We start from the raw sequence: 123,325 nt of genomic DNA, 5'->3' as shown, positions 1-123,325 counted from the left end.
ATTTTCAAAAAGACAAGCATGCATGTGGCCAAGGCATAGAGGATGAATTTTGGAGGCACAAAACCATATTTCAAATGGGATACCTGTCTCTACCTTGCAACTTGCAGCCTTCTCCTCTTAACTGAGTAGCTGGGAGTTTTCATCTGACTCGACCCCACTGTGGACTCTGCTCACAGTTCCTCACCCTGAAAAAGAGCATCTGCTGGAACATCAGCACCAAGAAACAAGATCCACCAGCCAGTGTAACCCAATGAACGGGGTCAGAATTGAACCGAGCTGTGACAGCCATCAGCAGCTTGACTGAATCTTTGTCATTGGGGAAAAAAAAAAATAAGAGGGTAACAAGCAATAGTACTGGAAGTTAGCTGTGGCATTTAGATCACTGTAAGAGACATATTCTTTAAATAAGCGAAGGCACCAGATAAAGCTAGCTGAACCTCCCAAGAATCAGATTTTAAGCGAAATTTTGCACCCAATATTGCAGCTGTATACATGCCTTCCACCAATTTATCACTTTCAACTCCTCAGCTCTAGAACTACATGGTATTTCTTCTCTCCAGAAGATTGTATGCAGTCTTAAAAAATGAAACAACAACAAAAGCAACCCACACACCACAACAAACCAAAACAAAAAAACACCAAACAAAACACACAAAAAACCCAATACTTGCTTTGAGTTAAGAAGTAGGGAAGCAGTCAAGAGTCCAGTGTAGGTTACCTACATAACATGTACAATCAGAAACAACAGTCCTCAGATTCTCCAAGATTAGGCTGGCTGTGAGTAAAATCCATCAGAATAGTACAATCACAGACCAGACTTGTGTTAGGGGCAAAGGAATAAAAAGAAAAAACAACAACAACCACAAACAACCAAGCAAGAAACAAACAAAACCAAACTAATCAAACAAAAAAAAAAACCCCCAAAAAACCCACCCAAATCAACCAGCTCTATAACTAGAGCCCACAAGGTGGTGTGTGTATGTGAGAGGGACTGACATGGTTGCCCACAGGGACAGAACACCAAGCTCCTTGAACCTGAAGGGATTTCCCCTGCATAGTATAAATACCAACTTGCCCTCAGAAGGATGTAGACTTCACTGAACTGTGTCTTTTTCCTCAAGCCATGCATCAAGAAACAAAATGAAGCAACCTTCCCCTCCCCAAGAAGTTAGCTCCCAGCTTTTCTTTTAGGAAATAAAGACCAGTTCTTTCCTCAAAAACAACAACTTGCCTCACTAGCATTTAACACAAGAGTTGCCACCTGTATAATCTTGTAAAGCATTATTAATCTAGATTGCATCAGTCATAAATAATCAACATTTTACTTAAACTGGTTTGTTACAAACTTCCTGCATGCCAGCAGCTTGGCTTTATATATGCATAGTCAAGATCTCCATGTTCATTTTTCTACCATTGTCTCTGTAAGTAGTAACATTTACCTTAATGAACATGTCCTTAGCCACAAGAGTACTTAAACAGCAACAGCAAGAATCTCAGAATCATTTTAGAGAAGATACTGCTTCTTACTACCATAGTCGATTTAAAAGATTTACTCCTCAAAACTATATGCTAGGAAGTTGAAACAGTCTTCTATATTAGAGATACAGGATGTCTTTTAAAAGAAAAACTTAAAAACATTGCAGTTAGATTTAAGTATGTTCTCTGAGCACACAAGAGCAACAACAAAAAACAACCAAAATCCACAAACAAACAAAACCAAAAAACAACAGCCCAAGACCTTATACATACAAGAGCATGTAGAAAAATAACTTCTATTCCTCTCCAGTAGGGATGGCACAAGGTGACCAAAGCTGTTTTAGCTATTCCTCTAAGGAGGACTGTTTGACTGAACTTTAACACTCAAACTAGCAGAGGACTCATTTGCTGGAAAATCACTTCTACAAGGCGCACCTGTTTCTGCCCATCACTCCAGGGGCAACGAGCTGCAATGAGGGGCAAATCAGCCATCAGTCTCCAGCTTTCTAGCCCTTCTATTAGTTTTTCCCATGTCGCTCCTGCAGCTGTCGAATGAATTGCCTGGAATTTCAAGGCATCCTGAAGTCTCCCTGTTATCCTACCCTTATTTTTAAAACAGTGAGGAAAATAGTGGTATAGCTCACTACTGTGCTTGAACTCAGGTGCCTGGGATGTTTCTTGCTTCCAGTAGCAGAAGAACTGTCATTTTTCCCACCTACTGCAAACTTTCAGGCAGGAGCAGATCTCCCCTAGCTTCTGCTGTGACAGTTTGAGCAGAGAATCCAGAAACTGTATAAATTTCATAGCTGTTCCCACTTTTTAAAGGAAAGCAAAAGGTGAAATGTCTTGGTCTGATGGTATACTAAAGAGTGCCCATGTTACTCTCTGCTCTGCACTTGGTTCTGTGAGCCAAAAAAAAAAGAGTTTTGCCTTTGGGACTGTTAACAAAATCCTATTTTTATTGTTAAATTCTTAAACAAGATTTGCATTTTAACATTGCTGATCTTTAGGTATATGCTGCACAAATAACTGAAAATAGAATAATGTTGTTGAGGGGATACTAGTGCCTGCCCTGTGCCTACTAGCTGCACAGCCCATCAGATTTCTCCAAACACTTGGAGAAATGGCACCTCCTAATCTACCACAGGCTATTTCAGCACTCATAGAGGGGGGCGAACAAACAACAAAAAAACCCAAACACACAAAACAGAAGTGCTCTCACAGGTACTTTGTGATTAAAACCCAAAATGTGGAAGTGAGCTGACATAATTGTTCCCTGTTTTGTTGGAAAACTGTTAAATAAAAGTGAAAACTTGGCACTGTCATCCAGCAGTATTACGAAAAACCATGGAGTTGATGCAATCAGACCATCTAGTCCAATCCCCATGCTGGAGCAGGAACACCTAGATGAGGTTACACAGGAATGTGTCCAGGCGGGTCTGAATGTCTCCAGAGAAGGAGATTCCACACCCCCCCTGGGCAGCCTGTTCCAGTGCTCTGTTACTCTCACTGAGAAGAAGTTTCTTCTCAAATTTAAGTGGAACCTCTTGTGTTCCAGTTCGAACCCATTACCCCTTGTCCTGCTGTTGGTTGTCACGGAGAAGACCCTGGATTCCTGTTCTCTGTGTGGTGGGATTAAAATACATGTTATTCATGGGTAACGTGTACCTCATATGTACCTCATATGCAAGGGCAAATATTGAGGACAAATGTTTTCAAAGTTTAACAAACATTAACACAGCAGAGTTGCTAAGTTACTTGGTTTGTCTTGAGAATACTGCCTGGGGTTTCCTGTTTAGCATTTAACGACATTTTTCTTTACTTAATTTATGTATTTTGCATATAAATATGTGTAGTTCTAGATAAATGTATCAACCTCTCCCATCATCTACGGTATGCATGAGTAAGGAAAACCAACCCAAAGGCCACACATTTTATGGACCGTGCTTGCGGAAGTTGGGTGCTTTGTCAGGAACATGGAGCAGGCTGTTCCAGTCTCTGACACCTGACTGTCTGGTTATCATGCAGTCTCTCAGTGTAACATGCCTTTTTTCCTCTCTCTGTCCCCTGTTTCCTCCATTCTGTCCATTGTTGACAACAAAATATTGGCTCAGGAGAAGCAGCACGTATTTCTTGCCCAGCTCCGCGGGTAAGACTCTGTGACAAATATACCACTCAGCCAAGAGGAGAGGACTGCATGCATAAGACTGAGCATAGTTTGTATCTTACTAGGTAGCTTCTTGACAAAGACAAAAATCCTCTTTGCCATGTTCATGGGGGTGGAAGAAAAGGTCAGATGACTCCTTGGCCTTTGGTACTCCTGTCATTACAGAAAGGTATGTTCTGCAAGATACCTTTAGTAGTATCTGCCTGTCTGAAGAGCTGTACAGGTTCTGCTAATGTACTTTGTAAATGCCTATGCTTAAATGGTCAGGTCTCTTTTCCAGTTTGCAAACTGGAGAAAACTGCTTTTCTGTTTTTTGTTTGTTTGGGTTTTTTTTTTGGTTGGTTGGTTGTGCATTTTGTTGTTGGTTTGGTTGGGGTTTTTTGTTGCTTTTTGGTGGGTTTGTTGTTGTTGTTGTTGTTGTTTTTTCCCTGGTGTTTGCCACAGACTTGTCCATTACTGAAAAACATGTTGTGCCATCCTACGGCTCACTGAACTTCAAAAGTAATACCTCTTTCTGTGATGTTTACACCTTTCAAATATTTATGGATGTCTACTCTTTCCTGATACTATTAAACATGCCTTGATCCACGTAACATATTTAACTTTTCCTTTTACTCATAATTATCCCTTGAAGTTTCTTCTCTTTCACCAATACACTTCTGAGAACAGTAGTGCCTGAACCTGGATGCAGTATTGATCACACTTTGCTCAACAAAGGCTCTGTTACCTCTGTTGTATGAGGCATTTACATGATTTTCTACAGCTTGTTCTGTACCTCCAGTAGTTTTTAGTACAGTTCTTCTCATACAGTCTAGAGAAAAGAAGAAAAGCAACTCTAGGAACTATGCAGTTACCACTGGAATCAGGTCACCAGACATGATGGTGCTGAATGTGCAACAGTTAGACAAATTTGGGGCCAGCAACTAATGGACTCTGTAATCATGCACCTGGTTTATGTCAGACAATATCTCTTCCGTTCAGAGCTGCACCATGAAAACACAGCTTCCCAGAGAAGCTGGAGATGTCCCTGCTCATTGCAGATTGAGTTGGACTAGATGACTTTTAACTAGATGACTTTATAACCCAAACTATTCTATGATTCTGTAAATTAAGGCATATTCTGAAAAAATAATACTGAAAGACATGTTTGTGTGACATAAAATGTATTGACGGATTGCAGATAAGGTTTGCCCAGGCAGTAGGTTTTACAAGGTGAATATGGAACTTGAACACATAGTTCCCCCTAGTTCAAGTGGCATGTACGGGGTTAAAGTCCAGAGTCATGTTTGAAAAATCACAGAAACACAAAAAACAGGCCCAAAAGGAGGTGTTAAGAGGTCACACAGCTCATCACTATGTTTCTGGGCAGGATCAGTTTACCAATGAGTTCTAAGAAGGTGCTGGCTAATCTATTATCTTCTGAGTGATAATATATCCACAGCCTCCCAAGCAATCTATTTGTATTTTACTGTGCTACTGTTAAAAAGCTTACCTAATTATCTAACTCAAATCCCCTTACTGCAAACTAAACACAAAATTCTTTGTTTGAAATTTCCTACTTTGGAGAGTCTGCCATGACAGTTCACAGCCTTTTAAGATGCTGTGGTTAGCATGTATGAGTCAGAACTAGACTGTGCTAGGGGCTGTTCAGATGCCAGACAGAAGTGAGATGTATTTCTCAAATAGTTAACAAACAAGCAGGGCAGCAAAAAGGAAATAAGAATAAGCACAGGAGACAAAGGTCATACATCTTGGGAGGTTTATAACCTGACACTATCAGAATACCATATTTGCTGATGTACCTACTGGCCACCTACACACAACAGCTACACCTTTCTCTCCGGAGCAAGGAATGGGCCACTGGTGTCCTTACCATAACTTTAAAAATAGACAGGCACAATACCATAGCCTACATTTTTAGGGCAATATTTGGGAAAGTACATGGTTGTGACGCAAGTCGGTGATGTATGTTTATCCCTACTAGTTATTAATAAAACTCTACCACACAAGAAACTTTTTCAACCCACCTCAGCACTGAACTTCAAGCCCAGGAATTGGCTTGTTATCATTTACAGTGTCAGGATAAGCAGCCTCTGCCCTTTAGATCATCGTTAAGGATAAGAATAGGTTATGTTCTTTCTAATAAGGGGTCCTGCTGCTACAGCAGGCTTCACTTTACTTCCCTCACTCGGGGTATTGATTAGATGCCAAAGCCACTTCCTCATTTATGTGAATCAGCTGAGAAATGGCAGGATTGACAATGAGTGTTTCACGTACAACTCATCATCCTGAAGTGCTGTAGTTTTTTAGTGTGTTATGATCCATAACCCAATTATAGGCTACTTCATTTTTCAAGAGTACCAGCTTACATGTGGCCATGTACATTTACATGGGGGGGCAGGTTGTGAATGCAAACACTTTCAGTACATGCATTCCCTTCCCAAAGTATTGCCTCCTGTTGCTGTTTGCAAATAAATCATGTCCCATATGCCATCTTGGAAGTGATTAGATTTCTGGGAAGAGTGAGATGACCACCTTCTCATAGGATCATTACAAAAAAGACCTATGAGGGGAGAAGAAAATACTTTAAATTTAAATTAGTAAAGTGGAATTGACAAACCTGGAGTTCTTTGTTCCGAGTACAGACTTCTTACAGGTTTCCAGGGAGGTGTTTTTGAAATATATATTTTTGAAACACCAAAGCAACTCAGGCTTACTGGTAGTGGTAAAAATAAGTGGATTTAAGGCTCTAAGTCTGAAAGGCACAGAGAATTTAAGGGGGAAAAAAAATGGGAAAAGAAAAAAAATATGGAAATTCAATTTGGGACTGGGTTCATTCCACCTGATGTAGCCTGTGTAAAATGCTGTCTGAAGCCAATGAAGAGACACGGGTATCTCCAGAGGGGAATACAGTCCTTATGTCTTAATGCTCTACACTGTGTGACCAGAGAGTTCTCTTTGAAGTCCTATTTCCCCCTACTCTGTAAGCGTTCCTAGTCAAAAGCAAATAGTGACATTTTAGGTGCCCTAGGGATTATATGCTTTTCCACAAGTTTTGGGTCTGTTGCATGCCCTGTGCCACAGACTAAAGTTACATGTGTATGTCTCAGGTGCCCTGGATGGTCTTTGGGCAGCATAGCCTGTCTCTTTCTACAGGTTGAAACTAAACACTTCACTCTTAGACACCTTAATGCCATTGAGACTTCTGATGTTACAACATGAAACCCATCTAATTTAAGAGGATGCTGTCAAGGTCCTTCATTTGCTGTTGAGCTGATGGTGGCCCAACGCTGTGATAATCAAGTTTAGGTTTTGACATGTCTGACTCAGCTCCCTGCTGCCCTCCAGGCAGCCTCAAACAAGCCCCGGTCTCTACAAGGAGGTGACTGGAACTCTGGCAATACAGCCAGGTTTGGAAGAGGGAGCGAGACTCCAGCGACACCAACTCAAATCAGCTTTGCAAAGTGGTCAAAAGACAAGAAAAGCTGAAGTTGTCTTTCTGCGGTGTGGTAACAGCATAAATCTTTCTTCATGCTTCCCATTCCCTTCCCCTTCTCCCCAGCTCCAATGGAAGGTGCTGAGCTGGTTTTCTTCACGGTTTATTTTGTGTTAACTTGTCTCATTCCAGTGTCAGGAGAACCGGGGATAATTTCAGAGCCAAACACATTCTGTTTTTTCAACCACAAGGACAAGCCTTGTGAAATTATAGCAAAAGTAGGGGGTTAATTTTCACAGGCTCAGTTGCATGTTTTGATTCTGGCCTGTGATCTGTGCATAAAGAGAGGCTCTAAAGTAACTCCAGGAAAGAACAGGTGAGTAGTTTTATCTTTTCCAAGCCTCTGCTTGCTAAATGTCTCCTGGATGCAATGCAGAGCCCCCTTCTAAGGCTAAGGGTTAAACGTCATCAAGAAATGTCTCTGATCTGTCAGAGCAAGAAGAAAAGAGCAGAGAAAATGTAAACTTCACATTGAAGTAGATGCAAGTAGAATCCCTTCTGCTGGCTAGGGTGCACCGTGGCATGGCCTTTTTAAAAGGATAGAAGTATGATAGCAGCTCACAGACATAACAAGAGCTGCATGAGGCCAAAATCTGAACTTCGCTCTCATTTCTTGCATCTTTATCAGAGTGAGCTGCAGCTAATGCCAGTCCTGTATGTTCAATGAATTATTCTGTCTGGCATGAGCAGAAAACAGAGCAATATCCTGGCAGAAACAGGAGAGCAATTGCACTTTCATTAACAATGTGCTTCAGAGTAGTCTCCACAGGCACATTATGTCAGGGAAAAGCTCATGATAAGCCTTACCAGTGACTATCTGCACAATCCTCACTCAGACGCCACATACAGGAGCATGTATTTGTCACACATACCTGTATTTTTGTCACACCACAGGCTGGTCGTGTTAGTGAGGCTGCTGCAGTAAACTTTCTGTTGGCCAGCCTTGTAATCAGAGAATTTCTAGCTCCCTGTTTTCTTTGCTTCCCTCTCTACTTCCCTCTCCCATCTCACAAAGGAAAAAAATGAAGGAGAGGGAAGTTCTGTACCCTTACTACAGAACCAGCAAGCCTAGACATCAAGGATGGTTAGCGCTTTGCCTGAGGACCAAACTCACTATCCATGACTGCGATGAGTCCAACAATCACTTAGAAGTAGGTTATGGAAATGGCTTCTCTGATTCCCGCTTTCTGCCTTTCTTCTGTTTACTGCTCCACTGTTTGACCTATTCAAGCCCATGATCTGAGCTTTTACTCCAACCAATCCATGAGACAGAAAAGTGTTTCTGACTATGAGGGGTTGGGGATTTTTTTAGTGGTTTGTTACTCAGCTTTGTAATTTTACTTTTGCATAAGAAAATTAGATAAAAGAGATTGTTAGAGAATCAAACAAGAAGCTGCATCTTCTAAAGGTATGCTAGGAATAACCTCAAGCTACCAACACTGGATAAGTCACCTTTTTCTTGATGGTGGCATATTATGACTGGAGAGTAGTTTGCTAACTTTTCCAGCTCCCACAATGGATAGCAATCTGATATACGTTAGATTATTCTAGGTAAACACTCATCATCCATATTAATACCTGCTTCTGGCTGTGGTTATCGATCATCTAGCAAGACGGATGACGTACTGCAAATGCACAGGGCTGATGCTCATGCATTCAGAAGATATTCACCTGGCTAATGGGGTGCATCTCCAAGTGTATCCATCTTTCAATCATTTCTCTGACTTCCTGCAAGTCCACAGGTTTCCCTCAGGAGTCATCAGACCTTCTGCTTCTCCATCTACACGGTTGACAAGAGATCCCTTTAGACTCCTCCATCCTACCACAGAAGGGGAGGGTATCTTCACTCTGAAGATTTAAAAAGGGAACCCCAAACCTGTGGGAGACATTATCCCAAGAAAAGAAGACTGAAGATTTGCCACTGAACTAAATATGAAGGTGAGTGACATTCTTCTGGTATGTGAGAAACATTTAGCTTGCAATTTATACTTTTTAATGTGAGTACAATATTCAGGAACTGGAGGGGGGATTAATAATTCTAATTTTAAAATAATCTGAGAGGAATATATACATAGTTCTATTCAGTGGGCTTGAAACAACTGCATTTAAAAAAAATTATAGCACAATGTGCTCTCAAAAAGAGGATGAAACAGACCACTGCAAATCATAACATTAAATGCTGTCTGTTGCCCATCACTGTTATCAGTGCATGAATAACAACTTGGTCTGTGTGAATAAAGAGATACAACTTGTTCACAGAGGATTCATGCTCAATGCTTTCATTTGCATGTGCTACATCAGCGAACAAACTCCAAGAATCAAACCCCTCTCGTGACATGTGTGTGATCACAGTTGATGCAAATAGGATGTTAAGTTTAAAAACTTTTTTTTCCTGAGGAAGTAGTGATCTGTTCCTTTGGCTGGTTTGTTGGTTACTTTGGGATGGCAAGTCCACTACATTTGTGTGTTGGCCGAACTCTAGCATTCAAGGTTTGGTTAAATCGAGATATACTTTATAATGTCTTTCCTCCTCAGTTTGTAAATTACTCTCATTTCTGGAGGATCTAATGCCCTTGTAAATAGAAGCACAAAAGGTGCTTGCCTCAATGGCAGTTCTCACCAGTATGGAACCTTATAATGAATACGAGCAAAGAGAATGAAGTATGTTTGATTTGACACTCATCCTCCCGTCAGATGACTGTGTATCGAAGCTGAAATATCCACTGAGCAAGAGAAGGTTTGGCAGCAAAACAGGGAAAAAGGAGGGACTGGAAGTACCCTCACATTTAGATTTTAAGTTGAGAGGATCTACAGATCTGGAAGGCTTTTCCTGCACGTCACGGTTCTTTGTTGTGCACAGGCACTGCGCAAACTGACAGCCCCCGCAATGGCACTGTTCTTGGCAGCGTCCTTCCTGTCCTTCTCCTGGAGCACACCTCAGGTAAACAGCTCGCTCAGGCTGAATGTGCAGCACCCATGAGCCTCACAGGTTGGTGCTGCTTAAGTATTTGTACCAGTTAGTAATGGCATGCAACACTGATGTATGTCTTTTCTCCTTTTTTTTTTTGGCAAAAAGGCTCATTTCCAAAGGAGAAACTGGACTCCTCAGGCTATGCTCTATTTGAAGGGTGCACGTAAGTCATAAATTCTTTCCGTTTTGGGGAGATAACTTTCTCTGCCACTGTATTATTCCTAACCTGCTGGGCTCCACACCCATGGAGGCAGAAATTCTGAGGCCTACAGGGATGTGCTAATTGTTATTTCTTGTCTCTGAAACAGTGGCATTGCCAGTATTATTATTATTTTTTTAAGGAAATCAAAATGAAGAAAGCAAGTGTTGGAAGAAGAAAAGGAAAACAAAGTACTGAAAATGTATAGAGTTTGAAGCTTGATTGTAGACCCTATAGGGAAAGGAGTATCCTTATCTGAAATAACCTTGAAGGGAGTTGAAGACACACGTGGTATAGTTATCATTCCTTTTTCTCACTCAGACTTTATTAAAACATCTCCTCAAGCCATAGGAGAACACACATTCCTATTACAACATCTTGCGTTAGAATTGGTATTAAGACCACAAGCAACATCTTCTGAAGAGAACTTGGATGCCAGTGTTATCAATATTGTGGTGTTAAGGTTCTGCAAATGACCTTTTGAGTTTCTATTGTTAGACTAGAGTTAAAGCAGCATTAAATATAAAGACAAAATTTGGAGCCAAAGAGAGATTTTGTCCTTTGATGCAAACACACAAAATTTAACAGAATAATTAATTAAAAAAAATGCATAGGGAGTAATGAGATTTTATTATTCAAGGTTTTCTTCACAGAAATATCCCTTTAAAAGGCAATAGTTCATAGTCCAGCAAAGAGACAGAAGGCTCTTGACTGCACAACAGTTGAGGGAATTGTGAGGAAAAGACAGTAAATTCCTTCCTACATACAGTTACTACAGCAGGTTAATACAAGAATGAGAAGTGCTGCAACACCAGTTCTATCGATTGAAGTATGTCTTGAGTGTTACTGTTCAGGATGGGCTATCGCTGGTTTGGAAAGACCCCAGGATGGACTTATGCCTCCCATTTTACACTTGTGGAAGCATCGCTGTAATTTCGTATTTTGAAAAGACTGCTTTAGGGATTGCAAAATCGGAATTACAACAGATACAGGAGGTTGTTTTCACCTTTTTCCCATGGCTTTTGTAGAGGGACGTCGATTCGTCTCAGATGAGAGCCAGCGAAAGGATCTGTATGACAGAATGCAGCTTGGTAAGTACATGTGCGCAGGTGTGTGTATCAGTCTTTATGGGAGAAATATGTGGAAACTGGAGGGTGTTCTCCTGGTATTACATTGACTGTAGCAATTGAACTCCCTTTTGTTGGTTCCTTCATTCTGAGAAGAACATAATAGACACTGTCTGACTTTCTTGTGCACCTGTGTGACTTCATTTACATGAGTGGTGTTCCAGGCTGACCTGGCTGTTAAGTGAGATTATTATCAGTGCCTTTAACGTTCTTTTCCTCTGGAAATATTCAAATCAATTTATCAATTGTGCTGAACTGACAAATGACAAAAGTAGACAATATTAATCCATGCTAGACAATGTTTCTGGAGGAAACAGGATGTTGTAGCAAAGTGAGGAACATACGAAAAAAATAAAATGTTCTTTTTCCTTTCAAAGACACTTTAAAACAGCCTCCTTTTAAAAAAGATTGTTAGACTCTTCTGTGTTAGATATTTATCAGGCTGAATTTGAGCAGAGAATATTATATAGAGAAAGAGACAACTATTTTTTTTCCCTTCGTGTCTCTAGTAATAGAGATAAAAAGCAAAGAACAAAATAAATAGATGATAGTGAACACTAACAAACCATGCTTCTCTGATTTTATTATTCTAGAAACACGCAGCCAAAACACAAATCCTTTATCTCTTTCTGAATCTGCAGCACTGTTCCTTAGTTCCTTACGGAAATCACGAGAAGAAGGTAAATGCATGTTTTGTCTTACCCTGACTTTTTTAAACAAGGTTTCTCCGTATTTAATTTACTAACAATTTAGTAAATCGATCTAAAAATCCTGGTTTGAAATGAGGTGTGATTCCACAGAGTGCACTGTGTTGGAGTGTACATTTAGACAGTGCACATTGTATTAGGATGTGCATTTACACAGATTAGAAAATGAATCAGACAAATGATAGTAGGTAAACTATTGTATATTCAGCTTCTAATTTGCTTTTCAGATTTTTATTAGTTTAGATTCAAGTGAATAATTATTTTGAATTGAATTTACCAAAACAAAACTCTATTGGGCCTCCTTTTTCTGCAGAATATTGTTTGCTTATGAAATGCTCATTCCTCCACTGGCTCTTACATCCTGAAAAGCCCCAGCAGGAGAGCTGTGAGATTGACATCGGGCTCCTGAGAGCTCTGTTGCTGGCACAGCTGACAAGGGGTCCCAATGCCATTTAGAGCCAGATCCCTGAAATATCCTGAAAAATCCCAAAATTCATTCATGTGTTCCCAGCCTCCCAGAGATACTGTCTAACCCTCCTGTCTCTGTCCCCTCACCACCTGCTACGTGCTTCCGTTTCTCACTTCAGAACCTCAGAACCCACATCTCTCTTTCACAACACCCCACAGCAAAATCCAGCTTAATAACTCGTGTTTCCTCATCTCCATCATGCATATTGCACCCCCTTATGTAAAGGATCCCTGCCCTGTGCTCCCCAACTCCCTCACCCTGGTATAGTTCACCCTTCCTCCCCAGACCAGCTCTTCTGCAAAGCCATTACCCTGCAGCCCCCGTCATCTGACAAAAACATACAGCTCACCAGGCTGAGACCCTCATCGATGCTGTCCATGTCCTCTGTCTTTCTGCCTTTCTCCTCTTCAGGTACATAGAATACTTTTTGGAAATGGAGCTGGGGACAGGGAGCTTGTAAAAGGAGGATACACCCTGCAGTGCTGTGGAGAGTCTGCGCTGTGCTCAGGACCCTGGGTACCAGGGAAGCTGTTGTAGCACATAAGAGCCCAGGAATTTGTCTAAGTTATGCTCTTGCCCCTTTGGTTCAGGGCAGGGAGGAACAGAAGGTGGCCAGAAGCTACCTTTGTCTCTTCTTGTCCTGGTTGTGAGTTCCTCATTCAGACTCTTAATTTCTGCCATAATGGCAGGAAGACAAAGTGCTTTACTCGAGTTAGGAAATGTGAAGTAAAACCCTAGTAAAATACAAGGTAGTTTTGTACCTTTGACATGGTTGACTGCTAAGACAGCTCTATTACTGCCTAATCCCTTCTGATGTCATCAACAGTGTGTAGTAAATAACTGCCTTGCCATTGCTGTGTTATCACCTTTCCTTAGCTATCTAAAGTTTGCAGCTTTCCTGAAATGAAAAGAGGGTGTGAGAAACACCTTATAGAACTTACGTGGTGTATGTATAGATATACTGGAATCACAGGAGTCTTCTTCACTTCCTAAAATCTCCCACTGTATGTCATGTAGCGTGCTCAGGTTTCTCTTCCCTGCCCTGGCAGAACTCCGCTAATCCCAAAAATTCAATGGCATTTTCAGGGAGAAATGAAGAATTAAAAATAAACATAGTGCTTTGGACAAAATCTATGCAAAGTTCTGAAGATAAAACAGTGAAACTGTCATTTGTGTGCTAACAATAAGAGAAAATCCTCTGAAGTTCACCATTCATGAATTTTAGTGGCATTTTCCTGCCTGCTGTTGCTATTGCATAGGAGACTGTGGACAGTAACAGTCCTCTAAGCAAACAGGTGACATATCTGAGAGAGCTAAGCAGAAATGGCAGCTTATTTGAAAAATAATCTATGTAAAAACATTGCCAGTAGTGAAGAACAACACAGTCAAACCTGGGTAAGCCCTGCACTTTCAGAAGATCACTTTTATGTGATTTTAGAATCCACTTGACTGAGAGAAATGCGCAAATAAAGAACAAATACATTATTTTCTTCTGCATGAAAAAATTGTGCCTTGTACTAAGATATTTCTTTGGATGTGGTTTTGTCTTTGTTCCTCAGCAAAGAGAAAAATTTTTACATTTAAAATGAAAGAAGGTATGATTATTTCTACAGATGCACGCATGTCTTAGCTAAGCAGTCACATCACACTAGGCCTGTACGTGAGAAACACCTATCTTGTGAAAACTTTGGCTGACTGAACTTTCCTTTATATACAGCTTATTTTTCCCCATTGTGCCTTGTCTTACAGCTGAAGAAGAAAACAGAGATCACCCTGTCCGCTTGACTCTATCAAATTGGTGAAATATTTCAGATTTCTTTAGCATTTGTATTGCTTATACCCTGAAATCATGATTTGTCTAAAAAAGAGTATTTCATCCATCCTCACTTAAGTTCCCAAAGGGTGACATATATACTCATTGTGACATTTTGAATGCAAACTGAATAAACGTTACTAGTTCAAATAAGGAAATTATTTGTAAATTTTCTGCCTTGTTTAGACCACTTTGTGTGTGCCACAAAAAATTTAAAATGCACTGTACCATCTTACCTGAAAAGATGAATAAAACTGTCTTTCTGGACAACTACTTCATTAAAAACAATTTTTCAGTAGTCTTTGGGAAACCTTTTACCACCTTCCATCCAGCTGTATATGGAAGCCTTTTCATCTCTAATAAAAGTAGATTCCTTCACCACTTCACTGCTGGTCCTGCAAGTTACTGATGATCAATAAAGTCAGTGAGATATTAAAACAATCCGGATCTCTCTGACTGCAAAGCAGATGACTTTTGTGTGTGTGTGCAGGTATCTGTGACCACAGAGAATAGGCAACAGCACTTACCTAGACCTCTGTGCTGCCCCAGTTACACACATGCAGAAATATATACTCAGAACAATCCCAGTGAGCCAGTCCCACCACATAAATACAGTATGGGGACAGGTCTTACAGGGTGAGGCCCTCACTAATGACAGTGGCACACAGACCCTGCTGCTGCCAGGAGCTGGTGGTGGTGTTCTAGGTACAAATCTGGTGTCACGCATGACTGCAGGCACACAGAATATTAATTTCATCGCTATTGTACTTTTTTGTCGGCCTGGTTTTTGAGTTGCAAAACTGGAATGAACCATAAATTGGTTAATTATCATTCCATGATGATAAGGATATATTTAACATTATTGATGTAGTTTTGTGGTCTTTCTTACTGGAAAGCCCTCTGTAGTTCTCATGTAATTAAAAAGTAGCCACGTGATTCTTGCGTGCAAGCAACTATGTTGTTTTTTTTTAACCCTTAACCCTAGTCGTGCTCTTCATCTTTTAATGCTGCTTTCCTCTGATCTTTCTCATGACATTGCTGATTAATTTTGTTAACTCGCACTAACTATGATGTTGCTTCTCCTCGACACAAACAAACACAGCTCAAGGAACAGAAGAATTAATTTCTGTCGTGGGACTACAGGTACTCCCAGTAACTGTTTATAATTTGTATCATTTCATGGAGGAATATAACTGCAGAAATCAAAATTGCCCTTGTTTGTTCATTTTTAAGCGCTGATATATCTTTCAATAGCAGTATATGTTGCATGACAGAGTGCATTCATTATGAACTTCATCTAAAAACAATGGTATCCACCAGAATATTTTCATTAATTTAATTGTTCTTTGTTTCAAGCATACTCTGAAAAGCTCAGGTGCACCTACGTTGTTTTTCAGCATATTTTATAGTAAGATCAGTCGGTGCTCAGACAAAAAGTAGAAGGTGTACACATCCTTTGGTTTACTAGTTTCAAGAAATTCATAATACTCTAAATGTCCCAGAGATACAAAAAGGGTACTAATCACATGCTCAGTCAACTGATTTTTGAATGTATTCCTAATCTGAGATCACTATCTTAAACAATTCTTTACAAATATCACAAAATAGAATAAACGTTCTGCCTTGTTGATGAGCTGTTTGTGAAACCGTAATGTTTTCAATCTGGCGGATAATTGCTTGTGTAGCGGATAGCTGCTACTGAGCTTGTCAGATGTCAGTCGCTGACAGAAATGTGTGGCATTTGAGTCAGGCAATCTGTCGCCTTGACTGATGAAAAGCCAGTCCCTCTCACTCCAAATTCAACAGGCAGAAGTGTTTTGCTGTGGTTAAATCACCCTGCTACTGATGGCTGATCCTGGCATTCAAGACAGAGCTAAAATAAGCCCAGAGGCATGAGGGAGAGGTCACTGGTCACTGCAGGGCCATTCCTGAGAAGAATGGGCACAGTATTCATGTTAGTCAGATCTCAGAAGTTTGTCACTTTCTGTCACCAGGCAGGTGCTCAAAGCATGTGACCGTGCTGAAACAAACACAGCTGGGTTTGTGCCAGATATCACACTAGCTCTCTGCTCTTCCCAGGGAACTTGAACCATAAGCCCATCTAAGAGAACCAGCAACCTGGATCATACATGTTGCTTATTTTTGCCCTCTGGGACTTGTCCAGAAAGAACTAGCGTAGCTGTCTTAATGCAGCCCTAGAAAAACCTTTCCACTTTACATATTGTCTGTGTCATGCCTCCACCATTTAGCAATATTTACAAAATGGGTGTAGTGATCACATTTTTGAGCGCTGCAATGAAGCTGGGTCTGGAATGATGATCACAGTATCACAGTATGTTTGGGATTGGAAGGGACCTCAAAAGATCATCTAGTCCAATCCCCCTGCTGGAGCAGGAACGCCTAAGTGAGGTCGCACAGGAACATGTCCAGGCTGGTTTTGAATGATAAACAGATGTTCACCAGTCTGTGGCCCCTAGGACATTTTTAGGCAAAGGAAGGAAGTGCTGGAATTTGGGGTGAAATGCTTTTCTTCAGTACAACAGTGCATTAAAATACAAGCAATAACTTTCAATCAATATGCCCTTTAAATGTTATTTTCTTGGGACTCTCAGCCATTACATTATTTGACTCCTCAAGGGAACTTTAAAAGCACTTTGGGGAAGAATACACATTTCTAAACTCACAAAATGCAGTTGTTCTCTACTTAGTAAACTGTACGAAGGAAAACTATTTGCACTACCTTTGCTTTCACTACTTTCATATGAAAAATAACTACTCATTGTTTTAATACTTTTAAAATGGCTAAAAAATACTGACTGCTTTTAAATCCAATTCCTTTTTCGCCACAAAAACCTGAACTTGTTTTCTGAGAGTAGTTATTCTTTCAGGTATACAAATCAGCTTAAGAATGAAAGCCCAGTTTTAAAACTAATTTTAGGTAGCTGAAAATACAGGCACCTAATCACTTTTATTCTATATGGCCTATAGTAAGAACCATGTCATCAAATGTTGGTTAAGTGTTTGAAAGGTAAATGTCTAATCAAAGCTGGACATCAAGGCTCCCTGGGGGGTTGACAGTGAAGATAAATACCTCCAAAGGCTGTATCGTCCTACTTGCTGAAGAACAGGCTGAATCAATTCCCGGAAATGTCTTTTCTTGAGCAGCATGAGAAATTCTTGATGCACAAATTTCTAAAATAAAAGATGAATCTCCTTCTTCATGTCACAATCTACTTCTGAAGAGCATGTTCAGACCCTCTCTGCACCTCTAGGAACTGAAATACTTTTGAAAGCTTTCTGTAAGGCAAATGTCTAGTTCTCATTGTGAGGTTCAATTATTCCGCGAGCACTTCAAATTTCCAGGTGCTTTTTGAAATTATGTCTGTGGAGCAGATGTGTTCTTGGAATTCTTTTAGCATCATTTGTTACAATTAGGTCTCTTCCAGAAGAAGTGGAATAGACGATGGGCCAATGGGAAGAACTAGATTTACTCATCTTTTAATATTGTCACATTGCTCTACGGTACGTAGGTTTGTCTGCAGGGGAAGGTGTTACGTAAGGAAATTTTTTCATTATCTGTAACCAAATCACATTTATTTCCTCCCAAACTAGTTTATTAACAAACATAGAATCAGAGAAAATATGAAAATAACAAAAGAGGCATACCAGAGGAATCAGAAAATAAACTGTCTGCTGTTTATTGTGGGGTCTAAACGACTTCAGAAAGATGTCTTCATTTGCCTCTAAAATTCCAATACCCACTGCATAAGACTTCATATTATTCCACAGGAAGTATGTTTTACCACTGGATCAAGACACTTGTGTGCTGTAAAAAAAATATTTTAAATGATGTACACTTACAATAAACAGCATAAGGAAAAAGAAAGACCATTTTCTTTTCAGTGTTTCTTTTTTTAACCCTGCCAAGGCTGCCCCAGTGTAACACTTTTTTCTCTAAGTTTTTTGAGCTCTGTCTTAAAATTCCTGTTAGTTTAGGAGGGGAAAAGGGGCAACATAAATGAAGTGGGAATACATTTGGGACACCCATATTGAAGCTACTGGCATAGACTATGATTAATATAGATGATTATGTAGACAAAGGTATGATCTGCAGTTTGTATAAGCTTCTGACGGCATTGTCACATTGTCTAGGTTTAAGCTTGAGAAATCCCTTCTACCTCAAAGGGGCACAGAAGAATTGTCATTTAAACTACTTTCAAGGTGAAATATTAGGCTCTCCACAGTGTGGCTCAAGTAACACTTAAGATTCCCCTAATTATATCACCCTGTCCTCGATACAAAGCTTGCCAAGCCTACAGGAGAAACTGTCGAACGGATGGAGAGGCCCTGCCAGGGTGAGGGCTACAAATTCAGTTCCTGTATTCTCCATGCTGCTTCTTTTTTCCTTGCGGCAATACTCCAAGGGAAAAGGGAGACTTGATGTTTTGCCTGTCCCTTTCAGCTTCCTCATCCTCATCATATCTTTCTTCCTCATCTTCATCTTCACTATGGTGAGGGCTGGAATGCTGAGAGACAGAAGGTGATGGTGGCACTGATGAAGGCCTGGGGTACCTGAAACCTTCCGTCTGATAGAGAGAGAAGCAAGGTGTGTATATTATTGCAGTGTTCCTCAACCAGTTGTATACAACAATTTAAGGCTATCAACTCTTCAAAGGAAACCCATTGTGGGATGTAAGCTAGACCTGCTCTGCATTCCAAAATTCAACTCCCTTGAACCCAGAACCCCTCAGTCCTTTTCTACCACTAAGTACATGCTCGTATGACAGTGATCTTTAGCCTGTGCCATAAAAAAATATGCTGCCCTTCCAGCACTGCTTTTTGCAACATATGGCTATCTTTATTGAGCCTTAAGACCATCAACAAAACATGAAATCCTTCTGTACTCTGTAGTGAGAATCTGCTTATTGAAATTCAGAATTCAGTCCGAAGTTTTAAAACACTTTTCTAGTTATAATGCCAATATCTGCAAAAGCAGAACCAAGCAAGGGGTTTTGGTCTGAGCCTTCTTTCTCCTCCTTATTTAAAAAAAAAAAAAAAAAAGAGCTGGTGTCTGGAGGTTTGGTTTTAAATAACGTGGTTCTTATATTGGATCTGAACAGCTTCCCTTCTTTAATTAGCACTAATATGCACTATGAAAGAAGTGTTTGAAGATGTGCCTTTAAACTGATCCTTTGCAGCTCCAGCCACAGACTCCTCCTCACATACCATGCTTAGATGAAAGCAATGTTTTGCCTCGTTTTCCCTAGAACAACCTTTCACAGCTCCCTTTCTATTTGGTTTGTGCAGAACCACAGCATTTATCAGAAGCAAAATTAGTAGCTGCCACTCTTCTAATAGAGATTTCAAGGGCCAGTTCCTTAGCTGGTCTAAAGTGGCAAAATCCCATCCAGTTCTCTCTATTAATAAATCACCTGAAGAACTAACTGTTCCTGTATCGTACCTGGTACCCCCAGTGTTTGCACAACTCCTCACTGGAGCCTGGGTCTATAACTTGTTGAGCTTTTAACTATGAATTCCGACTTACCTTCAGTTAAAACTTGCTAACTCTCTTTTCTCTCTTTCTTTCACACACACATGCACACACACTGACATACACTTTCTCCCTCTCTTTGTAAAGTAGCTAAAATGCAGATGAACTCCTCTCCAAAAGCAGACTTTACCTTTGGTGGAGCACTTGGTTCCATCTCAAATTTATCTGGAAATGTTCTGCTGAGGGCTAAGTGCCTGGCATGCATGTAATACTGCAACATAAAAGAGAAAAAGCCTTTACAAGTCAAGGAAGTCTTGTGTAGATTTAAGCTGGAAGAAAAAGGAACATAAAATGAGCATCTTCTAAAAGATGGTGATGAACAAAGGCTAAACATGCTTTCAGCTAAGGAGAATCCAACTAATATCGCTGCTTGTAATGAACACATTGCTGTGAAATAGTGAGCCACCCATGTTAGACTCACACTGGAGTAGAGTCTGAAACAGAAGCTGAATAAGGTTTCTGTAAGAGTAAGATTTATCAAGATGGAAATCAGCACTTGTTTCAGTCAGTGTAGTTCTTATTGAGTGATAGGTGTTATTTAAACATCAAGATAGAACTGGCTCTTTTTTAATCAGGCAAATTCACATCTTTAAGTATGCATGTGTACGCACACAAACTTTGGACTCATCCTTGCACAGGAAGCACGTGTAACAGTTGCAGAGAAATAACATTAATGAGTTTACTGAGGCCTGGTATTTAAAAATTCGGAAAAAATATGTATGTATTCACTATATTCATGATTCTCCATCACATGCACAGAAAAAACTAGGTTGTTGTGTCAGGGTCTTATGCTGTGTTGGGAACCATACAAACAGAAAGGTTCTCACACAGATATCAGAGCAGGACAATGTCCAAAATAGATACAAAACTAATACTGGCACATCAACTTCTTTGCTTCTGTGGACTTGAGAATACTGCTTTGCTACTTGTCTTCTTAGAAGGTGGCACTGCAGTGTTTTCTATGTCAAATTAAAACCACTATTTTGCCTTTAAAGATGTAGATTGGGAGTGTTGAGGAGACACAAGGCCCAGAAGCATTTTAGGTAGAACAGGTAGGATTGTTGAAAGAGTCCAGATTACTTTGGAGCATAAATCCTACTTAGTGTAGGGTTGCCAATGTTGTCAGTGGCACAAGATTTTTACATTGTCTTTAGTGCAAGGAGTACAGAGACCTCAGTGTGACTGGCTTCTGCTCCAGTCTATTCAGTTAAGTCATGTTTCTTCTTGCCACTGGAGAATGGAAGCATTATACTGAAGTGTAAAGGCAGGCTTTGCCTTTTGTGCCTTTGAGTGGTGCTTTTCAGAACAGACATGTCTCCCCGTGTTGTAGGATGATGCTGAAGACTGTTAGTTAGACCTATGTGTTTGGAATTTTTAATACCTCTATTACATATTTTCACACACCCTGCCTAGGTATCTCCAGTCCAACAGATCTGAGAGCCTCTCCGTTCGGTTTCTTTGGATGATCCTCTGGCGACGGGACTGCTGACAAAATCCATACAGGAACTGAGTCAGCTGGTTGCATGATTCATCAGGTGAGCGGAACCTCCTATCAACTATGTAGATGCCTGAAGGACACAAAAAAGGTGAAGATGAGTAGAACTGAAAATGGGATATGACCTCCCATATTTCCATTCTATTTTCTGTCACACAGTCTTACAAACATTACATGTATTTTATGTTCTTTTTAATATTAGAAGGCAGCTATAACTGAAACAGTTGCTACTATTCTGATGGAATGGAGGGCTGCAGAGAAATAAGTGGGTTTTTTGTTCAGTTTCTTTTTTCGATTTTCTTTACCTTTCAGGGTGAAATTCAGCAAGTTATTCAAAACTCAAAGGCTTTGTTGTTGTTGTGTAAGTGTGTCCAAAAGGATTCAGGAGTTCGTTTTTACCTCCCATAATTTAAACAATACTCACTGCTTAAAAAAATAATGCAATGCATTCCTAGCTTGCAGTAGAATTTACAAGTGTGGCTGGTCAGGATCAGCTTGGAGGAGAGAGGCTATGTTTTCTGTAGAATCACAAGTGTTTCCATAGAGATAGCTAACTCGCTTACATTAGTCGATACACAATTCTGGCAGAGAGAGGGCCAAGGTAAATTTTGCACCTACGTAGTTTGTTGAGATCAATACTTTATTCTTGCCACCTTCGTTACACTGGGGTTTGGGGAAGAAGAGAGTACCAGACTTCGGCTCTCTTGATGGACAAGGCAGACACACAACTACCTTAACTGAAGTGCTCGGTGGCCCCTTGGAATGTACACTAAGTTATGTCAATGCTCACATCTCTGTTTTGGCAGAGAAGAGCAAGTGACCTGTGCTTTCGGTCTGTGACCTTTCTGAAGACTCTCACAGACATGCATACCCAGGGAGGCGTAGCTGTATTTTGCAACTGGCTCTGCCCTGGCCCCTAGGTCAGGGCACAGTTGGTACTAGTGTGGAGCTGTCATTACCTGGTTGTACAGACAAGCCAAGGTACTTAGAAAGAGGCCTTAGTTTGGGCACATTTTCAATATTGTCTTGGCTGCCCTCCTCCTTCCTACACTGCAATCATGAACCATTTCTAAGCCTTTAAGAGCAGATTCTTATTTGTAAGTAGGTTCCTTTTATTTTCACAGGTTTATTTTATTACTGTATACATGATAATTTACTCTTTGTTTAGTGGGGCAAGTTTCACTGGCCTTGAAGTCTCAGGACATCCTTCTTGGACCATTCAAAGATAAGTAGATTTTGACTGCTTCTTTTGGAGGGCTTAAAGGGTTACACTGTAACCAGAGGCATTAAAGAGAAATGCTGGGAGACCCCAGGGTAGGTAGGAGAAGTGATGAGTTTGGAAGCATAAAGCAGACAAAAAGTTAAAGGAAGACAAAAGAGAGAGAACCTGGAAAAGGTTTGGATAAATATGAAAGCTTAAATAGCCTATTCAACAGAACAAGATTTATAGAGCTCCAAATATATTCCCTCAATGAACTCCATTGCACTAGTGAAAGCATGAAATTGAGGGGTAACAGCATCATTGCTGTGCTTTTTGCTTTCCGAACTCAGAGGTGGTATTTTGATACGGTGTTAAAAACTTTACCATAAGCCGCTGGGTCAGCAACATGTTCCCGCATGAAACAGCCAAATCCAGAAAGGTTTGTGGTTACGCTGGGAATGCCCATCACGGTACATTCAGCTGCCAAAAGAAATGGGCAAAAAACATTTCAGGGCAACATGCTTTGAATGGTTTCATCTTGAGAGAACATAACACTAGAGCTGCTCTGAAAATGTCAAGTGAAAACTATTATGCTTTGTTGTGGATTTGGAGAAAAAGAAAGAAAGAAAACGAAATTTTAAAGAGAAAATTTCACACTGTTCTTGCAAACGTCTCTTTGTGTTTCTCAACAGCTAAACTGAAAAATGTCTGGGAAACCAGAGTTGAAACAGAGAACCTAAATATCTGGTCTGGACTGTTTGTTTGGATTTTAAATTGAAATCTGTTGTACACATATATTCATTAGTTCACAGCTATCTACAAAACTGAATCTCCTGCGTGGAAGAGTCTGTTAAAGTTTGTATTTTGAAATTCATTGTTTGTAAACTGGTCTGTATAGCAAGAAAAACAAAACAAAACAAGACAAACCCCATCATTAACTTAGGACAAAGTAGATGTGGAACTAGTTTTATAAAATTAGAAAATGTATGCATCTTTTGTAGTTATTTCTGTCATAGCTGTGAGTAAGGATAACTGTTTGCTCAGGCTTAAAGTGTCTTTGCCTATTAACTTAAGCCTAACCTAAGATAGCATGCAGGTAAAATAATACTCCAGTCTTTAAAATGCTGAAAGTCACCTACATAGCCTTCATTATTATGAGAATAAAACTAGTGTCTATAAAATAGAGCTATAAATCTACCTTAAAAAAGTCACCTTTTGTTTCTGGGAGAATAAACAGGTATTAACAAAGAGAATCACTTTTGCATTAGTAATGGAGAAAGAAACTACAGTTCTAACTAGTGTAAATCACAGATTTCCTTGAAACTGCTACGTGCATGTCTAATTTTTCTGTCCTGGTTTACTTTAATGTTCACTTCAAAATCATCCCTGGCTGTCACACTTTCTTTATATCTTAGCTGAGATTAGAACAGGAAGAGAAACTGCTGGAATGCAAGACAGTTGTCTTACATGGAATTGAATAGCTTTCTTACTTGGAGAGAAATATCTCTGGAGAACAACTAAATCAGCAAAATTTCTATTCTGATTCATTGGTGTACAACAAATGGCCTTCAGAGAGGCACTCCACCTTTCAGATGTGTATCAAGACTACAGAAAGTATTTTGGGGACATAAAAAACCCAGGCACCTAGGCTATGATCTTCATATGTATTCAAGTTCATAGTTTGTACAGATTTCATCAGGTGTTAAGTGGCTTTTGTAAATCGGGGCTTTCTATATCTTCAGGAATTTCCATTTAATTCTGTGAGATTCTTTACCATTGCATGTATTTGTGGCAAATATTTTAGATATGGTGCTACATAATTCTATCAAACATAATTGTTATCTTGAATTAAATCCACTGAAGTTACATTGACCAGTAGTATCAGATTTCTTGCCCACTTTTTCAATATGTACATTTCTCTAAATCTTTTAAAATCCTTGAATCAAGTTAAGAATTAAGTATAAAAATGTTTTTATTCTAAAGCCACAGAAAATCAAAAGATTCCATGTTAGTATGAGAAAGGGCCCAGCGCAGGGACAAATGTGAGTAATTGTCAGTTGGTAGATGTCATTTTATACCACCTTGGCCCCAGATTTTGCCAGCATTAGAGACCTTTGCACTGTAGGGGAAACAGCCAAAAGAGATTTTTCAGCATTCCAGAAGAAACTGGCTGCAAAGCTATTCTGCATCAACAGAATGGATATTCATTTTTCAATATTAGTTAAGTGTACAGATTGCTTACCTGGAGTGTAACCCCAGGGTTCATAGTATGATGGAAATACACCAAGGTGGCAGCCTCTGACAAACTCCTCATAGTCCAAGGGCAACAACGGGCTTGTCGAAGAAAGAAACTCTGGATGCAGGATCACCTGGATATTCAAAACTTACATTAGAGGTGAAAGAAAACTATCATCAATACATTTTAATTATCAATAGGCTTAAGCAATTTTTTTCACTCTGGTATATTCCTAAGTATATGGACACGTCCTTTGCCCACCTGCTATCTAAGTCAATTCCTACACTAAAATGTATCCTGTCTGTGTGCAATCTTGTATCTTGCCTGTGTGCAATCTTGTCCCAGAAACAGTACTGATAATGAACCCTTTTTCTGGACCGATCTTCAGCTTCATCAAGGAAGACCATGCACATTTAGAATTATGCTGATGGCTGTGGCATTTAGCAATACTCAATTGGTTCTCTTGGCCTGTTGTACCAATATAGAGCATTGGGATATCTTGTTGCAGAGGAGGCCTCAGGAGAATACAGCACTTCTGAGATTCACAGCACCCAACTGAAATATAGGAATGCTTATGGTCCTCAATGGATCTCTCAAGAACTGAGAAGATTTTGAAACCAGACATATTACAGCCTCATTATCACAATCCTGTGCCTAGGGTAACTAATCTTTCTGAAAGACAAAGCTTATTAACTTAGGCTAATGTGCTGCTTTCAGGACCTGAGCTATTAATAATTTATCTGCATGACTCTGCAGGGCTTGGGGTCACTGCTCCCTATTCCATTGCTATGTCGAGAAGTGCCTCGTGTGTGTTGTCCAGTCTGCTTTGGGAGGAAGAAGTGTGAGGGAAGGGTTTAATGTTCTCTAGGCTTTTTCCCCCACAGAAATATACTGCAGCCATTATTCCATGTCAATAACATGCTTTTATCCTTTCTTAATAATAGAGTCATGACACTCATTTGAGTAAATCAGCACATGAATGCATTCAACCAGTAAATGGGCTGTAAACTCATTACACAAGGTCATTTGACCCCGGTGAATCAAATAAGATTTTCCACTGACATTGCTGAGGTTATTTTTCACATCCAACTCTATGTGTGGATATATCATACATATCAAAATTAATTTCTATTTGAAATTTACAGAATTTTTGTTCATGACATTCAGCTCATGAAATATTAAGCCTGTTCATGAAGTAGGTAATTTTCCAGTGGTAATGAGAGCTTTATACAAACTTGACATATATTAAACCTAGCCAAACAAGTCTCCTGAGAAGCAGGAAGAGGTGTCCGCAGTGTTATACGCCATCCTGCTTTCTAATGACTTCAAGCAGTTAGTTCTGAGGATTTTTTAATTACATTTATATACAGTGCATCCTTCCACCCTACTTTTGTTACATCTTCTATATTATTACCATATTGTGTTCTGTGTAGACACAGGCTCAGCAGAAAATATGTGAAGCCAGGAAGAAGCAAATAATAAGTTGAGGAAAATGTTTACTTGGTTATTGTCATGGCATTTAAAGCCGAAACACTGAGAATAAGCGATATGTCCTTGTCAGAAATACTATGGACCTGTCTTTATAAAGAAGCTTTGGAAGACAAAGAATTTGCAGTTTTAGGTTTTACTTTGAATAGGTAGTCATAGTTAACAGAGAGAATGATAGAGATTGGTAGATTTAAGAAAAGCTTTGGCAAACTTGTGATGAGAGCTGATCATTTCTGCGATCTGGCAAGACAGACCTGTAATCATAGAATGTCCTGAGTTGGAAGGGACCCACAAGGATCATCGAGTCCAGCTCCTGTCCCTGCACAGGACAACCCCACAGTTCACACCATGTGTCTGAGGGCCTTGTCCAGTCTCTTCTTGAACACTGTCAGGCTTGGGGCCGTGACACCTCCCTGGGGAGTCTGTTCCAGTGCTCCACCACCCTCTGGGGGAAGAATCTTTTCCCAATGTCCAACCTAAACCTCCCCTGGCACATCTTCCTGCCATTCCCTCCATTCTGTCTCTGGTCACCAGAGAGAAGAGATCAGTGCCTGCCCCTCCTCCTCCCCTTGTGAGGAAGCTGTAGCTGCCATGAGGTCTCCCCTCAGACTCCTCCAGGCTGAACAAACCAAGCGACTTTAGCTGCTCCTCATACAGCTTCCCTTCCAAACCCTTCACCAAATTTGTAGCCCTCCTGTGGACAGTCTCCAGTAGCTTTATATCCTTTTTATCCTATGTTGCCCAGACCTGCACACAGTGCTCCAGGTGAGGCCGCACCAGTGCAGAGCAGAGCGGGACAATCACCTCCCTGCCCAGCTGGCAATGCTGTGCTGGATGCACCCAGGACACAGGTGGCCCTCTTGGCTGCCAGGGACACCGTTGGCTCATGTTCAACTTGCCATCAGCCAGAATCCCCAGATCCCTCTCCACAGAGTTGCTTTCCAGCCTCTCGTCCCCCAGTCTGTATGTACAGCCAGGGTTGCCATGTCTCAGTAAGTAAGGAAAGGATTTATTTACATACACTGAGCTTCAACAGTTGATGTAAACATGAGCACAGCACAAACAGGAAGCATTTCAGCTCAGGATCAAAGCCCTGGTTACTTTCTACATTCAAATGCTGAGTGTCAGGGTGCTGCTCTTAAGAGGTGAACCAATACTGCAGAAAGGGCTGTGCTCAAGCTCTTGGTCTCCAATTTTAACTACACAAATCTATTACAGAGTTTTACATCTGGGTGCAAATGACCTGTGGCACTTTGTGGATTTCAGGAGTAGTAGCTCCTCATTCAGTACAAGAGGCAGCAATGAAAACCGCTCCCTAACATCAGGTTTCTAACTTGAAATTAACTTGGTTAAGCAGTAACTGAGGATATCTGTGAAGTGACCAGTTGTTGTTCCTGGAAAGGGAGGAAGAGGGAAGAAGTGCTTACTCTAATACTATAATATTGCCTATCAATAATTTGACTGCACTCCCCATACTAATGATCCAGACTGAGACTGTTACAAGAAATTCTATTCTATATCTAAAATGAAAATGAGAGAATGTACCTTTACTCTGTCTGTCCGGTTGTTGAAAAGGCCAATGCGTCGGATAGTATTGAGGATTGGATCATTGCTATCATCAATCATGTTGTGGGTGGTCACTGGAGGCAGACAGTGTCGCTAAAGAGAGAAAAGGCAATCCGTAAGCCAGACAAAAGTGTTGGCATAGTCCTGTTACCATTTTCTAAGGGTAGCGGGTCTCTTAGTGAGAGGTTTTGTTATCGGTATGGATGGGTTTTTACCCTTTCATTTCAAGGGAAGAAGGGAAAGTTATGATCATATAATATTGTCTTCTATATAACTAAGGCCACAAAAGAGACCATAAAATCTCTCATAGCACTTGTTTCATTTACCTCAAAATACATGTACTTGTACTAACTTTTAGAAAGGCCTACTATTTAAAGGTTCTTAGTCAGTACAATATATCTCCTTAAAATATTGATTTTACATATTTAACAAAAATGGATTAATCCAGGCTTCATGAACAACGTAAATCTCACACTTGGTGCAGATGAAAAGAGTTAGGAGTTTTTGTGTCCTGCATGTGACTGGGGGAATATCCACAAATTTCTCAAAAGAATTAGTTTGGGTAATCCTCTCATTTGTCAGGAATGGGGGTTGAGTACTTCCGTCACGTCATTAAAAACAATCACAACTGATCTTTAAATGTTACCAATGAGAAGTATATTTGATTAAAACTTCTATTTCAATGCATACATATCACTACATGTCATCCACAATCCTTGTGCATAGCAATATTTATCACTTATACAACATGTTTGTGTAAATGACAAGTTTTCTGACCTGAGTTGAAAAGATGGCTCTTTTCATAATGGTTATATCATCTCGGTCAAGAATCTTGTTCAAGTCTGGAATTTCTCCTCTGCAGAGAAAACACAGAGCCTATTTTACCAAATGACTTATTATCAGTTGTATAAAGAAGATGAAGAAACAGCAAACAAGGTCTGAAGTCTGTTGATGTCAACGTGAATCTCTCCTTTGTTCTCATGGTCCTTCTATATTACCCACATTTTTTTTCCCATACACCTACCGACCTTTCCATTAGTTTCCAAAGAAGCTTAAGAATTCTTTTTTTCTGTTTTTCAGACAGACCTTGTTTTTGCTGAAGTTCCAGTCATCTCATCTGTACTTTGGGTCATTCACTTCCAATTGTCATTTGAAAGGGTCTGAGTAAGCCACTAATACATATCACTTTGTCTCTGGAGCTCTTTTAAGCTGATATAGCTCATTCTTGATAGCGAGTAAGCACTTGTGTTACTTAGACATCCCCCATGTCACTTAAGACTCTTTACACAATGTGGTGCTAATACTTTCAATTTTTTTCTCTGTGATTCCGCCTACTGAACAAGTAACCTGTATACGGAACAGAGGGTCCTCTGTTCTTCCCCTCTGCCCTTCCTATGGATGTCAAAATTTCTTACACAAAGAGCAGAAGCACAGAAACACCACAGGTAAACCAGATGAATATGTGGCTCTGCAAGGCAGAGCGAAGTAACCGATACACTCACTTTAGCAGGGCATTGTAGAGTTTCTTTCCAAACTTTTCTTTCACAGATTGTGCAGTGTCCCTAGGAAAATAAAAAAATATATGTATAAAACAGCAGAATCCAGGACACAGACAGAATGAAAGACATTCCTGCTGCTGGAAATTAAACTGTGTCTTCATGTATACTGATGGAATCAAGAATGCAGCAGCAGACAGAAATCTGGTTCTCAAAGCTCTTTTATCCAGCCAGCAGCCATACGGATGGATTTCGACACAGCTGAGGATTTGACCTGTGTCCAAAGATGAATGCACTGTGAAAGCCAAAAGCAGACCTCACTAGTGACTACTTGCAATACTTTGCTCTGAGCAGTAACCACACCTTCATCTCAGCTATGAAAAAGAAAGTATATATATGACTTTATGTAGAGAAACATGATAGTTGGACACTAATCAAGACTGAGAGGTCTCCAATTTAACTTGACCTAGTGAAAAGCTGTAAGATAAAAGATTTAAACAAACAGGGATTTTAAAGCTACCTTCTCCTTTCACTTTCCTCTCTATTTCCTAACTCAAAAACTTTTGAAAGCAACTGTTAGAATAAAAAATAATTTGTCAGAAATTAGTTCGCAAACCAAAAAACATTCTGAAAAGCTCAGGCCATTTTTTAAGCTAATAATAAAGCCTGTGCAAGACAAATATGTTATTTTAGCTAAGATAGAACTCCAGTGAACAATTCTTCTAAATGAAAAGAGCCATGATATTATCCTGCCCCTAGCTGAAATAATTTGAAAGTATAGCCGGAAGTACTGTTGTCAAAATAGCAAACTCATTCTCAAATTGAGTAAAACACCCACTTTGTAAAACTCTTCCTGCCTTTCTGATTTCTAAAAATTATATTTTGGGCAGAGACAAAACTTGTTAAGTGAAATCCTAAACTTTACCAAGCTGAGAATCCACAAAATTGTTAGTTGCTATCTCCCAACTCACACGACACAATAGCATAACAGCTAATTTTGGGAAAGTTGTAAAGAAGCTAAATGTCAAATATAATTGATCCAAATTTCAGCAAGATAATCCCCTCATGGCTATATATTTTCATAGACTTATGACATGTACAATAGCCAAAACTTAACCCAGATAGGATAGACCACTTTTTCAGAAGCAGAGGAAATGAGGAATTTTATACCCCAGGTCAGCTATCACCTATTCCTTTACAAGTGCTGACCTCTTCTTGTATGTAATATCTGTGATATTCTTAAAATAATACTGTTATGCAATGCTGATATCAGGTGGTTTTATCCAGGAGCTTCAGATCATGACCATGATAATGCTACACATGATGATGCAGAGGGTCTTTTGATTTTCATAGAGCACAGTGGGAAGAATAGCTAGAAACAGTATTTATTGCATAATTTCACATCTTTCAAGTTTACTTTTACCGTTACTATCATGCCTATGTTACTGAATATCAGAGAAGTAACCACGTAATAGAGACACAACAGGGAAAAATCTTTGAGTATTTAATTTAATTTAAACTTTCCTAATATTCATATATTATTTATTTAATATGTAGCTGTTGGATTATTTTAAAACATTACATACTTTACACCAAGGACAAAGCAGAGGCCAAAAGCACCTGTTGCAGGCACGACTCTTTCTCACTGCACACACATTATTTTCCTACAATTCCTGTATACAGAGTCCTCACTAAAAACTCTGGCTATGTTACCCTGCTTTACCATCTACATTTTAAGCTAGTTGTGCAGATCCTCCACACATCTGCAAAGGGTGACAGTCCATTTCAGAGGATGATTCGCTTCCCTCATCTTAGACGTATCCTGAAGTCACATAGGATGAAACATCATGGCAAAAGCTAAATTATTTCAATGACCATCGTTAAACTATTTCTGTCACTGGTTTTATGCAGGTTTAGTATCTGTCAATCAAAGACTTCGACTAGATTACTGTTATCCAGAAACTGAGACAGAGATCATCTGCTGGAGGCAGTTAATGAGATAACAAGAAAAACAGTATCCTTCTCTTAACACAGAGCCTTTCATCTCCAAGTCGTTTAGATTTCTATCATTTTATAAATATAAAACTGGCATCAGAAGGAGGTTAAACATAGTGAGACACAGGCATAAAAGCAGAAGATAGGTCTTGTGGGTTTTAGTCCCTTAGCTTTAAGACCAGCCTCCTTACATCTGCAGTAGAGTTTAACCATTTTAGCTACCTGATAAAGTGCACGTTTCCATCTCCCTGCTTAGATAATTAATCTGTAAACACACTGCATGAAATGGCATTTCTCACTCCTTTAAAGAAAATTCATCCGTGATAACTCATCACTGAGTTTCTTTCTGAGTTTGAACCTTCAGTTTTGCTATGTCTCTCAGTGTAAAAGCTCCTCACAACATGTGTCTTTTCCTATGTAGAATCACACAGCAGATAAAGTGAGGTGAAGGTTAAGTCTGCTCCTGCTTTTCTTTTTTGTTTGGGAAGTTATAAAATGAAAACAGTTAAACTGGGGAGGGCTGAGACAATTTTCTCTTTATAACTTCAAATTTCACTGCTTGAGTACAACCATTGTTTATTGTAGGCTATATAGAAAATTGTACACAATTGTTATCAACTATTATCCTGCTGGATTAGACAATACAATTTCCGTATTTCTAAATAGAAGAGGATGTATATTTAATTTATTTTTCCCACCAGTGGCAGAGAAGCTCACTCTGACAAATTAGCAGGTGGTCCTTATTTTATGGAAACTCAATTGCATGTCTAAATGGAGTATCAGAAACAGTCAGAAGACATCCAGAACACCAGATTTTCTAGAACCTTTGACTTTGTTACTGCAAAACAAGCACTATTTGCTAAGTTGTTACAAAGAATGGCAAAACGATTTTACTAAAAATAAGGTAGGACAAAATATATATATATATATATACGTATTTGTTCTTATTTATCATTCCCAACTCTTTCATCTGCACAAATACATTCTAGTTACCCACAAGCCTTAATTTTAGCAGAGTAAAAAGAAAGAGCATTATTCTTCATTAGAAACTTTTGCATGTCTCCTCAATACACTGTACAAGGCCCTCAGTGAGAAGAGCATTTACCAGAGCTGCTTCCGAACTGCTTGTCCTTTCAGGGTTTCCACATTGAAATTGTTTGTCTTTGCTGGCATGATGAAGAACACAACAACTGTAACATCAGTCTTATGAACCTATTGGACACAAGATGAAGAGAAAAAAAAAATCTCACCACAAGGTATCAGAGCCAAATGTAACAGTAAGAATTACTCACAGGCAAAGCCAACACACTTTGGCTGTCCAGAAAGACTCTGATCTTTTATCTCCCCCTTTAGCTGTGAAGTTTTTTGTCAAGTCAGAGACATAGCTGAGGATAATAGATACAGGTAAATAGATGTCACCCAATTCTGATTTGGGCAATAGTTTGGTTTAGAGGCCATGAATTAGGATGTGAACATAAAGTGCAAAAAAAATAAAAATCATGCACATATTTTCTCATCTGGCACAAACTTTTAAGCAGCCTGTGATTGTTATATACTCTGACAATTCAGGGACAGAGCTTTATGAAAACTCTGAATATCCCATAGTTATTTTCCTATAAACCAGAGTATGGCATGGAAATTCTTGTGGGTTACTTCCACAGTATTGTAAGTTTCAGCATAAACTTTATGTTATCTACATTTGCAGAAGCTTTCTTACCCTCAGCAAAAAGTTTAATCTTGATAAGGCTTCTAGAAACATATCAGCTCCTTTGTTGGAAAACTCATATCTCCCAGCAATGAAGAAAAATAAGGTCTTTTCAAGACTGAAGTCAAGGTGGCTGAAACCAACCAAACAAACAGACAAGTACAAAGTATTTCTCAAGATATAATCAAACAGAACACAAACCAGCTTTCTATTCTGGAGGAATTTATTATCCTAAGAAAATAATGAAAGTGAGGCTTTTCTGTTATTCTTTAAATTAAGATTACTATCTCAATCTGATGAACTGCATCTTGGACAAATAATAAAAAAACCAAGACCTTCTGCCTGATCCCACAATCTGTTAAGCAGACTTAGAACTGGTGTCTAAGATTTCTTTAGCCTCTGACTGAGAAATCCCAGACAGATATTTGAGTAAGTCGATAACATTTCATCTCCTCTATGAAGTACCTGTTAGTCTTCCTGGTTTGGTTCTTGCTTTAAATAGTGTTGGACAACAATTGCTAGTTTTTGAAAAGTAAAAGCATACCCATAGAAATGACCTCGAACGAACTCTTGGATCCTAGCCTTGTACATGGAATGCAAATTCTGAAACTCATGCATTGCTGAAAATTTCTTAACGTTCAAGCCATTTGGGGTGACAACATCTGGAAAAGTAGAGAAAAGGCAGAGGTAGACATCTTCAGATTCAGAGAAACCTTTAAGGAAAGAACCAATGTGTTCTTCAGTTGTCAGTTATGTGAACAGGTTATGTACTTGTTACTCCTGAACAGGCAACAGCACTAACAGAATGGTCTCCACCAGCTAATTCCACAAAACTACTGCATGTGTCACTCAACTGTCTATAGCACTGAGGTGGTTTTGTACCATTTTGACCTGTAGTCAACATTAGCATAGACCCTCTGAACAGCAAAATCTCCCCATGCCCTTTTGTCCTGTTAGGACTTAACTAATGTCTCCATTTAGCCATATGTTTTTTGTGCAATAAACCCTTTGCCTCTTTATGCTTAATATCACTGTTGACTGCTTATCAGTATAGATTGAAAGCTCTTGAAAGCAGAAACTGTGCTGTACTATGCACTTGTTTACTGCATGGCACAAGAGAGCTCAGAAAAGAGAGAAAATAAAAAACCTTGTCAAGAAGACCACCTTTCAGTAATCCATTGGATTTTTCCTAAAAATACCCACAAAATATTATACTTTACTCTTTTATGGCTACTCTCCTCAAAGATTCCAAAGCACCTTACAATTAAAATTCATTCATTTCCAGTATCTTCTAAGATAGAGTTATAGGACATACATAGATTTATAAGGAGATACAACCAATACTGAAATTCAGTCACTCTTCACCTTTCTGGTAGAGCACAGCAGCTATTTAAAGGCTTGCCCTAAATCTAGTTAAGTAAATAGAAAGAATGACATTTTCTTTTCTTAGAGTTGGCTTATGAATTCCATGTATGGAAAAGAAAGGGGAGGCCAGTTCCTCTGCAGATATATTTCACAGTAACACAGCTGACTTCAGCAGTTACACTACTAATTCATGATACCAGATATTCTTCGAATACAAAGAATCTTCAAATAAGCAAGAAGCACTAATTATTAGAGGATGCACTACTGCTGATTTCATAATTGTTCTCCTGGCAAGTGTCATCAGGTGTCTAGCAACCACAACCATTAACTATAGTAATTTTTAAAATTCTATGCATCATCCAAAGGACCTTCAGTAAGAAATCATTGCTGACCACACACAGTTCATGCAAACAAAATGGCATCTCCTTTGATCTCAGTGCACATGGTTAACTTCAAACCCAGTCATCAGGGTTACTGTTGGGAGGACAGTCTCTTGCTTGCCACCAATACAGGATTTGAATATTCCTTCTATTGTGGTCTTTCAGCCAAGGACGGCTGGCATCCAGGGTTTTCCATTCCTTCCACTAAAAGTAGAGGTTTTATGTCTAGCATTAAGCATCTAACCTAATATAAAACTGTCTCTTATTTCCAGAGAGACTTAGGGAGATTTCTATGGCTCTTTTGGTTTGATTACATACGAGATGATCTTAAAATAAGTACAATCAGTTCTCCACATGCTGTCCAGTAAACTTGCTTGACATTTTTCATGCCATGGCCATTTTTAATTACTTCCTTGAAATTTACAGTCTGCTTTAGCAATATATGTAATTCCCTGCCAGGTAAGTGATCTCTGATTAGTCTTTACCTTGTAAAGTGTTTTGGGAGTCTTTGGGTTAAACAGCAGATTAAAATATAACTTTTATTAGTAACTATGCAATACCAAAAATTCTGATGGATCTGTCTTGAAATACCACATTTCAAACTGCAGACCAGCCTTTACCAAGAAATCTTTACTTGTTATGTACTTGAGATTTGGTTCTCAGTGACAAGGCAGGAGCGGATTGGTGGGCCCAACAAGAAAACTTGTGTTCTGTTCTTCTGCTGCCCATCACTAGGAGCAGCTCTGAACAAAGCCCTGTGTGGCCTCGTATGAGTGGGGAGTCAACAGAGCAGAAACACCCTCTATTTCTCTTTGTCTTTACCAAAAACATATGGTCTCTTTCCTCTGACCTGCTTCTCATTCAGCATGGAAGAACAGGCTCATGCAGCACACAGCTTTGAGACTGCAACCACTTCAAGCTCTTCCCAATAAAGTAAGAATCCTTGACTTCAGTGTGGCTGGTCAGTTTCTATCCACTCTCTCACATTTATTTATCAGAGATTTGAAAACTCTCACCCATCAGCAGCAGCCTTTACACAACCTACTCCTATGCTCTTTGTTCCAACCGCAGCTTCATTCGTCCTTTCATCAGGACAGGGGGTCAGTCTGTCTCTTGTTGAAGCCTTTGAGGTACAGAACAGGTGTGGTGGACTAAAGTATATAGTTCGCCATTTCTGTTTAACATACAAAAATATTTTGAATATATGTAAGGCAATTTGCCCTTGCCCTAGGGAAGAAGTGAGGAAAGAGAGCTGTGTCCCTATTTTAAGTGTTTTGGGGTTTTTTGCTGTTTAATGAACTAATGTAATTGTTGTTTTAAAACTGTCCCAAGTAGGTCAAATCAGAATGATTTTATTTCTTTTTTTATAGGAAAGAAACTGACATTGATTTACATAATAGTAGCATAGTACTCTGGTTTTGATTGGTAAATCACTAAGATTCAGGGTTCTCTTGTACTTTTTTCGGGGTTTACTTCTAAGATTTTGATCAAAAATATAGAGATAGGAAGTCTAGATTTAGAATTTAACTAATACCTAAGTCTCTTAGAATGTTGATTAAAAGTCTTCTCTACTGCTAATGAGAAATATTTTTCATATGTTTCGTATCTGAATGAAAACATTAGAAATCCCATATCAGCTTTCAAATCACAGGAATATAACTCATGATCACAGACAGAATCTTGTATGATATGTCGAAGAGAACAAGTTCAACATTAGATACTTAAGCTTTTGACAAATATGGTTTGATAACTATTGATCAAATAAAATCAGCAGCAAGTGAATTTAGGGCAATGCAAGCGGTAATTCTGCCAGGTTTAGACTGACTAATTGTCCTTTGTCCTGGTGCAAAAGCTCTCTATGCAATCAGGTCTACTGAATTTTAAAGGGGTTTTTCCAAGTGATGAGATTCGTAATTTGAGTTATACTCCAAGTTCAACATTAATGAACAGTAGCAGAGACTGCTCTACTTACCACATTTCCTCAGTTATTTTTAGTTAACAACTTTGTTACAAAGCTTACCTCTCAACAAATTCAAATGCAAATGAAAGTTAATTGTGTTGATTCTGCATCCCCCTTCTAAAAGTTTATTTTTAAAGTGGATTGTGAAGTGTACAAATTATTTCAGTATTCATGTTCCTTTGCAGAATTCAAGCTAAATGATCTACTGAAGGACTGTTGATTTTTCTGAACATCCAATGTCTATGCTGATTTCACAACTTCAGAGAGAATAAATACTACAAGAATAGACTCCTACACAGTTTATTTGTGGTCTAAGATTCAAATAAACTATTAAAGGACTTATTCCCATCAGAACATATTTTCCACTTACAACAGTCTCCTAGGATTTGGGGTAGCAATTCCTATTCTATCTAGCTCTGTCAACATGAAGCATGATATGTGTGAACATTTTTTTATGCAAACATTAAGTATATTTACTTGGTTTCTTCAAAGTTGCAAGAATAATCAAAAGAAGTTCAGGCCTGTGAATCTCTGTGTATGTAATTCTCTTCAGTTTCAACTGATGTTCTATCTGTGAGCAGTCTGCAGATTTTCTCTCCCAAAATAAAACTGATTCAGACTCATTTCAGTCTCCTGAAATCTCAAAACATAAACTCTGATTTTCAAGAGTAGCTGTTGTGGGGAGAGGCCTCATGCCAATACAAAACAGCTTCAAAAGTCTAAGTTGCAGAGGTCAAGTACTCCGCACTTGCTAAAAAACCAAGATCTTTCAGAGATATCCCAATTTAGATGACTGAACACTTATATCACTTTTAAGACATGGCTATTATGTTTAAAATTAAAAGGAAAGATCTTCTAAATTCATCCTATTGACAGTTAGTTAGGAGTGAGGCAAAGGATCCAATCGGCAACTTCTCTTTTGTCCTCATGCATGAACCACGATGTGGTTTGAAGCATTGAAGTTTACAGGGGTAACTGTCCCAAACTATTATTAGTTCTGCAATTCACCTAAAAACAAATCTGAAAAGAATAAGCAAACCAAAAAACACCCAAGTCATTGGAGCATTGTTATACTTAAAATATCTAACTAAGAAGTGAACATACCCACTAAACAGTCTAAAAATTGTTTTGCAGTATTTCCCCCATGATACTTACCTGCAGATGGAGTATTTTGGCTTGTCCTTATATAGCACTGTGCTGATGTAAAGACAGCTTTAATGACACATCAAACTGGGATCATGACTTCATTCAAACTCCATGTATAGAATGTGACAAGGTTTGTTGGTAAGTTCCATATTTTATTAGACTAACACAAATGGGAAAATCAGACAAACTGTTGGGCACACGACTATTTTTTCAAACTGCACTGGCTGGTCTATTAGAAAATATTATATCTTTCTATGAAACTTAAAATTGTTAGGTCCTAAGATCATGACGATCATGACGATTACACTACTCCTAGGTGTAACAGATACAGGGAAACGGACTGTATTGATTTATGGTCTTTTTTTAGTCTTCTGAATTCTTTCAACACTAAGTAACAAAACAAAACAAAAAAAAAAAAGAGCTTTAGCACTGGAAAACAAAACTAATCTAACATTCTGCTTTGCATATGATACTTTTTGCTAAAATAATTTTTCTAAAAGAATATATCACTCATCTTTAGCAACAAACCTCACACCGTAACACCTGGTGAAATGTATTACAGAGATTCCAGCTCCTGCTTTCATCAGTTGACCTGAATATATTACCATCACTGGAAACCCAGCTATAGACAAAACTCCTGAAGCTGAGATGTCCCTGCAAAGAAAGCCTAACATCTATGGAGTTAAAGTAATGCTCTCCTGAAATTGTACTGAAAGCAGTTATTAAATGCTGCTTGTTTTCTTCTGGATTTACATATGCTACTAGAATGTGCTTCAAATGATATTATCTGCACTTTTCTTTTGAAAATTGGTTATTCTCTGTAGTGTAGCCAGACATATCTATGCATGTGTACTTGCTCTTCATGATTGCATACCTGTCTCTATTATATTGAGGAAATGTAGGTACTCAGAGGAAATATAATAAGAACACAATTCAAGTCTTACCAGGATTTCTTTTAAGCATATGTTCTGCTTCTATAGCTGTTATCTGTGAGACTGTAGTGAACACATGGGCACAATGTACAGATGCCCGTTCCATACAGTACCGATGGTAAATCTGTCTCTCTCCTGCTTCCTTGTCAATGTCAAACTGTTAAATAATAAAAATAAAGAAAAAGACACCTGTGTGATATGCTCATCAGACTTATTAGCACAAAGAAGGTCTCTGATCTTAAGCTTGATTTCCCCAGAGAATAAGAATCATGTGATTAGGCTGTTCATTTGTCTTTTTGTTTTTTGAACCATTTTATCAACTTCAAGGAGTTTGAAGGAGCAAGAGGGATCTCAGTTCCTACATGTTTGTGAAGAAAAATGGTAGCTCTGCAATAGAGGGAGACATAGATTGATGATCCATGAAAGGTAAGGATCTGTGCTACCTGCTGACAGGTCATGTTGTATCTTGCCTGTCCTTGTTGCAGAACTTGGGAGAGCAGGGAAGTTGTTGGTAACTGAAGGTATAGGGGAGAGAAGAAAAAAGGAATGGAGATGAGGAGAGAACCTAGGGACTGGGTAGAATGCTGGGAATTGCGTAGGCAAGAGCTCAGTCGCAGATCCCGAGGAAACAAAGAAAATAGGAAATGAGATATTTTCTGATGTTCTTCCTCCAACTCCACTGCTATTATTTGCTGCTCCTTTTACTCCAATTTGAACTTAATTTCTAGAGGCAGCTGTAAGTCAAACTGCTAGATAAGACCATCCCAAATACCAAAGTATTTCTAAATCAACTTTAAACCTTGCAGCTACCCCATTTTTTACTGAGCTTATGTTTTCCTGATGGGAAGAAAACACACACCACCTATTGAGCCTATGCTTAACGGTTTGAACGTTCACTAGTGATGCCCACTGCAAAACCGCTAGAGCATAGCTTAAAAAAGAGTAATGCTAATGGGGTGTCAATAACTACAATTAAATTACAATCCTCTTAGTCCTACATGATGTTTCACTTCTGGGAACAGAAGGGTTGTCCTCCTAAGGTCAACAGCGCAGGCACCAAATAGACCATGTGAGTTACATGGAGAGTGACAATGACTCTCAACGAGATCTGTCATTATCACTGCCTAATGCCAGGTGCACAGTCTGATTTTGATTGCATTTGACTCTGTAACTTCGCTGACCATAATAGATTTAACCATTATCATAGGCTGGGCAGACAGCACCTTCTATAGTTAGGACTATCTGACCTTTGCCACGGCTGGTTGCTTTTATTGCTTTAGAACTTAGCTAGAAGTAAAGCTATTTAGACTGTGACTCTTCATGCTGAGTGCATACTTAAGGTTGGTATAGAACATATTTTAAGAAACTTCAGCAAATGTGAACCATATCAGGGAACAAGATATAAGCAAATAATTTTTAATTTTTACTTAGGTAGCTATAGATACAGATGTAGACATAGATATCTTACAATTGTTTTGCGAGGAAACTTAAGTGCTATTATCCAATGAGCACTCTAATTTCTCAGTGGTTTGAAACTGCTGACAGACTGGTCAAGCGAGATCTTGACCTTTGACTTCACTTACAGTGTGGAGTAAGAAGCCTCATTGTGTACCTCTGGGCAGGCTAGACAAGCGACTCCAGCAAATAAGCCTTAGACAAGTTGAAGGGCAGGTTAAATGGAACTTAATTGATGAGACAGTGCAGAAGACAGATTTAGTTCACACAGCACTGTGCAAAGACAGCTGAGCTTGCTGTGACAGTATTAGCTCCAGAATTAGAGGCAACACGGGGCATGGCACTGTATTGAGCCAGTACACAGAAATGAAGCAGAACATCAGTGTAGGCTCTTCACTCCAAACCAATGTTTCTGTTCAGCATTCAGCTCTGCTGTCTGAATGCTTGCCTGCCCTAGTTCGGGCACCTGTGAGCTATGTTCCATAGCATTCAGGTTCAGCAAGGACAAAGCAATATATCTATGAAGTACATCACGCTTACTTGTGTTTGCTGTTATCAGCAAATGGGAACACTAGCAAAGCCACAAGTAAAAGCTGCATCAAGAGAAAAACAGATCTAAGGCAGATTAACTCTTTATAGAGTCATTTAAGTTGGAAAATACCCTTAAGAACACCCAGGCTTCAACCATTTCTTCCCTCAGTGACTTTTAAGACTAAAGACTTCAAAATCCACTTCCCTGTAAACATCCCACTGCTCCCAGTGAGGATCTTCTACTCTGTTAGAAACCAAGCAGATTATTGAAATTTACATGATGGCAAGGATTAGAGGGGAAAATTCCTCCCTTATAAGGCCACTCTAATTTCAAAGTAAAACAGGAAGATCTTCCACAGGCATAACACTTTGGAGTAAAACTTGCATTTGCTGCAATTTAATTGAGGAGAAACTGCAGCTCATTTCTGTCCTTTCTATGGATCTATGTGATAAATGTAGCATTTCATTCACGTCTTAAAATTTAACATGTTAGAGGACACGGTATGTAGTCACTGAACTTCTCAGCGTGACATTCTGGTTAAAACAGCTAAGATGATCTTTGAATGCAGAAAGGAGAGAATATCAAGCAGTTATAGGATACTGGCATTAAATTTCTCTTGGAAACAGTGAACAGTCATTGAAGTAATAAAAAAAATAATTCTAAATCAGGCATTCCTACTTGAAAATGATAAGGGCAAACTGCAAAGGATTTAAAAAAGCACAAGAAAGATGTTTTGAGAATGGAAAAGGAGGAAAGACTATGCTAGCTACATAAGACTTTTCTGAAAGACAGATAAATTATTTGTCTGCATAGAATCTCTAAATAGTGATACTAGATTATGCTTTCATAAAGAGAAAAAAGTATTATGGAAGTCAATGGAAGTTAAGACAAATTCAAACTGGAATCAAAATGTATAGTTTTGATAATGAATAACTTTGTGACACCTTTGCATAAATAATAGATTCCCCTCCCCACTTGAGCATTACCTCAAGAGTAGATAACGTTTTCATAAGTAGTTTGTACCTCAAATAAAAGGTATAAATTTGATGCATTAATTTTTAGTTGAGGGTTTTAGGAAGAGACTGAAATGATCTCTTCCAGTCTTTAAAACTGGTGGCACACTCATGTTCACAAGGTGATTCTGCAATGGGATAAGGAACAGTCGAAGACAGGCCTGAAGTTCAAATTCCTTGTCTACCAATAGGTGGGATAGAAAGGTCTTCATTTTTAGTATAATCTCACTGGCTGCCATCATCACAATTATGTAAAAATTATTAACTCCAAACAGGTTGGGACTTGGGCCGAAGTCTTCCCTCATCTAAAGCTACTGACCTCACGGGCTTACTTCAGAGAATACATTTGTACCTTCTATACTTGTGCCAACTGGCACATTCTGAGCTTTGCTAGGAAGGTGAATTAAAGTGGTGGTGCTATTTCCACTCTGGAATCCAGAGAAAGAAAATCTCAGTAGCCCTTTATATTTTAAAAAGAGATCTTTCAACTCATATCTTCCAGTCCTGCTTATCTACAGTGGTGGTTTAACATTGAAGTGGAAGAGTGCTGCACTGTGTGGGCATGTGCACACATGTGTGTGAGCAGAGCAGGAGGGGCTGATGGACAGTGAAGGACAAACCAAAAACATGTTACAGTGACTGGGCTAACAGGAAATATTATGGTGAGGAACAACACACTGTTCACACACACCCAGGGCACTGTGACAGGAGAGAGAGAAAAGACTATGAAGATGCCAGGTAAACATCTTCTATCAGCCAGCAAACAATCACATCATGGTTTTGCCTGTGGATCTCACTGTTCCATCCTTCCACATTGCAGAAAAGCCCTTGGTCTCAGAAGGCTGAGTAGTGGTCTCTCTAGCAGGTGTTCTAAGCCAGCTTTAGCACACTGTAAGCATGTTAAACAGTAGTGTAACAGCTTGGCATCACTTTCTCTATAAGCAGCTTTAAATGTCAGTCTCTCCAAAGGGGGCATAAAGCATTAAGGACTAGAAATCCACAAGTTTCCTCCCTTAAATATTATTTACAGGAGTTTATAATAATACTTTAAATGGATATATGTTTCATTCCATATATTCTTCAAATAAAAGCTGAATAGAAATTTCTGTATTTATCACATAGCTGATAGTTACCAACAGAACTTGTGAAGCTTTGCAGGAGGATGAACAGTACTTTAACACATAAAGGTGGACGTGTCGTGTGTGAAATGTAAAAACTATATTAATACTGTGATTAGATTATAAATCCACTAAAATCTCTAAGTCTTCTCAAATGTAAGATCATTACTTTTTCTTTTGAGTACACAGACAAGAGTGAGGGCCCCAAAGCTACCATGAAAGGAAAAAAAAGTTGCTTTTGAGAAAAGCAGACTATTTTGCCAGACTACTTGTAGCTCACCAAATTAACCAGAATACAAAACAAACCAAATTTTTTTTAGAATTTCCTTTACAAAAGCAAGGCAAGGCTCTGACATACTATTTTTAGCATCAGTTTGTACAACAATCAGCATACTCTTTTTTTAACCTCTAATTTCCCATTTTAAATGCACCCTCCTTTTTTTTTTTTTTTTTTTTTTTTTTTTACTATAGCTTCTTTACTAAGAAATTATGCGTATGTATGCAAGGGTGAATGACTAAAGTTACTGCTGAAAAGTCCCCACTTTCTCAAGTGTTAAATCTGAAACCACACGGTTTTAGTTCTTTCAATCTAGCTCTCTCCAGTGAAAAATACTGTGACTTTAAAACTAGAGTTCACATAACATATATATTTTGCATATGTACACATAAGGAGAATACATGTCTGGAGTCCTGAAACTTGGGTCTGACAGCATGACTGGGTTATTCATGCTGCCTCATTAGTGCACCTAACAAACATATCTAATTTAGGAGACTAATTTGCCTAGGTGATAGGTGGAGATAGGTCTTGCAGATAGTAATTTGGGGATATTTGTCTTACACTGACTGTGAGGAGACTGACACTATAGAGAGCCTACATGCATATGAGTAAATGAAAGGAGATGGTTTTTTAGTATGTTCAGTAGGCTCAGCAGTTGCCTTTGGTGGAATAGAAGAAAAAAAGATGAGTAAGGTGAGTGACTGTTTCCTTGCAGTACAATCTATTCTGTGCTTCTGAATAATGTCAGTAGAACACTAATGCTTGGGTCTTGTCTTTGGAAGACACTGAAGCTTGTGCCAACTGAGTAATTTTCTTCACTGAAGTGCACAGGCAGTGAATAAGGCAAGTTGTTTTAGCCTTTTAACTACCTCTATCCTCAATAAAAGCTGGGATGCAAAAATCTCTTGAACTCAGTTTGTCAGTAACCATAACAGAAAACCCAGACCATGTAATGTACTTTTTCTGAAGGCAGAGCTGAAGATATCTGGGTCCTTGAATTGTGGTTTGTGTTGTGTTTTGACTGGAGAGAGAATAGGGAAAACCAAAACCACCAGCCAGTTTACAAAAATTCCAAGAAACAGATGTGGGTTTTTTTAACTCAGAAAATACTTCCTATATTTCCCAGTTACACATTAAGCCTAGGCTGAAAAACTGGAAAGTAGAAGGACTTACTATGACTTGCAAGAATTAAGAAGTTGGATGGAGAAAAGAGAATTATATATACATATATATACATATACAATTCCAGAGTAATTTCAGCAAGAAGAGGGCTCTTGTCTATTTTTTCTACTGCCTTTCATTAAGAAACAGTGCACCTTTCTACTGCCTTTCATTAAGAAGCTGCACCTGAAGTGTCATATGATGAATAGGTTTTACATTCACTGGTTATGTTGCTAACAGTAACACCAAAACTGTAGCATCCAGTACTTGAGTTGATTCTCTTTCCTGAACACAAAAAAGAAGATTCTCAAGGACACTTGACTTGCAGTGATGTCTGGAGCTGTAACTCTCTAACTCTCTCTTAGCTTTAGAAAATGTCCCAGGCCATTGAAAAGAAGGTTAAGAATCTCTGTTAACAGTCCTGTCCTGCTGCAATATGGCTCCATATAACAGTGGACTGGACTAAGGCACTGACTTGACTGGAGGCTGAATGAGTTTAAGTACTCTGCAGTGCAATTCTGGTAAATCAAAGTTCACTGAAGGTACTACAAGTATTCTAGACTCTAACTGAGCTGTAGGATCTGTGAGATGACACAAAGATAAAGGCACTCACGCCCAGACACCTTGTGGTCTTACAAGTACCATTTGTTGCGCTCTGGAACGGATAGCCTATCCCTCAGCTGTGGGTCAATCATAAGTGATCACACAAGACAGAATATACAATACATGCTGTAGCATAGTAAACATAAAGGAGCTGGTAGCTAATTAGCTGGGGAAAAAAAATAAAAAAAATAAAAGTAATTAGAAAATCTCTCTTACCTGGTCAAGATTGTTGTAAAAATCTATACTAGCTGCACACAGGTATCTCCCAAGCAGAGTCGCATGGGTGGTAAAAATTGTGGCAACAGGAAGTTTCTGAGATCGAGACAGTATTAAACCCACTCCTGCCTGCCACTCATGGAAGTGGGCAATAATATTGGGCTTGTCGTCAAACTGAGAGGAAAGCTGAAAATAATCAGAAAGAACATACATGAAACACATACCCTGCTCATCCTCCCAGCCTCAGAAACCTCTTTTTTTCATGCTGCCTTCTATGGGTTTGCTTTCTCTCAGCAGTACAGCAGTACAACATTCTAAGTGGTCATATGTATTGATTCCCATCAGCCCTAATCCCTCACCCAAGAAGTGCATGTGCCTTACTAGTGCTGCAGAACGACATCATTCCTAGAATGTTGGGGAGCTCTGGCAAGCACAGTCACTCTTCTTTCTTTCAACTTGCTCTTCTGCTGTTGAAACTCTTGTTTGGGTAAGAAAATCATGAGCACCTATGACAGACAGATAATTCTGCAAACTAATTTCCTCTCTTCAGGTAGGCTGTGGTAGAGTGACATGTGAAGCCACAGTGCTGTCATTGATTCTCGCCATTTGCCTCTATTCCCTGTGCGAGGCAGTAACTAACAGCTGACTGGCTTGACTGGCTTTACAGACATTTTGTGTGACTACTTGGCTACCACAGCAGAGGGAAAAGGGAGCTTGAGATCCTAGCTGTAAGAGCATCCAGTGACAAATAAGAGAACTGAGAAGAAACATAAGAGCAGCAGATTTCACTCAGGGCTCCTGCTGCCTTCCACCCCACTCAGGGAAAATATTGAAATGACTGCTTAAGATTTAAGTTCTAAATATAAATTTGTTATACATCAGGTATCAACTTCCTTAAAATTTTAAATCTGGACAATAGGAACTGCATCCCAAAGCTTTTTGCCCTGATGACAAGGCTGAGGTTTGAAAATCTCTAGATTTAAAAACTGTACCTCTTTTAAAAACCAGGCTGTTAATGATCCAAAAATCACAGCATCATTGGCTTCTCGGTCATGAAAAGGGATCCCTATGTTGCTGACATCCCAAAATTCTCCTTTCCACCTGTCCAGATTCCAGGCTGCTGATCCTATATCAAACAGTAAGACATACGGGCTGCCTTCTATCAGCCATCTTCCAAAAAAGGCCTATGGGAAAGAAGCAACATTATAAGCAGAAAATGCCAAAGTGAATGAAAAGGCCAGTTAGCAGAACTACTTCATCCATCAAACCTTGAAGGCTTTACATAAGGAATAGGTGATCATAGTACTACATACCTAAAATTTGTGTTTTTTCTTGCAAAATATACGGAGTAATACTGGACCAAAGGTAGGAGTAAAAGGAAACTATGGTTTTTAGGAACATTTTGTTTTTAAGATGCTCATAGCAATGGCAACTTTATGTCATTAAAAAAAAAAAAAAAGAACTGAGGAAGATTATACTTGCTTGAACAATGAGGTATTTGTTCTTATTGAAATGTCTATGCCATTTTTGTTTTTATTTCAAAATTATTATTTTATTTCAGTCAGATTTGTCACCAATCTTTTCCCATTTACACTAGATTAATGGTGATAGATTTTGTAGAACAGGTGCTTGGGACCAGTATCTACCACGACATTTCCTCTTTCTGCCTAAGAAGCACACTTGATGCCCTTTGGCAGAGTGGAAGGATCAATCAGAAGGTATAATAAAACCTTAAACAACATCGGCCTAAAATACAGCTTTCCTGCTTTATCTGCATCAGTATAGTTAAATATCTCCAAGAGTATTTAGAATTCCACAGATATAACCTACCAGCCTAACGAAGAGAGTAGGCTCAACTATCATAAGGCACTGCAACACAGCTGGGCCCACACTATGGATTGTACAAGTCTGCACAGTCAAATTATTTCACTTTAATTGAACCATCAAAATAGCTGTAGCAGCAGAGATATATTAACCAGGAAGAACGAGGTACTATAGGGAGGCTAGTGCAGTCTATAGCTCATGCAGAAGAATCTTTTATGCCACTGTTCAAGTTCTTTTCATTCACCAGCCCCTGGGACCTCAGTAGTTTAACCCAGCCGTGACGCCAAAATAGGCTGAATAGAGGTCAAGTTTAAAAAAACAATGAGTTGAAAGCTCTTAGATCTGCTTGCACAAAAAATGCAGGTTGCAACGAAGACAGGTGTGTGGAGGAGGGTCAGCTCCTTATGTACTTATTTCAGGCTACCATGTTTCTTATTCAGGAAAATGAAGTTAGAGGGCAGGGAGTCTGTGTGAAATCAGACTTCACCTAAATAGGTTGTGGCAAGGAACACACCTGACCTGAGAAGTTTGGAAGTGTTCCTAGGTCCCCTGGTTTAAAGGGATCCATTGTGATGCATAAACAAAATCCAGACATAAGTGTTAATAGGATAAGCACAGCTCCTGGAAAATAGAGCGTCATTATTAGAGATCAAAGCTATACTTGACGTACCTGGGACAGATTTGCTGCTATATATGAATACTCCAGCGGCACAATGCACATGCTAGGCTGGCAGAGTTGGCTGATTAAATTGAATGTATTGCTGGAACAGCATGAAGTATATATAGCATTGCAATTAATCTGCCCCACAAGCCTTCAGCTGTTTTCCAAACAAAACAGTGTTACACAGCTTGCAGAGGTATCTCTTGGTGAGCAGCAATATGGAAAACTTGATCAATCACTTAAGAAAAATTGATTAGAAATAAGAAATGGCAGTTGAATTAGGCCTTTTAGTTTGAACCTCAGCTTGAACAATGTGTCACCCAATGTTAGTGTCCCCAGACACTTTCCAAAGCAATGGCACACATACGTCTAACAATAGGCTTCTATGTAACATGCAATAGGGCATTAGATCCTAAGAACAGCAGAACTGCTGTTACAAAGGGAGATAATACATCGCCAGTGCCACAGCTGGTGGCAGTCCAAGAAATTTATGAACTTCTACAATAAAGCGTGTCATGCACCTCAGCAACAGAACTTTGTAAGAAAGCTTCCTTGCTGCTGCCTCTCAATGCTTTTCACATCTGTTCAGCACACATAAGCAGACAGTTTTTCCTCCTGCTAGCTAGCATCTCTGAGGGACTCAATGCTGAAACAGAGTGAAGGTGAGTTCTAGATCTCTGATGAGGACTTTCAAGAAAGGAGGTCAGATTTAGCATGTGTTATCTTCTACCTATTTTCAGGTAACCAATTGTCCTCAAGGCTGCAGCTGCTTGCAGCTTAGTAGTTTGCCCATTAACATAGTAGATTCTATTCCTTTCTGCAGATCACCTTTATAGGAAGAAGTTTATTCCTAGTTTACTGCTGGAGAAACTGAGTCACAGGGAGGTTATGGGGTTTGACTGAGGTGACACAGAAAACACCAGTTAAAAACTGTGTAGAAAACACAGATGAATTCACTCTTTGTGCTGTAGCTTAACCTCTCTTCCAAGGCAACAGACAGCTAGTTGCATTGATCTGAGGAGGCAGATTCTTTGTCAGTTGTGTGTTTTTCTGAAGTCTACCTGTGGTTTGTCCCTTTTTGGCTTTCAAGTCAATACAATGCTACATAAGAAAAATTGTGATCTAGTGGAATGCTCTTCTCTCTTCAGCAAAAGAAAGCCAAATGTAATGTAAGGGTTCAGTCAAAGTAACGTCATATTATATCTACTAGAATCTCACTGTATTTAGAGACTGGATAAATAAGTCATTAATCCAATTAAGCAGACTTGCAGATAAATGACTGTTAAAACCTGTAATTGGATAAACTGGTTCTTCCTCAAAAATAACCTTTAATGAATTGTCTCTGCTGTTCTAACAGAGGATTCTGAGCCTTTTGCATTGTGACATTGACCAGGACTGCTGTGTCAAGTGGAACAGCAAGAGCATTAAGCAGAACTGTAATCTCCTCAGAGTCAGCTTTGTTGCCCTGGGAAGCAGTAGCAGATGTGATTTACCTGACACCCTTGGCTTTTCATGGTGTCCATTGCCTTCTTAATTGCGGGGTTTGGAGGCTCACATGCTTCCACCTGAGTCTTCACATTGTGCTCAAAATAGGGACCAACCAGAACATAGTTTTCACCCCATTCATCTGCCGTAATTTTGGCTTTTGTCTGGATCACAGTGTAAATGCCTCCCACTGCAAAAGATCACAAAGAACAAAAAGTAGGAAGGGGCACAGGACACAAAGCTTTGGCATAAGATCCAACTCATCAGATACACCTCTAGTTAAATGGCTTCATATATTCAGATTTTAACTGAAACCCAGACTCTATCAAATAAATAGAAGTTCAGTCTCTCAAATGGAATCTGAAATGGAATCCGAGCTTCAAGGTTTAATTTAGGAGTATGCACTGATAGCAGACTGCACATAGTTCCTAAACGACAATTTGATGCTTTGCTTACTCCTGGGTGGATTTTGAAATCTTTACATTCAGATTACAGGATTCAAATCCTGTGGCTTATGCATCCAGTCTCCCATGCCTGATCTTGATTCTACTGAATCCCAAGTGCAGCCTTCTGCTTTTTCATTGCAGTATTTATAATTTTCAAATATATTTTTCATGATGTGGAAATACATGTGGTGAGAAGTGATCTGGCACCTCCAGCTTGTTTTACACAAACCACAGAGAGAAGCTGAGGGACTGACAGATTTTATTTGCAACAGACTATAAAAGACAATTTAAACCAACATCCTCACAGCAAAAGGTGTCATGTTCCACCACCATTCTAAAGAGCTGTTGAAGTCAGAATGAAGGTAGCCTACAATACCAATATAAATGTCTGCAGCACATTCCACAAAAATATTTTCCATTTTAAAAAGAAACACAATATTAAAATGTATAAGAGAATGTGACAGCAACACCCCCTGACAAGTCAGTACAAATCTATCCAGTCTTGCACATCAGATGCAAGATTCACTTAGCTGCTCTGCCTCATACTTTTCCCATAGCCAGCACCGTAATTCCTGCATTGGCGGGACAGTCTTGCAAAGCCCCCTTTGCCACAGGACCCACAGTGCCCAGCAGTGGGCATTTCACCACCACAAGCTCAGAAGCATCCCAGCACATGCTCAAAAAAAGTGGAAGGGAAGGCAAGAGAAGACAGAATCAGGGGCTGGGTCGCTGCTGAACATAAGAGACAAGTTTAGCACAGATCCAGCCATTCTAAAGCATGGTAAGATAAAGGAAGCTCACCAGATACAAGCAAACAACAAAGGAAAAAAATAGGAAGGGAATTAGTGTTCCTACTGAGAATTTTCATCTTCCACTGAATTTGGAAATGCTTGATAATACACCAGGCAAGAAGACTGTGCCTTCATCAGTGACATCAAGATTACATAAGGAGTCAGCACTGCAAGTTGCCAGTTATTGACAGCAAGTACTCCAGATTATTTTTTTTTTTAAAGCCACCAGGGTATCCAGAGGTGCCAATGCACTACAGCCAGCTACCTGATTCTCCTTAAAAATCTGCCACAAATTACCTTTATTTACAATAAAGCAGTTGAAGTTGCTCAGAACTTTGGGAAATTAGTTCCCAGATTAGTTAAACTGTATCACCTGACAACTATAGAAAGCCTTTTGCCAAGCCTGCTATCTTGGAGCTCCTAGGAACTGAATGACAGAACTATGTTTTTAATTGTGCTTCTAGAAAAGAAAGTGTGCACTTAAAATCCTTTCCTTTACAAATATCCCATTTGTTTTGAACTGTGGAAGGATGCCTAGTCCTCCTATTTTTACGTTGTCTCAGAATTCTAGATATTTTACAAAGAAAAACAAACACAGTTCTAATCTACCAGCTTGCTAAGTAGAATTATTACAATAAATTTTTACAATAAATTATTACCATACATAGTAATTCAAGACTTAAGCAGATAAGAACCTTACAGGTACATGTTCATAAATCAAGCTCACAGTTCAAGAGTTTCAGGTAACATAGACATGGAAATACAGAAGGGCATCTATGCACAAGACTATTCTTCTCCTCTTCATTAGGACCAGAAAGCTAAGGAACTAATTTCCAGCCATCACACTATATGGTTGCTCTGGACACGGATTTTAAGAAATCTTAGGTACACTGACACTATATATTCTATGTATATACTATTCTCTCTATGTATACTATATATTCTCTCCACGGTCCTCTGTCCGCAAGCTGAGACTACTTGAATAGCTTGGATTCAGATAAAAATATAAATTAAATTATAGGAGACAACTTTCTACCCATAAAGTCATGCAGTCATGATGACATGTCTGTTCTTATGGGTGGTAAATATGTCATATGAGTGTAATGGCACTGCAATCCAACATGGATAAATAAGGGACTTGATAGAAATCTTAGTCATTGAACTAGTTGGTTTGAATTGGCAGAAACACTGAGCTTGCAATAAGGTAAGATAGTTGTGCAAAGCAGCCTGGTGACCCTGGGAAAAAAAGCAAATATCTACTCGCAAGATGAAAGATACCAAGTAACATGATAAAGCTGTCTATGAGTGGTGCAAAGCTCTTTTCCTGCTATCATGAGAGTGGAGAGCAGCCTCTTTCATGTTGCGAGGCATTTGATATTGCAATCAGCAAGGTAGCTGAGATTCTATGGTCACTAATTTTAAAATTAATAAGAAAGCTGCAGTTCAGGAGCTGAACAGGTCCTTGAACTTTATTTTGTACAGCCAACAGCTGAGTGTTTCTTTTCACAAGGCTTTGCTTAGGATCACTGTGTGTCCTAAAGCATGCCCTGCCAAAGATGTATGGAAGGCCTGTTCTGAGGAAAAGGGTACTGATTTGCCTGAAATGCCATGACAAGTACTTAAAAACAAAAGAGTCTGTTTTACGATGTGAGAAGTCTTCAGAAGACAGCTGTGACAAAAACTCAGGGTTACCGGGTCCCAAAACTTGCTTTTGTCTTCTCTGTTACTGTGGAAACATGACTCACAAAGCACGTCTTTGCATAAGCTTTAATTGACAGGGAGGGAAAGTGTGCAAGTGAAACTATGTGGAAACTGTTGGGCATACCTTAAAAAAAGAATCACAGAATCACACAGAATCACAGAACCTTGGAATGTTAGGGATTGGAAGGGACCTCGAAAGATCATCTAGTCCAAAGACACTTTGAGAAGAACAGAGCAATGTCTAGAATAATGTATGGACTTCTGAAATTACACTTTTCCACAGCAAATTCGAGGAACACATTATATATCATTAAGGGGTAGCTTATATCTGCTCAGTTACTTTGAATTCCCTGGAAATAACTGTGCAAGTAAACAATGTGTTACAGATACTACTGAGTAATAGAGTAAGGGTCTACATATTCACTTGGAATCTAACAGAACTCTCAAATTACTTCCAACAAGATGGTAAGCCTCCTTATTATTTTCCAATATGATGTTTTAAGGTCATATTACAAATGGAAAATCTTTCCAAATAAAGGGATGTACCAAAATCCCATGATGTTGCAAGTTTTTGTATGCAGCCTCCAAAGAACTGTACTTTTAAATACCTTTTAAAACAAACAATAAAAGACAAAAAGAGAAATAGATGCAGAATTAGGAGAGGTCAGATCCAGAGAATTGGTTCAGTGTGACACAAGCATGGGCCATTAGCAGTAAAACATGGACACATGGCTAGTTTAGTGTTCTAATCTCCACCAAAATTCTTTCTTTAAATATGTTAAGTTTTAATCATTTTTAAATGTCCTTGAAAAAAAAATATTTCTATTATTTCTTTTTAAAATATGTTTTAACTTTTCCACCAGAATAAAGGAAATCAGGTTAAAAAGTAAATCAAAACCAGATCTTTTTACCCTTTTATTTCCTTTCCATTCTTCCTCTTTTTCCAGGGAAAAAATAAACTGGCATGGAAAGGGGAACTAAAAAGTTTCGGAAAGAAGGATTTTGTTCAGTTAAGAGAAGTTTGACCTTTTTTTAGTGATCTCTTTAAAAACTAGAAGATGAAAACAAAATATTTTCTCAGCAAATATTTCATAGAATCCTTTTTGAAAGTTTGAATATTTTCATATCCACTACCACTACTATGAATTTGTCTAAAGGAGTTATCTACATTGCTCCAGTCATTTTCTTCTTCCCTCATTTCAAGTCCTGATGCATTATTTCTTTTGTATATTTGAAATCCAAGCAGTGGTTAGAGCCCTCCAGGGTAGACATCAGAACCATCTAAATAAATAGTCTGCAAGTCAAGAAGAGTCTCCTGATTTCATGTCACTACTGAGGACAACATTAGGCAGAAGTGGAGACCTAACTATGCAACTGGAGATCTTTGTGGAAGATCTAATATGTAGATGTGCTCTTTCTGCTGCAAGCTGTGATACGGAAAGATGCTTTTTGTCACCTGATGAGGAGGGGTCCACAACTTCCAGAACTATGCAGGAACATCACTGAGAAGAAAGGTCTTCTGGAGCTGCAATCCTCTGAGCACAGGATTGCCAAAACTTCTGAAAACTGCCAGAGAGACCCACCATTCATTTTACTTGCTCACCTACCTGCCCCACGTTACAGAAGGACAGAAGGAAGGAGCAGCAGAAACCAAGAAGGAAGGAGAGAGAGAGAGAGAGGAAGCTACGCAAGTGAGACAGAGGTAAGTGGACATTGTCACTGATGGCTGAGTCCTTCCCCCACATACCTTTGCTACACTGAGGATCAAGGTGTTCCTGGGGCTCTTCAGCTTCTTTACTACAGTCTGACCTGGTCACTCTGTAGGCACTAAAGCTTTCCCGAGGACCATGGAATCCAAGAAAGCAGTGGGACCCCAGATTCAGGATTCAAATTGACTTCACTGCCACAATTCATAATTACATCAACTATCCTTTCACCCCTCCCCCTCAGAATGTGTGTCTGATCTACAGAGAAGGGATAAAATAGGGCTTGAGCTTTTTTTTTCTAATGTTTTGTTGGAAATTTATTTATTTATTGATTGATTGCCTGTTGAAATATCTGGAAACTATTTATAGAATAAGTTTGTAAAAAGTGTCAGGTGAAAAGAAATCATCTTCACATAGCAGATGTTTTTCATGTTTTTTTTGCTATGTTTGTGGCCAGGACTCATCATAAGATAGAAGTTCTCTAAATTCTGTGAAATGCTGACATTCCAAACATATTCTGAAATAATGCTGAAATTTATGACAGATGTCCACAATACAGAAGCTATTTCTGTGTGCAGCACGCCCAATGCACAAGATTTAATTTGAGATTGATTTGACGTTGATATACCACCCCACTCTAGAAATGCACAGAGCTTTGATGCTGTGCTCATGCCAAGTTTATGCCAGAACACCCCCACTCCCCAAAGTGTGTTAGTTCAGGTGTGTCACAGATTACATCATTCACCTTATCCCAAGGGACTTTCATCATAGAAAGTTGTTTAACACAGAGGAGGCAAAACGCTGGTCCTACTGACTTCAGTGGATTCAGGATTTGATTTCCAAGAGTCCAGACTTTGACCAGAGAAACAGCACATAGAGCTCTGCTCCAGGAAGCACTCAACCAATGTTTGTTTTTAGCAGTCTTCACTCCAATAGGGATGAAAACAAAAAAATTAGGATTCATATACCAGTGGCACTCAAGCTAATCTGCTCCGAGCTGAGTGATTATATAAACTGGCTGTTTGCCTGGCATTTTTAGGCATTCTTCCATTTTCTATCTAAAAGCTGTTAGTATTACAGCAGGAGATACTAATCTAAATACTACTGGAATGATTTCAAAGACATCTTTACAGAGCACAGACCTGATCCTGAAAATTGTCAGCCCTTCTCATTAATGTATTAGAAAAACCACTAAACTACAGCTGTTACAACTTAGAGAATTCAGGTTCTCCCCTGTATCCAGATTAAATACTTGAAGTTTCAGTGGGAAGAATGTCTAGGACTGCTGCCACTATTCCTGCAATGGCCTTTGGCTGCTCCCTGTTGACAACTTCCATCTGTGGGGCTTCAAACACAAGACCTGGACAGCTTGTAGCCACTTGGTTTGTGCTCCTGCCCTTAAAGTTTTTATTGGTCTTCTTGTTATGAGGGAAAGAAAACCTGTCTTCCTTTCCAACATGCACAGACACATGACCAGGTTTTACTGGAGCGTGGTGACTTGGAGAGAAGGGGGAGGGTGAAAAATGCTGAGCTTCCCCAAGATTACCACCAGATCATGTGGCACTACAATGCGCTGGGCCCCTGCCTGCCTGCTGTTTCCCCCTTCTGTCACAGAAACTCGGTAGGTCTGCTTCACAGCACAGGTCTTGCCTGTAAGTGAGGAGTCAAATAAAGTGAGGAAAATCGTGCAAAACAAACTACTTTTTTCTCATTTCTCTGGCAGGGGTCTTTCAATGCAATATGATTTCCATGTTGTGCTTTGTTTAGATGGTAAGTCCCTTTTCACAGGGAGAGTGACAGTGGCAAATTAACCTTTTTTTATTTCTCATTCTCTTTCTGCTATCTTGTGTTTGCTTGCTCCAGACAGCAAAAAAGAGAAAGAAAAGTTGCCAGTGCTTTTCAACGTATGTCAGTCATTATCACTTAACACAGGGAGCAGCTAGGACAGAGAATATAAAAAGATGCAGAGAAGTAGAAAGCGCTGCCTAGGTAGAGCATATGTTTAAATTATCTAGATGTAAAAAAAAGGAAAAGAAAAAACATAGAGACACCTCCACTGTACCAGCTGCTGAGAAAGAACTGATGAAACTCTGGAAATAGTGGATACTTGTAGATGTCTGGGCACTGGGAACTGACTTGTCCTTCCTTCCAGGTGCATCTCATGCCTCAGTGCCAACCAGCACCATCTCCTGCTCAGGGAAATTCCCGTAAATGCTTGCTCCCCATGGGCAGCCTGGCACATGAAGATCCTCTCAAAATACATAATCAGATGTGCTCCAATCTGCAGGACCCCTTCATCATGCTCAAGCTCTGAAGGAGAATATATTTGAGAGGCTCAAAAAACAGCTCAGCACCTGTAAAGTGTGGTGTTTACAGGTGTGGGACAGGCATCTGTGAGCCCTGGTGGTACGTTCCTCACAGGGAAGACAACTTTCAGCCTTACTGTCACAGAAAATGCAGGAACCACTAAGAAACAGTACCGGTCAATGAGCAAATGTACTCATAGCCCAGCACCTAGTGGTGCTCATGAAGTTAACACGATAACTTGAACTCTCTCCTATAGGCAGCAGCAGCTCTGCACCACTTTAGCAGTGCAAACCAGCTTCACACTGAACTACTAGGACACACTTTTGCATTGCCAGAAAGGAAGAAAGAAACTTTCATGTTAAATGTTCAAAATTAGCTTGTGAGGCAATAAACCTAGCTAATGCTTATCTTTCCCTCTATATTAAGAAAGTATACAGCAACATTAAAACTAAAGCACTAAAACACATAGCGGTGCTAAATCTATGTGAGGTCAGCCTACTTAGGCAAATAAACAGTTCTCCCTTCTGCAAAAGAAGGCAGGAGAAGTACAGTGTAAGCTATTATTTCCTAAGACTATGCATCTTCTGTGATGGCTCTCCCTGTATTTTGTGGCTACTCTCTCTCCTAAGAAACACAGTGCCTCAACATTTTCCAAGAGCCCTTCATAAAAGTTAGGCCACCAGGGAACAGTAAATCAACACATGACTTAGACATTCAATTGCCTGGGATATATAGAAAAAAAAATCCGTATCAAGAATTTACCAGAAAATAATAACCTGAAATAGGCTTATTAAAGTGTTTTTGCACAAATGTTTCCAGTCAAGATTGTTTCATGGCAACTTTGCACAAAGATGTGGTTTTAATGAAGAAATTGTTTTCCATGACTAGTTCAGTCAGCCTTGTTTGAATATATGGGTTTGGTATGTGGTGTAATTAACAGCACCTTATTTTTTATACTAACCGAATAAATATTCACTCTCATAAATACTAGTTGTCTCATAAAATGTGAGAATAATAAATTTTAGCTGTGTCAGTCGATTTGGCTTCAGTGAAGTTAAAAAGAGCTATATGGGTGATTAAATAATTCACTGCATTTTGTGAGGAAAGACAGATGAATCTTATTGCGTTCTACTTTTTCTTAAACATATTGTGTGATATCTATAACCAGATGACTCCATAGTATGGAGTTCAGAGATGTTAGCAAGAACATCTGTATTTTCTAGTTTTCTGCTGCCATCTGCTTGCCAGTGCCTTCCTTATCCTGCACACTGCAAAACTAAGTGCTGCGTACTCCAAGTTCTGATAACAGCAAATTCACTCAAAACGCTTGACTGAAGCTACTGAAAAATAAGCCCACAGAGATTTGAAGTGCAAAAGCTACTCTGTACTACCTCTGGGTATTGATTCTCCTCACCACCCTAAAAAGAGCAATATAAAATTGCACTGCAGTGCACATTAAAATACCAGAAGCTATCACAGAATCGTAATTCTAGTTTCACCATAAAGATAAACCCTAGCACTGTCTGTTCCTCTCACACACATTTCCCCTTTAGAGTTAAAATCTTAACAGATTACAGATCCCATCTCCTGACTAATCTATTTATCTACTAGGACAATAAGACAGATGAGGTCAATCATTTACTTGTATTAAGTCACTTTTGTGGCAAAAATGGAGCCCGTTGCCCCTTGATGAACTACCCCTAGCTGAAAGGGGGTGATTTGATGAGTGAATTAGAAATGGAAGCAGAAAGATCTTTGCACAACAAGTAGTTTGCGCTTTGCATGACAAGCTGTGTGCAGTAAACAGATTTTCAATCTGTACACATGCACAAAGCATGAAGTCCCTGTCTGGCACTGCCTGTGTTTGCAAAGACTAGTCCAAAAGGGGTTCAGCTGGCATAAAGACTGCTGGTCATTGACATCTGTTTTTTGTTCAGTGGTTTCAGTGCAGCTCTGTTTATTTGTACCTGTTTCAAATTTGGCCTCTTCTCTACACTGCCCTGGAAAGCTGAGGGAGACTGATAAACCACTCTGAATCTGATGCCTGTTTTACAACTCATTTTCATGCATTGCATTCCCAAGTGAATTTGCATGGAAGGTAAAATATAAATATGTACAAAGCAACATCTATGTATCCATACATCTGCACACCCAGGCATAACATGTAGATGCTTGTTTAAACAACCTGTTCCTGGTGGTGAAATATGTAAAAACACACAGACGTCCTGACTCCATGCTCATCCCACACAAGCACAAGCAGATGTAGCCCACACACAGCATGCACGGTTCCAGATGGATGCCACATGCTCTCCTTCCAATACAACAGCTCTGCAGCCCACTTTTCCTTAATCACCCCTTAATGTTGTCCTTGTCCAAGCCTTTCATGCCTCCCTCTGCTCCAGTGAAAACAGCAATAACTCCTAAGACTGCTGTACAAACCTTTGTTGGTAACTTCCCAAGAAACTTCAAAGAGCAACAAATCCTCCACTGGTAGGTCTTCATCCTCCCACTGAGGAAGCCCGTTAAGAGAAGTCATGGACAGTGATCTAGCCAGTGGCATCTTCTTCAGGTCTCAAATGTTCACCCCACAGGTCGCAACAGTTAGCAAATGTCCAGTTAATGCAGCAGTTCTCTGCAGCTCTGGTTAGAGCAATCCGCCAGTGTGCTGGGCTCCAAGGAGAAAATTATTCAGATAGCTGGGAGCTAATGGGTTTAAACTGTCTGACCACCAGCATTAAATTGGCTCAGTGAAATCCTCAGGGCTTGAGAAGCAGCTGCTGGAAGAGGTAAGAATTTAAGACTGACCCAAGAAAAGTCTTGACTGTTTTGGGGCAATGTCTCTTTCTTTTTCTTCTCTTAAGGAGAAGTAAAAAAATGGTTTTGAGCTCCTCAGCCACAGCATTCAGTATCTACCACCTCAGGGACAACTGAAACTCAATGGCTGTAAATTCAGCACTGCTCTGAGCAAACTCCAGCGGGGTGGACACTTAGAGTTCACCACCTGACCTGAGTCCAGCCCCTGAGTCCTCCCCTCGAGATACACCCTCCCGTTAACACCCATGGACCTTCTCTGTCTGCTGGCCACTTACCAACCAGGTTAGTAGATTCATTCTACATATCTCTTAGATTACTTGCCAGGTTAAACACTGTTACCTATTCCTGTTCAGTTCATCAGTCTTTAAGCACATGTGTACCTCATGCCTGTCCTCCACAGTTAACTCCAGCTGTGTTCCCAGAGCTCTGCATGACCTGTTGGCTTCATTCTGCTCTCAAGCAGCCCCATAACCCTGAGAGCTTTCACAAACACAGCTGAAAAGGCTCTACCCCTACTTTGTCCCTCCTTGCAGTCCTGGTCCCTGATTTTCCACCTGGTTTCTCTTTTTCTATGCCACAGTTCTTTTCTGGTCTCTGGGCCCAATGTGTTCTGCCCAGGTAAACTAGTGAGTAGCAAGTCAGGGAACATTATGATCCTGTCTTGCTCCAGCACTGGGCTGCGATGCTGCAAGCGGTGCACACACATCTGCAGAGATGTCAGTCCCTAAGTCACAAGCTGAGATCCTTAAAGCTCCACAGAGCAACTGCCTGCTTGGAAGATGCTTATGTGCTTACCCGTCTGGTTGAGAAGCCAGTGCTTCTGGGACGGCTGTGTCAATTGAATCCGATTCTGAGCTTAGAGCACAAGCTGCCCAAAATCCACAGTTCGGCAGTGAGCAAATCTCCAGGTGAGATCCAGGGCATCTCTGGTACTGTGAGGAATAATATTGCACCAGCAGGCATGGACTGTAGTAGCATAGAGAGAAAGGCTCTGAGCTCACTTAAGATCAAACAATTCCAAGGCAATTGGTTTAAAGACGGGCAACCCATCTGCATACAAGTCTCTTAGACATAGTATAAGAGAGCTAAGCCTACCCTAACGGCTAACTATCCCCCAAAAGTCTTGCTCTTACACTTCCCATGCCTTCTCTGCACTTGCAGCAGTCAGATCCATCCCTGAGAGAATAGATGCAGCTCACCAAACTAACCTATGGACGCAGAAAACTTTTTTGCCAAGTTAGGAAATAGAGCCACCTCTGGCAAAGAGCCTGGCAAGAGGGGATGGAGCAGCACAGCCAGAAACAGGGAGAGATGGGGAAGGTGAGAGCAAATGTTGCCTCAGTTTTGCCGCTTCATCCACAGGCTGGGCTGAGCATCAGAGGAAAGAGGTTTCCCTCCTAGGGAAGGCAGTACAGCCTGTCCAGGGAAGGATTCAGGGTTTTATCAGCTGGCTGTCTTTTTGTCTCAATGATTTGAGTTGCCCTGTTTACCAGTTTATGAAAAAAAGGGCCTGGCTAAGAATCATTATTTTTGGAGCAGCTGTGGCTTTTACTGCTTGGAGTAGGTAGGAAACTACACTGTCCTATAGGTCAGGGGTGTCAAACCCATGTTCACCAGGGGCCTTTAAAGGGCTGAGTGTAATTTTAGGACTCTATAAATGCAGGAGTAGTTACATTTAACCTTCTATAGGTTAAAAATCGTGTTACTTAAAAGAAAATAAACTAATATTTTAAGGCTCACTTCATTTCTGAACCATCAAATCTGCCTGCGTCACATTTACACACTTCTCCCTAGAAATCCCCAGAGTCTGAAAGCTGCCAGTCTCAGTCTCACAGCCTCACATCTCAGGTGAGGAGTCAAGAAGGTAAGAATAAGCTGCCCACAAGCCAAGATAATTTCACAAGCATTGGCAACATGACCATTATGTGAACCTGGGCAACTCATGTAACAATCCAGTATATAATTTTTATCATTCACAGGTTAGAAAAAAAACACATTTTTTTAAGTGTTTCTGATCTTCTGACAAAAGGCACTGAATAGCACTATGAACTTTAGCATTCATTCGTATTCTGAGTACACTTGACTTTAGCCAACCTGTATGCCTTAAAGAAGTTTTTCCTTTCCCACAGCGCCATCCCAGATTCCTGCTTTTTTGTTATTGGTGAGGGAAAAGCATATGAAGTGTCTAAGAAAGGTTAGATCCAATAGGCAGTTTAAGAACTCATCCCTGCAAATACTCTTGATTGCTAGACAGCAAAGGGCCTTATTCATTATATTTGTGGCCTGCCAGGATTAAGCATGGGATCTCTGTGATGCACATGGAGTTATCTCTGTTTGCTGTCATAAAGGAGATAATGCCTGCAGCTGTGCACCTACAGCAAAATGAGCTCTCCAGGAGAAAAGCTGTATTCTGACATTAAGAATGGGCAGACTTAGCACACACAGTGGATGGGCAGAAGGGTGGTCACTACCTATCCCTTGTGTGATGCGCAGTGAGGTGCAGGCGGTGAAAAGGATACTCTGCTCATACTAAAACAATGTGTTGTTTTTGTCATAGAGATAGGGAAAGGTTCTGACAGTGCAGTTTGTTCTTTTTTTAGCAAAACAGAGGACAACTGCTGAAGTGGCAAGACAGAAACCTACCCAAAAGAGTAGTTTTTAAAATATAACATTATTTAAAATATTTTCTGGAGATCTGGAAACTTGTGAAACTGGTTTTGAGTCTGGCCTATCTAGGTTCCCATATTGCTCCTAACCCTGAAGTATACAAATGACCTCTGGTAATGCATTATTCAGTGTATCTCAGTTCTGCCAGAATCATTTGTTATCCCACCAGATTCTTTTTCAGCCCACAGAACTGAAATAATTTTGCTTGCAAGGTTGCTGGACAACAAGAAGGCTGAGTCTGCAAGGTCTTGGAAGAGAAATTATATGAAGTGTATATTGTTTTTTCCAGATTTCCTATAGTCCTCTGGAGATGGCAATCCAGGGCAAATGCTGTGCATTCTGTCCTACTTAAAACTCTTTTTTGAAACTGTTACCTTCCCAGGATGTTGCCTTCTCTGTGAGCTTTGATCCAACTCCTTCTATTTCAGCAAAGTTCTCTGCAGAAACTAACTCGGCACATCACCCCAGGCAGTCACGGATGCTGTCATCACACCAGAGTCCCTCCAAGAGAACCACTTCAGACAACGTTTTTAGTTGGAAAATCGACTTCAGCCTCCCTGGCTGCAAGTGAGAAAGTGTGTGTTAGGGGAAGAAACACTCTCCATCTGTGGGAGTTCATAATGAGGTAACTGTCTAGGTGTGGCTTGTTCGAAAAATGACTGCAGTTTTCCTACATTAGCTGTAGAATAAAATAAGATGCAGATGTTAGAAATGCTCTCACACATCGAGTTCTATTTTACAGGAGGAAGCTGCGATGGTTTGTAGCAATTAGTGATGCACATACGCTGTACTTTAGAAACAGGGCAGTAGGTGGCACTGATGGTATTGAGTTCTCCGGTGTCTGTATTGTCTTTAACTAAAAGGCTGTTTTATTCCTCCCACTAAATACTGGTTCATAACAAACCTTCGTTTTATGAAGCTCGTGTAAACAGAACCACAACACAATCAGCAAAACATTCGATTTTTTTTTCTCTCCACCCCAGGTTTCTGTTCCTTTCTTTCTTTTCCCTTTTCAAACTTCAATGTCGTGTTTCCTGTCTTCAGTTACCTAACTTTTAAAGGTGTTCCTTTGATCTCTATGGGATGTAGGTTTCTTCTTGATCCCACTGGAAGGCCTCACTGTTTATTACCTTTTTTATTTGAGTGTGAAGATGAATCTCCCCAGAAACATTGCAGGAAAAAAAATCAAATTTTTACTTAATTAAAAAATAATCCAGAATTTTAAGGTAGAAATGTCCATTTCCTGTGGCTTAATTTTATGTTATACAACCACAGTAAGATGTCAGCTGCACTTGGTTTTAACTCTTCTAAAGAGATAAGGGTGAAGTCTTACTACATTCTGCTTCAGAATCTAGTAAAACTTATTACAAATCCCAAAGTGGTAGGGAAAATCAGAACAATAAAGCAAACCTGTGTAAGTGATATGTCTGAATTGTTTGCCTTTGTCAAACAGGCTTCTTGATGAGGCATCTTAGTTCTGCTGGCCACCTGACAAGCTGTCATGTGCTCTGAAACCTGATGGGAGAACTGGATTATGATGGACAAGACTTAAGAAATGCAGAAGGACTGTACAGGTATGTATGACTGCTTGAGATGTTGTGGGTCTTTAGTTACCCTTAAAGAATTTGGCATTCAGTGTATGATCAAACTCTAGTCCAATTTGTTGTAAAAGTGGTGCCCAAGGATAGGATGAGGGGCAACAGTCACAGACTTAAATATAGGAAGTTCTATCTGAATACAAGGAGAAACTTTTTTACTCTGAGGGTGCCAGAGCACAGGAACAGGCTGCCCAGAGAGGTTGTGGAGTCTCCTTCTCTGGAGACATTAAAACCCACCTGCACACATTCCTGTGCAATATGCTCTAGGTAAAACTGCTTTAGCAGATGGGTTGAACTAGATGATCTCCTGAGGTCCCTTCCAACCCCAACCATTCTATGACTCTGTAAAAGGTGTCTGGAAAAAAATTATGGGAACTTTACATCCAGGTCCTAGTAGCTGATAAAATCAGGACCTGCTTTGAGGAGGTGGGGGACACGTCTATCAGCTCAGCTACCCTTCTTTCTCTAGTTGAGACACAGCTGATTTTGATCCATTCAACACCCATGGTAAATTGCTTACCCAAGGGAGCTCTGGAAAAATCTCTTGGTGGGGATGTACACCCTTCCAACAATTAGTTTTGATGGATCATAACTGTTTATCAGCATGATCTTACTTTCCTAATACTGTGGGCTAGATAATTATGTATTATTAAGCACTCTAACCTTGGTAGAAGACTTGAGCCTCAACCTTAAACCCCTGCATTCTAAGGTAAATGGTTGTTGAGAAATTCCTATCTGAGGATACTCTCAAATTGGTAGAGACTTCCTCAATCCTGAATCACAAACATAGTAAGGATAATTGTATACAGTTGTAAGCCCCTTAAAGCCACAGGCTGATAGGCATGAGTTTGTATCAGCACTGCAAACTATTTCGTATACACCTGCTAAAATACTAATCAAAAATATCCAGGTCTTCATAGCATTTAGGCTGCCATGAAAGGAATAATTTACTTCTAGAGAAAACTACCTGTTCAAACTGTTACTTACTGATGAAAGGATAATAGCAGTCACAAGGCATAACAAAGAGCTAAACAATTTTATTTTCCTACCACAGCAGAATACCTGTGAAAGTAAAAGGAATTCATGCTTCAGAACAGCATATGAACTCCTAGGAGTGTTGCTGACTGCTTTTTTGCAATGATTGTCATCTTTATGCCCCATCATAAGGGCCCTAGTTTGTGGGAAACTACAGTGGATCTGTGGATTCCTTGACAGAGGATATGGGAACAGAGATCAGCCTTGAAGTTATTAAGGTGTACCCATCGGAAAGAAGGGATGTACCCGTGAGGAGAATGGGAGTAAAGGAGTATCTGAAGATATTAAGGTGTATTTGTGAGAAAGAGGGGAGTTAAAGAGCAATATTGGTGATAGCAAAATGAGCCAATGAGATGTTACTGATGTAACCAATAGTAAAAAGACATATGAACTGGTAAAGATTATATAAAGTGCACTTGTAGCAATAAATGGTGGATCTATTTGGATCTCAGAAGAGCTTGGTCCATGTTGTTTGTCCATCTCAACCACGACATCTGGTGACCTTGACGTGATTCAAACATGCTGACGTGATCCTGCATGAAGAAGGATCCTGCATGAAGAAGGGGACAGCAGCAGAGCTGTGACAGCCGGTGCTGAGCCTTGGGGACAGAGCCTGGTGTAGCTGAAAGAACTGTGGGGGGTGCTGCCATAGATCCGGATCATTGAAGAGACACCGGCACCTGGAGTGTTAGGTGAGCCACAGGGAACATGGGAGGGAATCTCTCTAAAGAAGACGGTGTTATACTATGTACATGGAAGTTGCTTCTGAAGAAGCGGGGTGTTAGCCTTCCGGAATTGACTTTACGAAAGATGTTACTATGGGGCAAGACACAAGGTTTGAAGGTTAATACGGTGACAACATTTGGTGTGTCACAATGGATGGACTTGGGAAGTAAACTGTTTGATAGTGCTACCCGAGGGTCCAAAGAAGCAACTGAGCTGTTAACAACGTGGCGCTTGTTGCTAGAGACTTTGAAAGGGTTAAAAGAGCAACAGGATCAGGCAGAGGCAGCGGAGGGGGATGGTCTTCCTGGTTCTCCTGGACTACATTCAGAGGAAAAGGCAAGATTGCATACTATTCCAAGCCCCCCTGTTGCTAACGATTTGTCAACACCACTTAAGTCTGTGTTATCTGATGATTTGGATAAGGACCGGATTCGCAGCACTCTCCTGAAAAGTTAAAAGGAATAGACAAGGAGCATTCGTATGTGTTGCCCCAAGATGAGGTAAAAACTAAGAAGGACTCACATGAAAAAGCAGCATTGAGTTATATATGGGCTCGGGAGGGGCTCCCTAAGCATCATTCAGGGCAGTGTGTTCAACCTTCTGCCCCGCTGCTATCAATCACAAAAGAAAAAAAGTGAGCATTTGTCTTCATATCCCCCTTGTCTAAAGATTCAGATGATGAGGATTATCCTACAGTGAGCCAGAGCGAGTCCAAGAATGTAATTCCTAACAATCTGAATCCCCCGGATCTGCTCCCTCCCACCTCTGTGACAGAGAAAGTTCCTGAGGGTGGGGGTGGAGATCCATCGCATAAACCGAACTTTCCTACAACTTGGGATTTACCTTCGGCTTCGGTTACAGTTAGACCACGGGACCCTGTGCATTTTTGGAAACATGTGAAAGCTAAAGCTATGGAAATACGGGACTGGGATCTGTCAGAAAATATATCGGTTCCTTCTACCGTTGCTGAGCCGTTAATTGCTGAATCTGCTGGGCCTGTGGCATTTCCTGTAGTATATCATAATTCTGCAGCAGGGGAGACCCACAAGCATGTTCCCTATTCCTGGAAGGTGATTCAAGATTTGCAAAAAGCCAGTGCCCAATACAGCCCTAATTCCCCTGCGGTTATGCGGTTGATACGTTTATTATCCATGGAAGCTATGACACCCTATAATATTGCTCATTTAGCTCAGATTATTTTTCAACCTGTACAACATGTGCTGTTTTGAAATATTTGGCAACAAAGAGCTGAGGCACAGGCAGTGGTGAATCTGCAGTATCCAGAGACTGATCCCCGTTCTGGTAGTAGTGCAGATGTGTTTATGGGCTTGGGACAGTTTAGTAATCCGCAACATCAAGCGCAATGGCCCCCTCTAGTGCTTCTACAAGTGAAAGCCATAGGGTTTGAGGCTATAATTAGAACAGCGCAGTTAGCGGAACCGAAACAAAGATACCTCACCACCAAGCAGGGTCCTAAAGAGCCGTTCCTTTCCTTTGTTGAGAAATTACAAGCTGCTGTCAAACGTCAAGTGTTTGATGCACACCTTCGGGAAATGTTGGTAAAGCAGCTAGCTCGTGATAATGCTAATGCAGACTGTTAGAAAGTGATTGAAACTTTGCCAGGGGATCCAGCTTTAGAAGCAATGATTACTGCTTGTGCCAAGGTTGGTTCAGTGGAGCACGAAATGACTGCACTCGCTACAGCTATGGCAGTAGCAAGAGTGCAGGAATATACGTGCTATGGATGTGGTCAGAATGGACATGTAAGATTCGCCTGTCCACATAAAAGCAGACAGGTTTTAAAAGGTACAAGCAAAACTGGCAATGTTTGGGGTACAGACTCACTAATTTGCTTCAAATGTAAAAAACATGGACATTTTGCTAAGCAGTGCCGTTCTAAGTTTCACTCTAATGGACAGCCACTTCAGCAGAGAAACGCCAAGAAGAGCACAAAGGGGCGCATGCAGACACAAATGCCTCAGTCAACAACGCCTTGCAACCCTGGCAGCCCACTTCTAGGGTCAGTACCCAGCCAGCCTTCTGTGACAGGCTATCAGGAAAAACCAGCAGATCAGCCAGGATGGATGTCTCCGCCACCCACACAGTGACTATAACAACTCAAGAGGTGCATAAAGTGCCCCTGGTTGCTTGGGGACCAATTGGCAGGGGACTGAGTGCTTTGTTAATAGGACGATCAAGTAGTACTCTGCAAGGATTAATGGTACATGCAGGAGTTATTGATGTGGACTATACAGGACAAATTTGCGTCCTGGTTTCAACGGCAACCCCACCTCTGACAATAGAAAAAGGAATGTGTTTAGCTCAGCTTGTGCGTTTTTTGAGTTCTGTTCCTAGGACTGAGCAAGATGTTCATGGGGACAGTGGATTTGGTTCAACTGGAAAGCCACCTGTTTTTTGGTCTCAGACAGTGTCAGAAAAACAGCCACAAATGGTTTGTACACTCATAATGGATGCTTCTGTTCCCAGTCAGGTGAAGCTTGCTGGACTGCTTGATACAAGAGCAGATGTTACCATAATTTCACAGCAAGAATGGCCTCCTTCCTGGCCCTTGGTTTCAAATACTTTGGGGGTGACGGGACTAGGCAGAGTTGCAAACAGTTTGATGTCAGCCAAGCTGATAGTGATTGCTAATCCTGAGAATCAAAGGGCTATGATGAGACCTTATGTGACCTCAGCCCCATTGAACTTGTGGGGAAGGGATTGCTTAGGGTAGTGGGGAATACGGATAGCTATGGATTTTTAGCAGGGGTCACTGTGATGCAGGGTGTTTGTCGGCCCACTTTAGCACTGAGATAGTTAACGGAAAGGCCACTATAGGTCAACCAGTGGCCCCTTGCTCAAGAGAAACTTGCAGCCCTGCAGTCTCTTGTGATGGAACAGCTAGCTGTGGGACACACAGAGGTCTCACATAGCCCTTGGAATACTTCTGTGTTTGTTGTCAAAAAGAAATCTGGAAAATGGAGATTATTACATGACTTAAGAAAAATTAATGAGGTTATGGCAACTATGGGAGCTCTGCAACCAGGTTTACCTTCTCCAGCAATGATCCCAATGCAATGGGAAATTGTTGTAATAGATTTGAAAGATTGTTTCTTTACTATTCCTTTAGCAGAACAAGATATGGAAAAATTTGCCTTTATTGTTCCATCTGTGAATAACGGAGAGCCAGCAAAAAGGTATCATTGGAAAGTGCTGCCACAAGGGATGAAAAATTCACCTACCATATGTCAGTGGTATGTGGCAAAAGCTCTAAGTCCAGTACATGCTTTGTTTCCATCAGGGTATTGCTATCATTATATGGATGACATCTTGTTGGCTGCAGCAACACCACAAGAATTAAATGAGATGGAAAATAAGGCACGTGAGTCATTGAATCAGTATGGGCTGGTTGTTGCACCTGAGAAGGTGCAATGACAGCAGCCATGGCTTTATTTGGGCATGAAAGTTTTAGATCAGACAGTGACACCACAACCCATAAAGTTACAAGTGAAAGTAAAGACACTGAGTCCCCTCTTCTCAGTTGCAACCATTGTTCGGCCTATTGCGAGGAGACAATGACATTTCTGCCCCACATACTTTGATGACAGAAGCACAGAAGGTAATTGCAGAGATTGAACAAGCACTCAGTAACAAACATGTATGGAGAACTGATTTGACAGTGCCTATACAACCAATTGTTTTAATTTATCAATGCATACCTTTTGCCATGATTGCACAATGGCATGAGAAGTGGGGAGATCGTTTACATATTTTACAGTGGGTCTTTTTGCCAACCAAATTAAAAAAGGCAGCCCCGGGCCTTTTTGAACTGGTTGCTCAGGTGATTATTAAAATCAGATCACGTTGCATGGAGTTAATGGCAAGAGACCCAGAAATGATCATGCTTCCCGTACAGAGTCATTATTTCAAATAGTGCATGGCTAATAGTTCCACACTACAAGCAGCTATGATGAATTATACGGGTCAAATCAGTTACCATTTGCCCTCACATCCAGTGATTAAATTAGGGAGTAAGGTGAAATTTGGTCAGAAGCAATTGAATCAACTGAGCCCAGTAAATGGACCTATGGTGTTCATAGATGGATCAGGAAGAACAGGCAAGACAGTCATTGTTTGGAAGGGTGGGTCACAATGGCAACATCGGATACAATATCAGAAAGGGTCACTGCAAGTGGTTGAACTTAGAGCAATGACCACGGTGTTTCAGGCCTTTCAGGCCCTGTGAATATTGTAACAGACTCTGCTTAAGTGGCCAGGCTTGTACAACGGTTGGATAAAGCTGTACTGGGACACGTATCTAATTAAAAACTATTTGGCATTTTAAAACTCTTATGGCTAGAAATTCAGAAGAGTCTTTATGAATATTATGTCATGCATGCTAGAAGTCATACTACACTGCCAGGCTTCATAGTAGAGGCAAATACAAAAGCAAATTCTCTAGTTTCAACGGTAGCTTTGGGACCTCTTCCTGATATCAAGCAACAGGCGATAGCCTCACATCATTTCTATCATCAAGGCTACCGTGCTTTGGGATGACAATTTGGCATTTCAAATCCTGAGGCACATACCATTGTTGCTGCATGTCCTGACTGTCAAGGTCAGCATATTCCTACTTATTACGGCACCAATCCTTGTGGCCTTCGAGCTCTGCAAATTTGGCAGACTGGTGTTACACATATACCTGAATATGGGCGATTAAAGTATGTTCATGTCTCTATAGACACCTTCTCTTCTATTATTGTTGCCACTGCTCATACTGGAGAAACTGCACAAGATGTAATATGCCACTGGCAGTGTGTGTTCTCTTTTTTGGGTGTTCCACAGCAGATGAAAACAGCATATGTGTCCCAGAAAGTTGCTTCATTTCTACAGCTTTGGGGGGTACCTCATGTTACAGGTATTCTCTATTCTCCTACAGGGCAAGGCATTGTGGAGCGCGCCCATGGAACACTCAAGGGTTTTCTCCAAAAACAAAAAGGGGGAGTGTTGGGTGAACCACCTGAGGCACGCTTGGCTAAAGCCACGTATGTTTTACATTTTTTGCAGGTTTCTGATGATGCCCAGATGCCACCCATTCTGCGTCATTTTTCCTCTTTAGTAGCTCAGGAGAGGGTGGGTCCAGGGGTAAAAGTGTTGATATGGGATTTGCACACGGGACAATGGATGGGTCCACATGAGTTATTAACCTGGGGGAGCGGCTATACTTGTGTTTCTACAGATCAAGGGCCGCAATGGTTGCCTGTGCAAAATGTGAAACCTGTGTTCCTTTCCTAATGATGATTGCTGCAGCTGCTGCATTTTGGATTCCTGCACAGAAAAAGACTAACATGTGGATTACTTTAGCCAACATGACTAGCCAGGACTCCCTATGCCTAGCTATGGCATCTCTGGAAAACCCGTTCCACACACGCTTGGTTGGCATCCCCCTCGATGACTACAGCAGCATCACACGATTGTCGCAAAATAGTGGTTGGTGCAAAGGCATTGCAACAAACTGTAATAATACCAACATGGCACTTTGGATTAATTGCCTCCCGGAAGCAGATATTGAACAACAGGAACTGGAATTGCTGGGAATCTGTGCCCAAGGATGTTTGTATCCAACTGGTTTGTGAAAAGTGTCAGAACAATATGCAAGAGCATGAATGGAAAAAACTGCAAAATGTTAATGCTACCCTTGGTGACTATAGAAATGAAACTCTGTGGTGTAATGCCTCACAGAAGAACCCAACGGGTGCCGTTAACAATGTGGGACAGTGACCCAGAAAACTCCCGTACGGTGTATTCTTGATCTGCGGAGATAGAGCCTGGCCTGGAATTCCTTCTAATGCTGTTGGAGGACCATGTAGTTTGGAACAATTAACTCTCTTAAACACCCAATACATCTATGGTAACAGATTACAGAAGAACAAGACGGGAAAAACACTTTTTGCGTATATATCAGTCAAAATGTAACGATAATGTAGATTTTTGGGGATCGGGGTTAGGAGTTGTAGGATCTCTTGTACCTGGTGTTGGCACAGCTAAAGCTTTAAATACTTTAGAAAAATTAGGATGCTGGCTAGCTAAGCAAACTAACAGAACTTGTAAGGCGTCGCAGTAGACTTTTCACTGTTAGCTCAAGGACATAGGTGTGAAGATTCTGATGGTAAGTGCTGTATGAACTTGTTTGATCATTCTGAATCAATTCATGAAAGTATACAATTACTGAAAGAGTAAGTACAAAAGTTGCAAGTTGATGACGGTTGGGATTGGCTAAATACATTGTTTAGTGGTTGGGGGCTTCCAAGGTGGTTGTTATCAGTACTGAAAACGGGACTGTTTTGATGATGGTTGTGATGGTGTTACTAATGTTGCCATGCATGATTTCTCTGCTGCAAAGGGCCCTGCAGCAGACAATGAAGGCAATTTTTTTAGCACAAATACAAAAAGAGGGAATTGTGGGAAACTACAGTGGGTCCATGGATTCCCTGACAGAGGGTATGGGAACAGAGATCAGCCTTGAAGATATTAAGGTGTACCCATGAGAAAGAAGGGATGTACCTGTGAGAAGGACGGCTGTAAAGGAGTATCTGAAGATATTAAGGTGTATTCATGAGAAAGAAGGGAGAGTAACATTGATGATAGCAAAATTAGCCAATGAGATGTTACTGATGTAACTTGTAACCAATAGTAAAAAGACATATGAATGGGTAAAGATTATATAAAGTGCACTTGTAGCAATAAATGGTGAATCTATTTGCATCTCAGAAGAACTTGGTCTATGTCGTTTGTCCGTCTCAATTGTGACATTAGTTGTTGCAGAATCAGACCCCACCAGCTGCTCCTTTTTGCTGCTATTTACCTATTTTACTGTGTGGACTCTCCTGAGGTGCTAGCTTTGCTGTACAAATATCATGAGAAGTGCAACTGCCTGAGCAGTCAGCTGAGGGTCACCCAGTACTGTGAGCAGCATACCAGGAAGCTGTTGAAGGACAAAGCTGTTTGCAGAGAGAATGGCTTGAAAGAATAGCTTATTCTCTAGCACATTTGTCATTTAGGACCATTGCAGAGTTTTGGGGAGATCAGGGAGTTGTTCAGAAATGCTCTAGGGCCAACCCTAATTGCCTGCCTGAACTCGGCAGGTATAGATCGTTCCATCTGTGAAGAAATGGCCTTCACCCTTGCTTTGTGCAAGTCCAGTTAGAAGATGGCTGTACAGCGACCCTGTGAAATGGCCAGTAGGGAGAAAAGGATATACAACGTTTTAAATTTCAGGGAGTGACACTACGGACTTTTCATAGTCACCTCTGTTATATGTTTTGTCCCAAATAGGCATGGAGTCTGCAACTTCATGACACACCAAAAAAAGAAATTCATATCAGGTGGTCTGGGAAGCTGACATTCCCAGTTCTGCAGAGCATCACAGACTCTGCTCCTTCACCTGGAAGAGTGAGAGTTAGCCATCCTGCAGATATCAGCTCACCAGGGGCAGGTTTAATGTTAATCCTTTGGGAGTTGGATTTGGAAAAGGATGCTGGGGTAGCTTGGCCACTAAGATGGATCCTGCAACTTGGATAAGCATCAAAATGCTACTGCCCTATTTAAAGTTTAAAATAAATGCTCCAACGACAAGAAGCACTCTGAGGAATAAGACTGTTAAATGCATAAAAGCTACGCTACAATTTAAGTATGCCATTTTCCTATGTGAGTAGAGATTTGGGAATGTTCCCATTTTTAAGTCACCTCACCCCAGACACCTGAAGTGATCTCTTTACAAAGGATGGATGTACAGCCAAGGTTCTCTAAGACAGCAGTCTCCCCTTCTGTATCTCTAGCCAGGAAGTAGGATTAGAGACTGAAAAAAACCCACTAGTTCTTTCAAGAAACACATGCACAGGCACATGCAAACACAATTTCTGTGAAACACCAAGATCTTCTGTGCTGGTGTCTGATATGGCTGTAAATCAGTAAGTAAAATGCAAGACTAATACACTGTTTTGCCTGTCTTTTCTACAGTACAGTGCTATGCCCACAGCTATAATTCACTCATGTACAAAGCACTCACACTTTCGTAGATATATACCTCACACTTTCATAGATATATACACATACGTATTTGCTCTGCTATTTGTTTTCTGTGGTCAACAGAGTGTTTGTATAATATTTAGCATAGAGATTTGTCAGTGTCTTGGTATAACTTGTGGCATTTTCTCCTTAACTACAAGTGGTAATCGTCAAGAGACTGAAGCCTCACTTGCCTAATATTCTGGGACTTTCTTTTTCTCTCATTATTCCTTTTGTCATAATGATTATTCTCCCTTTCTGCTAAATGAAAGGGGACTCTCTTTTAGATTGGGTGGTTTTGTGTGTGGGTTTTTTTGGTGTTTTGTTGTGGTTTTTTGTTTGTTGTTGTTGCTGTTGTTGTATTTTTGTTTGAATTGTTAAAAGGCTCAGGTTAGGTATGAATTCATGGTACATCTCTTGTGTGACTTTGGAGGCATTGTTATCTGAGTTGGCAGCTCAGTTTCACAGAGCTCATCTACATCTTCCAAAGTAGCCAGGACTGCATCATTTTGCTTCTCTGGCTGCAAACAAAGGTTTCTCTGCTTTGAAAGACTGTTCTGCAAACTTAGGGGTGTAGTGCTGAAAGAGGCATTTCCATTCATTTACCTATGTAAGTATAATAAGGATTTAATAAAAAACAGATTGTCCCATGATCAGCATTAAGACTGAAATTTATCATGTTGAAAATTAACCCCATTCAATAAACCACTGAAGCATAAATCCTATTCAGTGGAATATAGGCACTTTATCTAAGGTTACTGTGGTCTTAACTTCTTTTGTGTCTGTTTGAGGACTACTATACTGACTTTGAATGTCCTTGAAGCATGTTGAAAGGGAAGTTTCTGTTTATTCTTCTTCAGACTTTTATCTTAAAAAAAAAAAAAAAAAACAACTAAAACTGCAGCATTCAGAATCAGCCCAGTACAGAAGTCATTTAAAAAATTTATTTCATTCTGCTGCACAACAATTTGCTATGGGAAAAACAAACTTGGCAAAATTGAAAAGGTCAACAGATTTTCTACTAGACTGATCTTCAGTCTGAGTATCAGGGACTACTCTATTGTCATATGAGGGGAGGAAAATTAATTTGATGTGATTCTTAGCCATGGTAATCATTCCTGATTCCCACTGACGCCGGGAGAGTATTCCAGTAACTACTACTGGTGGAAACTGCTGAATGAATATAGATTTTGGAAATCATTGCACTTCTGCCTTATTGTCTGAAATACAAAGTTAGCAGCATAGAGAAAACTGTATCTCAAGCAAAATGTCTTTTTTCTTCCCTTTGTATTTTCATTTAGCACATCTCATGGAGCAAGAATTATGAATACTCTCTTACAGAAATCCATGCTAGTACAAATCCACATTCAGGCTATTTTGACAAATTTTCAGGATTTCTTACCTCAGATATTGAATGTGTAAACACATCTAAATAATGTTGAAGAGCTATTAAGAGGAGAGCATAACAGAGAAAATATTTGCTTGGAAATCTTACTTTGCATAGCCACTGCCTGGGCCAGACAGTGCTTTGTTGCTTACGTTTGCAAGTAAATTATTCATTTCTGACACTGAGCAAACCCACCACTCCTGAGGCTGATCTCTCCAATAGCCCAATCTAAGTTAGTTATTTGCACGACTCCTTTGCTCACACATAATAACTCACACAGCAATATTATATTATGAACAGTTTATAAAAATGTAGTACCTCACAGTGATCGGAATGGATTTTAGGAAGACCATGGCTACTGTAGCCTCTGAAAAGCTCTGAAAATTTTGACTGACATAAGGCTGGATTCACAGACGTGCATTAGAGGAGGACATTTCATAGAGAAAGAAATGCCCAAAATAAGACATCGTGTTGGAAGGCCATTACGTTATGGCACTGTGTCATTCTGGGCCACAATATAAGGATCTGACTCTTACATAGTTTTGGGGTCCTGGTCACACTGACATCAGTGAGCCTTCAGCATCTACATTCCACTGAGAATTTATGGCTTAATTGTTCTGATTTATGTCTGTAAACTGGGGAAAACCACATTTCTTTGTCGCACAAGGCTCTCATGAAATGAGTGAACACAATGGTAACAGGAACTCTGTGAACAACTTATCATATAAGCCACTGACCTAAAAAACAGCTCTAAGCTGCTCTGAAAGTCATGTAAGTACTACTGGACTAGCAAAATGCACATCTAAAACATTTCCATCGCTCTACACCTCCATGTTCAACACTACTTCACAGTTCACACCTGCTTTCAGTTCCCTGCCCCATTTTATCTTTTGACTACTAAAAGCAGCTGATTTAACGCTATGTCTCAGCTCAGAACAAGCCCATCTCTTGCTTGGGTAGTGGCTGATTACTATTGTTGTTTTACTAAGCTTGCAGGCATTTGCTATGCAGACTAATAATAAAGGAAAGGATGCTACTCATTTATCTCAGTGTTCCGGATATGCAAAACTCAAGCTCTTTCTCCTTCACATACCTTAATTTGGGAAGCCATGGTACAAATACAGCAGTAAGAGCATATATTTGAGGCTAAGTGTGATTCAGACAATGCTGAGTTCCAGTCCCCTGGCACAATCACGCCAGTACTATCCCTCCTGTCCCTGTTGTTTGTCAGTATGTGCTTGCCGCATCTGACATTTGCAGGGTAGTCAGACTTTCTGGTTTGTAGCCTGTATCTATATACCTGCAAGTGCAAGGGGGACTGGGTCCTCACAGCAATTAAAATAACTTTATTGGTCTTACCTCATGTGAGTCAAGCAAGGTATCCTCAACACTTTCTGAAGCATTCTGTTATTCTTCTCAGTGGCTGTACTACTGTTTTTTGTTAGACCAAAGAGTGGCAAACGTACCTCTTGACACATAGGAATGTGTTTAAAAGCCTCTGTTGCCTTTCACAGGATAAAACAAGAGCAAAGTTTATGTTGGCTGTGCCAACAAAGCATATACAATATAAACTTGAGTATTATTTTCAGAAAAAAAAAATACAACACAGACTTCTTTTAGAGATAAAGAACTGTGGCAACAGAGTTATTAAGGAATTTATATGGTTGATATAAGACTATAGGATGGATAGACTCCAAGTAACAGAAAGCAACAGGCTGGTGTTGTGTAAGCATAGATAGAGAAGCTATTCTACAGCCATGTGACCGCAATGAAGTTAAGGTACAAGACCCTGTGATAAGACTCCTAACAAAAGATAACCACAATATAACTAATGTACTTGCATAGGGTTTACAAACGTCAGTGAATGCAAAAAATAATCTGAAGAGCTTACTTACAAAATCTCCAAATTTCCTGGCCCGAGATACTCATTCCTATTTAACAATTTTGAACCAATGACCCTAACACCCACAAGGCCACTTCACTGCTGTTTAAATTTCTTCAAATTTTTCATCATTATATTAGCTCCCTCAAAGTAGAAGCTGGAACAGTGAGGCTGCTGATGTGCTAAGGAAGGTGCTTAATCACACAAACCAGTGTTCTTGCCTCATTCCTCCAGTTCCCTCCTTCATCTGTATCCACCCTCTTTTACAACAGACCACACTTTGTAGTTTTCACTAGCTCGCTTGTTGCTCATTGTCTAGGCACAAGTCTTGTACTGTTGTTGAGTCTTACGATCACCAAAAAAACCTCTGCAGGCTCAGAGGGAACTGAAGGAGTAGTTGACAGACACTAGCTGATGGTATCTTCCCAGCTCAAGCACTGATTACCATGTTCAAGATGGCCTAACCTACTTTGGGTCTTAGTTTGCTGAGCACAGAACAAAGTATGACCCTACATTTTAATGGGTAAGGAATGCACACTGATGCAACCAAGGACAAAACCCAGTTTTATTGTAGCTAAGTGGTCTTTAAAAAATAAATTAAAAAAAAAAAGTAAGATTCACTGTCAGAAGGGAAAAGGGCCCATTCTTTGTCCTTTAAGACAACTGATACCTCTTCATGCACATCAGTCTCAAGAATCTTGCAAGATAACGTCCCACAACACAGCTTTTAATTATTTCATTAACTGAGAACAGTGTAAGAACAAAGCAAGGAAGAACTGTGTGAGGTAGACAGCTAGATGTGCTCAGGTGAAAATTGCTAATGAGTATGTCCTGCAAACAGCAGCAGCTTATGCCATTTATCTAATGACAGCTGATCACTAATAGTTCTTAGCAAGAACTTCAGCTCATCCATCCTGGTGTGGAAATCATCTACACTGCGTTATGAAAGCAGAGAAAATAATTTTCCTTCTCACAACAAACAAAACAAGACTCACAGGCCCCTGAATTAGGATACATGGATTTGATATTGTTTGTCCCCTGGACATTTAGGTTGAGCAGTTCTAGGCACACCAAGCAAGTATTGACTAATTTATACTTCATATTACCATAAGCGATTAAGAAATAGAACTGCAGGGTTTTTTTTATCTGCTCCCCCCTCTGCCCCCAGTGTGTAAGCATTTGTGAATCAATAATGCTGAGAGATTAAATGCCCCATTTGACTTGTTCTATGAACAAGATTACCACAGGACAACAAAACATGCCTGAAAGTTGCTTTATTTGTTCATCAGGTCTGTGCGTTACAGTAAGCGTAAGTTTAGCTAGGGTGAACAAAGCCCAGCCTGGAAGAGCATTAAACATTAACCATACAGATGTACAGTGAATAAACCCCACATTTGCATACAACACACTTTTTACCTGTTACTGGAATTTAACATTCATGAGTTACAGATCTTTGATATCTTTCTGGATGTTCCACAGTGTCTCTGCGCTCTTCTTCAGCTGAGCCACCTCATCATCCTTCAGCTTTGGGTTGATGACACTGGTCAGTCCAGCAGCGCTTAGGACAGAAGGAAGGCTCAAGAAGACATCATTCTCAATGCCATACATACCCTGCCACAAACAATAGAGATCATTCAGACATGAACCCATCACCCTACATATGCTTTTAGTTTGTACAGCAGGAACCTTCTGAGAGCAGAGCTCCAGACTATCATTTTGCAACCTGCAGAAATTTTTCAGGTGCTATGTATTTGGAAAACAAGGAGTACAGGACTCTTTCAGACTTAGTGATTGGTAATACTAAGATGGCTGATTTCAGAAACCAGCTCCAAACCCCTCACTTTTATTTAAATACAGCAAGTGACTGACAGAATTCAAAGAAACAGGATTATGGCAGATCTATTTTACCAGTACAGAGAGCAGCAAGTTCAGCCTGCTCAGAATCCTTTCTGCACAGGCTGGTTGCAGCCAGTTGCACTGTCTATACAAAAGACACAACTCTCTTCCCAGGAACTTTGCTAGGGAGAGGTTCATGGATTGCAGCTGGACCTTCATGAAACATTCAATTTTTGCACTAAGATTTCCTTTTAATAAATCTGCACGCCACATGTAGCAAACTTCACACAAGGGTACTACAACATTGGGTAAATTCAAAGTAGTATTTTACAAAGTTTCATTTGTTCAGCACCCTGCTAACTGAGACTACTTAGCTTTTCAATAATAGCAAAATGAACCAGAGCATCCAATTAGCCACCACTTCCTACCTTGAACAGTGTTGAGACTGAGTGAACCCGGTACAAGTCCTTCAGGATGGTCTCACAGAGGTTAGCAACACTAAGGCCAATAGCCCAGTTTGTGTAGCCTTTAAGTTTTATTACCTCGTAGGCACTAGGGAAATAGTGAAATACAGCTGCATTAAGATATCTTCAACACACTGTGTGAATACCAAGTCTTAAGACGAGTGAATGTTTCCCCATTGAAAGAAACAGATGAAACTCCTGTGCTACATTACAAATTTTGGAATTAAAACAAAGTTAAAGTTATGTATTTCACCATTAAAAGATAAGGCAGAAAATCTGCGTTATCTCATATCTGCAACAAAGAAGCCGTGTTAATTGAAAAATAGCTTCCATCTATGAACACTTCTTAGTGTTAAGTGGAAAAACCACTGCCTACAGAGGAAAGAGTTCTCTATTCAAGTCAGCAGCACAATTATTCCTAGGGCATGCAGCATAACTATACATTGAGTCAAAACTGTACACTACCTACACACAAATCCTAATTTTTAACCAACATCTAGGTACAATTTGTACCAGCGTAGTCCTTATTTCACTAGCGTACAAGCGATTTAGTGACATGTATGGCTACCTCTACATAAATTTTCCTAAATCCATGAAAAAGTTTTCCCCAAATCAACTCCAACACTCTGCTCACAGAAACCTACTACCTTTCTCTAGAGTCCTGCACCCTCTGAACTAACTTAACCATTTAAGAAGCTACTTGTGAGAAAACAAGTACACACAGCTGTAACGCTGCAGTACTGAAGTGTGTATGTTACACAGTAAGTTGTCTCACTGCAGGATAATAAAGCTTACGACCTGAAACCCTGCATTTCTGTGTTTAAACGACTAGTGGCTCATGCAACCACTCACGCAACCACTCATGCAACCCTCTAAACTCAAGGGCATGAATCTGCAGCAGAGTGGAACTGCAGCGTGCAGACTGGATATTTTCAGCATCACATATATCCACCTTATTCACTGTACCTGTCAACCACTTGCTTGTGGACTTCCTTCCAGTTCTCACTGTCTTTGTCAGTTCCCATGGCAGGATTCAGCTCCTTGAGAGAAACGCCTGCCACATTCATTCCACTCCAGACAGCCACTGTAATAGAGACAACTTCAGGTTCAACAGCACCTAGTGACAATGACTCTTCTCCTATCTAACTGGTAACATAGTAGTCATCAGAAGCACAATAATGTTTGAGGCAGTTTTAACCCTTCATTTAATTACAGTTAATTCTGAGACTTGGGGGGTCAAATAGGAGACTATTTTAGCGCTGACACTTTAACAAGTCAATAGCCACACCTGAACAACAGAACTTTCAGTCCTTGAAGGTTGTAGACAGCTACTTTTGAAGTCAGAAACTTCAAACTCCAGCAAAAAGGCACATCTTAGATGTTCAGCCTTTTAGTAAGTTTTATTGAAAAACTGCACCAACTACATATTTGCTGTCCCAGTAATCAGTATAAGGGTAAGCCTTCCAGAATTCTACTATTACATCCCTGTATAACTGAGTAGCAACATACAAACTAAGAATATGAAGAGAGGAACTTGCACATCTCCCTTCGTATTGGAAGCTTGTAGGTGGCCACATTCTCTGTTCCTGTGAAGTAACTAGGAAGTTTCTTAGTTACTTCCAAACATGAGCAGCTGTCACACTGAAGCAAAATGAACTCTGGGTATGCTCAGCCAAGCTCTGCTTTCCTAACAAGCTCAGCTGAATCTATTTTTCAGAATTTTGCAACACCCCTTAGGCCTCAACTTCCAACTCTGGACTGCTTATTCCCAAGAAGGTCAGAACTGCTCACCACTAGAATCACCATGTTCTCCCAGGATCCAGCCATGGCAGCTATCTGGGTGGATACCAAGTCTCTCAGACATCAGGTAGCGAAATCTGGCTGTGTCCAGATTGCAGCCGCTTCCAATCACACGGTGTTTTGGCAGGCCACTCAGCTTCCATGTCACATAGGTTAATATATCCACTGCAAAGAAGAACATGCAGAACAACTTAAACCCTTTGCAACACCCAAGAATGCTCCAACAATTACTTTGCTGCCATCTGTCAGAGGGCTCACCACAGATGGGCTCATTGGTCACAGTATTTTAGGTCTGACTTCTTAAAATTTAGTACATGTCTAGCTACTATAAAAAAAAAATGAGGAAGGTCTTTGGAGATTGGGATCCTATCAGCTAAATCCCTCGAGCATCCAGAATTGGGACCAAACTATTCATATAGTTAGAACATTCAAGCAGTTTCCTGAAGTAATGTTACCTTCTACTTCACTGTAAGAGGTAAAGCAATTGAAAACAAAACATGTGTGAGATTTACATACTGTTTCTACTTGTTAACTACTTCAGGTTCATTTCTTAGACAGATTTGTGCATTAAGCAGTTTCTGCACTAACTCTGCAGCATGAAAAGCCAGATAAGCTCTATACTTTGGCTGAATGTGGCTCTAAAAATACAGTTTTATTAAAAATCAAACCCAGGTTGGGGCAGAGAGAGAAGTATGTGAGCAGACAGAAAAACTCCCATCCAAAGGAACAATAATAAACAGGCTGCAATAATTAATTATGGCTCCAAAACTCTCAAAAGCCAGCCAGTTCTCAGGAGGGAATATATTTCTCTCTACAGATCTGAAACAAACCATTTGCTCTACTAAGGCACAAAAAGTACATCACCACCTTCCAAAGAGCCCACAGTAAATTCCACTATCTAAGACTAGTGGACAAAATTGCACACATTGAGAAAACAAAACATTATAAAAGTTCTTCTGAAAAAGCAATATGCATTACTCCTCCTGCAGCTTCTCTACCAGAGAGAAGTCTATTGTTTGAATTCAGCCATGCTAGAACAGGAACAATTTCACCTTTGACTTGCATTTTTAGATAAGTGTTCAAAATTGCTCCAAGTTATTGTACTTGCACAGTTGCCACTTGCTCACTATACGAATCTTCAGTAGTACTAGTTGTACACCTAACTATTCAACCACCAGCCAAGTTGACAGCTTTATATGCACTGTTTTGACTCTGCCAAGTTACCTTTAAAAAAACAAACAAGCAGTGTCACTTCATTGCCAGTGTTCTATAGTAATGGCTTTGCTCAGATGCTGAATCAGGCAAAGACAGCCCTACAGAGACCTCCTACAGAGCATATCAGCATAAGCATCCAAATATCCAAGCTGTTCCATGCAATGAGATGCTTGCAAGGGAGCACACAAATATGTGTCATCAGTTACAGCAAAGTCTTTTGTGATCCAGGTGAACTAGGTAGCACAGTTAGCCTTCCACAAGATTCAGCACACAAATACTTTTTCCTGAAAATATAGACAAGACTATAGGGCAAGTTCTGCATCCCCCCAAAATGGCCACATCACATCTAAACACAAGAGTCATGATTTACAAGCAACTTAAGAGCAAAGTAGATGTCTCCTTTAGAGGTAAAGGTTTTAAAGTACCCACTGCTTAAGCCTAGATATGTGAAGAAGTGAAACATTCACCACGAAGCATGCTTTTGTAATATGGACACCACAAGAAGCTCTGAATAAAGACAGCAGCAGAAAATACAGAATGTTTGCTTGCATTCAACTGCTAGCAGCTAGATGGCAGATGTCCACACAGACAAAGCTATTCGCTTTCAATATTCCATTGGTATTTGAGATTTCTAAACCAAAACACTAGTTCTCTAACAAATAGTAGTTGTCAATAAAAGACTGTCTTACCTGGATTGGAAACCACCAGGAAGATACAGTTGGGGCTATGTTTTACAATCTGAGGAATGATCGATTTGAAGACATCCACATTCCTCTGAACCAGGTTGAGACGACTCTCGCCCTCTTGCTGACGAACTCCTGCAGTTACTACCACAATCTTGGAGTTGGCTGTGACAGCATAGTCTGCAACACAAAACAGGCAATGTTTTTAAAATAGACACCACTCATTTCAACAGCATTGTGTTCATACAGCTATTATGGGTAGCTTCTCTACTCTGCATACATTCAAACCAAAAAAACATGGAGATATCAAGATTAAAGCCAGCACCATCTCTCACATTATACTGATATATCAGGACGTGGGTCTTAAGAGTACATTCAACCCCTCTGAATCTCATTTCCACTATCCATAAAATAACATTCTGTCTACAAAGAGATGCTAGATTTTCATTCACATCAGTTAAGAGACACTCCCATTGTTACGGTGTTCATCTGAACACTCATCCCAGTTCATGAACTTTAGACTTTCAATACCAAATCCCTAGAGTTTTTGATTGAACAACGAAGAACACTACTGTTACGCAAATTCAGAATACCAGACTAAACTGAGGATCACCTTTGCCTGCCACAATCTTGTGAGTGTGAAGGAACACGGTCCCATGCTGTAGATCCATCATTTCTCCTTTCAGTCTGTCTTCCATAACATCAACCAGAGCAAGCTCATCACAAAGACCCTGAAGAAAATAAAATCTGGAGTTTTCAATGGAGTACACTATTAGTAGCAGTTAACTTGCACTTTAGCGCTACCCCTGAGTTGAGCTCGGTCTTGAACTACTTCAGGGTTGTAACAAACCACCTAAATATATGCAGAAAAAAATAGGCCTCCTTTAAATATTTAAATACCTAATACAACACAGATCTATCAAGGAAGTATTCTCCTCTAACATTACTTCAACCAATTCACTTCACAAAAAAAAAACCCAGAATGGGAACAGACTGTTTTTCCTCAATACCAAAATAGTAGCAAAAGAAAACAAATCGTTTACCCAATTCTTCTCTACTAGAAGCACTACAGTATATTTACTTTGCAGAACAGATTTAGCCATGTATTCCTGTTTTCTACCGAGGTTAAGTTGGGAGATAATGTGTCATATGATCTCAGAACAGGAAAACAGTGAAATATGGAGGTAGAAGAAAAAGGCCTTCTGCTATTACATAAACTTTTACTGCCTTTTGACAGAAGCGTTTACTACCATTGTAATTTCTACTCCACTGAACAAGCTATCATTCAGTAAATTAATCAAATTACTATTTCTCTGTATTTTCCTAGGTATCTGCACCCCATTTGAAAGCAGTTCAGCCATTTTTATGCCATTGAAAATACTTCTGCAAGCAAGCTGCTTTGTTTGCTTTTATGTAAAAATGTAAAACTCCTTTACTTATAGAGCTTCAAAAACTATTTGTTACTTTCACGTCAGTACTTAGTTTCTTTGGGGTTTTTTCTTACTATTTTTTCCTTGCTTACAAGGCTCATGAATATCAGCAAGGGAAAGCCCTTAATTTTTTAATTATTAAAACGGCAGTACTTTAAAGCATGCATCCTCGAGGTAACAGGTAAGAGAAAGGATTATCTCCAAATAAAATGTAGCTTTTTTAGTAGAACATGCAAGATTTCTGATCTCCTTGAGAGCTAATCTGCCCCTGCAAGTAGATAGGGTATAATCTGTTTATGCCTTCTTTAAAAAAAATATCTGCAACTCCCAATTGTCTTTTCAAAAACAGCATGAGAGGAATCATTTGACTTATTATCAATAGTCTCTGAAAGCAAAGTACAAGAGTTCCTGATTGCATAATAAGCCTTTGCTTTGCTCAAAGACTGCAACATAAGATTTTCCAAAATAACCCAGAAACCAGTAACAGGAGAACTCAAAATCACCTCTAAGTCCAGCCCTGTGTTTTTAGCAAATTTTCGACCATTTGCTAGGACAAACAGGCCATGCAGCAAACTACAGCAGTGGGAATATTAACACCATGTCCTTGAGCCATACCTTCCCAAGGATGCTGATAGCAGAGGCCATCCCAACCTGTCCAACCCCCACAATAGATATCTTGTTGTTTGGGACTTTGATTCCTGCAGTAAGGGGGGTCATCAGCTTCTCCTTGACAGTAGCCATGGTGTTCTGCACAGATAGATAGATTTAGTTGAAATTAGACTACTGTGAATCAAGATGCACATTCTGAAACTCAGAGGTCACCTATTATGGATGGTAACTTGCTGATAGAAGGGCTGCAGTTGCTGCCGAGGGCAGTTCATAGAAGGCAGCACAGGGGCACGCTGCCCTTGCTCACAGGGCTCCTTCCACCCCACCAGTTACCAGCCACAGGGCTCTGCCTCCTGGCATTCGCTGATGCCCAGTGAGAGGCCAAATGGGTGCAGAGATTATTTTGGCAGCACATAACTGAACACCCTTCTGTTTGCAGTTTCCAGAGCCTCCCTGCAGAAGGCAGAAACACCTTCTGCGTTAACGGCTCTTTGGCATTCACCTTCCTTCTGAGCGCCCATCAGGCCTCCGGGCTGGAGAACTGGTAGCCAAGCCACCAACCAGTTTGGGAGCAGTGAGCCTGCTGGGGCTTCCCTGGCTCGTGTCCATCTGGCCCCGAAGCTCCCCTCGCTCACCCCACGGAGCCCTGCGCGCTGCCCCCGACCTTCCCCTTCCCGCACATCCCTCCCTCCCTCCCCTCCAAGCCGGCAGTTCCGCCCCCACCGCGGCAGCCGCAGACCGGACGGGGCCGCCACTCGGAGCACGAGGTCCCGCAGCGGGTGTTTGCGCAGGGCCGGGGGCAGAGCCAGGAGCCGCCGTCCCAGACGAACCCGCAAGAACCGCATCCCGGCTCCGGCCACCGGCCTGCGCATCCCCCCGCTGCCGGGACCGACCTCCAACGCCCCCCGCCCCAGACACCATCCGACCGCCCCGCAGGGATGCTCGGCCCCGGGGGATGGCGTCCAGCCCCGGGAGGACGGAGCCGCCCGGGGAAGGATGGACTGGGCGACCCTCCAGCATTCGCCATCCCCCAGACGAGACCCCGCCAGCATCACTTTAAAATTCTGATACATAGGACCTTCAGACTGAGCCCCTGGAAAGTGAATGGAGTTTTGTGCCTTTTTAAAGTAATAAGTACATCCACTGCTGTAAGTTAGAATCAGAAGATATCACTCATCTTTCAGCTATCCTATGGAACAGATTAACTGAAAATCAGGTATACTATTTGCCAGTGTTGATCAGCAGAAAAGTGATTTGTTGAAATTCCTGCAGGATCAATGTATGTGAAAATAAAGGCTAATTTTTTCTTAAAGCGCTAAAAGAAAGGCAAAATAAGGAATGGCAGACATTTAATTTCAGGGGGCAGGGTGAAGAGTGGGGGAGAAAACCTTAAGTTCTTTGTCACATGTGATTCCCTCTCAGGAGGGAAAATGGTGAATTCCAGAGGCCTCCCAACTCAGCCACTGGGTTAAACATGACAAGGCAGAGAATCTGGCCCTGCCTAAGACTATGGTTACTTCTTTTCTTCTGTTGTTGTGCGCAGTCTAATGTTTTATGGACCGCCACACTCTGTTTCAAAGTCAGTGCTCCTCACAGTGCCCAGAACTTCACTTACCCACACAGGTAGATCTCCCGCACCCCAACGGATGTCCAGTAAAAACGACGGTTGCTAACAGCAGCGGGCTCCATTTATAGCCTGGGTGACACGGAGCTGTGGCCATTTATGGTAGTGGCCAGAAACTTCTCTCAACCGAGGCGTCTCATTGGTCCAGGGCCCTGTCAGTCGACCAAGGAGCGAGGGCATGACCATAGCAGAGCCTGAGCCTGGAAGTTCCTGTTGCTTTCGGGCGCGGGGGCGTGGGGAAGAGGGTGAGGTGGGAATAATGCATCTTCTTAGAACCGTGCACAAAGCATGTCATTAGAGAGGTCTGAAATAACTCCACTACTTGTGTCTGTCCCATCATCTTCCCAAACCACATGAAAACAGACAGGATTTCCCTGCTGCTGCTGCTTTTTTTTTTTTTCTCAGAACAGCAATTAAACTGGCTTAAAAACAGAGAGCTCACTTGAAAACCTCTATGAATGGGGCTCCTTCCCACAGCAAGACATTGATGGTCTGATGATGGCCATAGACCTAAGGCATTACAGATCATAAAAAATTTAACCTAGGAAAGGAAGGAGCCCACTAGGCCGCAAGAACATGGGACAGAGGCCTGGTGGCAAGAAAACATACGGCAAAAGGTGATCTTCTGTCACTGTGTCAGACCTGGGAGATCAGGTCATCAACTGCAGGATGAATATGCTCATTATTTCACATGGCTGTGATGGAGACAGAATAATTAGTTGTCCAGTTCTGCAAAATACAGAGAGCTGTATTTATCTGCTGGAAATAATGCAGTGCCAATGCACACAGAGTGCTTGCAGATGCTGAGTTAAATGCTCGCCCACCTATACTTTAATTCTGTGCTTATTTATCTGGAATTGCCATTCAAAAGGAAAATACATCACACAATAAAGAAAAATGATCTTGGAGTGACACTTCTGGGAGCTTCTTCTACCCCGGTTTCATTGGAAGAAATGATTCCTTATTTTTGGCATTGGGCCTAGTTTCTGTTTAATTTTTGTTTAAAGATTATACAGATAACAGACTCATAATAGTTAAGTGTTTTATAATGTAAGCACATGACTCACCCTTATTATTATTACATACACCTATTGCATATTCATTTGTTTCTACTGCTTAGTTGATGCATTAAAGATAAATTATTTACATAACTCCACCTTTTGCCAGAAGTCCACCTTTGGTATTTGAGAGTCTTCATCAGGACTCTCTAGTGGTCCCTGGTGATCTTTGTAGCCTGGTGCCTCCCCGCAGCATCACCTTCTTGATCTACTTTCCTAAGCATGCATATTGTCATTTTGTGCTGCTACTTGCCAAAGCCATGTAGGTCTTTCTTCATTTTATGAAACATTCCGCTTTCCCAGCTTGCAAGGCAAAGACATCCGGCTTTGTCTCATGTCTAGTCTCTATAGAGCTATTGTTTCTCTATTAGGTTTCTGTTACATTATTTCTAGTCTTGCTACATTAGGCCTAGGGGTTTCTAGAATGTTTTTGTTCCTCTTATCACCAGTAACAGCCAAATAATTGAATCCAGGAGAGCAAAGGATCCACAGAACCATTTTTCTAGGCCAGTGGTTTACAGAATCTAAACACTGGCATTTTTGGCAGGTGACCCAGAGGTAAATCCCCATTCAATTTCCTCTACTCATCAGGTATAAAAATACAAACTACTATATCAGAAACACGTCTGGGAATCAACTACACTTAACTTCTGGATTTAAAATTAATCTATCCTGCAGAAAATGCTTTCAGTAAGACTGTGTTAATGAAATCCCACCACAGGCCATTCCTACATTATTTCTGAACTTTTTAAAGGACATGTGTGTCCACACTTCCATGTGGTCTGTGGCAAACATTAAAATAGAATGCCAGAGTAAGCTAATTTAAATACTGAAAATAAGTCACTAGGACAACAAAATATGCCTGAAAGTTGCTTTATTTGTTCATCAGGTTTGTGCGTTACAGTAAGCATAAGTTTAGCTAGGGTGAACAAAGCTCAGCCTGGAAGAGCATTAAATGTTAACCATAGAGATGTACAGTGAATAAACCCCACATTTGCATACAACACACTTTTTACCTGTTACTGGAATTTAACATTCATGAGTTACAGATCTTGGAGATCTTTCTGGATGTTCCACAGTGTCTCTGCGCTCTTCTTCAGCTGAGCCACCTCATCATCCTTCAGCTTCGGGTTGATGACACTGGTCAGTCCAGCAGCACTTAGGACAGAAGGAAGGCTCAAGAAGACATCATTCTCAACGCCATACATACCCTGCCACAAACAACAGAGATCATTCAGACATGAACCCATCACCCTACATATGCTTTTAGTTTGTACAGCAGGAACCTTCTGAGAGCAGAGCTCCAGACTATCATTTTGCAACCTGCAGAAATTTTTCAGGTGCTATGTCTTTGGAAAACAAAGAGTACAGAGCTGTTTCAGATTGGCAATATTAAGATGGCTGATTTCAGAAACCCCAGCCCCAAACACCTCACTTTTATTTAAATACAGCAAGTGGCTGACAAAATTCAAAGACAGGATTATGGCAAATCTTTTTTCCTACTACAGGGAGCAGCAAGTTCAGCCTGCTCAGAGTCCTTGCTGCACCAGCAGCACAGCTGGCACAGGCTGGATGCAGTCAGTTACACTAGCTATACAAAGGACACAACTCACTTCCCAGCACCTTTGCTAGCCAGCAGTTCATGGAATTGCAGCCAGACCTTCATGAAACTTGCAATTTTTGCACTGAAACTTCCTTTTAATGAATCTGCATGCCACACACAGCAAACTTCACACAAAGGTACTACAACATTGGGTACAGAGAACAATTTTCAGCTCCATACTAGCAAGAAGGGTACGCTAAGAGGTCAGACTAGAAAAAGTTGCAATAATAAGCTCCCATTTAAAATTCAAAGCAGTATTTTACAAAGCTTCGTTTGTTCAGCACCTTGCTAATTGAGACTACTTCTCTTTTCAGTAACAGCAAAATGAACCAGAGCATCCAATTAGCCACCACTTCTTACCTTTAAGAGTGTTGAGACTGAGTGAACCCGGTACAAGTTCTTCAGCATGGTCTCACAAAGGTCAGCAACACTAAGGCCAATAGCCCAGTTCGTGTATCCCTTAAGTTTGATTACCTCATAGGCACTAGAGAAACAGTGAAATACAGTTGCATTAAGATGTCTTCAAGACACTGTATGAATGCCAAGTCTTATGGTGAATGAATGCTTCCCCATGGAAAAAAAAAAAAATCCTCAACTCCTGTGATACATTACAATTTTTGGAATTAAAACAAAGTAAGAGTTATGTATTTCACCATTAAAGGCTAAAGATTGAAGTCTACATTATCCTATACCTACAATAAAGAAGCCCCAGTACTTGAAAAACAGCTTCCTAAGAACAGTTCTTAGTATTAAGCAGAAAAATCAACTCCTACACTGGAATGAGTTCTCTATTTCAGTCAGTGGCACAACTATTCTGAGTGCATTTGGAGTAGGTAAACAGTTAGAATCAAAACCATACGCTATCTACACACAAATCTGCACACAATTTGTACCAGCGTAGTCCTTATTTCACTAGCGTACAAGTGAATTAATGACATGTATGGCTACCTCTACATAAATTTTCCTAAATCCATGAACAAAGTTTTCCCCAAATCAACTCCAACACTCTGCTCACAGAAACCTACTACCTTTCTCTAGAGTCCTGCACCTTCTGAACTAACTTAACCATTTAAGAAGCTACTTGTGAGAAAACAAGTACACACAGCTGTAACGCTGCAGTACTGAAGTGTGTATGTTACACAGTAAGTTGTCTCACTGCAGGATAATAAAGCTTACGACCTGAAACCCTGCATTTCTGTGTTTAAACCACTAGTGGCACTTACTCATGCAACCCTCTAAACTCAAGGGCATGAATCTGCAGCAGAGTGGAACTGCAGCGTGCAGACTGGCTATTTTCAGCATCACATATATCCACCTTATTCACTGTACCTGTCAACCACTTGCTTGTGGACTTCCTTCCAGTTCTCACTGTCTTTGTCAGTTCCCATGGCAGGATTCAGCTCCTTGAGAGGAACACCTGCCACATTAACTCCGCTCCAGACAGCCACTGCAACAGAGAGAGAACTTCAGGTTCAATATCACTTTCTGACGACGACTCTTTATGTCTAAGTGGAAATGCATAAACTGAGTTAAGAAAAATAACCATCATTGATGTCAAAAGCTTTTAAGACCATCTTCTCTTAAATTTCATGGAGGAAAGTCACAAAATAAGGTAAGGGATGATTTTGATAGCCTGAAACTTGATCACTAGCTTTTTCCTACTACTTGCAACAAGCTCTACCATTGACCTAACGAGAGCTAATACTGCTTTCAAAAGAGAACTATGCTAGAGACGATGTTATGGTACTTCAAAAAATGAGAAAAAACAGAAGTAGCATACCATTCCATTTAGGACACAACTTTATCAAAATTGGCCTTTTCAGTTCAGGATTTAATCATACAACCATAATCACTTGTATTAAAAATGTGTAGGTAGACTTCCTGGACTTGCCTCAACTCCAGTCTCCATAAAAATACAACAAGGTGCTGGTTAGTCATGCTCAGCTGCATCTGTTTTTTCAGAATTTTGTAACACCCCTTAGGCCTCAACTTCCAACACTGGACTGCTTATTCCCAAGAAGGTCAGAACTGCTCACCACTAGAATCACCATGTTCTCCCAGGATCCAGCCATGGCAGCTATCTGGGTGGATACCAAGTCTCTCAGACATCAGGTAGCGAAATCTGGCTGTGTCCAGATTGCAGCCGCTTCCAATCACACGGTGTTTTGGCAGGCCACTCAGCTTCCATGTCACATAAGTTAATATATCCACTGCAAAGAAGAACATGCAGAGTAAATTAAACCCTTCGCATCACCCAAGAATGCTCCAACAATTACTTTGCTGCCATCTGTCAGAGGGCTCACCACAGATGGGCTCATTGGTCACAGTATTTTAGGTCTGACTTCTTAAAATTTAGCATATGTCTAGCTACTATTAAAAAAAAAATTGAGGAAAGTCTTCAGAGATTGGGATTCTACCAGTCAGAGTTGTAGGTACTTCTTTGTCACAGCTAAATCCCTCGAGCATCCAGAATTGGGACCAAACTATTCATATAGCTAGAACATTCAAGCAGTTTCCTGAAGTAATGTTACCTTCTACTTCACTGTAAGAGGTAAAGCAATTGAAAACAAAACATGTGTGAGATTTACATACTGTTTCTACTTGTTAACTACTTCAGGTTCGTTTCCTAGACAGATTTGTGCATTAAGCAGTTTCTGCACTAACTCTGCAGCATGAAAAGCCAGATAAGCTCTATGCTTTGGCTGAATGTGGCTCTAAAAATACAGTTTTATTAAAAATCAAACCCAGGTTGGGGCAGAGAGAGAAGTATGTGAGCAGACAGAAAATCTCCCATCCAAAGGAACAATAATAGACAGGCTGCAATAATTAATTATGGCTCCAAAACTCTCAAAAGCCAGCCAGTTCTCAGGAGGGAATATATTTCTCTCTACAGATCTGAAACAAACCATTTGCTCTACTAAGGCACAAAAAGTACATCACCACCTTCCAAAGAGCCCACAGTAAATTCCACTATCTAAGACTAGTGGACAAAATTGCACACATTGAGAAAACAAAGCATTATAAAAGTACTTCTGAAAAAGCAATATGCAATACTCCTCCTGCAGCTTCTCTACCAGAGAGAAGTCTATTGTTTGAATTCAGCCATGCTAGAACAGGAACAATTTCACCTTTGACTTGCATTTTTAGATAAGTGTTCAAAATTGCTCCAAGTTATTGTACTTGCACAGTTGCCACTTGCTCACTATACGAATCTTCAGTAGTACTAGTACAGTCTTATTAAAAATCAAACCAAGGTTGTGGCAGAGAGAGCAGTATGTGAGCAGACAGAAAAACTCCCATCCAAAGGAACAATAATAAACAGGCTGCAATAATTAATTATGGCTCCAAAACTCTCAAAAGCCAGCCAGTTCTCAGGAGGGAGCTAAGGCACCAAAAACATGTCACCCCAGTACAGGTCACATCCTGCTGGTACAAATGGCATGTTCGTCAAGCACAGTTACCCCACAGCTTCAGCTGATGAGTTCCTGCCAGGACCAGAGCGATCTGTACAGGCTACTGATTACCTCTGTATGAAGCAACTACATCTGCTCTGAATAATTTGGCTTTCCAGTGAGAGGCTGAGACACACACCCACGCCTTCCAAGTGCTGCTTTGTCATCTCATTGTCTTCCTACAGCAGGGCTTTCTACTCAGGACAGGCTGCGGACAGTGCTATTTGAACCAGAGCCCAGACAGATCCAGGCGAGTGTCACAGGGAAGGACATCAAGGTCACAAACCAACACACATGCAGCAAACACCCCAAGGTCCCTTCTAAAGGGCTTACAGTAACTTCCACTCTTTAAGACTAGTGGACAAAATTGCACACATTGAGAAAACAAAGCATTATAAAAGTTCTTCTGAAAAAGCAACATGCTGTAGTCGTCCTGCAGCTGCTCTACCGGAGAGATGTCTATTGTTTGAATTCAGCCCTGCGAGAACAGGAACAATTTCACCTTTGACTTGCATTTTTAGATAAGTGTTCAAAATTGCTCCAAGTTATTGTACTTGCACAGTTGCCACTTGCTCACTATACGAATCTTCAGTAGTACTAGTTGTACACCTAACTATTCAACCACCAGCCAAGTTGACAGCTTTATATGCACTGTTTTGACTCTGCCAAGTTACCTTTAAAAAAACAAACAAGCAGTGTCACTTCATTGCCAGTGTTCTATAGTAATGGCTTTGCTCAGATGCTGAATCAGGCAAAGACAGCCCTACAGAGACCTCCTACAGAGCATATCAGCATAAGCATCCAAATATCCAAGCTGTTCCATGCAATGAGATGCTTGCAAGGGAGCACACAAATATGTGTCATCAGTTACAGCAAAGTCTTTTGTGATCCAAGTGAACTAGGTAGCGCAGTTAGCCTTCCACAAGATTCAGCACACAAATACTTTTTCCTGAAAATATAGACAAGACTATAGGGCAAGTTCTGCATCCCCCCAAAATAGCCACATCACATCTAAACACAAAAGTCATGATTTACAAGCAACTTAAGAGCAAAGTAGATGTCTCCTTTAGAGGTAAAGGTTTTAAAGTACCCGCTGCTTAAGCCTAGATATGTGAAGAAGTGAAATATTTACCATGAGGCATGCTTTTGTAATATGGACACCATAAGAAGCTCTGAAAATAGACAGCAGCAGAAAATACAGAATTTTGGTTGCATTCAACTGCTAGCAGCTAGATGGCAGATGTCCACACAGACAACACTATTCACTTTCAGTATTCCATTGGTATTTGAGATTTCTAAACCAAAACACTAGTTCTCTAACAAATAGTAGTTGTCAATAAAAGACTGTCTTACCTGGATTGGAAACCACCAGGATGGTGCAGTTGGGGCTATACTTTACAATCTGAGGAATGATGAATTTGAAGACGTTCACGTTCCTCTGAACCAGGTTGAGACGACTCTCGCCCTCTTGCTGACGAACTCCTGCAGTTACTACCACAATCTTGGAGTTGGCTGTGACAGCATAGTCTGCAACACAAGACAGGGAATGTTTTTAAAATAGACACCACTCATTTCAACAGCATTGTGTTCATATAGCTATTATGGGTAGTTTCTCCACTGCACATACATTCAAACCAATGAAACATGGAGACATCAAGATTAAAGCCAGCACCATCTCTAACATTGTCCTGATATAGCAAGACGTGGGTCTTGAGAGTGCATTCAACCCCTCTGAATCTCATTTCCACTATCCATAAAATAACATTTCTTCTAAAAAGAGATGCTAGAGTTTCATTCAGTTAAGAGTCACCCCCATTGTTATAGTGTTCATATGAACTCTCAACCCAGTTCATCAGCTTTAGCTTTTCAACGCCAAATTCTTGGAGTTTTTGTGATTACCCAACTAAGAACTCTCCTGTTATGCAAATTCAGAATATCAGGACTAAATTTAAAAAAAAAAAAAAAACAAAACAAAAAACACTACACCTTTGTCTGCCACAATCTTGTGAGTGTGAAGGAACAAGCTCCCATGCTGTAGATCCATCATTTCCCCTTTCAGTTTGTCTTCCAAAACATCAACCAGAGCAAGCTCATCACAAAGACCCTGAAGAAAATAAAATTTGAAGCTTTCAACGGAGTACACTATTAGTAGCAATTAACTTGCACTTTAGATCTACCCCTGATTTCTCCTGTACTGCATTTTGAAGGAAAATGTACACATCCAATAGTATCTCTTCTCCAAAGGTTAACTAGTAGGACATGACTGTCTTGGTGTTGTGAGGCATCTTGGAGTAAAGTCAGAGGTGAGTTCAGTACAGGTTCATAGACTTGTTCAGATTTTGTGTGCAAAGCTAAGCCTTGCCCTGTAAGACACTTCAGGATTCAGTTATTTCCTTAGGGAAAAAGTTGTATCTCTCAGAGTTTTAACAATCCCCCTAAATATATCCAGCAAAAAATAGACCTAATTTTAATATTTAAATACCTAATACATCACATAATTATCAAGGAAGCATTCTCTTGTAACACAACTTCGACCAATTCACTTCACCAAAAAATCTCAGAATGGGAACAGACTGTTTTTCCTCAATACTAAAATAGTAGCAAGAGAAAACAAGTTCTTTACCCAACTCTTCACTACTAGAGCAACTACATAATATTTACTTTACAGAACAGATTTAGCCACGTAGACTCCAGTAAGGCCTTTTACACTGTATCCCACAGCATTCTCCTGGAGAAGCTGGCAGCTCATGGCCTGGGTGGGTGTACTCTTCAGTGGATAAAGAACTGGCTGGATGGCCTGGCCCAAAAAATTGAGGCAAACAGAGCCAAATCCAGTTGGCAGCCGGTCATGACTGGTGTTCCCCAGGCCTCAGTATTCAGGCCAGCCTTTATCAATGGTGTGGATGAGGGGATTGAGTGCACCCTGTTACTTTCACATCAGTACTTAGTTTCATTGGGGCCTTCTCTTACTCAAGTTTTTCCTTGCTCACAAGGCTCATGAATATCAGCAAGGGAAAGCCCTTAATTTTTTAATGATTAAAACTCCAGTACTTTAAAACATGCATCCTCAAGGCAATAGGCATAGCAATGATCATCTCCAAAAGCAAGATTTTTGATCTCACTATGACCTACTTAAGATCTGCACCTGCAACCAGATATTATCTGCTTATGCCTTCTTTTTAAAAAAGATCTGCAACTCCCCATTGTCTTTCCAAAAACAGCATCAGAAGAATCAAATTTAACTCATTCACAATAGTCTCTAAAAGCAAAGTGCGAAGTACAAGAGCTACTGATTGCATAATAAGCCTTCACTTTGCTCAAAGACTGCAACATGAGATTTGCCAAAATAACCCAGAAACCAGTAACAGGAAAAGTCAAAATAACCTGTAACGCCAGCCCTGTATTTTTAGTTTTTAGAAAACTCGCTAAAACCTGTCTGGAAACAAAGTCATATAACCATACTGCTAAAGGGGATAGCAGTATTTTCACTTATTACAGCACACATGCATTATAAGAGTCAAATGCAAACATGCACAGTTCTGATTCCTACCCCACATTTCACATGGATTTCTGCTGTTCACATTCTTTGCTAGGTGGGGGAGCTCTGATGGGCAAACTCCAGCTTTGTTGTGCAAAAATAAAAAAAAATAACAAAACCAAGAAGAGCCTGGCAGTGGCAGCAGAGCCACTGCTTACTATATTTCCCAGCAGCCTGCAAAATAGCTCTAATTAAAGAGAGATTTATCACTAAGCACTGATGGAAAGGTGAGAGAACAAGGAGAAACTGAATGAGGAAGCCAGCCCTGCATGAACAGTGTAGGTCATTGCTTGCTTGCACAGAATGCAAATGATTCATCTGTGCATTCCTGAACTAACCTACTGAAGTTCACACCATTTGCTAGGACAAACAGGCTATGCAGCAAATTACAGCAGCGGGAATATTAACACCATGTCCTTGAGCCATACCTTTCCAAGGACGCTGATAGCACAGGCCATCCCAACCTGTCCAACCCCCACAATAGTTATCTTGTTGTTTGGGACTGTGATTCCCGCAGCAATGGGGGTCATCAGCTTCTCCTTGAGAGTAGCCATCGTGTTCTGCAAAGATAGACAGAATGATTTGGTTGAAATCAGGCTAGTGTGAATCAAAATGTGCACACTGAAACTCAGAGGTCACCTACCACAGATGGGAACTTATTGATGGAAGGGCTGCAGTTGCTGCCGAGGGCAGTTCATAGAAGGCAGCACAGGGGCATGCTGCCCTTGCTCACAGGGCTCCTTCCACCCCACCAGTTACCAGCCACAGGGCTCTGCCTCCTGGCATTCGCTGATGCCCAGCGAGAGGCCAAATGGGTGCAGAGATTATTTTGGCAGCACGTAACTGAAGACCCTTCTGTTTGCAGTTTCCAGAGCCTCCCTGCAGAAGGCAGAAACACCTTCTGCGTTAATGGCTCTTTGGCATTCACCTTCCTTCTGAGCGCCCATCAGGCCTCCGGGCTGGAGAACTGGTAGCCAAGCCACCAACCAGTTTGGGAGCAGTGAGCCTGCTGGGGCTTCCCCGGCTCGTGTCCATTCGGCCCCGAAGCTCCCCTCGCTCACCCCACGGAGCCCTGCGCGCTGCCCCCGACCTTCCCCTTCCCGCACATCCCTCCCTCCCTCCCCTCCAAGCCGGCAGTTCCGCCCCCACCGCGGCAGCCGCAGACCGGACGGGGCCGCCACACGGAGCACGAGGTCCCGCAGCGGGTGTTTGCGCAGGGCCGGGGGCAGAGCCAGGAGCCGCCGTCCCAGACGAACCCGCAGGAACCGCATCCCGGCTCCGGCCACCGGCCTGCGCATCCCCCCGCTGCCGGGACCGACCTCCAACGCCCCCCGCCCCAGACACCATCCGACCGCCCCGCAGGGATGCTCGGCCCCGGGGGATGGCGTCCAGCCCGGGGAAGGATGGACTGGGCGACCCTCCAGCATCCGCCATCCCCCAGACGAGACCCGAATCCCCCCGCCGACGCCAGCTCCGCTCTCCCTCTACCTACCAATAAGGTTGAAAGCGGAGAGAGGCGAGTGAAGGACGGCCGATACTGTTCGGGACTCCAGCAATGAGGGCTGCGCAGCGGAAGGGGCGGGCCCCGCGGGCAGGGCCGGGCCTGGCCGCCCCCCGCCGCGTTCTCCTGGGCGTTCCCCGGCTACACGCGGGAGGTGGCGGTCACTGCACTCAGTCCCCGCCAAGGACGGAGACTCACGAGTACAGCCGCCCCGACACTCCCCTTCCCCCCCCCAGCCCTCCTGGTCACTCCCGGTCCCCGCGGCTGCTCCCGCCGGCATCGCTGACCCTTGGCGTGGCCGTGCTCACTGCGGGCGGGCGGGCGAAGAGAAGCCGTCGGGAGCCGATCCGCGATCAGCCGGCAGGGCCGGCAGCGGCCGTGCAGCCCCCACCAAGGTCCGGCTCAGTGGCCGTAGGTGAGCGCTGGAGGCATCCGCACCTTGAGCCTGGCACTGCTCTTGTGGTGGCCAGCATAGGGACTGATGATCTCAGAAGCGTCTCTGAGTTTACCTCTCAGTTAGCTAACAAAGTGAGGAAACGTTGTCTCCGTGTCACAGGGCCGTAGACTTGGCCAGAAGGAACGTACAGAGGAATCACTGCAAGCAAGAAGCTGTGCAAAAATAAAGCATTTTACATCATCTTCGGGGGTAAAGTCGCCCAAGTTGGTGGCATCTGATTTTTATGCTGATTTGTGCCCTGCAGCTGACTTCGGTTGAATTGTTTGCGGTTCAACGAATCCCTCCGGGACAACGGCATGCCTGGAGTCAGACACAAATGCCTTGGCAGGAACAAGGAATGTAACCTGACCCAGTGCCACGGCCGCTCCTCCTCCTTCTCTCCCGCTGCTTCGGCCCTATCCATATCACACTCTATTTCACCATACCCCAGTAGAGCATCACTTTAAAATTCTGATATGTAGGACCTGCAGACTGAGCCCCTGGAGCATGAATGGAGTTTTGTGCCTTGTTAAAGTAATAAGTACATGCATCACTGTAAGTAACGGTAAAAAAGCAGATAATATGACGTGTCTTTCCACTAACCTATGTAACAGATTAACTGAAAATTTGGGTATATGATTTGCCAGTGTTGCTCAGCAGAGATTTGTTGAAAGTCCTGCAGGAACAACACATGTGAAATACGAAATAACGAAGAATAGTTTTTCCTAATGCTGTAACATTACTTCTTTCTAGCTGTAAAAGGAGAAAGTACAGGCAAAATACTGAATGGTACACACTTAGTTTCACTGGGGAAAAAAAGCCTTAGGTTCCTTGTCACATGTGATTCCCTCTCAAGAGGGAAAACAGAATGGTAGATTCCAGAGTCCTCCCAAATAAGTCACTGGGTTAAATGTGACTAGGCAGATAGCCTGGCCCTGCCTAAGACTTTGGTTACCTTTTTTTTTTTTCCTGTTGTTGTGACCAGTTTAAGGTTTTATTGATCTTTTTGCCAAGTATTTTGCCAGGTTAGTAATAACTGGATTAATTCCCTCTGGCTCACCAAGCAGCCAAACAAATGCTGGTGCCAGCATGAGAGAGAGAGGTGGTGAGCATGAGTGGTGAGGAAAGTCTGGCACTTGCCTTTTTTTTTTTTTCTCGACATCACTACAGATTTGTGCTGGCTTTGAATAGCTGTCTAACCATGACCTGCTTTTCTTCTTTACACTGTTTGACATTGCAAAGGGTTTTCTGGAAAGAAAGGAGTTAAGTCACCCACATGATGCTTCAGGTAGCAGCTCACTATGAGAAAATAAATTCAAGATTTTGGTCACTACAGCTGAAATGAGAGATGAAGATAAAGAGTAATCACCCAATGAAAGGTAAGAAAGTCTATCCTCCATAATCAAAATGGGAACAGACACAGTTGAACTTTAAGAAAATAAGGGAGAAAGAAGATAAAAGGTACAAGAGAGGTTAGTGAAGGATCAGAGCAAGGTATTTTCATTCCTGAATCAGAACCAAGGGGCTGTGCTTGTCTCACCAGCACCAGTTGTGAGGAATGTTTGCCAGTGCTTTATGTCTTCTTTGGACAGCATCCTTCTCTCTCCTTACAAGCATTCAACAATCAATTAGCATAGTAGCATTTGTAATTAAATGAAGAGGGAAATGCCACTTTGCTATTTGCAAGATCTTCAAGCTTTAAAGGCAGACAGGACCATGTACCACATCTTACAACAGCTGTGCTAGGCCCTCCTTTAGATCAGGCTTCATTTTGCTCTCAAAAGCACAGGGTATTTAATTCCCTCCCTGCAGCACAAGTGATCTGAGTAGACATGGCAGATGCAGGACAACAGAAGAAACAAGATTATAACTTCTTCCTGCTCTTAGTTACTTAGTTATTGTTCCAGCCAGTGGGGATTGAGGCCCAGAGAGGTGAAAAGATCTCTCCAAGGTCACATGGAAAGCCTCCTGGTGACAAGTCACAGTTTCAAAGTTCACCTCCAGTTTGGCAACACTGGCATTTTCGATGAAGCACAGTTTTCCAGAAAAACAAACCCTAGTGTTAAGGGGCACAGCCTAAATAAATTTGCCTGATAACCTTCATACAATTACAACATTTTTTATGTGTACATTTTAATCACATTTAACTTTTGGTTTGTTATGTCACGGAGGCAACCCAAAAGTCAGTTTAGGTCAGCGAAAAGCTCCAGACTTTATTCTAGCCAGAACTGTTTAACAAAAAAACAACTACAACAGCATTCTGACAACATTATAAAAGACAGGTTCAGATACTGGTTAGAAGTTAAATTACTACACAGCCGACTCAAACTCAAGGGGATCAGATCCCAAAACTCTAGAGTGATGATTCAAAATGTGCATCTTCACACTCTGTTTCAATGTGAGCACTAATAAGGGGACTCGCTAACAGCAGCGGGCTCCATTTATAGCCTGGGTGACTCTGAGCTGTGGCCGTTTATGGTAGTGGCCCAGAAACTTCTCTCAACTGAGGCGTCTTGTTCAATGGCCCTGTCAGTCAACCAAGGAGCAAGTGCGTGACCATAGTGGCTCCCGAATCCAGGTGGGGGGAGTCAGGGACAGGGAGGGGGAGGAATAATGCATCTGCCACAGTGCAGAAAGTGTGTCATTAGAGAAGTCTGAGATTCTCCACTACTTGTGTTTGTCCCATCATCTTTCCAAACCACATGAAAGCAGACAGGATTTCCCTGCTGCTGCTGCTTTTTTTTTTCCTTTTTTTTTTTTTTTTTTTTTTTTTCAGAACAGCAATTAAACCGGCTTAGAAACAGAGAGCTCACTTAAGAACCTCTACGAATGGGCCTCCTTCCCACAGCAAAACTTCAATGGTCTGATGATGTCCATAGTGCTGAGGTAGTAAAGATCATAAAAATGATCATGAGAAACATAACCTAGGAAAGGGAGGAGCTCACTAGGCCACAAGAACATGGGACAAAGGCCTGGTGGCAAGAAAACGTAATGTAAAATGTGATGATCTTCTGTCACTGTGTCAGACCTGGGAGATCAGGTCATCAACTGCAGGATGAATATGCTCATTATTTCACATGGCTGTGATAGAGACAGAATAATTAGTTGTCCAGTTTTGCAAAATACAGAGAGCTGTATTTATCTACTGGAAATAATGCAGTGCCAATGCACACAGAGTGCTTGCAGATGCTGAGTTAAATACTGGCCCACCCATACTTTAATTCTGTGCTTATTTATCTGGAATTGCCATTCAAAAGAAAAATGCATCACACAATAAAGAAAAATGATCTTGGAGTGACACTTCTGGGAGCTTCTTTTACCCCAGTTTCATTGGAAGAAATGATTCCTTATTTTTGGCATTGAGCCTAGTTTGTTTAATTTTTTGTTTAACGATTATACAGATAATACATTCATAACAGTTAAGTGTTTTATAATGTAGGTAACAAAAAAAAAAATATCCCCCCCCCCCCAAATACGCATCATAATTCTGAAGACAGACTAAATGTGTTTTTGCCTGTTCACAGACACATACTTCTGCCCCTACTCTCCAGTACAGTCACAGGCTTCCAGCCGCTGCCTCTGAAGCAGATCGCCGATGTTAAGGGTCGAGGTTGATTGACCGCCCTTCTTTTTGGGAAGCGTCCGCTGATATCTTAACTCACCTTTGCCATACTGCACTCTGGACCCATACCGCAGTTCACAGAGCAAGCTGTGTGGAAAATACTGGTAACACAAGTGAGTTTCCAGTGAGCATTATTTAACAGGTTTCCCAGTACTAAGGCATGTTTGGCTTCATTGCTACAGCAGAGTCCTGTGTGAAGGCTGGGGAGAACACTGCCCTGAACCCACTGGGAACTTGTGGTGGTAGAGATTTGTTGATGGATATTAGCAGAAAACAAACAGGCAATGTGGGGGAGCATCCTGCCCTTAATGGTGTTGGCTTCATGCGAAGGGAGAAGAGGGCTGTTGGCAGATAAAATGAGTCAGTGTGTATCAGAATGTCAGGGAGAGTCCTGGAGTCTTCTCAGTCACAGCCTATTTCACCTGACCAGGGTATGTCCCAAGAGGTCACAAGTGGCAACAACACAGGGGCTGCTCCTCAAAGGAGACACAATAGTTCAGCACTCTGTCAGTCCAAGGGGACTGGGTCATGAAGGTGTACAAGTATCTAAGCCAGGTCTATCTCATTGAAACACTTTTTTGTATTTCAAACTAAGGAGTTTTCAAAATCTGAAAATAAATATCATTGCCTTTAAAATCACACACAGTAGCGTGTGTGTCCAGAGTGCCCCTTGACTATTCTGGGAGTAAGAAATTCCAGGGATTCCTTTAAGCCACTTCCATTAAAGCTCTCCATTTACAGAGCAGCCAAGGGTGAAGTTACCCAGCAGAGCCGAGTCAAAGGATCAGCTCAGCGCTGTAGGAGCGGGCAAGTCGCAAAGCGCTGCCTTCCATCTTCACTCATCTGTTGTACCCACCAGCTTTGATGCTTCTCTAATCCGTTCCTGAGGCAGTTCAGCTCATTAAATCAGCTGAAGACTATCACTTTTCTTTCCTTGAAGTAGTTTTCTGTTCATTATCCAACTGAGTAGGTCCAGTGATGTGCCCAGCAAATACCAAATACAGCTCAAGAAAGGCCATGGTGAGCAGGTGCAATGAGAGTCACTTCCTTTGGTTGTGGCTGAGAAACACTAAATCAGCTCTCTGCCTCTGCTGCAATTTCAGCCTAAATTAAAGCGGTCCTCCAAGCTGGCTTCTAGAGCAGCTTACACTTCCCCAGACTACAGAAGAAGCTGGGGATGGGGATTAGCTTCACTCAGCTAAACTTAGTCTTGTGAATACCTCTTCCTCTATCCTGTGTTGTAATTCTAACACTTCTTAATCATAACTCATGTGCATTAACTGTTGTAAATTGTCTTGAGTAGCATAATCAGCCCCAGCACCTATTTCAGCTAACACTGGCTAGATAAGCAGTTCATTTTTTGCTTGGCATGTGCCAAAGATTTACTACGTGGATTTAGCTTGTACTCTTGAAATCTCTGTTGTAAACTTAGTAGCTAATGCTGAGGCGTGTGTGGGCAGCAGGAGCTTTGCTAGGTTCAGAAAGGTACAAGCTCACTGTGATTTGGTGATTTGCTTTTTAGCATACTAAGTACAGTAGGTAGAAATTTACCCTGCCTGGATTTTAGTTTTGCTGAGCAGGAGTTCAGGTTTGAATAGTAATTGAAATCAATATATTTTAAAGGGTGCACGTTAGATGGCAGGGGCTTTTGACTCAAAAAGGTGCAACTAGAAGTGGTTTATTTTGAAAGTTTTAAAAAAATAGGGAAGCATTTTGCATAAAGGCCATTCTGAAAGCCAGTAAAAACTGCATATTCTTTGACCATGAATTGTCTTATCCTCTTATAACTTTACTGTGACTATTCTGCCTGTTTGGGCTGGTTCTATGCCTGAAAGATGGACATCCTTACCCTGACTGTTCTGAAAATTTCATAGAACTGAAGACAAAAAAATGAATGAACACTGTGTGTTAGGTATCAACCTCTGATTTTATTTTTTGCAAATCAACCCTTTAGTCACAGATTAGAACTCTAATAATTGCTGGGTTTAGTCATATTTATTTATTTCTACATCAGTGAGTTGATTGAAAGCCATTAAAACCATGTGATGTCCCAAACTTATTGTTTGCTTTTCCCCAGTATGGCTGATGCACCTTGTAGTCACTTCTGCAAACCTATTCACATTTGAAATTGTTGAATCTATGATGGTGCTCAATGCATTTCAAATTGTATTGTATCTGCCTGTATTATTTCAAAAAATGATAACCATTAGCATTTCATCTGTTTTATGTACTTGAGAGCATGGTGCTTACCTTTCAAATCAAGTACATAAAAAAAAGTTATTACATTCCACTTTCACTTTAGTTGTTTCATTATTGTAGAAAACATAATTAAATTGTCTTGCCCTATGATGGGAAGTACAATATAAGGACACTTGCAGTCCTGTGTCCCTGATGTATGTATGTCCTTGCAGTCCTATGTCCCTGCATGTAAAGGAATTCAACATCTGCCCCTCTTATTACAAGGTAACTGTTTGCCATCATGAGTTCTAAATAGCAACTAGGTGAGCGGCATGAGCATGGATGATTATCTTCATCCATTGGCTATTGCTGTTACTCTTTGCACTAACTATTTTCTTTTAGTTGACTTCATCAACACTAGAAATGATTTGGCAGTGCAGTTAGACTGTGAAAGTATGCCAACCAGTTCTCTTGGTGGAGGGTCATCCTGTAGAGCAAGATTATGTTTGTGGGACAGTTTATGTCACCTCTGCATACAAAGCATGCTGTATCAACCAAACCACCTCTGATATCTAGTGCATGTGTAGATATGTGTAGCTAGAGAATAGTTATAATATAGCATATTTACATTATTCCATGTAGTGTGTGCTACTGGTACAGTGCAGTACTCTGACAAGCTTCAAATTGATGTTACTGTTTCAGTAACACTTCTAAGAATAGACCAGGGCTCTGCTTTATTTTTGGTGTAGTAAATGACAAAAAATACAGTTGTGACTTCTGGGCAACTTCCCAGTTGCATTTTAATGTACCATTTGTGAGATGTTAGCTATTAAAGGAATGCAGAAAAAATATGCAGAAAGATACCATCTCTCTTCTACTTGTTTTTGCTATGAAAAATTCCTGTGGGCACTGGGATTGGGCAATATTTGCTTCCATGGATGGCTGACTGGCAAAGGAAAGCAGATCACTGAAGGATCCGTCTGGCATGGCTGAGGCTGTGATTCTGAAATCTGACATCTGATGTGACAGAGGCCATCCTGGGATTGCTCAGTAGAGAACTGTTGGCCTAGAGAATTTGATTGGAGAAAACACAGATCTTTATAGACATTAATGGCAGAATATCAGCATCTGACACTTGATCCTGAGGGCAATTTGACTAATCCTAAAATGCAGGCTAAGAGGATTAAGTGGCTGTAGGGGTATGTACCTCTCACTAGGATTGTAGAGGGTTCTGGTCAGCTGGCTTAAAAAACTTCTCGATGGTGAAACATGGGAGAGATGAATACAAACTTTAATGATGGGATTTTTCTCATTTACCTTTATATAAACAGGTCATAGGTTTATAGCCGTCTAGTCACCTTACAGTGAAAGGAAAAAGAGAAGGTATTTTGATTCACCTGTTCTAATTCAGATGTCTGTTATAGGGGAAAATGCATTGAATCCTAGAAGCGCATTTTGCCTTCACTTTAAAAGCGAGCTGAATCAGTAGAGGGAAAAGAAAAAGATTAATTTTCAGTCTGCTAGTGACAGAAGAAAAGCAGTAGGGACGTGTAGCAGGGGAACAGGAGGAGCTGAGGTCACCGTTTTGGTACTAGCCTGTCTTAGCTCGGCATAAACCTGTCATGAAGCTGCACCTTCAGAGCAAAGTGAAGGTCGTTCGTGCCAGCTGAGCGCCAGACTGCAGCTGGCAGAGGGCATGTGCTCCTATTGTGCTCCTGCCAGTTTCAAAGGAGAATTATTTTAGGCAAAGTGACTGCCAAGGTCAAGTGACTGCCTGTGTATTTATAGCAGCAGGGCAGCACCCATTAAGCAGTGTTCAGTGCCCAGAATAACAAAGGAAAACAAATAGGTCTAGGAACGTCATCTCCAGCTCAGGTTTCCTCTGCTGCTTGTGTGCTGGAAGCCTGGCTTACAGCTATAATGAATTCTGTGATGATCTTGTTAGTGGATGTAAAAAAATGAAATCAGATGGGGTTACTGTATGGATGAGACACAGTGGACTCCAGCAAAAAGTGCTCTGTAAGACTGGGGTGGGCAACTCCTTAGGGAAACGATGACACTTCAGGATGCAAAATGACACTAGTGCTATTGTCACAGAAATAGAAAAAGAGAAAATCAAAAGAGCTCCTGGCTGTTAAGGGCCTCAGAGGTGCTGGTGTGCTTCTTCATGGATAAAATGTCTTATAAGGTATCATTTGGTATTGCAAAAAATTATGGGTATTTCTATCTCAAGCAGCAAGGTAATAGCACCATCTCTTAACTAAGCAGTTGTGAAGTACATGTGTCAGGACTCACTGAGGTTGTCTAATTATGTAACTAGTCATACCTGTATCTCACATTTACATTGTGCTGCCCTCACTGACACTAGTATAACCCTCACCTATTTCAGGTATCTGGGTCAGGAAATAAAGGGTGCCTTCCTATTGAGTTTCATGTAAGCCCTTTATTGCTGCCACTCCCACTCCGAGTGCGTCGTCTCCTGATTACTTTGATCCCTTTCCATCTGGCCTGAACATTCAAAAACACAGTGGAGATGGCCCAGATTGTACTGATCTACGGTTCCTTCAGGTGGAAAATGAAGATCAGAGCTGTGCTGATGGTTTTGAAATAAATAACTCATGCTTTTTCCATTAATAAACAGCATTTAATCCAATTCCTTAATTGTATTCCTTAAACATGTGTTCATTAAAGCATAAGCAAAACAGCACTGGGTGCGCAGGGGATTCGCTCCGCCCAACACACACACCTTCTAACAATAAGAAGTGTGCTTAAATACAGCAAGGTATTACATATTAATAATAACCCCAAGAACGCCTATACATATCCATAACCTTTCCCCGCTTCTTATTAAAATGAGTCTCAGATAACCATTCTCATAGTCTCCTCCTTGACCCTCCCCTGTTGCACCTGCGCAGTGTCACTTGGTGGTTTTGAGGAGGGGTCTTTGAAGACCTTTGGATGAAGGCTCCTTCGGCTTCGTCACAGTGAACTTTTTACATTTTTGGCTCATTATGATGAATTTGGCTGGAAGCCAAGCTGCCAAGGCAGCCCCTTTTGCTCTATATCTTGGTTATCTTGTCTCCTCAAGGTTTACAGCTGGTACTGTAACACTTCTTGGCATTCAATGAGGTTCTGGTTTTTTCTTAACACAATTGGTTACATACGGCTCTAAACTAGGCATTCATTATGTGGTTTAAATTGTTAGTTCATTAGTATGCACTCATTATGTGGTTGGTTAACCCTTAAAATGTTAGTTGTCTCTATCAATATAGCTTCATAAACAAGTTCAACAAGTTTTTACATAGAACTTAACCACCTTTTCTTTTTTTTTCAGGTTTAGAGCCTGTGCCTCATTTGGTTATACCTGTAAACCTTAAACATTTCTTCAGCACGAATCACAACTGCATTTCTCACAATTCCCCCTTTTATTTGTATCCTATGATTCATGCTTTGGCTTCAAAGTTAGCTAACACTTGATGGCTAGGTCCAGTTTGGTGTTATCTTTTAAGGTCATTAATTTATACCCCATTCCTTTTGTTGCTATTTCAGGATCTATAGGCATGGCTAAGATTTGCATGCCTTGGACTACTGAATGTATTAACCAAATAAAGCACAGGATCATACATGGCATGAACAGTAAACCCAGAAATGCACATAATATCATGAACCCTATTTTCTTCCACCAGGCTCCCCCAAATAAGTTATCCCACCAATGGTTAGTAAGTATAGAATTCCATTTCTGTATTGGTAAACGTGCAACTCATTTTGTCTCTTCTGCTATTTTCATTATGGCTTCCCCATTATCATCTATTTCCAAACAACACTCAGAAGTATTCCATTTCCCACAGATGCCCCCCTCTACGGCTAAAAGAAAATCTAAGGCTACCTGATTTTGGTACACTGCAGCTCTGGTTTGAGACAATTGTCTCACTATGAGATTCAGTGCCTCAGCTGTCCGGTTGCTTATTATTTCAACCACTACTTGCAAACGAATAATTTGGTTTAGCATATATATTGCGGTACAATATCCCCAGCTTCCATCTTGGGCCCAGGTAGCTGAATCATAGTTTTCAATTATTCTTTGTTCAGACCATTCATCATCTTTCCAAGTTTGCGTTCCTCCTATGAGGGCATTTATTAAACTCCTCTTCTCTCTGTTTAAAGTTTCGTACAGAGGTTTCCCTAGATGACTCCGTTTTTCCTTTGGTAAAAGGAAAAATGCTGGTTGAATTATCCCTATAGTACAGGACCCTCTCCATCTAGGTATTAACTCATTATAGGCTCTATTCTCACATATCCAAAATAATCCATCAGGGGCTTTCCATGGTTTGTTTATATTGGTAGAGCCAGGTTTCTGCCAATATCTCCTCAAATCCCCAATTTCCTCAAAGGGGTTTGCTTTGCTTCGATTTTTCCAGCATATTGTTTCATTTTCCAGGCTACAATTTCGAGAACAATATCCATTAGGTGGACCTGGCCACCAAGTGGGAGGAATAGAGGTATTTGATGAATTTGCCCACAATACTAAGTTACAAGGGGTTTATCCAACGTACTCAGTAAAATCTAGTTTACCATCATCCCTTGATATGCATATCTGGCCTATTATTAAGTGACTTAATACCCATCCTTCTGGCCTTTTTTCTCGAGTTACATGAGTTCTGTTCCACACTAGTAATCCTTCTGGGCTTACACTCTCTCCTCTCCAAGGCCCCTGTTCTGCCATTTGAGACCCCCCACATATCCAGCATGAGGTGACATTTAATTCCCAGGCTATCTTTTCCATAAGATCTATAAACAGGTTTTTTCCTACTGTTGGTAACTGTAATTCCTTGTCTTTTTGCCTTATTTCTTCATACCAATCCCTGCTTTTCTGTACCAATTTCTATTTCTCTTGCTTTCTTTTTAATTCCTGAGTGGCACTCTTAACTAACTCCTCCTTATACCGATCTTGCACTCCCTTTCCATCTGAATAGCCCCACATACCAGCTTGTGTAAAACAGATATGCTGTTCTCCCCTAGGGCAGGAGACAGAGCCTACACCGAGTCCACCTTTCCCTAAGTTAGTTGCAACCCATAACTTCTGTCCTTGGATTTCACACTTCTCCAATTTAGTTCTATCATAACATCCAGAATTAATATGAGTGTGATAATTTAGAACATATTGGGTTAGTCTTCCTATTCTCATGCACTTGTAGCACTTGGCACAGGGATTAGCCAGGCTGAGTTGGGAACAGTAAGTCACCACTCCTAGCAAGAGGATTAGGTCCAGGTTTCTACACCCTCTGCCTCTCTGGCCTACCAGGTTGCAGCTGGCAGCCGAGTTAGTCATCTTCTTGGCAGCAAGGGTAGTGTCCCCGCCTTTCCTATTTTCACCGTTAGCGTGGTGACTTTTTATCGTTTCCCAACTCTTGGCCTTCACTTCCCAGGAACAACAGGAGCAACATGGAATTTGATTTCTCTTTCTGCACTCTATTCTTCCTGTCACTGGTGGACTCTCTAAATTCCCATTCACCCCTTCAGTAAATACCTCCCACCATTCTTCGCTATTCTTTTTCTATTCTTCCAGTGGCGACTAGAATCCTCAACCTAGCTCTGGTTTCCTTATCTTATATTCTTAGACATTTATTACACAATCCTGTCAGTAAATTCCCTTTGTGGATATGCTTATACCACAGTCCATTACAACCTAAACATCAAATACAAATAAGAGAATTACATATACATCTTGGTTCAACACACTTAACTGTTAAACCATTCTTATTTTCATTTATACTGGACATTCATATTAATAATACTGATAGTAGTTACATCACCGATCCCGTGTTAATTTCAATTTTCCCCATCCTTGAGTTACTTTCTAGGTTCTTTCTTCTGTCAGTGATCCTTTAACTCGAGAGACATCTGTCCATCCTTTCTCTGCAGTCCAAATGGCTGTTTCTGTAGTTAACAGAACAAGAAAAGGCCCCACCCAACGTGGGGTTAGAGTTTCTTCTTTCCAGGTTTTAATTAGTACTTTATCCCTGGGTTGTATTTTATGAATTGGAAACCCTAAAGGCAGAGTCTGATTTAAAATCCCTTTCTCTCTTAGCTCATTTTGATTTTTTGTTTACCGTGATCACATAGTGTTGGAAAGATAAATCTTCAATTTCAGGAGGGGATGTTGGCATCCACTGAGTGAACAGCATGCCATACAACATTTCATAAGGGGAAAGGCCAGTATCTGAATTAGGCATTGTTCTTACGTTCAGTAAGGCTAAAGGCAAACACTTTATTCAAGATAATTTGGTTTCAGTCATCAATTTAGTTGTCGTTTCAGAGCCTGATTCATTCTCTCTACCCTTCCAGAACCCTGAGGATGCCATGAAGTGTGATATTCCCAGGCTATGCCTAAAGCAGATACTACGGCCTTTAGTATTTTGAATGTAAAATGCGTTCCCTGATCTGAATCAATGTCCAGAATCATTCCAAACCTGGGGATGATATGTTCTAACAATATCTTGGCCACAAATGGGGCATTAGCTCTCGCTATCAGGAAGGCTTCAACCCAGTGTGTTAATTGATCTACTATAACTAGCAGATATTTGTGCTGTCCCACTTTTGGAAGTTCTGTATAATCTACTCGGATCCTTTCAAAAGGCCTATATGCAGTTTTTCTTCCTCCTGCTTGGGCCCTCCTCATGTTTCCTTTATTTATCTTTCGACAAGTCATGCACCCATGGGTGATTTGTTTTGCGAGTTCAAATATCCCTAAACACCCAAAATACTTAAGAAATTGATCACACAATGCTCAAGTTTCCCAATGAGTTATCTGATGCAACTGATGTAAAATTACCCTAGCATAAAAATATACTCTTTCACTTTGGCCAGTGGCTCCCTTTACTACTATGTATGCATTACTTATTGGCATTAACACTCGATTGAGAACTGAGAACGTTGCTACCGTATCTACCAAAAATTCTACTTGTTTTGTTTTTTCCCTAGCTTAATTACAACCTGTGGATCCGCTAGGTGGATTCCCCAGGTCCCCGTCGGTCTCTTTCAACATTTGCTGCTGTCTGATTCCCCCTTTGCCTTTCCAAATTCTGAATTTCTGTTGCTTTCAGTGTCTGTAACTTCCTCCGAATATCATTTGCTGACTGACTTACAAATAGCAACACTAACCGCTGTATCCCTACTTCTGAACCTGGGTCAAAAGGTGTATATCTAAGGGGAAATCCGGGTGTTCTGTGTGCGGTACACACAACCAAGCAGCCCAGCAGGAACGGCCCGAGCACCACCACCCCCCCCCACCACCCCTCACCACCTCCCCCCCTCCCCGCTTCATCCCCCGCAGGCGGCGAGCCGGGAGGAGAGGAGCTGCAGCTCCAGCTCCAGCAGCCGCCGCTCTCTCCCCCCCTTTTTTCCCGCTGCTTTAGCAGGCAGTCAGCTTTCTACTTTTGTTTGTTTGTTTGTTCGTTTGTTTCTTCTCACCGCAGCTTATCGAGGGGGGTCTGCCGGGCCTGAAAATTTATATTCAAACTTCACAGCATAGGCTTGGGCTCCTCTTGCCCTTTTTCTCTCTTCATTTAATTCCTTTATTAATTCCTTTATATGCAATTTCAATTAGCTGAGCAATAGTTACATCCCTCAGCTCCTACCTTTTGTAATTTCTTACAGATGTCAATAGACAGCATATTAAGCATCAATCCCTTACATTAATTTTAGATCCAAATCAGTCTGTCCACAGAACAACGCTAACTGTGATACAGCTAACCCAGAAGTTCACATTCAAATTACTTCCCCCACTAATTTACTCTCATGTGTACAGATGTATCTTAAGGGGGAGCAAGGTGGTACTTTAATAACGGAACCGGTCCTCATTTTGTAATTATCTCCCCAAACAAAATTTTGGTACCAAATATAAATATGCAAACTAAAATACTGAGCTCAGACATGCAAACCAAATACCAAGTTCAAATATGCAAACAGATCACAATTACATTCATTCAAGACAATATCTTGATTTTAGCATTGCACTTTTGAGCCGCTCACTGCTCAGCCACGTGGAGTTGCTGCTGGGTCTCCCTGACAAAACAGGTCAGTGTGCGCTGGAGCCCAATCGGGACCTGCCCCATTGCTGCCCTAGCAAGCTGGACCGGGCAAGGTTTTTATTAGTGTATCATCTGGTGCGCTACAGCTGTTATCCCAAAACAGGATTCTTTACCCAGTGTGCATTCAAAAGAAAAGCCAAATTTAGTACAACAAGGTGAGACACAGCCTATCACAGACTTGTGCAAGTCTGGATGCTGGAATAAAGCTAGCATGGTAGAAAGAAAAGTAACAGCTATCACACACGAAACCTTATCACCATATTCATACAGTTAAGAGCTAAATTGCTTATCATCACAAAACGTACATTTTCGGTCAATCTGTGATCTTACTATACCATAGAACAGGCAAAGACTTATGAAACTGTAATACATTTAAACAGATGTCTACAAAGAAAAAAATGTTAGTACTAAAAAGCATCTTGCAGACTGTTCTGCAAGTTTTCTGTGATTCATTTATCAGCTAATTCTCTCTCTGCTTGCTGAAGTTCAAACCATTACTCCTTCACTGCAGCTACTAAGATTTTTACCTTTACTCTTTGTTTCTCCTTATCTCTTCGAGTTTTTCTAGTTTCTTTCTTATATCTCCCCAGGATTTTGTTGCAAACTGGGGAGTCCACTCCTTGAGTCCATTTATCCTTTGCTTTTTCCTTGGGTGAACTTCTCTTCATCCCAGAATTCTAGCATGATCCCCCACAAGGGACTGTTGGGGGGACCAAAATTCTAACATGACCCTCCCCAAGGGACTGTCGAGGGGTATCTCCGGCAGGTCGCTCCCCTTTGACCTCTTGTGGGGATTGAACCCACAAAACCTGGCTCACAACATGGGGATTGAACCCACTAGCTTACAACGTGGGGATTGAACCCATGACCCTGACTGGTTTATGATGTGGGGCTCAAACCCACGACACAGAGAGAGAGTGCTTCACTCGCTTTGCCCCTTCAGTGGCCAAGCCCCTCGCGGGTTGTTGGAACTGCACTTAGAAGGACTCCGCACTCGCTTCGCAACCAGGTTGCCAACACCAGTCACACAATCACACTATCTGACCCGACGGTACTTACACTCCATTTTTCCCATCAGGACCTCCCCAACCCAGAGGTACTTACTTTCGCATTGGGACCTTCGCGCACTCTGGATTGCGGGTAAACTGCGGTATTCAGGGGGACTGAGCTCAATTCTTTTGCTTATGCTTTAATTTTGAATAAGGTTGGTAGCTCTCCACACACCCGAGTCCAAGGGCCACTATTAAAGTGGGGCACCCCACTTGAACCTGAGGTAACACAGAGCTATCCAAGGTTATCACGTCGGGGTCACCAACTCACGCTTTTTCCGTGAATAAACAGCGTTTCATCCAGTTCCTTAATTGTATTCCTTAAACACGTGTTCATTAAAGCATAAGCAAAACAGCACCAGGAATTTGCTCTGCCCAACACACACACCTTTTAACAATAAGAAGTGTGCTTAAATACAGTAACGTATTACATATTCATAATCACCCCAAGAACGCCTATACATATTCATAACCTTTCCCCACTTCTTATTAAAACGAGTCTCAGATAACCATTTTCATAGTCTCCTCCTTGACCCTCCCCTGTTGCGCCTGCGCAGTGTCACTTGGTGGTTTTGAGGAGGGGTCTTTGAGGGTCTTTGGATGAAGGCTCCTTCAGCTTCGTCACAGTGAACTTTTTACCTTTTTGGCTCATTATGATGAATTTGGCTGGAACCCAAGCTGCCAAGTCGACCGAAATCAGACTGGCACCCCCTTTTTGCTGTAAATCTTGGCTATCTTGTCTCCTCAAGATTTATAGCTGGTGCTGCAAAACTTCTTATCTTGGCATTTCAGTGAGGTTCTGTTTTTCTTAACACACTTGGTTAAACTAGACATTCCTCATGTGGCTTAAATTGTTAGTTCATTAGTAGGCACTCATTATGTGGTTGGTTAACCCTTAAAATGTTAGTTCCCTCTATCAATATAACTTCATAAACAAGTTCAACAAGTTTTTACATAGAACTTAACCACTTTTTCTTTTTTTTCAGGTTCAGAGCCCGTGCCTCATTTGGTTATATCTGTAAACATCAAACATTTCCTCAGCACGAATCACAACTGCATTTCTCACAGCTTTCTTTGCATCTGTCTTTGCTGACAACTTTCTGATTTGTGCTCTGGAAGGATAAATTTCTTAGCTAGCCAGCTCAGGGAATGCCAGCCTAATGATTATCCTCCTGATGCTCTACTTGGTGCTTCAGCCTAAAAGTCGGCAGAAACTCCAACTGGAACAAAAAGTGTTGCTGCTTTTATGGAGATTTAAAGGTTGGGGGCAGGGAGGGGATGTCTTTGAGTAGTTGTTGTGGCATTTTATGCTCTAGGCTCACCTAATCTGATTCAGATTTCCAAGCACAATCATAACACAAGCAATATTATGCCACAGTGTCTCACCGTGTGTTATATCTCTCTCTACTTTGCCTGTCTTGGCTACCCCTTTGCTTCAGCACCGTTGCCTAGTCCAGAGTTATATTTCAGCCCAGTTCTCAGTGAAATCTGCCTGTCCTGAATTCCGTGTCAGGGTAATATTTGTGTGCTCCATACACCCAGCTCCGAAGCATTTGTAGTGATCACTTCTGAGATGATAATTTCTTTTCATGTTCTTTTCTATTTTCCAGTTACTCTTTTGACCATCGAGCTTGAGATCTCTTACAGAGGGAATACAGCATTTTACAGCAAACACGTAAGCCAACAGCAAACAGACAGCTCCAGATATGGTTAGCCATTTGTATGCAAGTACAGCTGGCTGGGCTGTTCTGGGATCTAGGACTTCACCAGTTCACGGAAGACTTGCGGTTGGAAGGCTTCTCTGGAGACCAGCTAGTCCGATCTACTCCTAAAAGCAGGATCCACTGGAGTAGGTTGCTCAGGCCTTTGTCCCGGTGACTTTTGAGGACCTTCAAGGATAGAGGTTTTACTGGGCAACCCGTTCCCATGCCTGACCAGTCTCACAAATAAAGAAGTTATTTATTGGATTTAAACAGCATTTCATGTATTTCAGCTTGTGCCTTTTGCCTCCTTTCCTGTTACTGGTTACCACTGAGAAGCGCCCAGCTCAGTCTTTTTAATTCCCTCACCAGGAATTTATCTATACACATTGCTAAAATCCCCCCTTGGTCTGGTATTCTCTGGACTTAACAACTCTGGTTATCTCAGCCTCTCCTTCAGGCCCTTGATCATCTTGGTGGTGCTTTGCTGGATGCTCCCTGGCATGACATGCACCTGTTGGAGAGGAGCCAGAGGAGGCCACAAAGATGATCAGAGGGACAAAACATCTCTCCTATAAGGACATGCTGAGAGAGTTGGGGTCGTTCAGCCTGGAGAAGAGAAGGCTCTGGTGAGACCTTATTGTGGCCTTTCAGTACTTAAAAGGGGCCTGTAAGAAAGATGGGGACAGACTTTTCAGCAGGATTTGTTGTGATATGACAAGGGATAATGGCTTTAAATGAAAGGAAGGGGTATTCAGGCTAGATGTGAAGAAAATTTTTTTTACAATGAGGGTGGTGAAACACTGGAACATGTTGCCCATGATGCAACATGTAGATGCCCCATCCCTGGAGACATTCAAGGCCAGGCTGGAGGGGCAATGTGATCTAGTTGAAGATGTCCCTGCTCATTGCAGGGGGTTGGATTGGATGAGCTTTGAAGGCCACTTCAAACCCAAACTATTCTATGATTCTGTGATTCTATAATTCTATGATCTGAGAGACAGCAGTATTAAGAGACAAAATCAAAGGGGCTGTAAAAGTTATGTCAAGGTCCAGGGGTTTATAATTTACATGTAATTGGATTTGCTACCAAATGAGGAAGATAATAGTGAGACTGTTATCACGAAGCAAAACTCCAGGACTTCTAAAGAACTTAATGCATTATTTGCACTGTGAGCAACAGCGTCTGTTATTATTTATTTGCACTGCATTTCATGTCCTGGCAAGACAGACAAATAAAAAAGGGAAGGGTAGTAATCATAGAATCAGAGCACAAATAGAGCTGAGAGAGCATGCTAGAGATTATAGGGGTGTTGAATTTACCAGAACAACTGAAACAGCAGCTTACAAACACCACAAACGAAACAATAAACTAGGGGCTTCATGAGAGCCAAATTAGGAATAGTCACAGAGAAGAAAGGGAAAAAAACCACCACAAATGAGCTAAGGAGATCTGTGCATTTTTCCTGAGAGCTTGGAGACAGTCTGCTCGGAGATTGCTGGCAAATCCCTTTGCTTCTCTGAGACGCACTTTGGCATCTGTGCTCCTTGTAAAGCACTTGAGGCTCTCAGAAAACAAGTAGGCTGCTGCACTGAACAGGTTTTTGAGGAGTGCTGTATAGGTCAGAACAATGGGTCGTTTAATCCAGTATCCTCTTGTAGTGAAAAAGGAATACAAGAAGCATGTCAAATACTGTCAGAATTTGTTTCGGTACGTCCTCCTAACTTCCAGCAATACGTGGTTTAGGAATGGAGTTTGCTGCTAGATCTGTCATTTATTGGAATTCACAATGGTAAAGGCCTAACGACTCCCTGGCAAGGAGTCACCGGAGCAACACCAGCAGCAGGAGGGGGCAGTGGTCAAACCTTGGGCAGATCTGGCCACAGCTGTTTCAGAATGAGCTCCAGTACAAAACCCCAGATCTAAACCAGACACATTCAGAGTATTTCAGTTCTGGAGTCCTAGCATGGAAAGCATCTGGAACATTCAATCCAAGCTTATTCCTCAGTAGAAAAATTTTCAGCTCATGTCTATATCTGCTTTGAAGTAATTTTATATTACAGGTAAAAGAGTTGTATAAACCACGTTTGTTTTAACTTTCCTTAACAAGGCATCTCCAGTAATGCACATTTGGAAGTAAGTATTAGACAAAGCCAAAAGCCCCACTGTGATACTATAATGAAGGGAGGTATTTTTCAGGCATTTCCAAGTTCTCGCTAGCAGCAAGCAATGAGCACATCTTCCTCGGCTCACATGACCCCTTGTAAAGACAAAGATCCCATTTCTGCAACCTTGTTGTCTCAAGAGCTTGTAAACTTTTTCACCTGGAGTAGCATCTAGCTCTGTATTTAGTTCCATTTACCTCAACAGGATTGCTTGCAAAGTAGTCAGGGCTGATATGGTCACTGTAAGCTGGCTGAAACATGAGATTCTTTTGACTCTCCACGAAAGCTGAGAATGTGGAGATGAAATATTAATGTTGGCAGTGCTTCTTATAGTTTTTCCTTAAAATGAAAACAAATAAATTACTTCAATAGATAAGAAAATTTCCTATCTAGTCACACTTGTATTATCTTCTTTAAAGCAGTTAAAGTATTGTTTAGACAGGTCTTTTCCTGTTTTCACTGTTGAAATACCTGGTCCCTTGAGCAGACTGTCAGGTGTTTAAATTTGGCCAGGGGCCAGTCAGGTAGAAGTAAGCTCCAAGTAAGGAAATTCAAAAGAAAAAGTAACTGCGCAAAGCAGTGCTTTTCCTCTTCAGAGTATCCTATGAAAGGATTTCAAAGCAGCATCCCAAGAAGGAATAGAAATTATCAACAGCGTTTAGAAGAGGCCACTATCTACGTATTGTGTTAGTAAAACTAAGTGTCTACAAAGAATCAGTAATCCAGAAATATGTAACCCTATTATTAAGCGCTCCCAATTAACATTTATTTTTACTTTGTTGTTTCATGTACACAGCCATACAGAGACCTTACATAGACTCAGCCTTTTATAACTGCATCTTTTTCAAGGCAGAATGAGGGCCTAAAATATAAATGAAAGATAGTAGTAGAGGCAAAAAGACAAAGGATGGAATTTGATCAGTTTTTACTTTCCTTGTACACATAAACCTTCTCCCAATTAGACCTGCTGAAGTCGGATTTGTTTTTTCTCCTATAGAAAGTTGGGTAAAAAAATTATATATATTTTAAATTTTCTTATTGAAATCTTTGTTTCCTTCTTTGCACAGAAACACACTGATTTTTCTCTGAAAGCAAATAGTTGGAAAAAGGTTAGGTTAAAATTTTACCAGAAGCCTTAACTGAGCACACAAAATCTGAAGTGCTTTTGTTTCCCCAAAGCCTGTAGTGAGTTTGCTTGGCTATTCCTCTCTGCTTTGTCAACAAGGGCTCCTACCTAGAAACATCAGCACTCTTTATGCTTGTTGACACCAGTTATACTGGAGATAATCTTTATCTTCAGCACTCAAGAGGATGGCTTTGACTGCTATACTTATTGGAGTAAACAAAAAGACAGTGCTGAAGCTGTTTGCCCAAAGCCCTCTCTCCTCCAGCAAACAGAGTAGGGTACCAGCCTTCTCCTACCAGCCCTCTGGATTAGAGCTGGGGAGACACAAAGCTCCAGTACTTTCTTCCTACTCTCTTAGGATGCTTGGTTTATTTTCCACACTGCCTTCTAAAGGGTAACTCAGCACAAACCTCATCATTTTTTCAGGCTCTGCTCTGTTACCTCCTGAGAACTCCTGAGTAACTCCTGCTCAACTTCAGTAATACATGAGAGAGGAGATGGGTTCTTAAAACCACTAACTTTCTATGTAACTTTCTATACACTCAGCAAAAAAGACCAGGTGAGAAGAGATTTTTTTCATGCTTTCCTGCTAAGCTGAAAGGTAATGAGCTTACTTTTTTTCTTAGATGTTAAGGAATCCATACAATAGAGACATTTTGCAAAACTGAATTTATTCTTTCTGCAGCCTGTAGCATTGTTTAGCATGTACCATCATCATAACAATCTGGAATGAAAGAACCAGCAGATTTTGCCACTTTTGTCACCTCAGGACAGCAATGGTACTATCACAGGAATGGGACAGAGTAGGTGTGGGCCAGCGCACACACACACAGGCAAAAGCATGCAGTGGAAGCAGAAACTGGGTGGCTGGGAAATACAAAGGAGACTGTGGAAAAAATACTAGTTTGTTAAACAGTCAAAAAAAGCATTGTCCACATAGGTTGTTTTCTTTGTTCCTTATCGTATGGCCATGATCTCATTGCAATCACAGAGATATGGTGGAACAGCTCACATGACTGGAGTGTTGTCATGGAAGGCTGTGTGCTTTTTAGGAAAGACAGGCCAGCAAGGCGAGGTGGAGGAGTTGCACTTTATGTGAGAGAGCAACCTGAATGCGTCAAACTCCTGCTTAGCGGGGGGATGAAAAACAAGTTGAGTCCTTCTGGGTAAAAATTAAGGTACAGGCTAGCCAGGGTGACACTGACGTGGTTGTTTACTGCAGGCCACTAGATTAGGAAGTTGATGAGGCCTTCTACAGACAGCTGGAAGTAGCGTCACAATCACATGCACTGATTCTCATGGGGGACTTCGATCACCCTGACATCTGCTGGGAAGACAACACAGCTAAGCACACACAGTCTAGGAGGTTCCTCCAGATCATTGACGATAACTTTGTGACATAGCTGCTGGAGGTGCCAATGAGGAGAGGTGTGCTGCTGGACCTTGTCCTAATGAACCAAGGAGGACTGGTTGGGGATGTGAAGGTTGGGGTCAGCTGCAGTGACCATGAGATGATAGAGTTCAGGATCCTGCATGGAGGAAGCAGGGCAAAAAGTAGGATTACAGCCATGGACTTCAGCAGGGCTAACTTCGGGCTCTTCAAGGTCCTACTTGGAAGAATCCCATGGGATAGGACTCTAGAAGGTATGGGGGTCCAAGAGAACTGGCTAATATTCAAGCATCACTTCCTCCGAGCTCAACGTTGATGCCTCCCTATGAGCAAGAAATCAAGTCAAGGGAGTAGAAGGCCAGCATGGATAAGTAAGGAGCTCCTGTCAAAACTCATACAGAAGAAGGATGTAATGTGGAAAAAGGGACAGACCACCTGGGAGAAATATAAGGTCACTGTTAGAGTATGTGGGGATGCAGTGAGGAAGACTAGGCTCCACTTGGCGTTAAATCTGGCCGGGGATGTCAAGGACAACAGGGAGGGCTTCTTCAAATAAATTAGCAGCAAAAAGAAGATTAGGAAAAATGTAAATCTGCTGCTTAATGAGGTGGGTACACTGGGGTGGTATCCTAGGGTGCATTAGGAAGAGTTTGACCAGCAGGTTGAGGAGGGTTGTCCTCCCCCTCAACCCTGGTGAGGCCGCATCTGGAGTACTGTGTCCAGTTTTGGGCTCCCCAGTTTAAGAAGGACAAGGGAGGGAGTCCAGCGGAGGGCCACGAAGGTGATTATGTGTCTGGAGCATCTTTCTTGTGAAGAAATACAGAGAGCTGGGTCTGTTCAGCCTGGAGAAGGCTGAGAAGGGACCTTATTTATGCTTATAAATATCTCAAGGATGGATGCCAAGAGGATGGGACCAGACTCCTTTCAGTGGTGCCCAACAATAAGATAAGAGGCAACAGGCACAGACTGAAGCATAGGAGTTTCCATCTGAATACAAGGAGAAATTTCTTTACTCTGAGGGTGCCAGAGCACTGGAACAGGCTGCCCAGAGAGGTTGTGGAGTCTCCTCTGGAGACATTTAAAACCCACCTGGACACCTTCCTGTGCAATCTGCTCTGAGTGAACCTGCTTTAGCAGGTAGGTTGGATTAGATGATCTCCAGAGATCCCTTCCAATCCCAACCATTCTGTGTGATTCTGTGTGATTTAGCTGAGGCAGGGCTCTGATGAGACAGGACAGGCAATTGTGTAATGTCAGTGCTGCACAGAAGGGTGGTCAGCACAATGGTAAAACAAAAGCTTGAGGACAAGAATCAGGAGGCAAGGCTGATTTGTGAAGATGTGTCACCAATTACTGCACCAGCAGTGGTGGCTGGAGACCAAGTGAGTCTGAAAGAGAAGTACAAGTGCTCTACAAAGAAATGAGGCTGAAAGACCCAGCAATAGGGGTTGTGCCTCCATCGCTGGCACAAGTGCCGATACAGACAAGAGCTCACTGGGCTTGATTCCTGCTGAATTCAGTGCCCCCTCCAAGCCTCTTTCCTCTTAACTACTCCCTCTGCTAGCTAACATTCTCTGCTTCTTGGATCAGCACATATCTCTTTTTCAGACTAAGCCAAATCATCTTTTGTTTCTGCCTGTCAAACCCATTCCCACTTTTTTTCTCATCTCATCATAAGATGAATCCACTCAAACACAGCCTGATGAAGCTAAAAAAGCTTCTAAGGCTGGTGAAATGGTTGTTTGTGAAGCAGCCACCCACGCGTTCTGCAGTAGGGGCCTCTGCATTTGTCAGCTTTGTATGCAAGAGGTTCAGCCACCAAGAAGCGACACAGCCCAGGCATCTGAACAGATGCATGACTAAAGCTAATGGAGAACTCGGGCAGATGGTAATTACTAGATGTGTTTGGGACATGCTGGTATCAGTGTGGATGGATTCCTGTTTGCATCATTTCTACTCTCATTAAATCTCGATAGGTTCTTTTCTACTCTCATGTATTCAAAAACAGCAGTGTCAGTGATGACAAAACCAAAAAGTATAGTGCAGCAGGGCTCCATTTGCAACAAACGCACAAGGGATGATCTAACTCACACTGTTTCTCAGGACCAACCTATTGTAGGTTTTGCTACCAGTTACTCTCCTGCTCTCTGAAAAAAATCATCCCCCTGGGGAGTTTTTTTCCTCTTCCCAAGAAGGAAAATTTCCACTTTGCATTTCAATGAACGGCATTCAGTCTCCTTTCCCCACCCCCAGACTGTTTCCTGTGCAAACCCTCTGACTTTTGTTTTCTTTTTGACCCAGCTAAATTTGCATTTCACTGAGCCCTCTCAAGCATCTTCTTTCTCAGCGTGTGAGACAGGGCTGTTCTGGGGAAGTGCTGGGGTGCACATCTGGCTCCTGGAGCTGCCTAAGGGAGCCAGGATGGAGTCCCTTGCAGCATGACACCAGTGACAGCTTTCTCAGCAATCTCAGCTTTTCTGCGGCTCCCTGTGCCAGAACATCTAGTTTTTTTCCATGCAGGTTGTGTACGTGCATGTATGGATGAAGGCAGGTGGTCACATAGTGGTATATAGGCTGTAACACTGGTCTGTGAGAGATAACCTCATATGGAGATCTAGTGCTTGCAGTGTACTGCAGTTTGCTGTATGGAGGAAATAGTGCTTGGAGCTTTTTAAAATTCACGCCACTTAACCCCTTTTTAGGATGTAAGCATCCCAGAAGGTGAGTACTGACCAACACCCTTGCTTCCTGTTTTCACACTGATATGTGATCCATCTGTGTGCAGTGGGTGAGGAGATTTGCTATCCCTCATTCAGCTCGAAGATGAATTGGCTTCCAGAAGTAAACTGGAAAAAAATAGTTACCAGGGCTGAGTAGTACTGACCTCTGTCCTGCCATCTGCTCTGCCTAGTGCAACATGCACCAGGGAATGAGTGTGGGAGCTTGGCTGAGTAGTCTCTTCTAGGATCCCCCATGGAAGGGGATAAGGACTTTGTAGCATTTGGGCTGGGAGATGGGATTTTGGAGAAACTGGGATGAGTGGCACTCGCTTGTACTCCAGCAGCAGCAAAGCACAGAATATACACCTGCAAAAAGCACTTAGGAAAATGTATGCCTCCAAAACAAACCATCTAGTGCAAAGTTTTCCACAGAACGCATTTAAAACAGAAGGATCCAGTCTGACAAATAAGGAACCACAAAATGTAAGGAGAGAGTCTTCTAATTACTGAGGCATACGCAAGGTGCTGGGTACCAGAAGAACCAGAGAGGCAGCCAGCAAACAAAGATAAGACCACTTGGTCCTCTAGTTGTAGTAACACATTTCAACAAAATCAACATCTTTCTTAGGAGTATGTGAACTCCAGCGAATTTGTGTGTTGTGACAGAGATACTGGAAAAATTCTGATACTGCTAATCTGCAAATCCAAGTAATTGGTAGACACAATTTTTCATTCATCAACTTTATGTTCAGTAATTGTGGATCTATGATGGATGTACAAATCAAATGTGAAAGGTGCCCTTTGTTATTTGAGCACTTTAATTAGAAATGTTGTGGGTTTTTTGTTTTTTTTTTTTTTTTATCAGACATCTACACTTCTCCAGGAAATTCTCTGTGAAGTTTTGCATTATGGATTTTCAAAATGAATTCTTCTTTATCTCAATGTGGACTAGATGAAAGTGCTAATGGTGTAAGGGTGTATTTGAATTTCCGACTGTTTATTTCTGTCGCTTAGTTCCTGATCAGAAAACCAGACGGCTTGGAGAGCCTGGTAAATGAGATACAGAGACCGTTGTCTTTAAATCAGCTGGAATCTTGCTTCAGTTGCAAATAACAAATTCAGTTAGTTACTATCCCAAACCTATATCTGTCCTTTTCCATAACAATAGGTGGTCCCTGCCCAAGTTATCAAACCAGACATCGTTGTTCAGCAGTCAGGGGCTTGCTCTGGTTTGTGCAGTGCGCAAAGATGATAAAGAAGCCAACATGGGAAAGCAGAATAAAATCTAAGTAGCAAGAGACAGAATTAAGTCCACTACTTGGTAACATCACAGCATGTGTGTTTCACTTTTGTAGTCCTAATGGCCTAGGAAAATAACTTTAAGTGATCTGTGGCATCAGCCATTGGGGTGGATTACTGCATACTGAGATGGCTCCACTGCACAGGGATGCACAGCTTAGAAATCTGTAGCCAGTTGACAGCTCCAGTTAAAATACTTTAATAAAAGCATTTATGAGGATCCACATGATGGGGACTGCTTCAAGAAAAAAACAAGTTGTTCCACATATGGGAGAAGTAAGAAGTTTCACTTCTAATGGCTCTGTCATCTGTAGATTCTCTGA

At 41.0% G+C, this 123,325-nt stretch overlaps 4 protein-coding genes and 1 long non-coding RNA gene across 7 annotated transcripts; 2 read left to right on the top strand and 3 right to left on the bottom strand.

Moving 5' to 3' along the window:
- The first annotated feature begins 8,493 nt into the window (after positions 1–8,493).
- On the top strand, positions 8,494–18,099 carry SPX (spexin hormone). Of its 3 annotated transcripts, none has more exons than XM_065032168.1 (6): positions 8,494–9,077; positions 10,000–10,080; positions 10,216–10,273; positions 11,338–11,400; positions 12,030–12,116; positions 14,362–18,099. In XM_065032168.1, the coding sequence occupies exons 1-6, from the start codon at positions 9,072–9,074 to the stop codon at positions 14,412–14,414; spliced, it is 348 nt and encodes a 115-aa protein (XP_064888240.1). In that variant the 5' UTR covers positions 8,494–9,071; the 3' UTR covers positions 14,415–18,099. The 3 variants fall into 3 exon arrangements, with proteins under 3 accessions (XP_064888240.1, XP_064888247.1, XP_064888232.1); XM_065032175.1 differs by lacking the exon at positions 8,494–9,077 and adding an exon at positions 9,085–9,629 and having other exon boundaries at positions 12,078–12,116; XM_065032160.1 differs by lacking the exon at positions 8,494–9,077 and adding an exon at positions 9,085–9,629.
- Positions 18,100–59,635, bottom strand: GYS2 (glycogen synthase 2). The gene is made up of 16 exons (XM_005507062.3): positions 58,677–59,635; positions 49,295–49,476; positions 46,309–46,500; positions 45,317–45,502; positions 38,954–39,098; positions 33,703–33,820; positions 33,171–33,291; positions 32,559–32,665; positions 29,465–29,524; positions 28,740–28,818; positions 27,942–28,055; positions 24,915–25,041; positions 23,057–23,152; positions 21,381–21,544; positions 20,107–20,187; positions 18,100–19,011 (listed from the first exon to the last, which is right to left on the bottom strand). The coding sequence occupies exons 1-16, from the start codon at positions 58,795–58,797 to the stop codon at positions 18,796–18,798; spliced, it is 2,109 nt and encodes a 702-aa protein (XP_005507119.1). The 5' UTR covers positions 58,798–59,635; the 3' UTR covers positions 18,100–18,795.
- Positions 59,636–77,672: 18,037 nt separating this feature from the next.
- LOC102094671 (L-lactate dehydrogenase B chain-like) lies at positions 77,673–86,283 on the bottom strand. Its single transcript, XM_065032137.1, has 8 exons — positions 86,066–86,283; positions 84,457–84,588; positions 83,025–83,142; positions 82,418–82,591; positions 80,505–80,678; positions 79,680–79,797; positions 78,678–78,801; positions 77,673–78,024 (listed from the first exon to the last, which is right to left on the bottom strand). Exons 2-8 carry the CDS (start codon positions 84,580–84,582, stop codon positions 77,857–77,859), a joined length of 1,002 nt encoding a protein of 333 aa, XP_064888209.1. The 5' UTR covers positions 84,583–84,588; positions 86,066–86,283; the 3' UTR covers positions 77,673–77,856.
- Positions 86,284–87,989: 1,706 nt separating this feature from the next.
- Positions 87,990–97,400, bottom strand: LOC102094366 (L-lactate dehydrogenase B chain-like). Its single transcript, XM_065032126.1, has 8 exons — positions 97,218–97,400; positions 96,154–96,285; positions 94,174–94,291; positions 93,541–93,714; positions 90,772–90,945; positions 90,065–90,182; positions 89,096–89,219; positions 87,990–88,343 (listed from the first exon to the last, which is right to left on the bottom strand). The coding sequence occupies exons 2-8, from the start codon at positions 96,277–96,279 to the stop codon at positions 88,176–88,178; spliced, it is 1,002 nt and encodes a 333-aa protein (XP_064888198.1). The 5' UTR covers positions 96,280–96,285; positions 97,218–97,400; the 3' UTR covers positions 87,990–88,175.
- A 146-nt stretch (positions 97,401–97,546) lies between these two features.
- LOC102094239 (uncharacterized) lies at positions 97,547–115,675 on the top strand. The gene is made up of 3 exons (XR_010466572.1): positions 97,547–99,041; positions 101,187–101,397; positions 114,212–115,675. It is a non-coding gene; the product is annotated as an uncharacterized LOC102094239 (long non-coding RNA).
- Positions 115,676–123,325: the final 7,650 nt, after the last annotated feature.

Source organism: Columba livia, chromosome 1 (genome assembly GCF_036013475.1).
Source record: "Columba livia isolate bColLiv1 breed racing homer chromosome 1, bColLiv1.pat.W.v2, whole genome shotgun sequence".
Classification (NCBI taxonomy): Eukaryota; Metazoa; Chordata; class Aves; order Columbiformes; family Columbidae; genus Columba; species Columba livia.
Note: the sequence above shows the minus strand (reverse complement) of the source record. Positions and strands in the feature narration are given on the sequence as shown.

Coding starts and splice junctions, on each gene's coding strand:
- SPX (XM_065032160.1), top strand. CDS start 9,582: ATGGCAAGTCCACTACATTTGTGTGTTGGCCGAACTCTAGCATTCAAG. Junction 10,081..10,215: donor TCTCCTGGAGCACACCTCAG/GTAAACAGCTCG, acceptor TTTGGCAAAAAG/GCTCATTTCCAAAGGAGAAA. Junction 12,117..14,361: donor ACGGAAATCACGAGAAGAAG/GTAAATGCATGT, acceptor CTTGTCTTACAG/CTGAAGAAGAAAACAGAGAT.
- GYS2 (XM_005507062.3), bottom strand. CDS start 58,797: ATGCCACTGGCTAGATCACTGTCCATGACTTCTCTTAACGGGCTTCCT. Junction 32,666..33,170: donor GATTAAACTTTTTGCTGAGG/GTAAGAAAGCTT, acceptor TGTGTCCAATAG/GTTCATAAGACTGATGTTAC. Junction 20,188..21,380: donor ACTGGAGATACCTAGGCAGG/GTGTGTGAAAAT, acceptor TTTATGTTGCAG/TATTACATGCATGCCAGGCA.
- LOC102094671 (XM_065032137.1), bottom strand. CDS start 84,582: ATGGCTACTGTCAAGGAGAAGCTGATGACCCCCCTTACTGCAGGAATC. Junction 83,143..84,456: donor CTATCAGCATCCTTGGGAAG/GTATGGCTCAAG, acceptor TATTTTCTTCAG/GGTCTTTGTGATGAGCTTGC. Junction 78,802..79,679: donor CACAAGCAAGTGGTTGACAG/GTACAGTGAATA, acceptor CTATTTCCCTAG/TGCCTACGAGGTAATAAAAC.
- LOC102094366 (XM_065032126.1), bottom strand. CDS start 96,279: ATGGCTACTCTCAAGGAGAAGCTGATGACCCCCATTGCTGCGGGAATC. Junction 90,183..90,771: donor AGAACATGGTGATTCTAGTG/GTGAGCAGTTCT, acceptor TCTCTGTTGCAG/TGGCTGTCTGGAGCGGAGTT. Junction 88,344..89,095: donor CAGTCTCAACACTCTTAAAG/GTAAGAAGTGGT, acceptor TGTTTGTGGCAG/GGTATGTATGGCGTTGAGAA.